The sequence below is a fragment of the Callorhinus ursinus genome, unplaced genomic scaffold (genome assembly GCF_003265705.2).
Source record: "Callorhinus ursinus isolate GAN/ISIS: 27379988/994484 unplaced genomic scaffold, GSC_fseal_2.0 scaffold10, whole genome shotgun sequence".
Classification (NCBI taxonomy): domain Eukaryota; kingdom Metazoa; phylum Chordata; class Mammalia; order Carnivora; family Otariidae; genus Callorhinus; species Callorhinus ursinus.
In genome coordinates, this window is record NW_027397072.1 from 32,352,878 (window position 1) to 32,497,056 (window position 144,179).

A 144,179-nucleotide genomic window follows, 5' to 3' on the forward strand; every position below is an offset into this window, starting at 1 on the left:
TGATGTTGTTTATAGGTTTTACATCCTCATTATTTTTTTAAAAAAATAAGAAATTATAAAGAAGCAGCACATAATTTGTTCTGTATGTAATGCTGATGCTAACTCGTGGCCGACGTGGGATGCTGTGTAGCCTGGATGTCCCTCTAAGAAAAGACTCATTGCCCAACTGCCAGGATTGTGCAGTGAGCTGAGAGCCACCAGCAGGTTTTTCTTTCTTTCTTTCTTTCTTTCTTTCTTTCTTTCTTTCTTTCTTTCTTTCTTTCTTTCTTTCTTTCTTTCTTTCTTTCTTTTTTTTTTTTTAGATTTTATTTATTTATTTGACAAAGAGAGAGAGCACAAGTAGGCAGAGCGGCAGGCAGCGGGAGAGGGAGAAGCAGACTCCCCGCCCAACAGGGAGCCCGACATGGGGCTTCATCCCAGGATCCCTGGGAACATGACCTGAGCCAAAGGCAGACGCTTAACCAAGCTACCCAGGCGCCCCTCAGCCACCAGCTGTTAACCCCTTCAAGTCTCCTTCAGGTTTTGCACCAAAGTCATACTCTTCTAAAGGTGGCCTCATGGATGGCTCAGCAAGAGGGTAGGACAAAAGGCTGGCCATTTCCACTCAATGCAAGACTCCTCTACGGGGAAATCTTTGCTCTGGAAGTTCCCACTGGGATGGCAGAGTCATTGGCAGATTTGCATTGTGGTCGGCTGGCTCTTCTGCTCACTGTTGCTTCCTCCTCTGTCCCCTCATGGAGGTTAGTTCCCAGGGAGCCTTTGGCACTCTTAGCTTCATCTCAGTTAGGTCTTCCCAGCAGACCCAACTAATACGTTTGTGTATAAATATTGTTTTACAGGGTATCAACTGATATTTTTAATTATGATGCATCCATATAAACACCTCAAGTTCATTGACTATAGAAATACATCTGCAATTTTCTAAACTGATTCCTTTCTCATGATCTGCACAGAAATTGGTATAGCTCTAAGTTTCTCAGTAAAGAGATTGCAGTTTACCCTAATTTGGGTTATGTTCCTTAAACAGAGTTTAGTTATGATAAATGCAGCTAACGCATTCAAACTTCATCAGATCTATTCTTCTTTAACTGCTTCTGACAGAGACAATCTCTTCTTCTTCTTCTTCTTCTTTTTTTTTTTTGCCAATAAACTACCAGCAATTCTAAAAAGAGACAGAGAAAGAAAACAAATACAAGAACAAAATAGCACATCCCATCAACCCTTGTGCAACAGCTCATTTCCCCAAATCTTTGAAAATTACTTATACATGCGTGGTTTATGAAGAGAATGCCAGAAACATAGTTTCATAAGGATTATATTAAAAGTTTCTGTCCCTGAGGCAGAAGCATTGCTCCTTCAGAACTGATTTCCTCTTAATCTCCTCTGCCTAAAAATGAAAAAGTTTGCCTTGATTTATGAGGTGTATAGTTTTTGTTTTCTTAACTCCAACATGGAAGTTAAAACAAAAACAATAAAACCTTAGGATGGAAAACAACACCAACAGCTAAAGAAGAATTGAATTTTTTAGAAGATTTCATTTATTTATTTATTTTTAAGATTTTATTTATTTATTTGACAGAGAGAGAGAGAGAGCACCAGTTGGGGGAGTGACAGGCAGAGGGAGAGGGAGAAGCAGGCTTCCCCCTGAGCAGGGAGCCCGATGCAGGGCTCAATCCCAGGACCCCAAGATCATGACTGAAGCCGAAGACAGATACCTAACCGAGCCACCCAGGCACCCCAGATTTTATTTATTTTAGAGAGAGATGGAGAGAGAAAGAGAAAGTGCATGAGGGGAAAGGAACAGACAGAGAGGGAGAGGGATAAGCAGACTTCGTGCTGAGCACAGAGCCCCATGCAGGTCCTGATGCTCACGACCCTGAGATCATAATCAAGAGTTGGTCACCCAACCAACTGAGCCACCCAGGTGCCTCAAGAATTGAATTTTAATTTGCTCAGTTGATCAGGCAAGAATAGGTTATCTTATTACTGAGACCAGTGGGACCAGTTCTCACAAAATATTTTGTTACAATATTCCTTTCGGTTGTTTATTGATTTTAGATAGGAAATTATGGAACACATACTGAAGGTGAAACAGAGGGAGAAAGACTTGAGATGGAGTCTGTGTGCCTATTAAGTCTAGCACATCTCTTGTAAGTTTAATCCTGGTTCTTGTTAACTTTTGTTGTCATTCGGAATAGAATTTTAAAATTACATTTCTACCTGATCATTGTTAGGTAAAAGGAAAAGCACCGTTGTTTTCATATAATTATCTTAAATTTGGCCACCTTATGAAGTTTTTCATTCATTCCAATGGTTTTCTTTTTAAAACATGGTATCTTTGATTTTCTGTTTATGATCATTTTCTGTGTAAACCTTGACAATTTTGCCTTCAGCCTTTTCACGAATGTGGTAGGAGCAAGACCTGGATCCCATAACCACTCTCCACTCTGCCTTACCAAAATTGGGAATGCTGCCACTACTGATGTTGAAAGCTGCTTAATCAAGAAGTCACCTGCCAAATTAATAAGCTGCTGCCGTGGCTGGCTCCGGAACCATGCCACCTCTGCCACAGTCTACACCAAAAACACAGATGCTCTGCACCCTGCCTCTCCACAGATGACTCAGCTCCAGATCAAAATCTCACATGCGTGCTTCTGTTTGGTGGGACCCAAAGCACATCTTGAGCCCTAGCCACAAAGAGAGGCTGGGATATGGAGTTTTTTAGCTTCCATCTGTGCATTCATTCTAGAGCATGCCAATTTGCAGTATTGGCCACAGTGTTCCTTAGTATGTTTCCTTATATTTCTTATTTTTATTGTGATTAAATACACATAACATAAAACTTACCATTTACCATTTTTAAGGGTACAGTTCAATAGTGTTAAGTATATTCACATTATTGTGCAACCAATCCCTAAAACCTTTTCCTCTTGCAAAACTGAAACTCTGTACCCATTTAACAACAACGCCCCATTTGCCCCTTCCCCCAGCCCCTAGCAACCACCATTCCACTTTCTGTTTCTATGAGTCCGGCTTCTCTAGATACCTCATATAAGTGGGATCATGTTTGTCTCTTTGTGACTGTCTTGTATCACTTGGCGGAATGTCTTCACGTTGCATCCATGGTGTAGCATGTGTCAGAATTTCCTTCCTTTTTAAGGTTGAATAATCTTCCATTGTATGGATATACCGCATTTTGTTTATTCACTCATCTGTCAGTGGACACTTGGGTTCCTTCCATCTCTTGGCTGTTGTGAATAATGCCACTAAGAACATGGTTGTACAAATATCTTTTTGATGTCCTGCTTTTACTGCATACCTATTTCTTTCTTCTTAGGGCTTTAAAAAGGCAAGGGCTGGTGAATTTTATCAAACGATTTTTTAGTATCTGTAGCAGATGATACTTTTTTTAAAAAGATTTTATTTATTTGAGAGAGAGAGAAAAAGAGCATGAACAGGGGGAAGGAGGCAGAGGGAGGGAGAAGCAGACTCCCTGCTGAGCAGGGAGTTGAACGTGGGGGTCAATACCAGGACCCTGAGTTCATAACCTGAGCTGAAGACAGACACTTAACCAACTGAGCCACCCAGGCGCCCCACAGATGATACTTTTCAAGATGCTGAAACATCATCACCCATCCCACATGCTTGACATGCTTTTCATTGAGTTGTAGGATTTATATCTTCTCTCCTTGAGCCTGGGAATACCTCTGTGACTGCTCAGACAGAGTATGGCAGAAGTGATAGTATGTTACTTCCAAGGCTGGATCATAAAAATGCCATGCATTTCTACCTTCTGCTCTTGGGATGCTCACTTTTGGACCCCATCAGCCATGCTATGAGAGAGCTCAGATTAACCCTTGGAGAAAGCACCTGGAGAGGCCATGTATGAATTTTCCACCTGACAGCCCAGCATCAAGTATAAAACAAGAAGTGATGATACCTCCGATGATTTTGTCCCTCGGTCATCAAGACACCCCAGGCTTTTTGAGTCTCCCCAGTGGGGCTCTGGACATTGTGGAACAGAGATAAATGCTCCCTGCTGTGCTCTATTTGATTACTGAGCCTCGGAATTTATGAGTGTAAGAAAATGGTTGTTTTATGCCCCAAAGCTTTGGGAGTGGTTTGTTACATAGTAATAGATAACCGATATCATATCTAATGATATGACCATTTGGTTATTCTTCATTCCTCTTTTGATGTAATAATTAAGTACTCATGTGTTCCTAGAAGAAACTGTCCTTGCCCTTGTTAATAACCTTCTGGATTTAGTGTGCTGGTGTGATAGAGATAAATAACTATTATTCTAAAACAAAATCAGACTTAACAGCTTCTGCCTTCTAAGGGGGAAGGTAATACAATTTACACTGGGGGTAGAATAAACATCCACACTACTCTCTTCCACTTTGAGGGCACTCGCCTACTGTCCTTTCTTCCCTCCTTATTTAGCTCAAATTCCGTGTTTACCATGACGATCAATCCCTTGAAAATATCTTCCATTTCCCTGCCTCTCTCCCTTTACCACACTTGCCTTGTGAAAAGCCCAGCTTCAGAGAACTCTATCCACCCACTAGTTCTGCGCCTGCACATGTGATGTAGGCTGTGCTAGAGAATCCTACAATTGCTCAGCTGGTGTCACCATATTTCGCGAGCACAAATCTCAAAAGGACACTTGCAAACTCAACCAATCTTCAGGACACCTAATTTACACCTGTGCCTCTTTTCTTAACTTATTTCTCCCACCCATTTCCCCCTTCTTTTTGCTCCTGATCTCGACTTTTACTTCATTAATAAAACGATAACCATCCACCTGGAGCTCTTTCATCCTGCCATATCCTTCTCTTACATCTTAATGCAAGGACCATGGGTATCACTCCATGGTGACGTTCTCAAAGAGCTGGTTTGGCTATGGGCAAAGGAAACGAACATTTCTGAGCCATTCTAATATCCCAGGTACCTTACTTACATATTAGTTTATGACACAGGGGTTAGCATCCCCACTTTTCTGAGGAGAAAACTGAGGCTCGGCTAGCTTAAGCACTTTGCCCTACCTCACCCAGTGCAATGCCGTTGGCTGACTCCAAAGTCCGTGCTTACTGACTGCACTTCATCTCCATGGTTCCCCAGGCCAAGGACTCTATGTACATTGCTGTTTTAAATTTATCTTTTTGAAAAATGAGACTGTTCAAGAGAGGGAAGTTCCAACAGCTTCATTCTTTGATCTTGCGAAGGACACCAGTGTGTGAGAAGATTTCGGGTCCAGCCGGGGCGGACAGCAGGCTGTGATTTGACAGGTCATCCTGCTCAATCCTATTCTTGTCCTTTGGTGTTTTGTTTTTAGGAGGTGAATATGAGCCAGAGTCACTGTGCAACTCCTTACCTTTAAAACTTAGTCCTAGAAAAAATGGATCTTTATCCTAAGTGAAACCAAAACACATTTTTATGTGTGCGATCTGTACACGTCCTATATGCTCTTTATAAAATGAGACCAGCACTGAGTGTCCCTCAAATGAGACCCATTGCTAAATTAATTTAGCATGATATAACACCATCAGAAGGGGGGGGGCTGTTTTCTACCATTTACAAATCTTTTAAATTTTGAAGTATTAGGACATTTTCTTAAAGCCAAATAAATGTGTATGCTTAAGTGCATGTTGGAATGTCTCTAATTATGTGTTCCTGTTGTATATAATTATCATAGAATGCAGGCGAGCTAAAGACGGGACACGATTTTCCCCCTGGGTTCTCAGTCTGGCACATCTGACTTTGGCTTCAACTCCAGGGCCCTTGGAGATTAGAGCTAAAGAGCCCAAGAGAGCTCTTGCTTTGCCCTTCTCTCTAAGCTCCACAGCCCATCGCTAGGACGGACAGTGACCCAAGGGCATCTGGCTGGGCTATGAGAGTACGGAGTGGGGGTCCGGGCGGGGGGGCGGGGAGAAGGCTGTGCTGATGGAGGCATGGGATAAAAATATATGAAAATGTTGAGCCCAGAACTCTATGCTCCATCTACCCATTCCTCACCCAAGCCTCCCTTCCAAGCCCCTCACCTGCCCAGCTCCAAACTCCCATTTCCTCGGAGATTCTGAATTCACTGAACCCAACCCTGACCTCCCCCTTCTTCCAGTGACAACTTTCCTTAGGAAAACCACCGCCAATCATTTTGACCTGCCCTTTCCCAGCCAAGAGGATCTTTATTGATGAAATTCATGTAAAAAGGCAGGAACAAGTGAAATGGTCTTGGAGGTACCCTTTCAATGATGCCCACTGTAGATCCAATTCCATTCATTCCTCAGTATGGCTTCAAGACTGGAATGGAGACTCTGTAAAGAAGATACAGCCAGGGCCTAACTCATGCCAAGTGTTAAACTAGCTGTCTTTTAGATTGTCAGGAGCAAAGAAAACATATATTCTCTGATAGGGTCTTCCTTAATCTACCTCATTATTACACAAAATTTCACAAGAGTGGTTTATGGTTTTATATCTACCAAGAAGATAGTACTGGTTCCAAAGAACAGAGCTCGTTTACTTCTGCCAGGTAAAGTGATTCCCAGCCACCCCTCCTCTACCCCCCCCCCAGAAAGCAGAGAGGCTGCAGCAGCATTGATTTTTTTTAACTTGTCTTACAACATTTCTCTTTCGTGTTCTTTTAAAATCTATATTGCTAAGATGCTAAGACAAGCAACTTTCTTAGAAAAAGAAATCCCTGATGCAATGTTATAAAAATAATTTTCACTAGAGATGGGCGTCTCTGTATTGCTCTTTCCTGACTTCAAAGCCACAAAATGCAGTCATTTCTTTGAGCCTAATTTCTTCAGGCATCGTGACCCTCTGCCCTTAGGCTCATGGGAAACATTTCATTCGAGATCCTAATTTTGTAAGTAAAGGGATGGAGCCTAAAGAAAAAATCAAGTACTTGCTTGAGGTCAAACAAGTCTCTTAATAGCAAAAGCAAAATTAGATCCCTTGGTCCTAAAGCACTTTTAACATTTCAGTGTGATCTTGCCTGATATTTCAGGGAAGGTCTGCCCTCTTCAGATCCTGTGATTCCAGGACCAGATAACAACATGAGCAGTATCTGAACTTAGCCAGAAAAGGGTGTTGGTTCACTCTGATTCTTTTTTTTTTTTCCCCTTTCAAACGTTTATTTTAAATAATCCTTGCTCGTGTGAATGCCCTGCTCCTCAACAATCCATCACCCAACGGATTCTCAAACCAGTGGTTCTCAAAGTGTGATCCTGAAGCCAGCATCATATGGGACTTGGATAGGAAAACAAATTCTTAGGACCCCCCAACCCCCAGACCTGCTAAACTCTGAGGGTGGCATCCAGTAATTAGTATTTTAACAAGCCTCTAATTGATTCTAATGCACACTGACATTTGAGAACCACTGATTTAGATACTTCTTGCCGGCATTAATTATAACACTGAAGTTGCAATGTGGTAAATTTCCATCATCCATTGAACACTTATTAGCTGGCATTCTTCCTCTTTCTTTCTTTCTTTTTTTTTAAAGATTTTATTTATTTGACAGAGAGAGCACAAGCAGAGGGAGAGAGAGGGAGAAGCAGTTTCCCTGCTGAGCAAGGAGCCCAATGTGGGACTCGATCCCAGGACCCTGGGATCATGACCTGGGCCGAAGGCAGCTGCTTAACCGACTGAGCCACCCAGGCGTCCTGGCATTCTTCCTCTTTTTTTTTTTTTTTACTGACATATTATTGACATATAACATTGTATAAGTACAAGGTGTACAATGTTTTGATTTGGTACATTTCTATATTGTAATATGATTACCATCGTAGTGTTAGTTAACATCTCTTTCAGGTAACATAATTATCATTTCTTTTTGTGTGGTGAGAACATTTATGATTGTCTTAGCAACTTTGAAGTATCTAATACAGTATTGTTATTCACAAGGCTTTGCATCAGATCCCCAGAACTTATTCATCTTTTAACTGCTGGTTTGTAACTTTTGACCAACATTTTCCCATTTCCTCCAGCCCCTAGCCCCTGATAACTACCATTCTACTCTTTCTAGGAGTTCAGCTTTTTTAGATTCCACATCAAAATAGGATCATAGGGTATTTGTCTTTCTCTGTCTGATATGTCTTACTTAGCATAATGCTCTCAAGGTCCATCCACATCGTCACAAATGGCAAGATTTCCTTCTTTTTCAAGGTTGAATAATATTTCATCATATATATATATTCCATCACATATATATCACATCTTCTTTATTCATTCATCCATTGATGGACATGTCTATATCTTGGCTATTGTGAATAAAGCTGCAATAAACATGGGAGTGCAGGCATCTTTTCTTTTCTTTTTTTTTTTTTAAAGATTTTATTTATTTAACACGGGGAGGGGCAGGAACACAAGCGGGGGCAGTGGGAGAGGGAAAGGCAGGCTTCCCGCGGAGCAGGGAGCCAATGCGGAACTCGATCCCAGGACCCTGGGATCATGACCTGGGTCAAAGGCAGACGCTTAACTACTGAGCCACCCAGGCGCCCCAGGCATCTTTTCAATATCCTATTTTTATTTCCTTTGAATATACATCCAGAAGTGGTATTGCTGAATCAGCAATTTGGTAGTTGTATTTTTAATTTCTTGAGGAAGTTTCATACTATCTTCTGTAGTAGCTAAACCAATTTACGTTCCCACCAACAGTGTGCAAATGTTCCCTTTGCTCCACATCCTCACCAACACTTGTTGTTTCTTAACTTTTTGACAAAAGCCATTCTAACAGGTGTATGGTGAGATTTCACTGTAGTTTTGACTTGCATTTCCCTGATGATGAGTGATATTGAGCATCTTTTCATGTACCTGTTGGCCATTTGTATGTCTTCTTTGGAAAACTGTCTAGTCAGTTCCTCTACCCATTTTGATGGGATGGTTTGGGTCATTTTTTTGCCTTTGAGTTTAGGGATTCTTAATATATTTTGGACATTGAACCTTTACCTGGTACATGGCTTGCAAATATTTTCTTCCATTCTATAGGTTGCTTTTTCATTTTGTTGATTGATTAATTGGAATCTTTTTTTAAGATTTATTTATTTTAGAGAGAGAGCGAGTGTGGGGGGGGCGGGTGGGCAGAGGGAGAAGGAGAGAGAGTCTTAAGCAGACTACACTGAGCGCAGAGCCCCATGTGGGGCTCCAACTTGCAACCCCGATATCACAACCTGATTGAGCTGAAACCAAGAGTCAGTCACTTAACCGACTGTGTCACCCAGGCACCCCTACCTGGAATCCTTCTATTCAGAAAAACTTTCCTTTGCTTTGCCCTACTTTCCTCTCTATTGTCTTCTTGTCCCTCATCACCGTGGATTCATAGACTTTGGAAATTCTGTGTGCTAAAATCTGTTACCATCACCATTCTTCTGAATATCCAAATAGTCCCACATTTACCTGATGGAATCTCCTTCACGATGTTGCTGTGTTCTTTCCACCAGGCTCCAGGAGATGTTGAGAGCTCAAGACAAGCAGACTCAGTGATTCTTGACTGTGTGTTTGCCTGTTTTTATATGAATCTTGAGGGCAGGAACAAAGTCTGCTAGTTAACATTAGCCAGAAGGGACCTGATATCTCAATAATGTTCTCCACAGTGAATGTATTCAAGCAAGGGGAGTTTGACCATTACTTTGGGAAGGGCAAAGCCTGTTCAGAGTTATATTGAAGTCTCCATGATTCTTAAACTAGGGTGATTCAGAAGAGGTGTAAATTGCGGTGTTTTGTTATGACTTTAGGTTAATTGACTCTGAGGTCTGATCCTTAATCCGATAAAAGAGACACTCGCTCATAATTGGCAAGAGCATGCTGGAGATAGTAAAAGAGATATTTGGTTTCAGTCTTTAATTTGTATAGTTTTTAGGATCTGTGTAATACAGCACACACACAGCTACTTAAAATATTTCAATGCTTATCAGAGTAACCTAAACATAAATTTAATCTGCAAATTTAATACAGCTATTTAAAATAATTAATATTTCAATGCATACCAGAGTAACCTAAACAGAAATTAATTTGCAAAGAGAATAATACCTTACACTTATGAAATGATTACTGTGAGTCAGGCACTGCACCAGGTGCTTAACATATATCAACTCAAGTGTTGCTTTCAAAACCTCTTCAAGGTAGGTACTCTTATTATTCCTGTTCTATGGATAAGTACATTGAGGCAGAGACAGTTTCAGTATCTTACTCTGGGCAGCACAGCTAAGCAGTGGGAAGCAGTCCATGTTCTTAACTGCCACACTATAATGCCTTTCTAAATTTGTACTGGTAAATATAATTAATTAAAGAGTTTGCTCTATGATTAGCTTATTATTTAGTTTCATAATATTTTCAGGAAGAGAACAGAAGCAGTGGAGTATTGTGGCAACAGCCCAGGCATTTTGAATGTCAAAACCTGCTCGTGGGTTTCAACTAAAGCTCATATATGAACTTAGGCAAACCTGTTCGAGGCTTCAGTGTTTTCATCTGTAAAATAAATCTAATAATATGTTCTCTCCCTACCTTGTGGTCATAAGTATTAGATAGCACAACGGGTGTAAAAGTGCTTTGTAAATTGGGTTAGACATAGAATCTTAACAGTATAAAACATATCTTATGTTTTTCTATTTATAAAGCAAGTTCACATCTCAGCTTAAAATATTTTAGATCCTTAAACTATTTCTCTTAGACTTTATTTATGACTGAATTTTCCAAACTGGCGATTTTCTCTTTTTTTTCCCCCATAATTATTTGACTTCCCAATCTTGAACTTACTAAAATTTTTATAAAGTCATTATGCAAATAAAGCACCTTTTACATCCTTCTCCCAGGGGCAAATTTTAACTTCTTGTCATGTTTCAATTTTATCTGCCACAAGCAGGCGACATAATCTGCGGCTCTGGTGGCTCATGCATTTGTGTTTTGCATATTTCATACAAGAAAATGGATTGGGGAGAGAAGTCAGCCAGATGGGATTCTCTTTCCAGGCAGAGAAGAGCTAGAAAAAAATTTGCATGACCACGATCTCTTCTGTGGACAAAGGATGCTTGTTTTCAGGACTAGCAATTGGTCATAGGGTGACAACCCATCCCCGAATTCCTGAGGCAGTCCTAGGTTTTCAATCTGAGGTTCTTAAATAGTTCCCAAGATGCAATTATTTCCAAATTTAATCAACCCCAGAAAATCGCTAATTAAAAATAATCATGTAAAACAGCAGGTCTTTTCTCCAAAATTAAACACACTTTCTTTTACTGGCTGTTTAGACAGCCTTGCAAAAGCCCAGCCACCTGTTCTTTGGCGGGGGGGGGGGGGGGCGGGGGGTGGGGACATGCTGAAGTTCCTAGGAGGTGACTGTTCTTGGCATCCACCCCCACCCAGTCCTTCCTGGAATCTGTCATTGTCAGCTTCTGCTAAGATATGACTTTGTAGTTGGTGGGAAAAGATAGGCAAGAAATTTTTTTTTTTTTACTTCTCTTTGACTCTCTTTTCCATACTCTTGTTTATATTCTTGAAATGACATAATTAGAGTAAAGCTCCTAAAAATAGTGTGTGATCCTCCCTCCTCTTCTCTCTTTCACTCCTTCCTTGCAGCCCCGACGGTCCTGTTTCCCCAGGCTCTGCCCTGCTACCCAGGAAGTTGGGTGTGGTTCCCGGAAGGTTTGGTTGGGATTTACATTACATTAAATCCCAAAGGATTTAATCCATCCTTTGGGCCTTTTTCAGCAGAAAACCAGGCAGAATATTTTTCTAACCTAATTTGTTTTTCTCTAAATTAAAACCTCAGGGAATAGAATGCCACAGAGTAAAACTAGTATAGAGAGGAGTGTTTTTCTAAAATCAGGGAATTCTCAAGAATTCATGGACCATCAATGGAGACACTTGGCAAAGCAATACTTTGGAATTGAGATTAGTGTTCTTTTCCAGCTCAGTCTTTTCTGATGAATGTTCACTTGTCCTAATAGCTCAAACAAACAAACAAACAAACAAGAAACAATGAAAAAATACTTTAAGTTCTTCTTGGGGGTTGTGGATTTTTCGTGTTGACACCATTGAGCAAGCAGTGAAGAGATGAACTCGGGCAACTCAGGAAAACCTAAATTCTTGAGGCAGTATTGCTTTGTACCACTTTATTTTGTAAAGCCTCACAACTCTATTTTTAAATGATTATTCATCTTTAATTCAGTTCTTTTTTAGTTCATTATATTGTCTGTTTTGTTTTTAATTGCCATACACTTTGCATAGAGCTGATGCACACATACTAGATGTACAATTCCATGAGTTTTGATGATTGTACACACCTATGGAAACTTAATCCAGAAGTAGAACATTTTCATCACTCTGGAAAATTCCCTTGTGCTCTTTACTTATCCCAGCTTAACTCTAAATAACCACTCTTCTAATTTGTATCACCACGGGTTGATAGATCTACCTGTTTGAACTTCTATAAACGGAATCATGCAGTATGTACTCTCCTTTTTGTATCTGGATTCTTTTACTCAAGATAATGTCATTGAGAAAGCAAGTCTCTCATCTATGCTTTGTGTGGATCAGTAGTTTGTTCCTTTTTTTTTTTTTTGCCTTTTTTTAAGTGTGGTAAAATATACATAAAGTTTACCATTTAACTATTTTTCAGTGTACAGTTCAGTGGCATTAAGTATCTTCATGGTGTCATGTCATCTTCGCCACTACCCATTTCTGGAAGATTTTCAACATCCCAAACTAAAACTCTGTACCCATTAAACTGTATCTCTCCAGCTCCTGGTAACGACTATTCTACTTTCTGTCTCTATGAATTTGACCATTCTAGGTATCTCATAGAAGTGGAACCATGCAGTATTTGTCCTTTGGTGTCCGGATTCTTTCCCTTAGCGTAATGTTTCCAAGGTTCGTCCATGTTGAAGTATGTATCAAGAATCTCATTCCTTTTTAAGGCTGAATGATATTCCACTGTATGTATACACCACATTTTCTTTATCTGTATTTCTGTTGATGGACATTTGTGTTGTTTCCATTTTCTGGCTATCGTGAACAATGGTGCTATGAACAATGGTAGACAAGGATCTGTTTTCATCCAGGCTTTCAATTCTTTGGGGTAGATACCTTGGGGTGGAATTTGCTGGATCATATAGTAATTCTAGATTTAACTTTTTGAAGAACCACCAAACGTCCACAGCTGCTGAACCATTTGATATTCCCTGAAGCAGGGCAGGAAGGAGTTCTCAATTTCCCAGTCAATACTCCTTCTTTTCTTTATTTTTTTAGGGGCCGCCTGGGTGGCACAGTTGTTAAGCGTCTGCCTTTGGCTCAGGTCATGATCCTTTATTTTTTCAAATAATAGCTATTTTGAGGGGTGTCAAATGACATCTCATTGTGGTTTTCATTTGCATTTCTCTAATGACATGATGTTGAGTATCTTCCTACACTTATATTTACTATGTAGCTTTCTGAACTTTTCCCCACATTTCTCCAATCTTTTTGCAGGAACGATTTGAAATACTATATAATCTAGGACAATAAACTTCAGATTTTTTATCCTTACAGAGTAATTCAATTTGAAAATATTTTAGAGGAATTGACTTATTTTTTTTTGTAGTTGTTGTTGCCAAGAAAGGACTTAATTAATACTACCATGTCCTATGGCCATCATTTTATAAATGAAAAGACATTTTAGTTAAAAAAAGAAGGAAGAATAATCCCCAAATAAAGGAGAGACTTTTGCATTAATTTGGCTTTGGGAAAAACGTTTTTTGTTTTTTTTTGCTTAGTTTTGTTTTGTTTTTGGTGGCCAGTAAAGCAAGGTTTATTGAGCAATAGCACAGTGATAGTACAAAGCTCCCAAGGACGGAGGGGACCCGAGGGGTTGCCCAGGAAAAACTTATTTTTTTGTCCACACTTTTCTCATTTTGGCTGTGGCCCAGAAAAACCAACTGGTCTTTGAAACTTGCTGGTCTGGAGCAGACCTCTCCAAAGGCAGAAACATGCACTCAGGGGGTCTATAAGATCACATGGAGGGAACATATCTGAACTTCCTTTCGTTATGTATTTATTTATTTATTTTGGTCTGGAAGATAAGAAAGAAACGGAGCATTCTGCTATTTAACATGGAAGCCAACACTGGTACCCTCACTCAGCCACATCTAAGAGAAAGGGGTTCCATGACATGGATAGTTTGACAGTGAGGCTTCCATTCACTCTTCGAGTTTTAGCATTTTAGAGTATTTGTGGAATACTGTAGACTTGATAAGACTTCTTTTTTTTTTTTTGGATTTATTCATTTATTTGAGGGAGTGAGAGAGTGCATGCGCGCACAGGCACCCATGCTCAAGCGAGCGCATACATATGGGCACACATACACACATGCACACAAGCAGCGGCCGGGGGGTGGTGGGGGAAGAGGGAGAGAGAGAGAGAATCCCAAGCAGACTCCCTGATGAGCACAGAAACCAACATGGGGCTCAATCCCACCACCCTGAGATCATGACCTGAGCCACAACCAAGAGCTGGACTTTGATGGGACTCGGCCACCCAGGCGCCCCGGTAAGCCTTCTTAAGTGGATTTAGTGGAGTATTTATAACATTTTGTAATGAGTTAGGGAGTATGGGGAACATCTTTTCCTTTGGGACTACCCAAAGTCTTTCTTTTATGTTTTTAAAGATTTTATTATTTATTTATTTGAAGGAGGGAGGGGCAGAGGGAGAGAATCTTCAAGCTGACTCCCCACTGAGCACGGAGCTTAATGTGGGGCTAGGTGAGATCTTGACCTGAGCTAAAACCAAGAGTTGGACACTGAACTGACTAAGCCACCCAGGCGCCCCTTAAGATTTTATTTTTAAGTAATCTCTACATCCAACGGGGGGCTTGAACTCACAACCCTGAGATCAAGAGTCAGATGCTCTACCAACCGAGCCAGCCAGGCATCCCAAAGTCTTTAGAACTCTCTCTTCACATTTTGACAATTCCCCAAAACGTAAATCTCACTTCTCAATATAAAATGTGAAAAGCTATATTTTTCAACCTTTTTCTGAGCTAAAGTGCAGACTTTTTTTTTTTTTTAGATTTATTTATTTATTTTAGGAGGGGAGGGGCAGAGGGAGAGAGAGAGAAATCCTCCAGCAGACTCCCCAGTGAGTGCAGAGCCCGACGCGGGGCTTGATTCCAGGACCCTGAGATCATGACCCGAACTGAAAACCAAGAGCCGTTTGCTCAACCAGCTGAGCCACCGAGGCGCCCCTAAGGTGCAGACTTTTGATTTAAGTTCCATGTGTAAGGCTCACGAGTTAGACTTTGATTTGGAACTGAATTACACAGATGAAGAGGCAGGGTGTGAGGCATCATTTTTCTGTGCCAAAAGCTGGCATATTGTCGTGGAGCCAGCAGGGACAGGTGCAATCCCGTGGTGAGCCAGTTCTGGGTTGGACCTTTAGGAGTTCACTCAAGGAACTGTTTCTTCAGCCCTTCTGACTATTCTTTTTAGTTGACTATATCTCTTTCTGCTCAAACTAGCTGGAGTAGATTCTACTCTTTTCAACCAAGAACCTGTCTGACCAATTTCAGGAGATAACCAGAAGACAAAGGTTTCCTGATTATCTATAGGCAGAGTCCTTAAAATAATTGTCAACCTTGGTGAAGAGTTACCTATCTTTCTTTTACAAAAAGACAAGTGTTGATCTTGTCTTTCAAGTGTTGACAAGAGGCTTTCAGTCATTTCTTAAGCTTGCTACTAGATATTTTTTGGGAAAAACAAACCAGACCAACTTTTCAAGACACAGGTGACATTTTAGAAATAGATAATACAGTAACTGCTTTTTGGAAGAAATTTATACTTTGAAGAATTTATTTTGAAAAAGTATACTTGGAAAGGATTCCATCATTATGTGATTTTTTTAAAACCTCAAACAATATAATCGTAACTTTAAAAAACCTACATTATGTGCACACATGAAAAACTTAAAAACAGAATTTTCTAACATGTTTAAAAATCTTACAAAAGAGTTTCAATAGGTTTCAAATACACTCGTTTAAAATAAGAATTTGACAACTTCCAATTAATCTGTAAGAATAACCAATTCACTTTAGGGAAAATGGAAAACTTTCCTAACCAGATTTCAACAAAACATTAACATAATTGTTAGATAAGGATTAAAAATGAGTATTATGATTTAGGAAACTAAGAATACATGATATATATTGTTTTTAAGTATTTTTTTTTTTTAGCTTTGACAGACATTAAAAGAATGTATTGGGAAAAAAAAGAAAAAAGCTGAACATAGAACCAGAACTTTGCTTCATTGAAAAGTACTAAACCAAACATTACAATCATGACATATTCAATTATATTGCTCTTACTAATTATATTGCTATGCTAGTAATGATATTTTTAGTAAGAGCAAAATTTTTGTATCAGTAATAACTAAAATAAGTATTTTCTAAAGCACATCATTTAGCTCCGTGTGTATATGTGTATGATTTACAAGTTAGAAAATATAGATATATTAGAAGTACATGCTTAAAACCTTTTTTAACCCAATATATCAAAAAAATTATTTTAACATGCAATTGATAGAAAATTAATAATGAGATATTTCGCATTCTCTGTTTTCATACTGCCTTTCAAATCCAGTGTGTATTTTTTTTAAAGGTTTTATTTATTTATTTGACAGAGAGAGAGAGAGCACAAGCAGGGGGAGCTGCAGGTGGAGGGAGAGGGAAAAGCAGGCTCCCCACTGAGCAGGGAGCCCGACTTGATCCCAGGACCCCAGGATCATGACCGGAGCCAAAGGCTGACGCTTGACTGACTGAGCCACCCAGGCGCCCCTCAAATCCAGTATTTTACACTTAAACATATTTCAGTTAGAGCCAGCCATAACTCAAGGGTCAGGTGATGGCTCCGGTCTTGGCCAGCACAGCTCTGGACAGTGTAGCTTCAACTATAATTTAACTTCCTTATTTTCAATGTCTTTTCTAACTTTGTTTCATTCTGGACCAGGCTGTTGCAAAAAGGCAAGTGTAATATATTTTTCCAACCATCTTTCAAAACAAAGAACAAAAATCAGGAAGAATAGTATATGCTTAGGGGCGCCTGGGTGGCTCAGTCCTTAAGTGTCTGCCTTCGGCTCAGGTCATGATCCCAGAGTCCTGGGATCGAGCCCCGCATTGGGCTCCCTGCTCCTTGGGAGCCTGCTTCTCCCTCTCCCACTCCCCCTGCTTGTGTTCCCTCTCTCACTGTGTCTCTGTCAAATAAATAAATAAAATCTTAAAAAAAAATAGTGTATGCCTAGTTCTGTGTAGGTTTATTGGTAATAGTCTAAAGATTTTGCACCTTTGCATCTAGAATCCCTTATCTATATCTTTGCTAGGTAGTATCTATGCTACGGGAATCTGAATGTGGGTGTGGCAGTTCCTATCTACCGTCTCCAAAACAGGATTCTAGGTAATTATATTTTCAACCAGAATTGTGGTATTGTAGCCACCAGTTCTACCGATGTGTCTGCATTTTATCAGATGAGTAGCAGGTACTTGTTTTGTTCTAAGAATTCATCACTCAAACCACATTCAAGTGCCTGCTTAAGATTGTATATAGTATTTAAACAACTCAGATATAATCTAATGTAGCCTTATTCTCACACTTGAGGCCTTCTTAGTGTCTAAGAAGGGCAATTATTAAACTAATTTCTGTAAACATAACTGAGGTAAATAGAGGCCTCAGATGAGAATTCACCTCAAAATTAGTCAGAAGAGGTTTAGGCCTGTAGATGATACAAATTGGCTTGGTTGATGCAAATGCAGGCTGCATATGAATCATTCTTGTTTATTAAGCCTGGAAGGGCAGTAAAAGATTTTGGCTCCTGGTTCTACTTTTGTCTATGTGATGGTTATTTTTAAGCAAAAATTATAGAAACCTGGTCATTATGTGGCCAGTGGTGCATTTTAAAGCTCATAGAGAAGATCATGTTCACCTGGACCACTCACCCTCATTTTGTAGATGAAGAAGCCCAGGCCTGAGGTGTGTGGGCTGGGGCTGAATCCCAAGTCTCTTGACTCCCTGCCTAGTGATCTTTCTACTGGGCTGCTGAAGGACACGAATAAGCAATATTCAAAAGAAAACATACAAGTGGCAAAAACACATATGAAAAGCTTATATTGAATGCAAATTAAAACCAGAAGATACCATATTTCATTGAACAAACTGGCAAAGATACAAGTTTATAACAAGGATTTTGGGGAGATTTTTTTGGTGTTTTTTGTTTGCTTGTTTGTTTGTTTTAACGTGAGACTTTTGGGAAACGGGCCGTTAAGCACTCAGCTGACTGGTGCCTGAAATTTCACAGAGCCTTTGGCTTAAAATGTTGTCTCATCTTAAACATGAAAAAAGAAGTAAAATGTTATGCTTTACCAATCATTTACACCTCAAAGAAATTGGGTGCCTCAGCTCCTTTGCTGAGAATGGGGTTTCCCTGAGGTAAAGAGAGAAAGTCAAATGTCTGTAGGTTCTTTTTTTTTTTTTTTAAGGTTTTATTTATTTATTTGACACAGAGAGAGAGAGACACAGCGAGAGAGGGAACACGAGCAGGGGGAGTGGGAGAGGGAGAAGCAGGCTTCCCGCCGAGCAGGGAGCCCGATGCGGTGCTGGATCCCAGGACCCTGGGATCATGACCTGAGCCGAAGGCAGACGCTTAGCGACTGAGCCACCCAGGTGCCGCATGAGCAATTTTTTTTTATCTGCATAAGCTTTTATAGTTTACAGAGGTCTTTAAAATCCTGTTTTATTTGACTCAATCTTGCTAGCTAAGGAGGGTCTTGTCAGTTTGCAGATGAGGAAACTAAAAACGAGAGATCTTTTTTTTTTAAAGATTTTGGTTTGTTTTTGTTTTTGTTTTTTGTTTTTTAAGTAATCTCTACACCCAAGGTGGGGTTTAAACTCATGACCCCGAGATCAAGAGTCACATGCTTTACCGACAAAGCCAGCCAGGTGCTCCACAACACCCTCCCCCCGCCCCCCAAATGAGAGACTTCTAATTTCAAAGTTACTAAGGAACAGGTAGAACTAAGATTTAAACCCAGGTCTCCTACTTCCAGCCCCTTGTTCCTTCCACTTTACCACACTGCCTCTCCATAAAAGCAAAGGGGAAAAAAAAATCCAATTGGGATGATAAATCCCCAGCAACTTTATTGCTTGAAATTCATGCCCTTTCAAGTGTTCCCCTGCTCTTTTCGCAGAGTCCAAAGGCTGCCGCCTCGGGCGAGTCCCTGAACGTTGCTCGTGTCGTTTTCCGCGCTGGGCCAAGTCCTCAGGCGGCCACAGTGGCCTCGGAGCGGCTCCGCGCTCTGCTCACCGCCCCGCCGGCGTCACGTGGTCTCTGCCGCGGCCACAGCCGCAGAGAAAGCTGGCTGTCCCTCAGGAGCGAGAAGGGGATGCAGCAGCCAGCACAGACGAATTCGTCGCAGGAATGCTGACTAAACTCTAACCAGGGGAAAGTGAGGAAGAGTGACGGAGGAAAGTTCCATCTGCCTTGTGCACCGGGAAGTTCCCGGCCCTCGACTTTCCCTCTTCTCCCTGCCCTTTGGCTTGAATGCGGGTGACTAAAGCGACCTTGGAAGCTGCGTGTCAGGGGTGGCGGCGCCCGGGTCACCGTGGGCGGGCCCCTGAGCGTCTGTGAGGAGCGCACGTGCCCGCGGCGGCCGAGCTCGACCTTGTTATGTGACAGACGAGGCGACTTCTCTGTAGTTTGAATCACCGAATGTGGGGGGCTCCTATTCACAGATGTGTAGTGTTTCACTGCACTATCAGCCTTTAGCCGTTAGGCCCTGACTGTTCTGCTGGCTGCTGCGTCCCGTCTATAGGAAGGCTCTAACTTCTCCCTCTACCTCCGTACCGGGCCATAATCTGCAATGAGGCAGCACGGAAAATCTGGGTACAAGGGAAAGAAATCACTCCGAGGGAGCTGCTTAGCAGAGAAATCTCCGGGGTCCACCCCAGCCCCACTCGCCCGCCTTATGGCTGGTCGGCTTCACCGTCCGGGGCTCCACCTGCCGCTAGAGCGCTTCGGGCTTTTACGCGCGAAGGATGGTCCACAGTGGGAATAGCAGTTTCCCACGCACAAAGGGCACAATCACGTGAGCGTAAAAGTTTTTTTTTTTTTTACATGCAACACTTTGGAAAAAAGGAATTGTAATCACACTGTTCTACTTAGATGTGCAGCGAATGGCACTCAGCTGTCACCAGAGTACTCCTGCTAAGGTCACCCACCTTTAGCTTCTACCCTCTCTGCCTTAGGTGCGGTGGATGAACATGGCCACACGCTGCCCCTGCCCGTCCCGCTCTTTTCCTTCCCCCTCCTTTCTTTCCTTTAAAGAAAACATTGATTGCTGGTGGCCCTTTTGAGTCAGGGCCAAAGACAGCTGCTGAAGAGGATTTGAAGGGCTCCTTATGTCTTTCAAAGTCAAATCCACGTTCTCACAGTGGTCCACAAAGGACTGCCTGGGGTTTTTGAGCTTTTAGAATCAGTCTGTAGAGAAGCATGGAGAACAAGTCTACTTTCGGAACACTGTGGATGTTATCAACCCGGAAGACATAAACGACAGGGGACAGAAGTTAGGGAGGAGCGGGAGAGGTGATGGTGTCATGGTGTCTCCCACCTGATGAACTGGGTATAGCTGATTGACTTTAAAAGGTGTAAGTGTATTAAAGGCATAAAGGGAACCAACAGAGGCACTAAATAATGCTGTATCTATTAGGAGGGAGAGGAAGGTGGAAACCAGGAGTCAAAGTGATCAAAATCTGCAATCAGCAATCAAAAAACAAAGTAATAAATACCTAGTTTAATATCAGCACGTCAATGCCAGAGAGTATTAGCTTTTATTACTATTTTATAAGCACACTTAACAAAGGGACGCATGCTATTAACTGCTGTGTGAAGCACTGCGGTATCTCTCTCCAAAGATGGGCCTCCAGGCAGCATGCCTCTTCTTTTTCCTGCTCCTGGGTAACCCCTGCCACGCCGAATCTGGCTGACCCGGGACTCACTTGAACGAATAGAAGTGGCAGAGGTGACACCCTGTCCATTCCGGGTCTAGGCTTTAAGAACGGCCAGCAGCCTCTGCTTTTGCCTATTTTGGAGCCCCGAGCAAACATCTAAGTCCTGCTACCCTGCTGGGAGCGGTCACACGGAGAGAGAAAGGCCGTCAAATTACCAGGGGACACACAGAGAGAGGCCCGGCCGCCCAGCGCCCCACCTCAGCCCCCCTTCTAAGCAGGTGCGTGAGGGAGACCATCTTGGCTGTTTTGGCCTCATCGCTATCTGACGGCGGCAGCACAAGATCCCCGAACGGGGCCAGCAGAAATAATCATCCCGCCGAGCCCCAGCTGACCCACACAAGTGTGAGAGATAATAAAATGGCTGTTGTGTTCGGCCTCAAAGTTTTGGGGTGGTTTGGTATCAGCAAAAGATAACTGAAACAGGCAGGTGTAATCTTTTTCTGTCAGGTCACCCACTTCCTGCTCAAGTTCCAAAATATTAATCCCCAAATTCCAAGAACTGAGGAGAGCGTGGGGAAGGGAGGAGAGAGGGAAGGACGGAGAGGAGGGAGAAGGCAGCAGGATGTTTGGTTGCCATGTGGGGTGAGGTGGGAGTGAAAGGGCCTCTGCGGTAGGGCACTAAAAGGACTTTTATCCCCATGAATGTCAGAGTTCAAATTCGGGGTTTTCGGGAGCCGCTAGAAATACCCCACCTCCCTCTTCTCATTTTCTTCCAATCCTTAGGAAAGACTGCTATCCACAAATTACTTTGTATGAGTAGAATTTTTATAAAAATTCAGGGCTGAATTCATGGTTGGACGCTTCCTAGGGAAAAAAATCAGAACGCGGAGAAGGCTTATTCAGTCCCTTCCCTGCAGGTGGACTTGGCGCTGGTCCAGTGATTCGCCTTGGGCATCAGACTTCAAGCAGATGTGACCTGCACTGCTCCTGAACAGAAGATTCTAGAGGCATTGCGAGTTTCCACCAGGCCTTTCATTCCTGTGCCCTCTGCCATGAGAAGGGCATACCCCATAGAGCACCTGCTGCTTTAGCCTGGGTCCCTAAGTGAGAAGACATGTGAACATGTTCTCAAACCACAGACTGCCACTGAGCTGCTGCAGCCAAACCACAACCACGGCCCTGTAACATGAGCAGGAAATAAATATTTGTTGTAAGCCGCTAAGATTTTGAAGTTACACAGCATAATCTAGTGAAAGCAAACAATATGAAGCCCAAATTCTAGAGGCTTCCAAAGGGGAGAAAAGAAATCTGGTAAGTTACAAAGGGTCCAAGTCAGACAACATCAGGCTTAAGATTAGCAATGCCAATCAGCAATCTTAGGATCATTACCTTTAGAAGGTACAATGGAGCCCTGCCTTCAAAGCATTCTGACTTTAAAATTCATAACTGATAAAATTATGAAGACATACTCATATACACAAGAACTTGGAAAGCATACCATCCATGTGCTTCTCATGAAATAAAATATATAACCTATATATGGCATTATAGGTTTTTCTTTTTTTAAGATTTATTTATTTTAGAGAGAGAAAGGGGCAGAGGTAGAGGGAGAGAGAATCTCAAGCAGACTCTCCGCTGAGCACAGAGCCTGACACAAGGCTCGATCTCATGACCTTGAGATCATGACCTGAGCCAAAACCAAGAGTCCAATGCCCAACTGACTGAGCAACCCAGGTGCCCCGGCATTATATTTTAACCTACCAAAGTGAAAAGAAAAAAAACCTCTTTCCTGTTACTGAGGGTATAGGGAAATAAATGATGGCGCTGAGAAATATGTAGATTAATTTGTTTCTGGAGAATTTAGCAAAACATAAAAATCCTAAAAATATTCCCACCTTCTGAATCAGCAATTTCATTTGCAGAAAAATATTTGGAGAAAATTAGCATCAATATAGGCAAAGATTTAGCTACTAAGATATGGCATGAAGTGTCATATGTAATAGTGATAATTGGAAACAGTACATGCTAGGCAGGCATTAACTATGATGTTGTAATTTTTAAAAATTATCCCTTTGAAGTAAATACTTTGTGCCTTACAAAATTTTAAAGATATAAAAATAAACCGTTTTTTTACTCTTATGCTCCAGCCACTGAGTTTCTTCCTTGAAGGCAACTGTTCCAATTTTCCTTTCAATCTTTCCAGAGACATTCTTCCTCGTATATGTATACATGTGTAACTAGATTATATATTAAATTACATATGCATATATGTATTTTATAATGGTAGCATACTGCTCTGCTCTTGGCTTTTTACACTTAATTCTTCTTAGAGATTATTCAGTATAAGCATGTGGATAGTGACCTCATTCTTTTAAACAACTGTAGAGTATTCCTTTGATACGTGTCCCTTAATTTTCCTAAGCTGTTTTGAGAAGATCACATCTGTAAGAGATTTATAGAAGAACATTAAATAACATGCATAGATGTTCATGATTTACTCAGTGAAAAAATAAATGAAACAGCAGATTACAAAGCGGTTGAGTGCTATAGTAGTCTGCAAGTCGACAGATAGTCTCTTCCAAATGCTTAGGACACATATATACGTATTCACATGAAAGCCTGGCAATTGCCATTACAAATTCCTGAACTGACTCAACCATTGTGCCCTTTGTCCTAGTGAGTTGGCCTCTGTAACCAGGGAAACAGCCCCAGTTCATAATCTAAAGAAATACCACAGAGATAGTCCAGCTAAAGATAAGGAACAGGGTTATATTATTCTCCGGGTACTTGGTGATCTCTCTCTCTCTCTCTCTCTCTCTTTTGTGGTTTTATGACTTTGACAATCAGTGGTTAGTTCTCATCCACATTGTCTATAGATTTCTGAAATTGGTGACAGGTACGTAGGTAACCAACATGTAGAGTTTGGTGAATCTTCATCCTCATGTTTCCTAGACAACCAACACGTGGATATGGTTTAGCACATTCTTATTCCTTTGACCCAGATAGTCTGCAGAGGCTGGTGTCGATGCACATACCTGGCATTCCCATCTCCTTCAAGGCAAATTTCCAGATTTCTCTGAGTGCCTGAAGAGTTTGCTTCTTGAAGTCCACTCCATGATGTACATGTGATTGTCTGTGGTATGGTCTCTGGTCCCTGCCCCACCAACGGCAGAATGACCCTTCCTCTCTCCACCCTTCTTCTGGAAGCCATTCTGCAGGGCCCAGTTTGGAAAGACCTGGTGATCCTAACACACTTTTCTTTTCCAGGGATGCTTGTGATGCCAGGCAGCACCCCAGTAGAAGCATCCAACCCCAGACTTCCCTGCTGCTAGTCAATCCGGGAGTGGACTTCACTCCCACCTCCTTTCCTCACTAATAATCGAGTTAGGAATAGATCAGAGGAAGGGACTAATCCATGAGTGACTAGAGGCCTTTCAGTCTTGTAGAAACTATCAAATCAACACTAATAGAAAAACAGGTTGGTGTCCTGGATCAGGCCCTCGAGATCTGCCTGCCCTGCCCAGTCTGAGTTTTCCCTTTTCCAGCCCCACTCTGGCTGGCTGCGGGACCCTCCCTGGGAAGCAAGGACAAGAAGGGAGGAGACAGGTCCAGACCCTGATGGTGTGAGAAGCTTGTCACAGCTGGAACCTTATCTCTGCCTCCACGAGGGCTGTTCATATTGAAACAAGTATGCTTTAAACAACAACACAACTTTTTATTTTGGAAGGATTCTAGATTTATGGAAAGGTTGCAGATACGACTTACAGTTCCTGTATACCCTGACCCGGTTTCCCCTAATGTTAACATCTCGCCTGACCATTGCACACTCATGAAAGCCCAGAAACCGGTATTATTGGTTCATTACCATTCACTGAATCCCAGATTTTATTTGGGTTTCACTAGCTTCTCTACCAATGTCTTTTTGCTGTTTTAGTATCCAGTCCGGGATCCCACGTTGCACAGAGTCATGTCTCCTTTGCTCTGTGACGGTTTCCTAGCCTTTGTCTTTCACAACCTTGACAGTTTTGTAGAGTATTGGTCAGGTATTTCATAGACTCAGATTCAGTTCATCTGATGTTTTTTTTCTCATAATTACACTGGGATTATGGGTTGTAGGAAGAATAACAGAGGTGAAGTACCCTTCTCTTCATCCCAGATTGGGGGGACAGGCCCACCAACATGGCTGATCACTGGTGATGCTAACTTGGATCACATGGACAGGTGGGGTCTGTGGGTTTTTCCACTCTTGAGTCACTGTTTTGTCCCTTTCCATATTCTGTTCTTTGGAAGAGTCACCAAGTCCAACCCACACTCAAGGGGAGGGAAACTGGGCTCCACCCCTCAGAGGGAATAGTATTTACATAGATTATTTGGAATCAGTCCGTAAGGAAGCTTTGTCCCTCCCCCCTCCCTCCCTCATTTATTGATTTATGTGTCTGTGTGTGTGTGTGTGTATACACACACACACACACACACACAACACACAACACACAAAGTTGTTTAAAAAATATATCTAAGTGGCGACAGTTATTATCCGTGTTGTTGGATCATGAGCGACTTCCTATTTTCTTATTTGGGTTTATCTGCATTTTCCAGATTGCCTATAAGAAACCTAAATTATTTTTGGGAATAGAAAAAGCCAATGCTATTTTTAACATGCTTATCATAGAATTTGGAAAATATAAAATTTTATATAGAAGAAAGTAAAGTTACAATTTTACCACTTAGGACTATTACTAATAATGTGTTGTATTTCTTTAATTCTTTTATGTAAATGTGTGTATGATCTTTGCCACTCCCCCCTCCTACCCAGGTTAGGATCATACCATATGGAATGTTTTGTATTCCGCTTTTTTTAAAAAAAAAAAATAACACTGTATCATAAACATCACCCTAAGTCTTTAATACTTTTAAAAACAATGTTTAAAAAAAAATACCAAGCAAAGTAGTGGGGCAAATGTGCAGGAACTGAAGTATAAAGATTCATTTCGGCTCGGGTCATGATTCCAGGTCCTGGGATGGAGCCTCACATCGGGCTCCCTGCTCGGCGGGAAGCCTGCTTCTGAACCCTCTCCCACCCCCACTGCTTGTGTTCCCTCTCTCGCTGTGCTTCTCTCTGTCAAATAAATAAATAAAATCTTTAAAAAAAATAAAGATTCATTACAAAGTGTACAAAGCAAGTTGCAAAGCCGTATTACAGGGTGATCATACAAGATAGTCACCAAACACATAGTTTCGGTTATCTCTTAGGAGGAGGAATTACGGGAAAATAGTTGGAGGTTTAAAATTTTAAAATAATGTGTATATTGTTATTATCTCTGTAATCAGAAAAATAATACAGACTTAAAATAAATAAAAACATTTTTAAAGGGCTGTACAATATTCCACTATACCCTAAAATTTCCTGTTGGACATTTGGATTTGTTTCCACCTTTTCATTATATAAATAAAGATCATCCTAGGATAAATGTCTTTGCTTTCAAGTCCTTTTCTGAGCTCTTTATGGCCTATGATAAATTTGAAGAAGAATTCCTAGGTCAATTTGTGTGTACTGATCTTAAAGGATTTTGCTTGAAATGCATGCTTACACATAAATGTATGCCTGTATATAAAGGGTAACAGATTTAGATTTAACTTTCTATTTCTTAATAGAAATCAGCAAGACCACTTAGTTAATAGCCTCTGGTTTACTTAGAGAATTTCTCATGGGAAAAATGTACTCTCTTTTGAAATATATTCCAGAGTCTTCCTTGAAAACCCTAGGAGAAACTTTGAAAACTGGCTAATTGTCTATAACAGAGAAATGGAGGCAACAGATCAATGTTCTCGATTCATTAAGCTAAAGTGATGCAGGCCAATTCACCAGCAGTACTCTGACCTGGAATTCAGAAGAGAGACTGTAAAAAATAAATATAAAAAATTTAAAAAGTCATTAGTCCATGGTTTTATGCTCTAACCTATTTTAAAAAGTAAATATAGGGGCGCCTGGGGGGCTCAGTCGATTAAGCGTCTGACTCTTGATTTCAGCTCAGGTCATGATCCTGGAGTCCTGGGATCGAGCCCACACCCCCCCACCCTACCCCCAAGTAGGGCTCTCTCTCTCTCTAATAAATAAATTAAAAATTAAAAAAAAAGTAATTACAGTCCTACTCTTTTTAAAAAGAAAGTTTTTTTGAGGAATGATTCCTATATCATAAAATTTACACTTTAGAGTATACAATCTGATGGTTTTAGTATATTATTACTGTGCAAGTGTATCACTTGCACACTATCTTGTTTTAGAACATTTTCATCATTCTTGCTCTTGGAAATTATTTCCCCATTTTATGTTATAATTATTATACATAGAAGCTGCTTCAAATTTATTGTCAAATGAGGCAAGGAGGAGACACCAAATAAACAAATACAGTTTTGACCACCCAGTTAATCTATGTTTAACATTCTTGAACTTTATCAAGGCCTCGGCTTTCTTATCTGTAAAATCAGACGTTTGGTGTGCTCTCACAAAGGACTCTGATTTAAATTCTATCTTTTTGTGTAGCATTCATATGACTGTTCACATTTCATGATAATTTCAGTCCTATTACTTGGGTTAGAGCCAGGCCTTGTATATACAGTGGAGGAATATGCAGATGCCTTCATTTCCAAATGTGATAAGATCTACCCAAAAGGGACAACACCTTGTTACAGTTTGGGGCTAGCCAGTTAGCTAAGGACACATGTTTCTGCATGGCTACTTTAGTTAGGACTGACCTAACTAAATGACAAATAACTGGAAGTAAGGATTTAGCAAAAATTGAAAATGCTGCAAAGCAAAGGACCTGGCTTCAGATAACTAGTGCTTACCACCTTTAAATGCAAAAGTAAGTGAAAGGTTTGGTGGAAGTTTTCTGAAAATTTTAAAGCTGATTCTGCCAATTCCGGGCTACCTCCCTGAACCTGAGATTTCCTACTTGTAAAACGTCGCTAACAATACCTATTCACTCATGTGTTTGGGAGAGTATGTGAGAGAGTATGTATAAAGCATCCAGTCCAGTGCCTGACATCTGAGGAGGGCTTACTGTAATTTAGTTCCCTTGGACCAGTTAATCTACCAAGAGGTAGGTCTGATGATCTAAAGGTCATCAGAAAAGAGGTGATAATACATAATGTAATACATGATACATGTATAAGTCAGTGAAATTAAGGATTATTTGAAAAAGCCATGGGGCACTTGGGTGGCTCAGTCAGTTAAGTGTCTGCCTTTGGCTCAGGTCCTGATCCCAGGGTCCTGGGATGGAGCCCAGCATCCGACCCCCTGCTCAGTGGGGAGTCTGCTTCTCCCTGTCCCTCTGCCCCTCCCCCACCCACCCTCCTGCTCATTTGCACACTCTCAAATAAGATCTTTTTTTTAAGAAAGGAAAAGCCATAATTTGCATCCATAATGCATCGATGATTTATATTTCAAGTATGATAGCTGCTTTATATTTAGAATATTGATTTAAAATATTTCTTTCCTTGCTACTACGCAAGGCTTGAGATTTCTATTATTACTTAATGCTTCTCTCTTGCTTTGATCCTATCAAATTTCCTAAAATATCCAACTGCTTTGGTCATTAGTGCTCCCTTGTGGGTTTAGAAATTCTGAAAATTAAGGGGTGCCTGGCTGGCTCAGTCAGTAGAGCACGTGACTCTTGATCTTGAGGTTGTGAGTTCCAGTCCCATGTTGAGGGGTAGACTGAACGAAAAAAAAAATCTTAAAAAACCCCCAAATTCTGACAATTAAAAAACCAAACAAAAAACACTTTGTAAATCTGTGCAAGACAGTGTCTAATGGTTAACAAGTTGAGATAAAAATACTGTAAAAAGTGTTCTAGGATTTCATATACTGAGAGTCCTGGAAAATCTAGCAATGTAACTAGATGGAGTCTTCTTGGGAATCTCGGCCAAAGATTTACTTTAATCCTTAGGAATTGTGCAATTTGAAAATTGAAGTTTCAGCTTCACTGGTACTTAATGGCTACCTTTCAGCCATATGTATTCTTCCTTGTCGATGTTATTGATCAAAGGGCATGTTGTGCACTTACTGGGCAAAAATGATATTCTTCCTCTTCAGAGCGGCATCCAGCTTATCTATTTATGGTATGCCATAATCTGTAGCAACAAGGAGTTTAAAGTGCTTACAAAGGCAAAAAAAACAAAACAACAGCAATAACAAAACCAATACCACGCCCAGTGTTGAATAACTTAAACCCTCTAGTACCTCTTATATATTTTTGGTTTGCTGAAAAATCGACAGCTGGGCTCTTGCAAAGCAACTGCACCCTCAGGATTTTGCACTCACCACCATGGAGCTGGCAGGTCGGAGAAAGGAGATCTTAGAGTAGACCGGGAAGGTGGGAGGACACTGGACTGGTCCCTTCCTTGTGAAGCAGACAGAGTATGATCCCTAGCTAAGCTCTTGCTCTGTCCTCACCTCTCTATTCAGTCTGTAACAGACCTGAGAAAAGGACGGAAGGAGGACACCGGTACAGGACGGGAGAATAATGACAGTTGTTTGTCTATATCATTTCACAAACTCTCATAGCCAGAAGGATCCTTAAAAACATCGAGCTTGACTACTCCTTATTACTGACTGAGAGGCCAGAGAGACACAAGAGAACATGTTTAGCACAGTGCAGTTTGCAGTGGGGTTGGCTCTAGAACCCTGCCCCATGCTATCTCTCCTTGCCTGCACAGCTCTGGTGCATGCTCTTTGCAAGAAATGATGGCCGGGCTTGGCACTAGTACATCGCTGAAGCCCACAGTTTGCTGTCGGCCCATTTCCACCTCCATTTCTTACCCCCTGTGGTGGCCTCCACTCCAAGCCCTGAAGAGAGACGGGGGCTCTGACGCTGCCCTCCGGCCAGTCAATAGTGCCACCCATGGCAGCCCACACGCCCATTTTCTCAGCATACCGATGACGAACAGCTCTTGGGAAAGCTATTCCTTTAAACAAATTCACATAAAAATCCGAACTGGGACTGTTATCTCCCTAATCTTCTCAGTGGGATTACTCTGGAACCCAGATGCATTTTTAAATGTTAAATATTTAAAGTAGAATGAGGAAGAGATTTTTATCTCTTCTAGGCCAGTCAGTCTCTGGGCAGAATTAGTCATGGTCTTGCTCTATTTCCAGTGTAAAGGCTCTAGATGCAGGGACAGGCAAACTGGGGAGTACCAGGGCAAGACGGAAGAGGTCCTTTGTCCTGGTTGGAAGTACTAGGAGTTGTCCAGATGTTAACCCAACAGAACTTCCTGGAGTTTGGGGCGACAGTAGCCCTGAGTTACATTATAAAATCTGGGTTTTGAAATGAAAGAGGGGACTTCCAATGGATCTCTTGAAGCCAACTCATGGCTGAGAACCTGTGATTTAGAGGGAACATTTGATGGAATCAATTTTGGTGAGGGATTTTTCTTCTAAATGTGATCACATTAAAGGAAGAATGAAGAGTATGGCATGTAAAGAGAAGTCAGTCTCTAAGACAAATGTGTGTGTGTATTTTTTTCTTTAAGTAAGCTCTACACCCAATGTGGGACTTGAAGTCATGACCCTTAGATCAAGAGTTGCATGCTCTACTGACTGAGCGAGCCAGGTGTCCCTCTAAAACAAATACATTTTAGAGATTTATTTGAATTCAATCTAAGATTATTTTCAAATTTAATTTATAGAAGGTAGGGCTGGTGTTTTACAGGGGTTCTTATATTTGTAAGATTAAATACAGTATGATTTTCTCTGACCTGAAAATTTCAGGTAGTAGAAAGGAGGATAATTATGAAAGAGGAAGGGAGGAATGGTGGAAAGGTGCTCTTGAGATGGGGACGGTGGCAGGACAAGTGACAAATGCCCATCCTTCCCCTAGATGCACTCCTGACAGTTCCTCTCCTTTTTTTTCCTCTCACTGCAAGCATTTCTCCAAGATTAGGATTGACTTTTCTTCTCACTCACAGCACTGCCCCACTGCCTCACAAATACAAATTGTTCATAGGATTTCAGTTGCCAGAACGCATACATCAAGATTCGTGTCTCTAATATAGGTCTCTTGCTTTTTTCTCTAGCTGACCTTCCAATAGCTAATCAGGCTGGACAAACAGAATATTAAATTTGTTTCGTGTATTCCCATAACTAAAATGCTTTTTCATCAACATTTAGTTGTACCTCCCCAGCCAATTCTTCTATCTCTGATGATTCCAACCCCTCAGGAAATCTCTTGGAGTTATGGTCAGATTATCTCATGATGCTGGTGTTGGTGTCTTCTCTAAATTTTCTGGTGAGGTCTTAATTTGTGGCCAACCCCATCAGGCTGTTTCTTCTTGGTGGCTATATATTCCCTTGAGGGCTTGTTTTCTTCTGTGTCTACCCAGTACTTAATGACTTGATAGTGTTTACTAACAATAAGCAAACATTTTCAATAATATCCATAACTTCAACTGATGTAAAGAGAAAAACTTGACATTTTTGTCTGTTGGAAGATAAGGGCCTTTTCATGTTGGAAATGCAAAAGTCATTACATAGAAGATACGAGCAATTGAGGAGGATGAGGTCTCACACTCTTTTGGGAGGAAACATGGCAACCACTGTATTAAAAAAAAAAGTCTAAATTGTTGCCAGAGGGGAGCCTGGTGGGGGATGGACAAAATAGGTGAAAGGGATTAAGAAGTACAAATTTCTAGCTACAAAATAAAGTCATGGAGATGAAAAGTACAGCATAGGGAATATAGTCAATAATATTATAATGAGGGCGCCTGGGTGGCTTAGTTGGTTAAGCGACTGCCTTCGGCTCAGGTCATGATCCCGGGGTCCTGGGATCGAGTCCCACATCAGGCTCCCCCTGCTCTGCAGGGAGCCTGCTTCTCCCTCTTCCTCTGCTTGTCACTCCCCCTGCTTGTGCTCTCTCTCTCTGTCAAATAAATAAATTAAATCTTAAAAAAATATTATAATGACTTTTATGGTGACAGCTGGTAATACACTTACTGTGATGAACATTTTGAACTGTATATAAATGTCGAATCGCTCTGTTGTACGCCCAAGACTAATATAGTATTGTATGTCAACTATACTTCAATTAAAAAGTAATAAATGAAATAGTCAAACTAAAAAATATTCCATGGATTTCCTTCAAAGGACCGCATATTAATGTAAAAGTTAATATATTCCCAAAGTTCTAGAGGGTAATAAAATAATCATTACATAGCTCTTTCTATTACAAAGCACATTAACATCATCTTTTCACGTAATACTTTTAACAACCTCAGGTGTTAGGATTCTCATTTCAGGTAAGTGTTATTATTCTCACTGTAGAGTTGAAGACACTGATGATCAAAGGTCATGACCTGGAAGTGGCAAAGCCAAAATGTGACTTGTGGTCAGATGTCTTTCTGGTTCAGAGAGAGGGAAAATGTGGAAAGACAGTGAAACCAGTCATTCTGAATACTCAAAGGTGCTAGAGACCTTTCTGAATGAGGAGAAGCTCTTTTCGTGCAATTAGATAAGCCTTTTCCCTAAGAGCACAGAAGATGATCACTAGCCGACGTCTGCTGTATGGGAGGGTACGTGAAGAGCACTGGTTAAAAACACCCACCAGGACCCAAACTGACTGATTCTTTTTTGGGGCAAAAGGTAGAAAACGAATAGTCTGGCACCTATCCAGTTATCTAACACAGACATGAATATTTTTTTCTTGCAAAAAGAAGGAAGGTTCCTCTTAGGCCACTGTAAAGAGATCAAGTAAATTTCCACCAAGAATGCACTCATGTATTTGGTAAAATCCAATGTTTGGATCATTTCTTCATTATGGTGTTTTAGACTTCCTGCATAGGATAGTTATACATGTTTTATGAGGAGATGATGTCCTCTTTGGAAGGATAGTAGCCTTGACTAAAATAAATAGAATCCAAAGAAAGAGGCCAATGTGTAGTAGGGAAGAATGATTTTCAGATTTCCTCCAGTGTATAGTTCTATATAAAAGAACATCAGATCTCTAACTTCAAGTGTGATTATTGTTTGTGAACATGCTTCTCAACTTCAGTGGTATGCAACTGAGAAACATACTCTTTTCAGTTATCCACTGCTACAAATCATCCCAAAACATAGCGGCTGAAAACAATTTATTCTCATAATTTTGTGGGTGGGCTGGGCACAGCTGGGCAGTTATGCTGGTCTCACTTATTTGGCTATATTCAGCTGGTGGCTGCACCAAGTTGGAACGTCCAAGAAGGCTTTACTGTCCCCTTGGTGTTCCTCCTGTGGCCTCTTCCTCTTCATAGGGTATTTTGTCATCTGGAGGTCTAGTCTAAGCTTCTTTACAGCATGGTGGCTGGCTTCCCCAGAGAGAGAAAGCAGAAGTTGCCAGGCCTTTCGCGACCTAGGCCCCAAAATAGCACAGTGGGACATCTGCTGCATTCTCTTTGTCTAAGGAAGTCACTGGTCACAAGGTGAGGAGAAGGGAGGGAGACTTCACCTCTTGATAAAAGGAATGGCAAAATGTCATTGCAAAAGGCCTTGGGATGGGAGAAATCCTTGCAGTCAGCGTTGGAAAGAATCTACTATACTCTTTCAACATAGCACTATTAAAAATAATGAAAGCAGAAAGATTAGTTCAAAAGAAAATTAAAAAATTGAAACATCTTTAAATAATGACCTCATTCATTATTGTACTAATTGTTTTCTCTCTTTTGATCATTGGTCTGAGTTTGGTCTTGAGACTCTTCAACTTTCTAAACCCACAACAGAAACTATTGTGACAATTTGGAATTGAAGTTGCAAGAAAATTTCATATTTTGTAGCTTATGTATCGGGAAGGGTCAGAGAAAATTTTGATGAATTGAAAGAAAAAAAATCTTATAGCCTCAAAGTAAATGTTCTCAGGAATAAGCATCTATTGGGTTGGACTGGAAAAGATTTTCTTAGTTTTTCCATTTGTGAAAATTGCCAACTCAAGGCACAAAAAGGAAGAGTTGCTATACCAACTGTTCAAATAGTCCAACTGAGAGGAAATGAAATAACAAGTTCTGAAATTTATATGTGAATATGACAGTTTTTCTCATTTAAATACAAAGTATTAGGCAATGGACTAATAGGTGAGTTGAACAGAAATAAGGAGACAGAAATATTTCTTTTATTAAAATAAGCTAAAGAACATATTCAGGTTAAGTTATATATACAAATATAAGGTCACCAAAGTATTTAAGCCCATATTTAGGTTTTCTAAATATCTTAAGCTAAATTTTTAAAATGTTATGTATATTTAACATAATAACTAAAACTGCTTTGTAGTGAATTGTTTCTGTGGTATAAGTTGCTGTTATGCTCATTATTGTGTGCTAATTAATATTACAGCTACAATTTCATGTGATTTGAAATAGACCTGCTTCTCTACTAGTGTATTCTAAAATCGTAAGTAGATACAACATCTTCAATGTGACAATATTGAGAGACATGGTCAGTGACTAGTGTTCACAACAGAAAAGAAAAATTTTACCTTTAATAAATACAAGTTGTTTCTACTCCTGTTAAGTATGATAACCAAATCTCAGCTTGAGTAGATTACAGGTTAAATATAAAGTAGACTGAAACTGAGTCTCTGCTGCTCAAATATAAAACTGGTTTAATTCAGATATATTTGTAGAATTCCCTTAAGTTACCATTTACTGAAAGCTTTAAAAGTTTTGCTGAAGTTAGAAATGTCCTCAAGTGTTCTTTGCCTTAATGGACATCTTAAATTAGTATTTCACAGCATATGTGTCATTTCCCAGCTAATTAGAGTTATATATTAAAACATCAAAGAATGATTACATATTACTCTGCATTTTATAAGCACACCTGTTTTATTTAATTAAAATTTAGTGATAATTAGCTTTAAAATCCACTTTAGTTTATAAAATTGAACCTCCATTAGACAGTTGTGTGCAAACTACTATTGACGTTATAGAACTAGCAGGGAGTGGTTGTGTGTGTGTGTGTGTGTGTGAGTGTGAGTGTGAAAGCAAGCAAGCAAGGGAGAGATGAGAGATGGGGAGGGAGAAGGGGAGGGGGAGAGAGAGAGAGAGAGAGAGAGAGAGAGAGAGAGAGAGAGAGAGAGAGATCTAGCTCCTCTCTAGAAAGCCTCTTCTAGTGGGAGAAATGTCCAGGACAGAAACGCCATGTGCTATGGAGAATCACAGAAGTCCACAACTGAATGGGAGCCCTACAAATCACCTAGCTTATTTCTTCCTTTATTTTTCAAATGAGAAAATGAAGGCACAGAACGTTAAACGTCGTGACAAGGCTACACAGAGAACTGCAAGCCAGTCAAGAAGCTGGTGTCCTAACACCCAGACCAAATGATAAGTCTATTATTCTTTAACCTACCACTGGTAAAGACTTTGTCTTCTACTAAAACAAGAATGAAGTTGATGAGTTCATGATTTTATTAGGAAACAAACACCCACAATCACACACACATACACACACACCCAGAACATTACTTTATCGTGTGTGGCATTTTATCTTTATGTCTTAATTGTATGCATCACAAATTTATATGTAATGCATACGTATGCATTATAGATCGGAATCTGTGATTCAGGTAATACTTATACTGACTCCCCAATTTTTTCAAGATTTTAAGGTTTGTGCAGTCGTAGGATCATTCCTCTTCTAGTAGTATGTTTTAATTAACAAAAAAAAGTTTTTTGGTCTTTTTGTTGTTGTTTATTCTTTTGAGAATTCTGTGCCATTCAAGTTGTTCCAAAACCAGGATTGGAAATCATTGGTAGTGACAAATGAATAAGAAAGTGCCATCTTTTTGAACAACTATAATTCCATGGCAAGTAAGCTAAAGAACCACAAAAAATCTTCAGAGTTGAGAGTTTTTTCAAAATAACTTATTAATTTTCTTAGGCCTTGTAGTTTGGGAGATCTGCAAGAGCAATGAAGAGCAGTGATATGGCTGACTTAGAAGGGGGATAGTCTACTCTCTGCTCACCTATTTCTTTCCTGCCTGAGAGCTTTGGTTGGACTCCTTCCTCAATTATCTCCCTATTCCAAAGCATGCAAAAAACAATTTTTTAACGATTAGTCTAGTTAAAATAATCCCCCAAAAGTGACCCCCTAAAAGGGCTTTGTGGTTGGGGACAAGTTGGAACAAGTGCATTCAAATATCACCAGGACTGGAAAGGAGCCCAAAGGCAGAGTCCAAGCAAGTAGCCTCCCAGGGCTGATAAAGGTCTAATGAAATGTCCTTTTCTATGGGGTATTTCCTTCTTCCCTGAAGCAGCAGCAGCGGGAGCACAAAGAACTCAAGTCCGCATTTCCACTTCTCTGTAAAGTGCTCTGCAAATCAAATAAAATGAACTGCTTGGCTGCTTGGAGATTCTCAGGTACAATGTGGAAAATCTGAGGAAGCCAGGGTGCGAAGAGATCACCCCTGGGAATGGAGAGAGGGGGAGCATTCAGGGGGTGCTGCTCACCACAATGGCGCCATACTTGGACGGCACCAGGAAAGAGCTATATACATAAATTAAAAAGCTTGAAAGCTGGCACGGGTGAGACAAGTCACAGGTGAGCCAGAAACCTGACAAGGCTGTAAAGGAAATGCGTGGTTACAGAATTGTGTGGGCTTCTGTGAAGAGCCTGATGAGTTGTACAGAAGTCATTACTTAATTTGGGCACTAGATGCTGAAGCGCAACTGTCTTCCGTGTGGCTGAGAAATGCAAGGGAGTATGTGCAGCACTGAAGTGAGAAACAGGCACTTAAAACAGAAAAGAGTTGTAGGTTGAGGTCTGTGCGCCTGCGTGATTCTGAGGCGGGTCGCCCAAGGAAAGGGCCAGTGTGCAAATGTTACTTGGATGATTGTTTTTCTTCATGGTTAAAGGACTGCCAACAGAGCATTTTCCTAAGCATTAGATGCTTTCTCCTCTTCCCCCGTCCCCAGTGGTCTCTAAATGATGAATTGGTCTATGGAAAAAAAAACTGAGAGATAAAAATGCCCATTTGCATTAATTCTTAAATGTAAGCAAAACTAAGAAACAACAGTCATCCTATCAACCGTTTGAAGCATGATTATAAGCAAAATGGGAACTGGAGTTGTGTGCTCTGTTCTGAATTTCTGAGTGTGTGTGTGTGTGTGTGTGTGTGTGTTTGTGTGTGTAATATAATGTAGATATTTAGGAGAGCTGAAGCAGGATGAGTAGCTTGGCAATAAGAAAGCTTACATGATAAAAACACTGTGGAAGTTAAAAAGAAATCTTTCAGCAAAGTTGCCTTTTATCTTTTATTTCTCATTTTCCTTGCTCCTGTGGCATCATTTAATTAAAAATGCAAGAAACATACAAATCTGAAGAGGCACATTCTTGATGATAAGAAGACAGGAAGACCAAAGCAGCTTAGTCACACTAAGCAGGTTAAATGGCCGAATAAGCCCACTGAGAATGTCCTTCCAGGGAGCAAGAAACCCCTATGGAGATGCCGTAATTTCCTAAGTAAAGAGATGCTCCTCCCAAATAACTGAACAAGATTCTCTAGCAGTTTCCATAGCCATGTTTAGAAGTGCAATAAACTTTTAGAGGTGAACAGAAGATGTTAGTGTGTTTTCCTAAAAACAATTTATGCTTGGTGTACAGTGCCAGATATATGGCATTTCTTGGAATTATGTGTATTTGCAAAATTTGACAACCTTCAGGTAAGCATGCCAGCCCAGGAGCAGAAAAGAGTTAATGAAATAATCTTAATATTTATTGAAACATCACTATTTTGTGCCTTTATGCCAGGCAGTGATAGACAACCCCATGCTATTATTTTACATGAGTTCCTTGCTAGCAAACGAAAAGCCCTTTAAACAGACTGCCTCATTCTTCGATGTCTAGGATAAAAGGCATCTACCATGATGTTTCAAAACTTATAAACATATATGTATATATGTGTACATATGTATGTATGTATGTAGGTGTATCTGTCAAGTTTACTTGGGAAAATATCCCAATGTAAATGGGGCTTACCTACTGTGGTGTTTTGTTTGTTTGCTTCCTTTTTTTGGTAGGAGACACAAAGAGGTTAACTGAATGACAATCTTTCTGTTGGTGGAAGCACTTACAAACCTGATCTGCTCATGATACACAATTTAGGGCTGCACAAGTTCACAGAGGCTATGGATTCAAAGGTTTGGAAGACTATCGACCGTGAACTAAATATTTAGGACACACACCCAACAGGATACATCTAGGCACTGAGATGATCGAGCCAGGAGAGAGAATAAGAAACCATGATGTTCCAAAGGACAGCATTAGAGTCAGCAGTTGATTATCACAGGACATTATGTCATGAGGATGGTAATTCCTTGTAGTTCCTTATTTGCTATGTAAATGTGTGGAATTTTCTCTGACTTGCTTTAAAATTAGAATCGTCAATGTCTCATGAGACAAAGTAGAGTCTGCCCTGGAATCGAGGGATAAACCTACATGACATTTCAAGGTTCCCTTCCTACACCAATATAAAATTCAGCATTACTCAACAGACCTGGTTACAATAAGGGTGAACTAAAATGCAGAAACATAATGTCATTCCTTACACAAAAACAGCTAGGCAAGCTATTTGATAATGCTCTAAGACATTACGTGGTCAGGTAAACCAAAATGACATATGTAAATCTTTTCCAAAAATCAACGTACAAGCCCACAAATTCTCACTATAAATTGCCTCGGGAGGGGCTGCTCTGATGAAATGGAAATGTCTCCTCCGTATGTGCAGTTTCAGACTCTATAACATTTAAAGAAAATGTTCTAAAAGATAAAGTTGGCATGTAAAAAGCACAGGCAGAGGAATCAGTAATGATCAGAGCAAAACAATTCTAGAAGGCATCTTAATTTTCATATGGCTCATTTGCATTTGAAACACTGAGAATTCCTATCTCTCTTGTACAAAAATGTGTACATATTAAGTTACTTTCCACTTGAAAGAACATTTTCCTAAATGTTTGGAAGATGATCAAATTTTAACTGGAGGACTTGTTTTCTTCCATCAGGTGTGGGGGAGATGTGGCTTCCTGGTATGAGAGGCAACAGTTGATTCTAATAGCAGAACAAGACAAAAATAAGAAAGTAAATGGAAAAGAATTTCTATTTGTACAATTTGATTTAAAGATGGCAAAACAAAAAAGGATACATATGATACAAAGATGTCGAAAGACATCAATTTAAAATCAAATAGGGTTAACTTTCCAAAAATTGTGATATTCTGACACTTGAAAATTAGGTTCTATTACTTATTCTAGGATTCTCATGGATGTAGTTGATTTATTTCAGTATGTTTATTTCTGAGTATCTAGTCTGTGTTTAAAAATTAGATGCTCCCCAGCTTTTAGACAATAATTTCAAGAGTCTACATTCTACTTATCTTGAATTTTTAATTTTAGGATATTAATTTTAGGATATTTGACAAAACAGTAAAGATTTAAAACCTCTTTACTATCAATTTTAAACAATATTTAGTCTTAAGGAAATTGTTGGTTACTCACTCAGAGACCTAGAAGTTGGTATCCAGGGGGAAATTTGAACTCACAAAGTGAAACCACATTGAATGGAAAGATCTTTTTAGTTTATTTTTAAACTAAAACTTATTAAAGAATTTTTAGTTTATTTTCTGATACGATAAAATATTTAGGGAAGAGGCTCATGTTCAGAAAGAAAACCAGAACCTGAAAGACATCCCTGCCTTTCTCTTGGCCTTGCTCTCCAGAGACTTCACCTAGTGGCGGGAGATGCTTAGGCATGGTCTCAAAGGTGGGGGCTCTAGTATGACTTCCTCCTGAGGTGGGACAGGAGGCAGTTGACGAAGGACACAGAACATGACCTGAGTTCTGGAAATGAGATTATCTGGGTCTATGCTGCTCTTTGTGCTTCTTTTCCTTTTGGAGAAATAAAGTCCCCGATCTGCATCAGCTGGGCTATGGGGTATGAAGGAATGGGGGACACAGCTGTGAACGGGAGATTCCCAGGGAGAGGAGCATCCGCACCTCCTCGAGGCGAGGCTGGTAGCAGCGTAGTTAGGAACCGAGGGCCAGGATGGGGCACTGCCGCTCTTCACCCTCCCAGGCCAAGCGGGGGGAATCTGGTGACATGTTTTTTTAAGGAGACAGTGTTTTAACACACAATTCACCCTGTATTTCAAACTGCTGCCTCAGACTTATTTGAGCAAACTCTTATCTTTTGGTTCAGTAAAGTGCATTGGGCTTGACTTGCAAACACATAACTTAAAACAGTAAAAGATAAAATGGTCTATGTAGTAAAAATTTGAAAATTATCTTAACATGTCATCTTATTGGTTAGTTTGATCTTTCTCTCTACAAACTTCGATTTTAATGATTAAAATGGTGAAAAAAAACCACAACAACCTGCTTTCTTCCTTTATGGTAGACATGCTAATGAGAAGATAAATGACCAATAAGTAGATCAAAGGCTGAAGCTGAAGCAAACATAGAATGGGATGATTGTCCGTCTGGTAACTTGAAAGTTACATCTTTGTTTATTAATAAGCAATGTTCAGCTATTTATTTATTTGGATAATATTTACCGAGTACCTTCTATAGGTCAGACACTGTTTTAGGTGCTGGGGACACAAGATGAAAAATAAACCCCAAACCAAAACAAACCTACTTCTGTGGGGTTTATGTTTTAACCTCAAAGTTTTTCTGAAACCAAGTAAAGCAACAGTCACCTAAGAAACTGCAGAATCAAGGTCTGTCATATTCATCATCTTATTCTACGATACTGGCACATTTTAGGATAAAATTTGGTTCTTAGGTGTTTGAGTTTCATCTCTTAGTATCTGCCAGAGCTTGTCCTTGGTTTTGAGGAAAAGCCTAGGGAAGGTAAGCTTAGGTGCCTGCCATCAGTAAAAAGACGGGAAGAGTTGAGTTTCCTTTATGGTGTGTCTGGAGGCAAGAGAGGGTCCTGGGCTTTCCTTGGTAACGTTCAAACTCAGTCCTGCTGTAATTAGGGTTTTATTGTATGAAGTTGTTGTATTTTGGGTACACGAGCTATCCAATCAGTGTGGCAAAAAGTTGAGCAATACTTCGATTCAATCATATTTGGAATAAGATTTTGCAACAAATTTGGATATTTTCATAGTTTTATGGTTTTATTACATCAATCACCAAAATTTATTAAGATAAACAAATACAACTAAACCAGTGCAAAGAAAGGTCTTGGTGTCCACCTAGTCTCACTTTGAAAAGTAGAAAAGGAAAAAAAAGAATCATTTTTATAGCACTTTAACTTTTGAACAGAGGTACCTGCTGGCGTCTTCTGTTTCTTCCTTCAGTACGTGCTTTTCTTTTAATTTGGTCCTCATGAAAAGAATCAAAGTAGGGGCTCTCCAGGAGTTGGGCACAGGTTAATCTGTCATCAGGATTCATCTTCAAACACTCCTTTGGAAGAAAAGAAAGTATTAAAAGGGGGGCCTATTTTGTTACTGTGATCTGAAACTGAATAACTTGTTAGAGCAAATACGAGTTTAGAAAATCTTCAGGTTTGTATATTACCAAGTACTCAAAACTTGTTAATAACTAGAATTGCTTTTCTTTTGCCATTTCAAAGTCTTGAGGGTAGAACTGAACATTCAGTGTCTCTGGAAGGGGGCTACAACTAGAGCAGATGTTTCTTTTTTTTCCCAAAGATTTCATTTATTTGTCAGAGAAAGAGAAAGAGAGAGAGATACAGAGCACAAGCAGGGGGAGGGGCAGGCAAAGGGAGAGGGAGAAGCAGACTCCCTGCTGAGCAGGGAGCCCAATGCGGGGATCATGACCTGAGGTGAAGGCAGACACTCAACCGACTGAGCCACCCAGGCGTCCTGTAGATCAGGTGTTTCTACCAATGACACCTCTTCATCACGTGTCAAAGCACATAGTTTGTGCGACACTTCAAGTGTGATCCCGCGCATAATCCCAGGACCAGCTGCATCAGCATTACCTGGGAACTTGTTGTAAATGCAGTTCCTGCTCAGTCAAAAGCACTGGGGTTGGGCTAGGGCTACTGGAGGCTAGTAGAAGCCTCTAGCTTTGCCCCCAAGAGAGGGAAGGACTCTGCCAGCAGTGGGGCTGGTGGAGTCCCGTCACAAAGATTTTCTTCAAGAAGCCCTGATGCTCTTTGGCCAGAGAATGGGGCTTTTCCCATGAAGAAAGGCAGATTATGATCCATAAGAAATTAGAACAGCCTTAGAACACCCAGGCACAGGAGACCTGAAATTTCCTGCCTTACGGCCATGAAAGAGAAGTAAAACTTATCAACATAACAGACTTAGTTTGAGGCATTTGGGTGTCCAGATAATTATTTTGACTGAGGCTGCCCTGTTGTGTCCATTCCTCCCTAACCCCAGCTGACCTCAGGTCTCTGAGATCCCGCAAATGCTGCCACCCCTACAGTCTCACCTGCCCTTCAGAGCCGTGTCTGATTGGACCTGGCTTTAAGAAACAACCCTGCTTGGCATAATCAGATTCACCTGTCCCTCCAGAGCATCACCTGCTCCAAGCAGATCCCACCCTACCCCCATGTTAATGATCCGTACCATAATTAAGTCTAGCTGCTATTGGGGGTCTGTCTCCTCAAAGCCTAACACTGTCAGGACTGTAACCAGCACAGAAAGACTGATATTCCAGGATTCTGAATCTAAACTGTGGTGGTCTATTTCTTCATCACTTCATTCTGGCTTTTGCCTCCATCATTCCACTTAAGTGACTCCTGTTGTTCAGACCTATGACTTCCACGTTCATAAATCCAGTAGGTAGATCGTGTTCTCATCTCCACAGTGTTAGACATGACTGACCACATCCTCCTCCTCGAAACTTCCCTTGGCTTCTTGATGCCTCCCTTCCCTGCTCCTTACCTCGTGACCACCCCTTCTCAAACCAGCCTGTGTTAGTTTACCTTCTCCACAACGGGTGGGTGGAACTCCTCCAGGCTCAGTCCTAGGCTCTCCTTTCCCCTCTGTTTCTAGCTAATCTCACTGACTCTTAAGGCTTCAATTATTAAGGTTTATCAGAGACTTCCACATGTATATTTCTGGTCCAGACCTCTCCTTTGAACTCCAGACCCACATATGCAGCAGCCTACTTAACAGCAGCCTATTTAACAGTTCTCATTTGTCTCAAGGGCACTGTTATGGATTGACTATGTTGAAATCCTAACCCCCAATACCTCATCATGTGATCTTATTTGGAAATAGGGTCTTTGCAAATGTAAATGGTTAAGATGAGGTCATACTGGAATAGGGTGGGCCCTAATCCAATGGGATGGTGTTCTTACAAGAGGGAAGACACTACAAAGACAGACACCGAGAAAACACCAGAAGACAGAGACAGAAACTGGAGTTCTGCTGTCATAAGCTCAAGAATGTCTGGGGCTAGTTTCTGGTAGAGGCCAGGAAGGATCCACCCTAAAAGCTTCAGAGAGAGCATGGCCCTGTCAACATCTTGATTTGAGTCTTCTAGTCTTCAGAACTGTGAGAAAAAATTTCTGTTGCTTGCAGTCACCCAGTTTGTGGTACCTTTGTTACAACAGCTCTAGGAAACTGGTACAGATATCTCATGGTACCTCCTCTACTCACTCCCCAGATCTGAATCATAATGAAGTCCTATCAGTTTTATTTCCAATCATATGTTGAATTCATTCACTTTCTTTAATGGGCTTTCAATCTATTGAAATCTGGTCTACTAAATACCTATGGGTTTTTAGTTTAAAGAACATTTTTAGATTCTAAGAATAAGCTGCTAATGCTGAGCTGTTCCATGGGGCCTGGGCTAGAACAATATCCTATTTTGTTAGTTCTAGGAGAAGTGAGATGAATTGGGTGGAGTTGAGGCTTCTGAGTTGTTGACTGCCTGGATTAATACCTTTCTATACACCAAGAGGCCGATGAATTCTCAGAGGTATTCCCTGATCAGAGTGATCCCAACCCAGGAAAGGTTTTTATGATGAGGGACAAGAAATTGGAACTGCAAAGTACATGTTAGGATCCTTTTCTTGAAACTTCAGATTTCATAGAGAAGCCTTAAAAATATTTCCAAGAGCCTACAGACTTCTTCTTTGGCCAGATTAAACTAATACAGTGATAGGATGTTATGGCTATGAAAGCAACTGAGAAAAAAATAATACTGTGTCTGTTGTCTCAATTAAAACCAAATGAGGAGAAACACACAAGCTCTGCTGTTGATTGGCTACTCCATGCCACCACTGACTTTGGCACTGTCATTGGCTGGCACTTCATGCATTTGAGCAGGTGCCTGCATAGATGATGGCCTAGTCCCATGGGATGACTACCTATTATAGTAGCTGGTTTTTATTTGTTAGTAAAGATGTCTCAATTGCAATTAGTGAAAGAAAGCCTTCCTTCATCTAGCCTGGGGCAGAAGTCTAGGAAAAAGGGTGTGACCCACGGAACAGCACAATCCTTGATGCACTTAGAGAATCCTTGGGTCTCAGGTCAGACATTACAGGTATAAATCAAATGGTTGCGCGACAAAGCTAGGCTTCATCCAGAACTGGGCAGGCAAACAGGGCACTTCACCTTTGGAGCTGAGGACAGGGAGTTTGTCCAAAACTTGGAGTTTTTCTGCCCTGGAGTTGCCTTCCAGGAAGTTTTCTCTCTCGTTAGTTAGAGGAATAACTAGCAGAAGCCTCGGCCTACACGTGAGGATGGGTTGAGTTTGTGGTGCTTGACAGATACCCTCCCCGCAGGAGGCCTTGCTAAATTGCAGATGGGTCAGAACCTGTACAGAGCAAGGTTGGGAAACTGGAGTTCTAGGAGAGAGCCTGCAGGTGCTGGGTTAAGGTAGGTCAGAGCAGGGAGACAGAGAGAAGGCAGCAGAGGGCCAGTGAAGCACTGGGAAGTGCGGTCTGAGGGCACAGAGGTGTCAGGCTTTCAGAAGGACACAGACCAAAGGAATCCAGCACCTTGGATAGCACCTTGGCAGTGACCACCATTAGCACAATGGCAGGTCTACGCAATCCGACTCTAGGTCAACCAGGTGGCTCTGCCTTCTAGATCAGATGACTTCTGAGCTTGGCTGTGTACCATGAGCACCTAGAGGGATGTTTAGAGATACAAATTCCAAGGTCCTATACAGAGAGATTTTGCTTCTGTAACGCTGAGGTTAGATACTGGAATGTATATTTTTTAAAAAAGCTCATTCTGATGAGTAGTCATTCTGGTGAATACTATGGAAACCACTGCTATAGCTAGAACTTAATTGGTTGCTAAAGATAGATACCTTTACTGATATCTCCATCCGTATCCCACTAAGAACTTTCAGTATCCACAGTGGAGGTAAGAGTCACATCTTCTAGCATGGGTCAGTTGGTCAAGCATGAATGACAGACTAGTCATAGGTGAATTTCTTCTGCTTTTTATTAGAATTTGTCCTTTGACTATTTCTTTTGGGCCTAGTGAAAGAGCTATATCTGGTGTCTGCATGTCTCTGAGTTTGCCTGGTCTATTAATTTAAAAAAAAAGATTTTAAATTTTATTTAACCCAATGTATCTAAAACATTATCAGTTCAACATGTAATTAATATCCTAGAACTTCTTAGTGAAATATTTAATAGTCTTTTTTATAGTAATTTTCATAGAAATCTAGTACATCTTCATTCAAATTAGCCATATTTCAAGTGTTCAATAGTAATATGTAGCTAGTGACTACCATATTGGACAGTACAGTTCTAGACCTTCAAACATTCATCCTCATAAATTTCCATAGTCTCAATATACTGACTTAACAGTCAAATTTCCTAATAAAGGCAAAAGAAGTAATGGTGTTTGTCACAGCAAATGCTAATTATACTCTTCTGTCTTTGACTAGTTTTAATGGATATGTTAGAAAGATTACTGCTTCAACTACTGATGTTCTTTAACCATAATTATTTTACAGTTCCTTATTATGTTGAATGACTACTTGGCATTATTTGCCCTACTGTCAATCCCTCCCAGAGTTTCCAGCTTCAATTATTACAATTTGCTGTCAATAATGGTTATAATTAATCCTTAAGTACCTTCATGAAATTCAAAGACATGGGATGAGCATCCGAGAACTTTTCTTCAAGAGTTTCCTAGAAAACAAAATAAAGAATTTCAATGTTACATAACAACAAAGTTATGTTTATTTTGAATATATTAGAAATAAGAACAATTTGGAGAAAGACTTCCCCTAGTAGGTTAGATAATTCCTTTTAAGGACTTTTTTAAAGTCCTATTCTTATATAATTTTACACTATAGTATAAAGGTTTAAAAGACAAAAACTGGAATTATTTTCTTAATTTCACAATGTCTTGCAATTGATGCTTGGGGTATATGAGTTCCAAATATCCCTGAAATCCTACAACATTATTTTATTTTTCAAAGATTTTATTTATTTGACAGAAAGGGAGAGCACACGCACACAAGCAGGCGGAGCTGCAGGCAGAGGCAGAGGGAGAAGCAGGCTCCCCGCTGAGCAGAGAGCCCGATGTGGGACTCGATCCCAGGACCCTGGGATCATGACCTGAGCTGAAGGCAGATGCTTAATGACTGAGCCACCCAGGTGTCCCTACAACAGTACTTTCATATCTGTGCGGATTTACTTATGGGGATGCTTTGAGCATTAATGAAAATGTGTTGAACTACATGTGTATGAGCACTACAGAAAGCAAGAGAATGATAAAATTCAGAATAGTAGGGAAGGAAGAGAATGGGATCAAGGGAGGAGCACATAGGGAAGGGGAAGCTCCAAAGATAATGGTAATAGTCTCCTTTTTTTTTTTAAGTTTTTTTTAAACTTTTCTTTTCTTTTTTTTTTTAAGTAGGCTGTTCCCCCAGCGTGGAGCCCAACGCAGGGCCTGAACTCGCAACCCTGAGATCAAGACCTGGGCCGAGATAGAGTTAGACGCTCAACCAACTGAGCCACCCAGGTGCCTAGGTAATAGTCTCCTTTAACTAGGCACCAGGTACTTGTGAATTTGTATTTAAACTAAACTGTTACATAAATATTCTTTTGTAATTCAACCTCTAGCCTTGTTAATTCAATGTTAACCTTTTGTTATATTTGTTAAAGCTTTAACAAATATAGGGGCGTCTGGGCAGTGCAATTGGTTAAGTGGCTGACTCTTGGTTTCAGCTCAGGTCATGATCTCAGGGTCCTGGGATGGAGCCCTGGGCTGGGATCCATGATCAGCATGGAAGTCTGCTGAAGTTTCTCTCTCCCTCCCTCTCTGCAACCCTCCCACTCACTCATTCGTGCCCCCTCTCTCTCAAATAAATAAACCTTTAAAAAAAAGCTTTAACAAATATAAAAGAAAGAAATCTAATATAATATATCAAGGTATTCCATGAAATACCGAATTTAAAATGAACAAGGTGTCTAGAAATAGTCAGGATTGTTCAAACCTCGGCTTGTTCCCACGGCCATAAATCATGATGTGGCTTTACAGGCTTCCCCATCCCTGCTCCACTCTCGTACCAACACACAGCACACACCTCTTCTGAAGGTCCTTTCATTCTATAGGCAGAATTCAGACCACCTGGAGCTTTAAAAATCATAGCCCATGCTTAGGTGACACAGACAGGAGATCAAGGTCTGTAGAGACTAAGATGGCAAGTAGTCATGGACACATTCCCAAAGAAAAGCAAAGACCACAGCAAGAGCATAGCAATGATCAGTGTGGTCTGGAGTTTTGATTTGGATACAATGAGGGTCATTTTGTAGAATGACTTTCCACGTGAAAATATCCGCTGTGAAGAAACGGTTTTTATGGACTTGGGCTTTGTTTTACAAACTGAAAAAATAGAGAGGACTACAGTAAGTACTGTTTAACAATAGATAATTATTTCAGGGAAAGTTGCTGAGCGTTTTGACTAAAAGGATCAAGGTATTTATGTAAGGAACTAAATATAGTTTCGCTTCAAATTTAACATTAAGTTAATCTTTGACTAGATAGGGCAAGTAGACTTTTAAAGAATTCTCTTGGTTAATTTATGCTGTTTTATATAACTTCTTTGATCTGTGTCAGTGTGCCAGAAAGAAAACAGGAGCCAAAAGTACAGATATTGTGAAAAATACCCCTTTAAAGAAAGTTGCAACACAAATAATAAAACGTCCAAGATTGAGCAGTTTACCATGTCTTCTGGCTCAGGAATACTGATGCCATGGAAAAACTGGTTACTTTTGAAGATAGATTGATGTCTTAGGATTAGTTTTCCTGCAAAATACAAAGCATGTAACTCATGACAAATTTGATAAAAATAAAAGTGTTTAAATGGTTAACTTCTGAGGTCCAGATACACAAGAAATACTGAGCCTGATCATTCCTTCCCGATTCAAGAGGAGCAAGTCGATGCAAAAACATGCCTCCTCAGGGCAGGGCAGGCCTCCCATGCAACTCTCTTTACCACAGGTGGCTTGGTCTGCACTCAGCACCCCTGCCAAATGCGGAGGTCAGAAAACCGTGCTGAGGGCTTTACACATGTGATCTCATAACTCTCTCACAGTAGTTGCTATTTTTAATGAGCAAAATGAGGCTCAGAAGTTCAATAACCTGTCTAAAGTCGCATGGTGATTAAGAGACAGATGCAGGATTCACCCTCAGGTCTGTCTCATGTCTGCTGCATGTAAATTTCCACAGTCCTTCTGAGAAATCAAACAATACATACTTAACATGTGGCCTGTGGTGCTCCTCAACCCCTACATTTTTCATGCTGTAGAATTCTCCAGAAGAATGCGTTGGAACCAAACATGGACCCGCATCAGACCACACAGCAGTGCTTCCATTGCCCAGCAGCCAGGCTGCCGGGACAGGCCAGGGGCAGGAATTAATAAACACCCACTGGGTGTGTAGACGTGTCATTTTCCTTGTGTCCATGCTGCTTCGTGTAAAGCTATAGCCGACCTTCTGGGTCGCGTCCTCTTCCAACTGCCACGGATGCTGACACATGGTGGACGCTTATGACAGAGGCCCCCTGAGTCCCATTCCTGCTCTGCATTAACTGTTGTAGGACTTCAGGCCAATCATGGAAGCTCCCTGAGCCTCAGTTTCCCCATTTGTAACATAGGCACGATTAAAAATGTTATACTGTCCTTAAAGGGTTTTTCTTAAGACTGCAAGAGATGATGTGTGCGAAAGTAATTTGTAAATTCTCAAGTGCTGTACGAAGGAGCACAGTTGAGGAGTTGCAACGGAGACAGTATGGCCCACAAAACCTAAAATATTTATCATCAGGCCCTTTCTAGAAAAGTCGGCTGACCCCTGCTCTAGAGTAAAGGGGGGAAATCCCTCCTTTGCAGTGGGCAGAAATGACATTTGATCAAATATCTCTTAGAGTCTGCTCTGTGCAGATGACTCATATCTTTGTTCCTATCTTAGCCTGACAGGGAAAGTAAGTGGATAGTTTATCCAAGGCTAATTGACTTGACTTGGAAAGGCACCTGAGAGCTCCTCACTTAGCAGAGTTATGGCTCCACATGGAGAAAATAGTTGGACTTTGGTGACAACCCAGCACAGGCAACCGAGTAGCACTTCGGAGAAGCTACAAAGCTCTTGTTGTTACATCATTACAGTGATGTCCTATCGCTGTAACAATTGAGCAACTCTGGAAGCCATAAAATGCAACTCCTACCCAGTGTTCTGATGATCAGATAAAGCTGGTCCACATCTGATTTTCCAGGCCAGAGTGGCTGGCCTGTCAGAAGCTCTGCAGAAACACAACCAGTGGCCCACACATCTACGGAAGAACCGTACTGTGTATCTCCCACAAGAAGTTCAGGAGCTCGGTACCATCGTGTCGCCACGTAATCGGTGTAGGCGGCTCCTGGAACTGCAAATGCGTCAGTCAGATTGGGGTGGGGGGGTGTCACATTTCCGTGACATGTGACCTACTCCTGGGAGCAGGTCAGGCATTCGGGCAAGCTACAGTAACTCCGAGGCCACAATACTCCTCACTGTTGTGGCAGCGAGGCACCAACTGCCCAAATACTTCCGCTGTGCGCTTGGAGAGTCAATTCAACTCCCAGGGGTCCCTTGGCTTAGTTAACATCAGTCTCATCCCACACAGAGGGGGGCAGGAATGAGGATTTCTGTAGTGGAACTTCAAGTTGAAACCAACTTCCAGGTGCACAGTGAAGCTATCTGCGTCTGTCCTACCAGGAAACTGGTTGTGTGCACACCCACCTTGCAGTGAGTTGTTGCTAATGCATGTTGTGGCCTGCCGCACAGTTCTAGATTCAGGGAGAAATCATGATCTGTTCCCCTTTCCCTTTGATTCCCCCTGTCTGGGATGACTTCCTTTTTCTTAGCACTGTCTCTGAAGCCTCTCCTTAATTTTGTTTACTCTTCTAGTCTTACCAACCCCACGGGATTTTCCCAACCTCTCTGGGGCACAGTAATGTCTCCCTCCAGGGAACCATCTGCACCCTCGCTTTGGTACTTCCCTGCAAACCATCTTGTATTATTCTTTTACTTCAGATTGTAAGTGCATGAAGAGCAGAAATGCATCTTATAACTCTTTTCCTCTACGAGGCAAAGCACATAAATATGACATCCAATAAATTGGAGTGGAGTGGAGCAGAGTTGCAGTGCACACTAAGGTACTGGCTAAAAGGTAAAAGTAAACTTTTCCTCTTTGAATAATCATAATGTCTGTCACACTTAGCATCCGTTCACTATCTAAAGTAAGAGTTTTATCATTTCATAATCATCTGAACTGGATAAGTGAAAAATTGCTACTTACTCAGAATTCGTGCAAACCCAAAGTCACAGATCTTGATTATTCCTTGCTTAGTTATTAAAATATTTTCAGGTTTTACATCTCTGTGAATACACTGTAAGACAATATTTGATTATTTCTGAGTCATCAAAATGACAAAGCATAATAAACATTAAACATTAATTTAGATGGTAAACATAGCTTATGAGGTAAAAACAAATATGCTTTTCCTTCATTTTTCTAAAAGAACTTTAATTGGCAAATTTTCACTCATAAATCTTATCACACCAAAAGAAGAAAAATCAAAATGCTGCCATATAAGCAAAGAAATTGAAATTATAATTGTTGGATAAGAAAACTTTTTTTTTTTGAGAAGGTCGTGTCATACAATTATTTCTTCCACATTTTACTGGTCTCTACTTAAACTGCAAGAGGTAAAGCCCTAGATGAGATTAGACTCAATGTATCTCTGATAAGAACTGCCGCCCAAGAATCTCAATTCTTGTTGAATAAGTATTGCAGATTTGAGAAACTGGAAAAACATTTGAATGATAACCAAAAAAAAATCTGCTTGAAAGTTGGCTTGTAATTGGAGTGACCATATTATTTATTGCCCTAATTGGGATGTATGAAAGGAGTGCTATTAGTAATTAAGCCAGGAAAACAGGACCAAACCACAACTGTCCTGGGTAAGCTGGGAGGTACGGTCACCTACTTCTCAAGAGACGCTGAGCCTTCAGCATCAGGGGACGAGGACCACTGCCACTCTTCCTCATCAGTGAGCTAACCTGGGAGGATTAGCAGCTCTCCTGGGATATGACCACACAGCGCTGTCTGCCGGGGTCCGTCCTGGGAGAGCAGTACACACCTCCGTGAGGCATTCTCCCCTCACAGAGGCTCCTGTTGTTATTCCTCTGTAGGCAGAGACCTTACAACTTGCTGCATCACTGTAAAGACCCTGAATGGAGCACATACTTCTTGCTGGACATGCGAGGGCCACACGGGTAAGGAGGCAGGCAGGCTGCATGAGCCTCACTCCTTGTTCTTCCAGAAATGACTGCTCCATGGTGTGGAAACCCTCCAAGAACACAGCTCAGGCCCTATTCTTCAGCACTTTATCTTTCCAGTCCTTCCTCCCAGACAAGCAAACAGATAAAACTGATGTTCTTCTTCTGCAGCTCAGCCCTCCTCTAGAGCTCTGTCCTTCTCAAGTCCTTGCACGTGAATTATTTCATTCCTGCCACAGTCTTGTGACTGCAGGTGGCCACTGACAGGGTCTCTGGATTGACTGTCACAGTAATCCACTCCTTTTGCCTCCTTCCTCTGCTGTGCTGTCAGTCCCTGTATATATTCCTGCCACACTGACAATTCTGAAGTAATTTTTCTTTGCTTCTATGGTAGCTATCTGGGAAGAGAAAAGGCTGAGTCCTAAATTCATTTTAGGTCACAAAAATGGCAGTGGTAACAGAAGCTTGTTCCTAGTTAGTCTCAATTATTATCAACTGTCTCATAATTTGTATGACCAACAAAAGAAACTTCTAGGTCTCTTTAGAATCCTAAGGCCTTTGATACTAATTTTTAAAAAAAATACATTGCTATAATATAAACCAACATAGTTTTGAGGTCCTACCTTTTAAGCAACACATTTATGAAACTTGGATGAACACTCTGAGTCCTAGTCACAATAGTTGGTGATTTACTAGGAATAGGTTATATTCCTCAAAAGAGTCTGCATCAAATTCTAAAATTTCTGGACTACGTGTGGCCTTATCAAGCAAATGGACTTACACTGACACTTGTCTTTTGGTCTACTTAAATATGATTTTTGGACCTAATGCAAATCCATGCAAAATTTTTAGCAATTTAGTTTCCAACCAAAAAAAAAATACCAACAAATGAAGTACTGATGTGTCCCAAAGAAACAGAAAAATTACTGGTGTAGGTGCAGGTAAGAGAAGCTACTAATGAAGAGGCAGAGGATATTGAAGAAAGCAAAAGAGAGTAAAAATGCCTGGAACAGTAGGAAGTCAAGCACGGAGAACAGAAGCTGCTTAATCATACAACATTCGCTTTCTCTGCCACAAAGCCACACTCCGTGCACTCTCGGCAGTGCCTCGTGCAGTCAGCTTGCTTTCCACCAAACACCAAGAAACCTGCAAGTCAGTGTGACACAAGCAGGGTTTTGTTTTTGTTTTTTTTAAATAACTTAGGTTGCATACACAGCGTTTAGAAAATGTTGTTCAAGTTGGGTTATTGTGGTTAATGTGTAATCTCATTTTTACTGACTCACAAGTCAACAAGAGGTACCGTGATCCTCAACTTTAAGAAACTCCAGAACTTTCACAAATTGCTTCTTGTAATATCTGATCAAATAATAGTTTTCTTATTTTTTTAAAAAGATTTTACTTTTAAAGTAATCTCTACACTTAGTGGGGGGCTCGAACTCATGACCCCAAGATCAGGAGTTGCACGCTCCACCAACTGAGCCAGCAAGGCGCCCCTAAATAATCGTTCTCTATTATCTGAGAAGGTTGTCCTCTTTGAGGTTTAGAGATGATTACTAATACAGCAGTGAGGAAAAGGACCCCCTTCTTCACAACCAGAACATTAGTATAAACGAGATGATGATGGATTGTTGCAGCCTGATACACATATCTTGGAAGTCACTGCAGTTTTGTCATTTTGCGATGGAGTTCTTTTTGTCTAATATATGAGGTATATAAAAATCCACGAGTTCATTATGATACTAAATGGGTCACTTTAGTTAACTCATTCTAGCAATATTAGAGGATAAGAAAGAACAAAATGAATAGGTACTTTCTTAAATCCAGTGCTTTTCAAAATTTAATGTGCACATGAATCTCCTGGAGACCTTGTTAAATGCAGATTCTGATTCAGATCTAAGGTGGGCCTGAGATTCTGCATTTCTAATGAGCTCCAAGGTGATCTCTATTAATAAGGCCTTAATCCCTTATAACTTTAACCTTCCTTGTCTTGGTTAGGATCACCACTCTGGAGATAATAAGGTAGTCATGGTCTCCATAGGTTGAAAGCTGTGAATTTTCAGCAACACCATTGGGTCAGATTGCCTTTTCTATTCTTTGAGAGTATCATGAGGGTTCCTTTAAAAATAAGGAGAGGATAAAGGTTTTGGATGTTGTACTGTAACAGCTTACATATGACCTACATTTTTTCCTTTGCGTGCATTTTAGTAATAGATAAAAAAATACACAAAGACTTACCATAGCATAAGAAAATGAGATAACAAGAATTCAGAAGTAATTCCCATGTTGGAGGAGGGAAGTTTGAAAAATTATCCATTTTTAATAGAGGTCATGGATTATCAATTGGAGATTTTTAAAACTTAAGATACAGAACGTGTTGTTCTGAGCAGAGAAATGATGGCAGTTACATTGAGCTATAATAATGTTTGGGTCTGCTGGGAACAGTAAGTCACAATCAGTAGGTAAGTTGATTGACTGATTCATTCATTCATTCATGAAGTTATTCAATAAATACTTATTGAGCGAGCACCTTTTATATAAAAAGATCTATGCTAGGTGTTGAAGAGATAGAAAGATAAATCAGCCCAGACGTTGCATTCAAGTTTATAACCTAGGACACAGGAAAGTGTCTGACTCTATAAAGGACAAACACTTATGGTAAACAGAATTTTCAAAAAATCATTTTAATTACCCATAAAACTCCTACAAGAACCTTAGGTAAACTTTAAAACCTCTGATAGCATGGTAGAAAATAACAGAGACATGGTTTTATTTATTTACTTTTTAGTTTTTTAGTTTTTTTAAAGATTTTATTTATTTATTTGACAGAGAAAGAGAGAGTGAGCACAAGCAGGGGGAGCAGCAGAGGGAGAGGGAGAAGCAGGCTCTCTGCTGAGCAGGGAGCCCGATGTGGGACTTGATCCCAGGTCCCCGGGATCACGACCTGAGCCGAAGGCAGACACTTAACCGATGAGCCACCCAGGTGCCCTGAGATGTGGTTTTAATTCAGCATCATCTTTAGGAAGTATTTGAAAGCATTTGCATCATGAAAACCGGCTTATGTTTCTTGTGAACAATATTTCTCTATACTTTATTTTTTATTTTTATTTTTTTTAAGTAGGCTCCATACCCAGCATGGAGCCCAATGCGGGGCCTGAACTAACAACCCTGAGATCAAGACCTGAGCTGAGATCAAGAGTCTGATGCTTAACTGACTGAGCCACCCAGGTGCCCCAACTCAATACTTTATTAATAGAAAATACAAGCTTTTGATTGATCCTAACAAATTCTTCATTGACTTTCTTAAAACTAAAGGAAGTTTCCTCTAAGTATTGAAATTTATTTCCATGATTTTGCATTCTTTTCCAGCAATTCTAGACTATGATAGACATCATGCTGGCATCAAAATTTATCATATGGTAGTCTGTATCCTTGCCTAGGCACTGCCTCTGTCTAGGCACCAACTCAAAAGGTCTAGAGTTATTTTTTAAAAACTGTCATTATAGCAAAAGTTCCCAGAGGCCAAAATAAGGAAGCTCCCAGTGGCCCAAGATGGGGTAATTTGAACATCAGAGAGAACTATCATTGCAAAGGATTGAAACACATCAAATATATAAGATCCATAAGTTTGTAATGATGCCTACATTCCCCTAAAACCTTCATTGTTCATTCTTGGAGGTTGCTAAGATACCAACTTATCACTCTGAGTATTGACAAACAAGGGAAATAATCACATCTTTATCTTACTGTATTTTACAGTAACCAGAGCCTGTGAGGGTAGGTTCTTCTCTATAGAATTCAAATTAATAAATGCAGAAGAAATAATAGAATTTAAAAATCACCATCTTTTAACCCTAATGAAATACTAGATCTAGGCAATCATCATCAATGAAGGCTAAAGCCATCAAGTAAAAAGGTTGACCAGGAAACTCATAGTGGAGAGGATCAAACTAAGCTCCCAAACCCACTTATCTATTTCAAGATGATCAAAAGTGGGACAAGCTGACATAAGCCTCATGATGTTGACACAAGAAGACATGTACAGCATTACATATGAAATATTCTTGCCTGGAAAACTGAACCTGAAATGATCAAGTTTCTAGACACAAATACCAATTTACCGGAAATACAGGTGAAAGAACAAGTTAAATGACACACAGGAAGCAATCAGCCGCAATGTTTCTAGAACACGGTAGTATTCAAAGTGTGATTCTTGGACCAGCAGCTTCAGTATTAACCAGGCAAATGTTAGAAATGCAAATTCTTGGTGCCCTACCCTGGACCTATGGAATCAGAAACTTTGGGGGTGGGCCCAGAAAACTGTATCGTAATAAGCCCTCCAGGGGGGTTGATGCATGCTCAAGTTTGAGAACTATGGGTCTAAAAAACTAATGCTAAAATTTTTTTTTAAAGGGATAGTGGAAGGGGGCCTCTTAAAGAATAAAAGACTCAAAAAACATAAAAACAAAACCAAATCAAGTGCCATGGGGAGTTACACCACTGCTATCCAGCAAACTTATTTAACCCAGTTTAAAAATGATCACAGGAATCACCAGTAGGATGGCAAAAAGAACACTGAGTTTATACAAGCTTTTAATTCATAAGGAATTAATAATTTGGAATGGAATTCAAATGGAAATTTGGAAAAAAAAAAAAGCCATGGATTACATTTCCCATATTCTGTGACTTTCTTCCTTTCCTTCCATCTTTAGCTCTTTAAGGCGATCCCTGAGCTATTTAGAAGAAAAGAAGAAATTAACAAATATGTTGGAAAATGTTACTTACGTTATGTTTATGACAGAAATTAAGAGCTTGAAGTGTTTGCCATAATACACTTTTGATCACTCCATCAGCAACTCTGGGGGAAAGAAAATTAAAAAGGAAGTGAAAACTCCTAAGATGGGGAAGTCAGGAGAGGGAGCTGGGAACAGAAAGGGAGTGGGTAGGGCTTGCCGTGGCCAACAAACATGGTGCAAAAGGTGTGCTGGAGATAGCTTTTTGAACGTGTTCATGAAAATTGCTTTACTATGTAGTTTTCATTATAGATAATTTTCTTTTGTCATTTGAAAATTTTAGATCTGTAGCAACGGTATATGCTTGTCACAACAATCCAAACAGTATCGCAAAGTAAAGGAATAGAAAGTGTTGACTCAAAACTTGCTACCCCAAACTAATTGCTGTAGTGCACAGTGGTTTCTCTTCCAGCACCTTTGTTTCTTTCCCTCTCTCTGCATTCACTTTTTTTTCCTCTGCATTTACTTTTTAACTTTAGTTTTTTGTTTTTTGTTTTTTGTTTTTTTAGAGAGGGGGAGAGAGAGGAGGATTGGGGGAGGGGTAGAGGGAGAGGGAGAGGGAGATTCTTAAGCAACTCCATGTCCAGCGCAGAGCCCAATGTGGGGCTCAATCTCATGACCCTGAGATCATGATCTGAGCCGAAATCAAGAGTCAGACGCTTAACAGACTGAGCCACACAGGTGCCCCTTTAATTTTAAATAAATGCATTCATATGGCTCAAAATTTAAAAAATATAAAAGTATATCCATGAAGAACTCTTTCTCATACCTGGCTAGTCACACATTTCATTCTCTGCAACTACTCCCTCCTCTTTCAGGAAGCTTGTATGCATAGAGGTACAAATACTAATGCGTTCACATCTATTTCGTGGTCTCATTATATGGATGTGTCATAATTTACTTAGTTAGTTCCCATTGGTGAGCAATTAGGTTGACTCGATTTTATTCCTAGAAAAAACATTTCAATGAATATCTGTAATCATCCATCTTACTGCAATTAATTTTTTAAGGCAAGTTCTAGAAGTGGGACTTCTAGGACCAATGGTAGGCACATGTTACATTTTGATCCTGCAGACATGACCTTCAGATAGACCTAAAACCTGGTTTTGCAGGAAGAAAGGCATACTTGAAGACTGACTTCCAGCAGTTACGGTGGTAAACACACTCGAGTACATGCTGTAATTGTGTAACAGTTTCTTACACCTGGTAAGCAGGCAGGTGAGCAGCCAGGGGAGGCCAGGGAGAACACAGGTCCCATGAGAATGAGAGGCTGGATGCTTCTTGTCCCTGTAGGATCCTGGAAATACTGGAAGGTATTTTCCATTGCAGAATTGGGGATCTGGGCAACTCACATTTTGTCTGGGAGCAGTCTACTTTGTGTAACCATCTCTATAAATTATAGCAATTACATTCCCTTTAACTTTCTGTTGATGTCTTTCCATGGCTCACATCACTGTCCCATGCATATTGCCCACCGAACATCTGTGCATTCAAGTCCCTATCTCCTCATTGTCTTGCCAACACCCAGTTTTGCCAATGTTATGTTTGCCAAAACGTGGTTAAACTAAAAAGATAGCTCATTTTGGTTTTCATTGGCATTTCGTTAACTATTAGTGACTTTTGTTTTCACATGATTATTGGACATTACGTGTCTTCTTTTGAGTATTTCCTGTTCATGGCCTTTGTGTCTTTTTTGACTGGCCTGTTTACCTTTTTTAAAATTGATTCACAGGCGCCTGGGTGGCTCAATTGGTTAAGTGACTGCCTTCAGCTTCGGTCATGGGATTGAGCCCGCATTGGGCTCCCTGTTCCTTGGGAAGCCTGCTTCTCCCTCTCCCACTTCCCCTGCTTGTGTTCCCTCTGTCTCTCTCTCTGTCAAATAAATAAATAAAATCTTCTTAAAAAAATAAAACAAAATTGATTCATGAAGACTCAATATATACTGGAGTGTGCATATGTGCTGCAAATATTTTTATCCGTGTGTTGTTTGTTTCTCAACCCTTTTCGTGGGGATGGGGTGGCTGTTTGCATAGTTTCAAAAATCTGAGACACAAGATGTCTTTTCCTGTCTACTTGTAAGACTTTTTTAATTAAAAAATTTAAAATGATCGAATATTCCAAACATACCCATTACTTGGCCTTAATGTTTTATCATACTTGGAAATTTAAATCATATGTTTAGATCACTTTTAAAAACTAAACTCATCCTGCAGATGTTGTGGACCTTACAGAGGGATGGGACAGCCTCTGTATGACTCAGGCATCGAACCAGCTACAAGACCTCACCATGCAAAGCTGCGGTACGTGCCGAGAAAGAGCAACAAATGCATGGAGGTATTTTTCTCAGGGCAGTTTTCTAACTTCAGGTCACAATTATGACGGCACATTCTTGATATCCATGGTCTGGTGGCAGCCCTTTGACTCCAACTCTTCTAATAAGTATTATTAATATTGTGAAAGCCCCTAATTCTCAATGTTAAATCCCATTCTGCTGTAAGTGTCTAGAGCCATCTCTATTTCCTGCACTGAATTCTTTTTTTTTTTTAAGTTGTTTTTCTTTTATTTCTTTGACAGAGAGAGACAGCAAGAGAGGGAACACAAGCAGGGGGAGTGGGAGAGGGAGAAGCAGGCTTCCCGCTGAGCAGGGAGCCCGACGCAGGGCTTGATCCAAGGACCCTGGGATCATGACCTGAGCTGAAGGCAGACTCTTAACTGACTGAGCCACGCAGTTGCCCCCTACCCTGAATTCTGATATAACCTGATCTTTCTCCCCTCTTTGCCTAGAGCCATGCCAGACACAACACTGCTTAAAGGTTTTTATAAGAGACAGGAAGAATAGTACAGCCATTTTGAGCCCTATGAGGCAGGGTTCAAATCCCATCTGTACCACTTCCAAGTTTTAGAAGCCCAGGCAAGTTATCTGTGCCTGCAGTTTTCCTCATGTGTAAAAATAGAACAATGTTACATAAGTTTATTAGGAAGACTATCTCCTAAGAGTCTGGGCTTTCATATCTCCATAGGTTTAGGATGAGGGTCTGAGATCAGGTGAGGCCAGTGGATGGGCCGGAGACCCTGCAGAAAGAAGAGCCCCAAGAGAACAGCAAGAGGCCCTGAGGTGAGAACAGGGAGGGTAGGAGAAACAATTAGGAGGCCAGTGTGGTCAAAGATGAGTGAAGAAGTTGGTGAGGCTGTCAGGGGCCAAATTGCCAAGGGCCTTAGAGATCTGGGTAATTAGTTTGGATTTTACTCTAAGCCTAAAGGAAAGTCATTGAAAGGACTTAAGAAGGCCAGTGGTGTAATATGGAGGGTGGATTTCTGTGGGCAGAGTGGAGACAGGGAGGTTGATGAGGGGGCAGATTTAATAATGCAGGTGAGATCTGGTGATGTTGGTCAGAGAGGTGGCGGTGGAGGGAAGGGAAATGGACATCAGGCCTTGCAAGGGCCTGCAAGAGGAACACGTAGACACGGAATGCTGGGCCCCTGCAGGGACGGGGAATCAAGTCCTGGAATCGGGAAACAAGATAGGGGCGAGGGTTCAGAGACTGGTGGAACTGAGGTTTCTAGCGCTGATAACATGGATCCAGGCACGAACGAATGCTGTAGCAAAGTCCTTAGCTCTTGCTGTGGAAGAGGAACGTTTGTTTCGTGGCATCTCATGGGAATGGGTCATGGCTCTGCTCGAAACAGAACAGCTCTGACTCCGAGAAGGCAGGTTCCATCATAGGCAACACAGCATATGTACAAAATACCAGCGGCAAACACATACCACCGATCTTACAAAAAGAAGATAGTTATCGGAGAGAAGACAGATTCGCACAGGGCTCATTCCAGAAAGAGAGGATTGCAACAGGATTCAGCCACAGGCACCATGTTTCAAAGGGCTTTGAGGTGAAATAAAACCTTCAGAAGTCAGCTAACACTCGGTGTTTAAATATTATAGGCCGGGTAAGGGCAGAGACAAATACTGCAAGGCATAGTGAAGGCCTGAGAGCAAAAACTAGACATCCTAGCTCAAGACTGAAGAAGGGTGTCACAAGGGGGGAATGCCGACTCAATTGCTGGGGGACTGGCTCTCTCCGTCACTCAAAGGGGTCCTGCTGTGGACATCAGGACTCAACAGCTTTGCTTTAATTCCTTATATAACTTCACAGGGGGAAAACCTGAGTTCACTGTCAGTACCTGAGACTAAATGAGTCCTCAGTCAACGTTTGCTATCCAAGACTACAAGCCCATCTTGACTCCGGTCTGCCATCCCCTTCACACCGCCACTTCGGTTAACCTCCTCCCGTATTCCCATAGATACTTCACCCTGGCCCCAATGGTTTCCACCATTCTCTGAGCATGCCCGGCTTGTTTGTGCTTCCAGATCTTTGTGTTTATTGTTCATTCTCCTCCCCTCCCTGTGCTTTCCTTCCATTCAGGGACTTTGTCTTATTCACTACTGTGGCTCTGGGGCCTCGATGGTACCTGGTATCTAGTAGGTACTTAACTAAGCTTGTTTCTCTGGCACTCTCAGAAATTTTATAAACTAGCACCCTGTCATAAGTCCCTTTCTGCTTAAACCAGCTGGAGTGAATTCTGTTGTTGAACCCTGACCAGTTCAGAATACGCTACCAGAAGTGGATGTGGGCCACAGACCAAGGCCTTGGGAATTTGGGGATTGGCTATCTGATTTAATCGGGTCTAAAGGCAGGAGAACCTGATTACCATTAGTGACTGGACTAGCTGGTAGATGGGTACCGAGATGCAACAGTTGTTAAATCATCACCTGTGGTCATCTGGAATAAAATGCCTATTCAAGGCAAGCCTTTGCCTGAGTGTGACAGAATAATACGGGAAACATAAATAATACAAAAAAAGTGGGGCGGGTTGGCTCTAACTTCATGACAAATTTTTATAAAGGACAGGGATAAGGCTTTAATATCTTCATTCAAGGGAATTAGGAAACCAGAAATTTCAGTGCTTGCACTAAAAGAACCTGTTATTACTTGTATCTTTAGGACTCACTTCATGGATCTATAGGAATAACATGAAATGACTGAAGAATCAAACACGGAGAATAATCCTGCAGGATGCTAAGTGACAACATAGATTTAACTTACGTGAAGTTAATTTCTCAGTTATAATTAACTGAGAAAGAGCTACCTATACTTCAAGAATTGAAATGTGGCACTCAGGAGTATTCATATAATTAAGAGCACCCTAACTTCCTACCAAACATCCCATGTCAGGCAAACTAGCCCCCAAACTCATATGATGAGGCTGGTTTTGCCTTGACGAGAACCCTCTAATGTTCTCACTTGAGGTAGCTGTGTTGCATGGGGATGCCAATTCTTCTCAGACCTTGAGAGGTGCCCAAACCTTAACTAAAGTCAGAGTTCAGCATATCCCACAGGGCCTGTTACAAAGTCAAACAGAGGAAAAGGTTTACACAGCAAAAGAACTATAAGATCTTGCTAATTTACAATGGGGAATGCCTGTGAGCATGGATTTCACTGATGTAGGACCAGAGGGGAAGAATCAGAATTTTCAACTGGGCCGATTATAACAATACGGGCACACTTAGTAGAGATTCCAGTTTCACCAGATGACCTGGAGCAGCTAGGAATGCTGATTGCTAAACTGGTTGATTAAAACCTGGCTAAAGGATTGCCTATGGCAATTGAAGTTGAACGCCAGAAATTCATTAGTAAAATGAGGAGGAGGAGATCCAAAGATCTGAGGCGATAGGAGTGTTGGAGAGGATTTTTCATACGCAACACACTCATCTACCTCCCAACTGTGCCTCCCCAAAGTCCATAATGGCAGTGCCAAGCTGTGCTCTTCCCCAAATGCGCAGTGGGCTTCCGGTTTTCTATTTTGGTCAAGAAGCAGCAGCATGCCAGCCCTTCTACTGGGCTCTTCCTACCACAGTGTTCACTCCGTGGACCAGTCAGCTGGCTCTTTCTGCATCTGCTAGAGTATCTGTCTCAATTATCCAACTAGGAAATGGGGAAATAATCTCAAGGATGGATCTGTGGACCTACCAGGACTACCAGGAGATGGATTTGAGTCAAGATTGCATTCACCACCAGACTTACTGCTTCCTGCTCCCCATCCCCTCCAAACTGACTGCAGGGGCTTTCAAGGTCATTGGTGACTGGTTTTCCCTCAGAGACTTGTCTATTAATTCCTGAAAGATAGGGTATTTCTCTTTTCCCAGTGCCCGACTGTCCTGGTAAATGGCTACAGACTACTTTGGGGGCAGGTTAAGAGGAAGAATTAAGAACAGATGTGTGATGTTTTTGTAGGGCATTCCTCAAGAAAAGCCATCTTCCCTTTAGTCACAGGCCCTGGTTCTGTGAACTGGCTATTGTGGTGACTCAAGTCAAGCCTCTACACCAATTTTTATTGAAAAATAGAACCTTAGTGATCGTCCCATCTATTTTGGTTCGAGAGAACCTATGGTCAATTAATTTTGATCATCACTACGGCTCTGTTGCCTGTTACAATTCTGGAAATGAAGAACTACCACTTGGCCTCTCGTCCAGGGATCCAATGATCCCCACTGAAATCAGGAAGCCATTTCAAAGAAAGGATCTCCCCACTCCATTATCTGGGACATGATGCTTGTGCAACACTCACCAATGTATTTCTTGTTACTCATGATTCACGGCCATCTTTCCAACAAACCACACCCTGTCTTATGGGAAATTTTCTATGAACAGTTAATTGAGAAATTCAAATCTTTTATATGTCAATTATACCTCAATAAAGCTAAAGTTAAAAAAAAAAAAGAAATTGAAGCCTGACTCATGGATGTGCATAATGTGTTCCTATCAGCCAGAAGGGGAGTGGACAGCTGTCGTTTTGTAAACCTGCTCATAGTTTTCTAACACTATAACCACTTATAACCATCCCTTTGTATTTCAGATTCCTCATTAGATCCTAAGCTTCTTGAAGGCAGGATTATTCCATTACACATCGTGCAACGGGAAGGAAAATCCTTCCTCTGGCAGGGAGGCAATTTCTATCCCAACAGCAATTAACTTACCCATTGTATTTAGTGTAGAACACAGAAGGGTCTTAGAGAAAGGGGAATAGATTGTTTTAAGTTTAATCAGGTGATGCCAATTTCGGCTGCCTCACATACGTGTAGTTTCTTTACTTGAGCAAATCCAACACAGTCTCAGTACTTAGTATTGATGCAGCTATTGATCTAACAAGTGTTTTCTCTATCCAAAAAGTAGAGGACATCAAAGGCTTCATTTGGCAGAGGAAGCAGTACACTTTCACCATCTTAGTGTGAAGTCAGCTCTTCTTAATGATATAAGTTAGTACTCGGGTCTCTTGATCATCAGCTCACCATCCCACAGCTCATCCCACATGTCCCCTCTGTTGATTGCCTCATATCCACACACCAGTTAATTCCCCAAACTGTGAATTTACCCTAATAAACAATGGCTCAAATAGGGTTGGTATGTATGCGGTCTGGTTGTTTACCTCTGTTTGCTATTCGCTGGTTTTACATTCTCTTGGCTGTTATTTAAGTAGGTTTTAGGAAGGGAGTGAAGGTAGATGGATGCTTTAAATTAATCACTGTTATGTGGAAGTACCCAGCATTTCATAAAAAGACTGGCGTGTTTTGCACTGTTCCTAGTTGCATTCCCCTATGTAGATCCAAGTCTCAGGGTGGACCCAAAGCACGTGTATACACTGGCATTGCTACATACACTTATAAGACTTAAAAGAGTGGAAAGTAGGTAGTTCAGTGATCCCTGTGGGGATGCCTGGCTAGCTCAGTTGGAAGAGTGTGAGACTCGATCTCAGGGTCATGAGTTTGAGCCCCATATTGGGTATAGGGATTACTTAAAAAAAAAAAAAAAACGAGAAACTTAGAGATATCCTTGTGGTTGCTAAATACATACTGAATGAGAGGTTGCCTGTATATGCTTTGCTCCTTCTTTCTGCACATTCCTCCAAGACTGTCCATCTGGCCAACGCTTCCCTTTGTAAAGTCTCAGCCTAAACCCTTCCTTCTCTGCAGATACTTCCCTGATTCTCCGGGACTGGCAGATCTTGCAGTTGTACCAACATTAACCCAATCAGCATTGCCATTTGTAACTGCTACTCTGAATGTCTCTTCATTCGATTTTAAGCTTCTTGAAGGCAGGATTGTGCCACTATATCTTTGTACCCTCTGCACCAGCAGAAGTACTCAATAAAATACTCCTGAAGTGAATGAAAGAATGCTGTACACTGAGGAAGTTATTAAGATGAATTAGATATGAATTCTGCACTCAAAATACAACCCAGTAAGAGAGAGAATGCACATAAAAACACATAAGGCAGAAGTACCAAGTACCATAACAAGGATAAAAATCAAACTCTGTGGGGGAGGGAGGTGGGAGGATGGGTTAGCCTGGTGATGGGTATTAAAGAGGGCACGTTCTGCATGGAGCACTGGGTATTATGCACAAACAATGAATCATGGAACACTACATTAAAAACTAATGATGTAATGTATGGTGATTAACATAACAAAAATTTAAAAAAATCAAACTCTGTGGCTATGCAAAGGAGGGAAGCAATTCCACCCAGGTGGAGGAATCTCTGAGATGTTGAGAATATCTAGGATTTCCCATTTTATTTATTTTTAAAAGATTTTATTTTTTTAAAGAATTTATTTGTTTATTGACAGAGACACAGCGAGAGAGGGAACACAAGCAGGGGGAATGGGAGAGGGAGGAGCAGGCTTCCCGCAGAGCAGGGAGCCCAACGAGGGGCTCGATCCCAGAACCCCGGGATCATGACCTGAGCCGAAAGCAGATGCTTAACGACTGAGCCACCCAGGTGCCCCTAAAGATTTTTAAGTAATCTCTACACCCAACATGGGGCTCAAACTTACAACCCCCAGATCAAGAGTCACACGCTCTTCCACCTAAGCCAGCCAGGTACCCCTAGGATTTCCCATTGTCAAGATGCTGATAGAGATAGGGAAAATGGAATAAGTTAGAATATTCCAGGTTAAAGGAAGACTATCAGCTAAGTTCCACAAGCAGGAAGGCTTATGGTACATAGAGAGAAGAGAAAGATGGTTAGTTCAACTAAACAGGTATGTGTATTGTATGTATTGTATGTTTTATTTTCAGGGCCTTGAATAATACATGAAGTTTACATTTCTAACTTTATGAAAATGTACATTAATTTATAAATTAACTTACAGGATGGCTGAACAATCTGTCCTCTAAGCCAATACAAATCTTATTTAACTCATAATAAAGTTGAACTATGAATTAATTTATCATGTAAACTGGTTTTTAAATTTTTATTGTAAAAGTAAAATATGTGCATTTGCTGGGATATTGGGACAAATTCAAAATAAATTTCAATTACACTGAACATTCTACTTTCTAACTTCATTTTTTTCACATACCATTTCATGAACATGTCCCCAGGGCATGAATTATTCTACAGCTTCCTTTTTAATGGGTTGGATACATAGTGTTCCATCATATGCATATAGCAAAGTGCATTGAGTCAAATCTTTACTATTGGAAAATTAGGTCAGTCCCAATTTTTTGTTGTTGTAAATGATGTGTTGAACACTTATGTATAACTTTTTGCACCTATTATAAATTTCTCTAAATGGAATGTCTTGGTCAAAGGATTAAAACCACTTAAAGAATTTTCATACATACTGCTAAATTTCCATTCTAATTATATACTCTCTCCAGCTATGAATGAGGGTGCCTGATTCCCGACTTTAACAATGCTAGGCATTTTGGTTTTTTAAAATTCTTTGCCAATTTGATCGGCAAGAAATGATACCTTAAATTTTTTAATTTTTCTGATTGATAGGGAGGATAAACATATTCTCCGAGGTGTATTTGTCATTTCCTCCCTCTTTTTCATGATTTGCTTTTACATGTAGGAATTGCATGTAAGTTATATAAAGTTAGGCAACTTTTTTGTATGTTCTGTTTACTGCTATATCCTTAGCACCTAGCTGGAACAACAGTAGGATTCTACTCAAGTATTTTTGAATGAATATATTTTCTTTCTTTCTTTTTTTTAAAGATTTTATTTATTTATTTGAGAGAGAGAGAATGAGAGATAGAGAGCACGAGAGGGAAGAGGGTCAGAGGGAGAAGCAGACTCTCTGCTGAGCAGGGAGCCCAATGTGGGACTCGATCCCGGGACTCCAGGATCATGACCTGAGCCGAAGGCAGTCGCTTAACCAACTGAGCCACCCAGGTGCCCTCTTTCTTTTTTTTTTAAAAGACTGTATTTATTTATTTGACAGAGAGAGACACAGCGAGAGAGGGAACACAAGCAGAGGGAGAGGGAGAAGCAGGCTTCCCACTGAGCAGGGAGCCCGATGTGGGGCTCGATCCCAGGACCCTGGGATCATGACCCGAGCCGAAGGCAGACACTTAACGACTGAGCCACCCAGGCGCCCCAAATGAATATATTTTCTAACTGGGTGTTAATCTTTCAAAACATTTGATTTGTAAAATCTGCAAATGAAATGATATTAATTCTTCATCTGCCAAACAAATTACCTAACTTGCCACTTCTTTTTTAGTTTTGTTTATGGTACTTTTTGTCAAAGGGAATCTCTAAAACTAATTGATTTAATATTTGGCAGTTAAAGTCCCTTTTCTTCTTTTAAAAAAATTTATTGATTTAGATAACTTGATTTTCAAGTTAAAATCCCATTGGCATTCTGATTAGATTTTTGTGCAATAAATAAATAAATTGGGGGAGAAGTATCTTTATAATAATGAATATTTCCATTCAGAAATATATGTTCATTTAAAAAAATCATTTATGTACCTCAGTTAAGTTTTGTAAGTTGTCTTTATGTAGAGTCTGAACAATTCTTTTTATCTTTAATTCTAAACTTTTTTGTTGTTGGTATTTGAATGAGATCCTCTCCACTAGATTTTCTAGAGTGCTGACTGATACAAGAGCTGTTAATTTTTGTGTGTGGAGTTCGGAGGGCTGTAGTCATTATACTGAATTCCACTGGTTATAATGACTCTTTAGGCAATTCTCTCAGATTTTGTAGAATATTATCATCCAGATAAAGATGATTTAATCTTGCTTCCAAAGTTATACATTCTATTTGTTTACATTGGCTAGAGCTCTCAGAACAATGTTACATTATAGTGGTGACAACTGACTTCCTTGTTTCTCATTTTAACAGTGGTTCCTCTAGCATGGAGGATAAAGTTAGCTGTTGATTTGAAGAGGGGTGTGTGTGTGTGTGTGTGTGCACGTGCGTGTGTTACAGAGGTATCTGAATCCTAGTTTGCTAAGGTTTTTTTTTTTAATAACCAGGAAAGGACCTTGAATTATCAACTGCCTTTGCAAATTTTATCAACCACATGTATTTTTTTTTCTCCTTTAACCTGTTAGTGAATTTTATGAATTCTAATATTGAACCATGGTTCATTCCTTGAATTCAGAGGGCATACCTCATTTTATTGTCCTTCACTTTATTGTGCTTTGCTTTACATTTCACAGACATTGTGTTTTTTACAAATTGGAAGTCTGTGGGAACCCCATGTAGAGCAAGTCTACTTGTGCCATTTTTCCGATAGCATTTGCTCACCTGAGTCTCTGTGTTTGGTAATTCTCATATTTCAAACTTTTTCATTATTATTATATTTTATGCTGATCTGCAATCAGCAATTATGACTTGCTGAAAGTTCAGGTGATAGTATTTTTAAAGCAATATGATATTTTAAAATTAAGGTATGTACAATTGTTTTTTAGACATAATGCTGTCATATACTTAATAGACTACAATATAGTGTAAACATACCTTTTATATGTACTAGGAAACCAAAAAATTCATTTGACTCACTTTATTACAATATTTGCTTTATTGCAGTGATCTGGAGCCAATCTGCAATATCTTCAACGTTTGCCTGTACATAAGTTAGCCTTGAAATGCACTGTGATTTATATTTGCAGTTGATTTGTCTTCCTAAATATTTTTACTCTAGGTTAATATTTATTTTCCTCTGAGCACATCCTAACTAAGATGGGAGAGGGGTAGCCAGCAGATGCATCTTGGCAGAAAGAGGAGTGTGTTTCAGATCTGAAATTTGCCACAGTTAATCCCACATATAATGAAACTGAATGGCCACATAGAGCCTCAGTTTCCAGATTACTTACCCTTTGGGGTTTCTTTCCAGTTCATTTAAAAGTGTGTGATCACAGTATTCAAAAACTAAATGCATTTTCCTTTTTCTCCTGAACACCTCAATGAGGTTCACAAGGTTTGGGTGTTTTAATTGCTGCAAAAGAATTGAAATACAAAGTTTGGTTATTTGTTTCTCCTGACAGTTTCTCCCCAGATCCCTCACAATTTAAACAACAGAAGGCCTTGTTTATCATTCTCTGTGCATCTCTTGTGGATAATTTTATTAAGGTTACTCACAAGAGAAACTACTTTAAGGTTGAAGAAAAAAAGAAGACAGTTTTCTTCTTCTTCTAATGTACCTGTAACAGATGGTAATTAAACTGCCTGAATCTCTCCAGAGATAGCAAATAAAGTACACAACATAAAATACTGGACACTGATACCATAAATATTTTATGGATTTTGTGAAAATTCTAAATATCCAAGTCATAAAGGAACCTGGATAAAAGACAGAGGAGATGGAATTATTGAGTAAAAGGTTATAAAAAATTATCAATCTCCATTTAGCTTGCATATTGCCATGCATTTAATATAAATGTCAGCTAGATTTATTTTTAAAAGATTTTATTTATTTATTTGACAGAGAGAGACACAGTGAGAGAGGGAACACAAGCAGGGGGAATGGGAGAGAGAGAAGCAGGCTTCCTGCGGAGCGGGGAGCCCAATGCCGGGCTCGATCCCAGGACCCCGGGATCACGACCTGAGCCAAAGGCAGATACTTAACGACTGAGCCACCCAGGCGCCCCAATGTCAGCTAGATTTAAACAGTCTGAATTTTAGTGTTGGCTCTCAGAAATACTAGATCCCAACTTTCAAATCTGATTAAACTTCCTATTGTAGGAGTCCCCACGGTGTTTTTAATTTATCATGTTTTCAGCTCTGTTCTTTGATTCAATTGTTTTCTCTTATGCTTAGATGTTTTATGTGTTAAATTCTATCTCAAGCTGAAGCATTTCACAACGCAGCCTCTGTTTAATGTTGTAAACCAGAGGAAAAATTCTAATTAAGATAACCCATCATAGAGTACTATATAATTTATCATCCCATCATGGTAAGGAGTATAAGACAAGACTGTCCCAGGAAAACAGGCAGATACGGTTACCCTGCCTATAACTAGGGTGATCATATAATTAAGCACGCAAACCAGGATGCTTCTGAAAGAGGGTGCTAACCAGACTGGACTCCTGGACAAAAGCTATAAACCATATCTGATCACTCCCACTTACATATAACTCATCTTCCCTGTTGTTTTCCCAGTATATTAGATACATCACTTGTCAAACCCTATGCCACTTACTCAGAGAGATACCTATATAGAGGAAACACAGGATTTTGTATATAGCAGGAGCTGAAGAAATATTTTGCAGGCCCAATAGCGATAGCATCCTCTACTTCAGTATCTGTAAGCATGGTTTGAGGGGGAAAAAAAAATCACCCTGCAACTATGTGCTCAACAGTTTGGGAAAAATGACTCTATTACATATTAAAAATATGTCTAAATATGTCTAAAGCACAAAATCAATTTGCCATTGCCTGAAAGAGCAGAGAGGCAGAGTGGAGGAAACAGGCCACACAGGTAAGCCAGCTTTGTGCGACCCTGAAAGCCACACAATGGAAGGAAAACAGTGGCTTTGCCAGGAGAGTAAGGGATTCATAGAAGCTAACATGGTCGAATCTGTCTTTGGGTAGATAAGGAATTTATATCCCCTTTGCAAAGGAAATTAACTTAGGTCAGAAAAACAGTGACTTGTATAAGTAACATAGGCAATAAGGAGGACAAAAATCAAATCACATTTAAGTAACAGGAGGATGTGAGGAAGGTAAGGTAAGTTTATTGTGGAAGGAATCTGCTCCGGGCGTGCGGGGGGGACAACATATCGAAACTGGCAAGAAGTACATCATGAGAACCATCCCCAGACACCAAGCTGAGGTGGGATCTGGCTACTTCTTACCTGAAAGTCCATTCTTAAATTTGGGCATTGTGACCCAGGAGGTACTACCTGAGCGTTAACCTTCATTGCAGACATGAGGAGGAGGGAGGTGGTGGATAAAAAGCATTACTTTTATTAGACAACAACTCGCAGTCCATTCCGACACACCCTGTAAGCTTAGCTCTGTGACAAAGCCGGCTGGCTAACTAGCGCCCTCTGCCGGCTGTGAGGTAACAGTGACCCGGTTTTTACGATGGATGTAATCTTGAAAACTCCGTGTGTATTAACTTGTATTTTAAACTATTAATAGTTTGAGGAAACCTGCTGTAAATAATACTTCAAAGGACAGATAATATGATAATTATTATATTCCTCTAAAACTGATTTCTGGGGTTTTCCTAAAAAAAGATGACCCGTGTCAAAAGTAAACGTCAAAAAATAAAGTAAACGTCAGCTGTGCGTTCTTGAGGAAATCACTTTTATTACTCAAAGTATGGTCTACCAAGCACCGTCTGTACCATTGGGGAGTTTGCTGGAAATGCTGAATCTCAGGCTGACCACGGACCTTTGACTCAGAATTTTGTGTTTTAGCAAAGTCACCTGGGGAATTCCCACATTAATGTTTGAGAAGTGCTGTCCTGTGCCTCAGTTTCCTCTCTGATAAGATAAGGATGCTGGATGGGAAGCATCCCTAAGTTCTTTTATGGTTCTAAAACCAGAGAGTTCTAGGATAGGAAAACAATTACATTGAAGACTTATGAATCTTACATGTCAAATCCTTTCAGAGTAAAAACAACTTTAGGGGTGTCTGGCTGGCTCAGTTTGTAGAGCATGTGATTTGATCTCTGGGTCCTGAGTTCAAGCCCCACGTTGGGCATAGAGTTTATTAAAAAAAAAAAAAAAAAAAAAAAGCTAACAAAGTCTTTGTGGAAAATGTGTATACATAGCTGGGGCAGATGCTAAATATGCCTGAGAACCAGCGGAGAGCAGGAAGGACCGCCCCATATCGATGCCTACAGCGGCACGGGTCCAGTCCTGTGGGCTCCTGTGCCAGGAGATGTTCTTTCAGTTGCTGGTTTGTGGGGAGAAGGATTTGGGAGGGCTGTAAGGCAGAGAAAGGCCAAGGCTGGGGGAGGGGGGGTAAACACTGGGCCAAAGGACTTAGGTCAGTGGATATTTACCAACCAGAATGGAAGTACTTCAATATCAGAACTGCCAAAAGTCCAAAGTAATAATTTATTTTCCATAGTTGCTGATACCAAGAAATTAAGTCCAATGAGGAAAAAAAAAATCACTTTGAAATTCATTCAGATTGTAATGTTGGTATACATATTTCATCCAATACCATGATGTTATAGATATACAGAGAAAGTTAACCTACCTTCAACATACGTATTTCTCTTAGTGCTATTTTCTTAACAACTGGATCATCTTCAGATTCCACAAATTTTTTAATAGCTACCACTTGTCCAGAGGTTTTGTTTCTGCATTTGAATACAACCCCATAGGACCCTTCTCCAATCTTAGCTAATTTTTCATACTTTTCCATTATAGTTGAAAGGACTTAAATTACTGTATTGATTGGCTTGCAGCACAATGTTACACCTGGAAAATAAGATGACTCAGCTTAATCAAGTGATCAAGGACAATGTTCTCACAGTCTCATATATAAAACCGATTTACTCAGGATGCCAAAGATTTATTTCCACCAAATAATTTTAAATACACTTAAAAATATTTGAACATTATTTTGGTAATTCTGTTGTCTTAATGTGGTTCTTCCAGCTACTGCAAAGATTTAATATATTTCTTATAATGGGTCTGTGTTTACCTCAGTTGAATTAAAGAATTTGTGGAAAGGAACATTATCTAGTCTATTTGCATTATCCTCAAGTAAATGATGAAAATATGGTGCTGTAAAATCCAGCTGAAGGAACATTTCATACTCTTGCATTCAGTGTTTATCTTTTCCCTCCTCACCCCTTGGACTAGGGGAACTAGGAAGACGCGAGAACAAGACATGTACAAAGTGCTATACTTCCACCTGGTGGAGAGAAGAAAGAGTAGATGTGGACTGTGGAACAAAGCTGCCATTACAAACAGTGACATCTTTCTGGCGCATCATCTATTGCTCTTAGATTTTATATGTATGAAGGAACAGGTCCTTAAATTCTTAGCTCCCCCAAAAAATAAAAAGCACAAAAAAGAAGACAGGTCTCTCTAATTTTTCATGAATGCTTTCTTTTATCTTCATTTCCATGGAAATATTTAATTTTTCTGTCCTGCCTCACCCACTTGTGAATTTCATGGTGATTGGGATTACATATTAAATAACAAATAAGGCCAACATTATTAAATAAATCAGTCTAGGAATTAAAAATATAAAAATTCGAATAAGTCTCAAAAATCCCACCCCACTTTATCCAGCAGAATCTTAATATAATCTAATAGTGATAATAGTTAGCACTTAAGTAACATTGTCCTATGAAAATTACATCTTATGTGTACAACCATTTTATGAAGTGCTATTTTTATCCAATTATGTGGATGATAAAACCAAGACAAAATGAAGCTAGTATGAAGTTAGAACCCAGGCAGTCAGGTTCCAGAGATCACAATTTGAATCACTACGCTATACTGCCTCTCAGTTAATTCAAAAGAATGCACAATCCAGGCCTTAGTAATAATAAAATGTCAAGTGAAAGAGTTGACCACTTTATAAATTTCTCATGTTTCAAATGAGTACCCTTTATCTTTTCTTTTCTTTTTCACTTCACTAACATCTTTTCCATCCACAGATTGTCTCAATGGAGAAAGAAATCATCTACACTTTCTTGCCACCATAGAAATACACAACTGGGAAAAGTGTTTACCTGGGTAAATGACTATTACTAAACTATTCTACAATGCTATATATATATTTTTGGAGATTCTATTCTCTCTCATATTAAAGGGAGAAAATGGAAGCAAAAACACTTTAAAAACATGGAAAATTCATCACAGATCATGTTCTGAAAACTCTATTAGTTATACTGAATTGTTACATAGATATTATTATCTTAAATGTGTTTAGATACAAACATGCATACATTTGTTCTTTAGCCTAGTTATAGGTGATAGGGAAGAAAACAGTAGATACTAGAAATTTGCTTTAGAAAGTTATTGGTATAAATCTTTGTGAATTTATGAATTTAACCTGCTTGATAAGCCCTATGGTTACTGGAATAAGCTACAAATATGCCAAAAAGCTTAATTATGGTATTTGTCAGTATTATTTTATTTCCCTCTAGGTAGATGATTTGATCTATTGATCTACAATTTTTTCCCCAAATGGCTTCATAGTGATTGAGTTCTCAGACTATTATTTAGATCTCTCAGTCCCATCAATCAAACTTCTGAATATAATAAAATAAAGCACCAGAAAATAGTACTTTATCTGGTAACCTCTCAATAGTATCTGTTTTCTAAAGCCTTTACATGTTCATGGAAGATGAGTCTGAGCATGTAGGCAGGAGTTAGACCAAGGCAGAAATTACTCAAAGGGATTTATGGCTCTAATTCCAGCTTACTAGGACTCTACCTGAGTAAGAAGCAGTAATTCCTAATATCTTACCTGAGGTACAGACCAACTATCTGTTTGATGACTATCTCTACACAAATAGAATCATGTCGAAATCATTTGTATTAAATTAAATGCCTTCTTTCCTATCCTCTACCCCTACCCAAAGTTCTCAGATCTGCTCCACATTATACCTAAATGGCTTGTGAAGACATATATGGTGGAGAACTTTGAGATAGTTGAGGATAATGGTGGCTATCTAAATCAAATCTCCTCACATAGCTTTCTTGCAACTGTAGAAATCAACCAGAACAATAAAACCACATAAATGTAATGCTTCCAAAATAACAGGAAGACAGAGGAATTTACAAACTTAAGTAGAAAAGTAAACTCCAAATTCTGGAAGAGATATCTCTTAAGGTCCCACTATAAGCCTTTGCAGAGAGCAAATACAGGAATGGGGTGGGATCTGGAAAAACTGTGAAGAGAGAAGAGGAAACAAAGAGCCTAAGATAGACTTAAAATCATCCCCCCTCCAACCCCTGAAGAGAAAATACATCACAAGTGCAAAAATATTAAGTGTGTCCTGGTAGATCAGAGTATTTGCCCCAGGGAAGGGACGTAAAAGTCATGGATACTGAGGGGGTATCAGTCAGTGTGACACTACTCTTGGGCAAGAAGGAAGGGAGAGACTTATCAATCTCTGTCAGAGACTGGATAGTGAAGGGAAAAAGAAGCAAGAGGGATAAACTTGTGCCCCTGCAAGACAAAAGAGAACCCCAAAACTGAAGGACATGCAAATCTCTTCACCACTAATTAAAAAAAAAAAAGTGCTACTCATTAAAGAAACTGAACTTTGGTACAATGACAGAAAAGAACTCTCTTGAGCTAGGATTACTGTCAATTATTACAAGACAAAACCTGCCCAGGAAATAAAATAGAGAAAAGCAGTCTCCACACAAACCTATTACTGGAAGAAAATAGAAATGAGAATTGGACATTTTCATGGATGAAAATCATACCAAAAAAAAAAAAACCTAAAAATGAAGAAGAAAACTAATACAACACTCCAAACTGATTTAAATATCTTCTAACATTCATCTGGAGATATGAAAAGCACTTTTTAAAAAAGATTTTATTTATTTGGGAAAGAGAGGAAGAGAAAGCATGAGTGGGGTGGGGAACAGGGGGAGAGGAAGCAGGCTCCCTGGGGCTCAATCCCAGGACCCCAGGATTATGACCTGAACTGAAGTCAGAGCTTAACTGACTGAGCCACCCAGGTACCCCATGAAAAGCAACTTTGAATCAGAAATTCAAATAAGACTAGAAGTGAAAAGGAAGAAGGGAGGGAGGAGGGAAGGAAGGAAGGAAGACAGTTGACTGAACTCAGGAAAGAAACAAAAGAAAAAGACAAAAAATCATTTCACAGATAAAGGCTAAAAAAACACAAGATGCCAATGAAAATTTAATAAGTAGAATTTTAAAAAGGCAGAACAATTAAGAGAATAAAAATGAGAAAAAAAGTAGGAAAGTTTAGAGAGAAAGTGGTTGAAATGGAAGACAGGCAAAGAAGACCCAACATGTTCAGAGACCCAACTAGAGTCTCTGAAGAAAACAAAACAGTGGAACAGAACCAATAATTGAAACTATAAACTATGAAATTTTTCTGGCAACAAAATAAGATCGGAGTATACATATTGAAAAGGCCCATCAGTAGTTGGGAAAACTGAATCAGAACAATCAACTCAAAGATGTATTTGAATAAAACTATCAAAGAAAATACTCTCATAGCCTGCAGGCATAAAGACTAAACTGAAGTGTAGGAGAATGAGAGTGACATCAAATTTGTCAAGAGAACACACCATGCAACATAAAAATATAGCAGGCTTTTGAAGAAATTCAAGAGAAGAAAGTGAAAGCCAGGATTTTACACTCAACCAAGATGTCCTTCAAGTAGCAAAGTTATAGACAGATACAGTTTGAAATATGCAGGACCTCCAGGAATACTGTATTCATGAACCTTCTCAAAGAATCTACAAGGCGATAACTTTCACCCAAGAGCTGACTGAGAAAACTTCAGGAAGAGATCTACAGTAAGCATTTAATATATTTAATTGAAGACTATAGCAAAGGTGAGAAGAAGAGTGGAAGAATAACATAAACATTAGAAATGCTGACAGTGTAGAAAATAATGCAATTAAAAATATGTTTGGGCGCCTGGGTGGCTCAGTCGTTAGGCATCTGCCTTCGGCTCAGGTCATGATCCCAGGGTCCTGGGATCGAGCCCCACATCGGGCTCCCTGCTCAGCGGGAGGCCTGCTTCTCCCTCTCCCATTCCCCCTGCTTGTGTTCCTGCTCTCGCTGTCTCTCTGTCAAATAAATAAATAAAATCTTTAAAAAAAATGTTTAAGAAATGGAAAGGGAAAGAAGAAAGCAGAATAAACTCATTGATAATTGAATAGATGGAAGAGTAAAATATACCATTAAAAACAGACAAACCAGAGAATAGAAGGTTAAATAAGAAAGCAGGGACTAGGAGCATTAAGAAAATATCCAAAGAAATGTAAGAAATAAAAATCAAACACAATACATAGAGAAAGAAACACAGATTAACATTGTACACATAGGGTGCCTGGGTGGCTCAGATGGTTAAGCATCTGCCTTCAGCTCAGGTCACGATTCCAGGGCCCTGGGATCGAGTCCCGCATCGGGCTCCCTGCTCCTTGGGAGCCTACTTCTCCCTCTGCCTCTCTCTCGCTCTCTGTCTCTCATGAATAAATAAAAATGAAAAAAAAATCTTAAAAAAATTGTACACATAAAAATTATAATATGACAGAGAAAAGACTAATATCAGTGATATCAATAAATATGAATGAGCTTAACTCATGTATTAAATGAAAAAGATTTTCAATTTGGCTCACAAAGCAAGATCTAAGTATAAGCTCTATGCAAGAGACACATCTAAAGTGACTCAGAAAGGTTAAAAATAAAAAGACAGGGTGCCTGGGTGGCTCAGTTGGTTAAGCAACTGCCTTCAGCTCAGGTCATGATCCTGGAGTCCCAGGATTGAGTCCCTCAGTGGGGTCCCTGCTCAGCGGGGAGCCTGCTTCTCCCTCTCTCTCTGCCCCTCCCCCTGATCATGCTTTCTCTCCCATTCTCTCTCTCAAATAAATAAATAAAATCTTAAAAAAAAATAAAACAAGCAAAGGTATTCGGGACAAATGAAAACATTAAGAAAGGAGATTTATGATCCTGCTATCTGATGAAGTAGAATTAAAACTACAAAAAGCTTTAAATACAACAAAAGGGGGGTATTTTTAATGCTAAAGCCACAATTCACAGTGAAGATATAAAAGCCCCCCAAAAACATAGCAATTACTGTTATAAAGCAGAAACTTTAGGACATGCAAGAAGACATGTATAGAAACACACTAATAATGAAACTTAAACCCGTCACTCTCTAAAAAAAAAAAAAAAAAGGTAAAAAAAAAAACAAACCATCACTCTCAGGAAAAGGCAAGGTAAATGAACAAAAGATATGTAACTATGTAGAAGACCTAAACAATGTAACCAATAACGTAGACCTTTAGGAGAGAAATACATTGAATTTATACTCTGATAATTTAAAATATACCTTCTTCTCAAGCACATATGGAATATTTATAAAAAGTGACTGTGTAGGGTGCCTGGGTGGCTCAGTTGGTTAGGCGACTGCCTTCAGCTCAGGTCATGATCCTGGAGTCCCGGGATCGAGTCCCGCATCGGGCTCCCTGCTCAGTGGGGAGTCTGCTTCTCCCTCTGATCCTCCCCCCTCTCATGTGCTCTCTCTCTCTCATTCTCGCTCTCTCAAATAAATAAAATCTTTAAAAAAAAAGAAAAAAGTGACTATATATTAGGTTACAAAAAAACATTAGAAAGTTTCATAAACTAGAAATATTATAAAAACATTCTGATCACAAACTATCAAACTAGAAATTAGAACAATTTAAATATATATATTTAATACATACATAATACATATATTATTTATACATACTTATATTTATATTATATATACATATATATAATAAAAAAAGACTTTCTTCCTAGAAACTAAAAAAGCCTTCAGTTAAATACCTGTTGGGTAAAGGGGGAAATACAAACTGAAATAATGGAATTAAAAAATAATAATAATGAAAATACTACATATCAAATCAATGAGATACATTCAAAGCAGGGTTTCTCAACTGGGGGTGATTTTGGCCCGCAGGGGAATTTTTCAATGTCTGGAGATATTTTTGACTGTTATGAGTATGCAGAGGCCAAGGATGCTAAGTACCCCTCAATGCACAGGACAGAACCCCACAATACAGAATTTTCTACCCAAAATGTTCATAATGCCATGGTTGAGATACCCTGACATATAGAAATCAGGGGGAAAAAAATCCAGAGATCAAAACTATATAGAAGAAAAAAAGAGTAAAAATAACAAATTAAACTCAACAACCTAAAAAGAGAACTACAAAATAAACCAAAACAAAGCACAAGAAACAATAAAATTGAAGCAGAAATTAATAGAGGATACAAAAATAATAGGTCTTATTAATAAACCCATATCCTAGTTCCTTAAAAAATTTAAAACAAACCTATAACTAGCTTAATCAAGAAAAAAGGGAGAAAGAATGAATATACAAAATTAGGAATGACAAGAAGTAATATCAAAAGAGAACTTTTTTTTTTAATCATGAGGCTACTTCCTAGGCATCTATAAAGATGAATCTGAAAACTTAGATGAAATGGATAATTTTCTAGAAAAACAGAGTTTACAAAAACTTACCTAGTTAGAGATTGAGAATTTAGAGTGGTTTCTGTATAATAGTTTGTTTTTTGTGTTTTTTTTTTAATTCCATGAAAAAGCACCGGGGGTCAGAGTTTGACTACTGTGGGGTAAAGAAGTTGGTCAATCCTCCTCCTAAAACATAAGACCAGGCAAAATTTTCAAAAAAAAACCTAAAACCCAAACCAAAACCAACCCGTAACAGTTTGGGGGCTCTGGAAATCAACCAAAGGCAAAAAACAAATTGAGAAGTATTTATTCATGATAAGTTAGAATTCCACTAAGGACAATGGGAATCTGTGGCTTCTTACAAGAGTCTGCTGCCATTCTTCCTCTACCCCCGCCCCCTAGCTCAGCAGGTGCAGCAGTTCTACCACTGTGAACTGGCCATGAACCAGAAGCCTTACTCCAAGAGAAAATGTGCTTGACATGGCTCAAACCTGTGACAGGCTGAAAACCTGTGACAATACTGTCAGTAAAATTCTTACAAATTCAGTAGGAAACATATGGGGAAAACCCCCACCGCTTTGAAAGCCTAAGGATGTGGTTCCGGTAGGGGTGAGCTGCAGACTAGCCAAAAATTTATGGGAAGATCATGGAAATGAAAGACCAATAGAAGGGCTAGGTTGGCTTTACATATCTCTGGCTAACTGAGAAAATATGAGGAATGCACAGGGAAGGTAAGGGAAGGCCCTGAGGGAAGTTAAAGTTGAGGCAGGTTTGAGGACTGACTGAACTATGAATGCACTCTCCAACATACACACTGATCCACTGGAAGAGGGTGAAACACTATGGCTAGAGTTGTTTAAGTCCCACTGCTGCCCAAATTATTGGTGACTACTAAACTATGCACACAATGGTGAGTCCTAGAGAGCCAGGCTAAAAAAATAAAAAACTGAACACAGATATCAACAGTCACACACTTGGAAGGAGATGATGCCGGAATACAGGCAGGTTGCAAAAACAAAAACAAAACAAACCCACAAATAAAGCCCTAGGAAGAAAACTGGAATCCAGCATAGATATATTATCTAAAGTGTTCAGTTTTCAATTAAAAAAAATCATGAGACATGCTAAGTAAAAGGAAAGTGTGCCTGATACTGAGAAAAAAAAAGGCAATAAAAATGGATTCTGAATGGATCCAGCTATTTTATTAGCTGACAAAGATTTTAAAGCAACAATTATAAATATGTTCAAATAATTAAAGCAATATAATTTATAGAATTAAAGAAAAATACGACAATGACTTAATAGGAAATCTCAACAGCAAAATGAAAAGTAAAAAAGAAAAAAAGAATGAAATGGAAATTTTAGAGTCGAAAAGTACCACTGAAATGAAAAATTCACTAGGTGGGCTCAATATCAGATTTGAGATGGCAGAAGAATCAATGAATCTGAAGACAGATTAATAGAAAAAGACAAGTATGCAAGAGAGGGAAAAAAAACTGAAGATGAACAGAGCCTCAGAGGCCTGTGGTACAAAATCAATAGTACCAACATAAATGAAATGACATTCCCAGAAAGAGAAGTGAGAAAAAGGGGAAGAAGAAAATATTGAAAGAAATAATGGCCAAAATTATTCCAAGTTTAATGGAAAACATTGATCTACAGATTCAAGAGCTAAATGAATCCCAAGTAGGATAAATATTAGGAGATCCAGTTCTAGATACATTATAGCCAAACTGTCAAAAACCAAAGATAAAGAGAATATCTTGAAAACAGTAAGCAAGATCCATTCATGTACAAGGGAACAATATGCTTAATGACTGACTCCTCATCAGAGAAAGCAAAAAAATCAATAAAACAAAAAGTTGGTTTTTGGGATGCCTGGGTGGCTCAGTTGTTTAAACGTCTACCTTTAGCTCAGGTCATGATCCCAGGATCCTGGGATCAAGTCCCATATTGGGCTCCTTGCTCAGCAGGGAGCCTGCTTCTCCCTCTGCCTGCCACTCTCCCTGCTTGTGCTCTCTCTCTCTCTCTCTGACAAATTAATAAACAAAAATCTTAAAAAAAAAGTTGGTTCTTCAAAAAGTTCAATAAAATTGATGAATCTTTAGACTAAGAAAAAAGAGAAAAGTTATTCAAATCATAATCACCTATAGAAATTAAAAATGGTTAACAGAATAATACAAATAGTTTTATGCAGCCAAATTAGACAATGTGGTTGAACAAATGCTTAAAAAGACAAAATATCAAAACTGACTCAAGAAAAATAAAATCTGACTATGCCCATAACAAATGAAGAAATTGAATAATAAAAAATATGCCCACAAAGAAAAGGGTGAAATGGCCTCATAAGTGAATTCTACCAGTCAAAAAAGAATTAATACCAAATCTTCAGACTAGTCCTAAAATAGAAGAGGAGGAAACATTTCCTAACTCAATCCCTAAGGTCAATATTACCTTGATATGCAGTCAAAGAAATTAACAGAAAACTACAGATCATTATTCTCATGAATATAGACACAAGAATCCCCAACAAAATAATTGGCAAATCAAATTCAGACACATATAAAAAGGATTATATGCCATGATTATGTGGAACTTATTTGAAGAATGCAAGGTTGGTTTAATATCTGAAAATCAATAATGTGTAAGACCATCATAACTGAATAAAAGACAAAAACCACATGACCATCTCAATAGACATAAAAAAAGCATTTGACAAAAGCCAACACTCATTCATGATAAAAATCTCAACAAACCAGGACTAGAAGGGAACTTCCTCAAGGGCATCTGTGAAAAATGTACAGTTAACCTGATTAAGGGTGAGAGACAATGCCTTCCCCCTAAGACTGGGAAAACGATTTGCTTTTACCACTTCTATTTAACATTGTATTGGAAGTTCTTGCCACTACAACAAAGAAAAAGAAATTAAAGTTATGTACATTGGAAATGGAAAGCAATGTTGTCATTTTCTGGAAATGCCATGACACTGTATGTAAAAAATCCTAAACAATCTATAAAAAACCTACTTGAACTAATGAACAAGTTTGCAATGTAGTAGGATACATGATCAATATACAATAATAAATTGTGTTTCTATGCACTAGCAACAATTTGAAGAGGAAATGGAAACAATTCCACTCATAACATCAAAAGAATAAAATATTTAGAAATGAATTTAACAAGTGAAGTGTAAGACCTGTATACTGAAAATTAAAAATACTGCTCATGAAATTAAAGAAGATAAAAGTAAAAGGAGAGAAATATCATGGTCATGGATTGGAAAACTCAGTAAGATGTCAGTTCTCCATAAATTCACTGACAGAGCAGATTCAATCCCTATAAAAATCCCAACAGACTTTTTTGGGGGTAGATATTGACAAGATGAACCTAAGATTGATATGTAAATGCACAGTACCCAGGACAGCCAAAGCAACCCAGAATAAAAACAAACTGGGAAGACTTACAATACCTGACTTCAAATTTTACCATAAAGTTATAGTAAATCAAAAGAATATGGCATTGGCATAAAGATAGACATATATATCAGTGAAAGAATAGAGAGTCAAGAAATAATCCTTTTTATTTATAGCCAATTGATTTCGACAAAGATGCCATGGCAATTCAATGAAGATAGAATATTCTTTGCAACAAATGATGCTAAGACAATTGGTATCCATATGTAATGAAATAAAAATAAAAACAAAAAAAACTTAGATACCTAAATAATATACCAAAATTAACTCAAAATGGATCACAGACCAAAATATAAGAGCCACAACTACTACTGACTTCTAGTAAAAATATAGGAGAAAAAAATCTTTCTGACCTTAAGTTAGGCAAAGATTTCTACGGTATGGCACTGAAAGCATGATACATAAAAGAAAAAATTGATAAAATGGAATTCATCAAAATTACAATCTTTTGCTCTTCGAAAAAACTGCTTCATTAAGAAAATGAAAAAAACAAACCACAGACTGAAGAAAATATTAAAGGATTTGTATACACAATACATAAGGCACTCTTACAATTCAACAGGCAGCCGGATAACCCAAGTTAAAAATGACAAAAGATTTTTTTCAAGTAAACTTTACCCCCAACATGGGGCTCAAACTCACAACCCCAAGATCAAGAGTCTCATGCTCTACCAGCTGAGCCCCAGAAATGAACAAAAGGTTTGAAGAGACATTTCACCAAAGAAGATATATAAATGTCTAATAAGCACATGAAAGGATATTATTAATCACTAGGAAATGTACATTAAAACCAAAATAAGATACCACTATCCACACACCAGAATGGGTAAAATCCAAAAGACTGACAATATCAAGGATTGATAAGGATGTATAGAAACTGGAACTCTTACACATCAATGGTGAGAATGTTAAACGGCACAGCCCCATTGGAAACAGTTTGGTAATATCTTAAAAGTTAACCATAAATTTAACATAAAAGTTAAACATAAACAGCAATTCCACTCTTTGGTGTCTACCCAGGAAAAATAAAAATATACGCTTATACAAAGACATCCATGCAAGTGTTTATAGTACCATTATTCATAAGAGCTTCAGTAGAAAACAAACTAAATGTCCTTTAACCGATGGGAATGAAAATCCATGCAATACTGATTCAGCATTAAAAGGAAAGTACTGGTATATGCTATTATGTGATAAGCATAAAAAAACACAACTGAAAACATATGCTATCCAACTCTCCCTCACACATATTGTATGATTCCATTTACATGAAATTTCTAGAAAAGGTAAATGCACCACTGAGAAGGACCCAGCATCTCCTTGGTGGTACTGTTGCCCGAAATGCAAAACCTGAATCGAATCATGAGAAAAAAGTAGACAAAACTTTGGATCCTACAAATAACTGGACTGTGTTTTAAAAAAAAATGGTAAGGTCATAAAAGACAAAGGTCAAGGTACTGTTCCAGAAGGAAGGAGACTAAAAAGATATGAAAATGAAATATAATGTGTGATCCTAAATTAAATCTTAGAATGGGATAACTGTAAAGAGTAACACTGGGATAACTGGTGAAATCTAACTATTGACTGTGGATTAGGTACTAAATTTCCTAATTTTGGTAACCTGTACTGTGGTTATGTAAGAAAATGTCCTTGTTCTTAGGAAATACACACTGAACTACTTATGGGTAAAAGCACATGATGTCTATAACTTACTCTCAAAAGGTACAGAAAAATTAACATACATGTATTTATACATGGAGAGACAGAAAGGAAATGATAAAACAAATGGAGCACAATTAATGAAGGTAGATGTATGGGGGTTCATTGTACTTTTCTTGCAAGTTTGAAGTTATTATATCAAATCAAATCAAGCTATTTAAAAAAACCTACATATGGTGCGACTGAAGGGTCTTAACTCACTTTTCTTCTGCATATCTATTTCCGTTATACCAAAAACATCTTTCTCAAACATCAGCATAGTCATATATTGTCCTTCCTCAAAAATGTCTATGGCCTCTGATGCCTCAGATTACAGCAGGATACTTACAGTCCTTTACACTCCAGTCCCAATGTACCTTTCCCATACTGCTTCTCAAATTCTTCCCCAAACATTTTCAGATCTGTCTCTGCTTATGCCACTGCTGGGAAGTTCTGACCCCGGAATCCTCATCTTTTGCAGTTCAACTCAAATGTCTTGTCTTTTATCCTTCCCCAATCCCTAAAGGCAAGCTCTTTCTCTGCACACGTCCTATGTTCACAACTTCTCCCGTTCCTTTTTTACACTTTATTCATTACACTTGACTTGCCTTCTTAGCCCACTGGCCAGCACACGGCAGGTGCTCAACCTGTTGAAGTCCTGCCATATTTTTATTCTCTAGCCTTTCTGCTAAATATGTAAAATAATTTTCTTCTTTAAGCAAAGGAAATAATCACATTTTGATTGTGAATACAGTATCTGGGCAGGAAATCAAGATCAAGCAGTGATATAGCCACTGACAGGGAACAGATGAAACTGGGTGAAAATATTTTTCATAGTCATTAGTGACTTCAACTGAATTTACATATCTCTTGGCTATGGGGCCTCCTGACTTCAAAATTTACCAAATACTTGACTGTGAGATTAATCAAGTTCTGTGTATAAAGGCAAAAACAGATATAGACTTGGGCCCATTGGTAAATATAGAAAGATATTTGAGTGGATAAGATACTTGAGTGGATCATTAAATTCTTTGAAAGTTTCCTGTTTAATTTCCTTAGTCTGAAGGAAACGATGCACATAGAAACAGAGGAAACACTGGGAGGCAGATTATTTTCCATGATTGTATCACAAAGCAGGTCCTGAGGGCTCAAGTAAGCCTATGGAATGCACTGGGGGAAGCAAAACAAAATTAAGAAAGGGAGAGTAATGGGGTGAAAAAAATATTTATTAATCTCCTAATCTTAAATTTATAGGAAACTGGTATAAACAGCAGTGTTAAGAAGGAGGGAAGCAAGGAGACTTTTTCAAGACCAGGCTAGCCCAGTTAAATTCCGCAGGCTTAAAGTCACAACGTGCTATGTTGTTTATTGTTTCCAATGCACCCAAACTTGTAGTATTCATCTTTAATAGAACTAATCAGGAAAATAGGCTGCAAACGCATTCTGCATCTGTCTTATGAACATAACACTGAATGACAGAACTTCGAAAGTACACACACCTGTTAATAAACGTCTTGGAGATAGTACAATCAGGTTAATTAAAAGCATCTCCAAGAAACCAGAAGACCATATAATTTATATAACCCAAGAAACTAATTTTGTTTAAAACATCACATTTCATATGTTCACGTATCTGGAACCTTTACCTCCAGGCCTCTAAAGCCGTCTCGACCCTTCAAAGGCAGTCCAGCTTCTTGGCTACACCTGGGTCTCCCAAAGCGCAGGTGTGCCCCGCTGCCCCCTCTGCCCCCACCGGCCGCCCTCCCGCAGCAGCTCGCCTCCCCATGGCCGCACCTCCCTCTAGCCCCCAGGGAGCCGCAGCCGGTGGGGCGTGCGGCCGGCGCGAGCACCCTGTCACCTCTAGCCCTCGCCCCCACTCCGCCTGTCCCTCCGGAGGCTACCGGAGGGGAAGGCAGCCCCGCTCCCCGGCCCTCAGGAACTTTCCCTTTTCTGGGAGCGTGCGTGCAGACCCCGGTCCTCTCTCCCTCAGGCCCCCCACCCGCCGCCAGCACCCCCACTTACGGCGCGGACCGGGGGCGCCCGCCACGCCGCCCCGCGCAGCCGGGAGCGGCGCCGACCGGGCGGAGGTCGCTGTGCGCGGGCCGCCACCCGCCCAGCCACTGCGGAGCGAAGCGCCGCGGCGTCTCCGGGGCAACCGGACGCTCAGGGCGCGCGGGCCGGGCGGCTTCCGGGGAGCTCCTCCGGCGCCCGCCGCTCTAGAAGCCCGGGCTCCGCCGCCTCGTCTCGGGGGACAGCCTCTGGGCAGAGCCATAACGTCGGGGGTGCAGACGCGGCCTCCGTTTCTGCTCCAGAGCCCTGAAGATGCCCTGAGGAAGGCGCTCAGGAAACATTTAAACTACTTTTCCGCGAACGCCGTGACTGTAGGAAGTCCTGTTCCTTTCCAAGTCCTCAAGAGCACTTAAAATGAAGCCCGTGTAAACGGTGAAATGAGGCCGCTTCCCTGCCTGGGCCGAGACCTTCAGTTTGTCAGATCCTCTTATTAGTCATGACTTTTCAGTCTTGCTTTATTGTCCAAAGAGCTTTTCAGCAAACTCGTGGAGGCCTTCCCTTGACAGGCGGCTCTCAGCTGTGGGGCGCGCTGCTGCCGCGCTCACAATCCAGCAGGCACTGCGGTAGCATCTGGAGCGGGTTCAGGCAGACTTGCCACCCAGGGGGAAGCAAGTCAAGCATATGATGCGATGAATGCCGTATCGAAGTAAATGCATTAACACTGCACAAGATCATTTTTACCAAAGCTTACCTTTCTTGTTCCCAAATATGAACTTAAAAATACTACGTTAATAAGCACATACATACTTGTTTAGCATCAATAAAACGCTCCCTCCCCATCGTGCGGGATTTAGGGTGGTCATACTTCCCCTTCTTCCTTCAGGTGACTGTGCTCTTTTCTTCTTCAGTTTTCCATTTGCTTCATTTGTTTCGAAAATAAAACCAGAGACAACCTTTTATCTCCTCTTTCAAGACCAAGCATTCTCCCAATAAACCCAAATCTACATAAACTCACATCTACTCATTTCTGCCTTCATGATGCTACAAAAAATATTCTCCGTAAGGATACAAGGGATCACCTATGCACAAACCCAGCTGCCTGTTTTCACGGGCGTGGGTCAGATCGCTGCAGTTCCTAAGTGGAGCTTCTAGCTCCTTTTCTCGTTAGGAAGCTCTCCACAGTCAGGCTCAACCTTGTTTTCTAGCTTTGTGCCTGTTGCTGTGCCCAGGCTCTCTACACCAAGCTCAGCTGCATTTAGCGTCACTACGCCACGAACCTGCATTCATAGTCCTTGAACCTTAGTTTAGCCTGCCGCTCACCACCCTTTCGTACTGCACTTGATAAACCCTTCATCTGTTAACAACCTGGTTTATATAGAACTTTCTACACAAAGGCTTTCTTTTCCCCAAAGTATAATTAGGCGCAGCCTTTTGTATCTTAAAAAAATTTTTTTTTCATTCAAGTGGGCTCCTTGAATACTAGAAATGATGGCTTTTCCATCCTTTTTTCCAGCACCAGTGAGGTGCCTGGATACACTGTAAGTGATACGAAGTTGGTTAAATAATGGAGTATCTCACAAAAAAAGTCTTTGCAATGAGTTTTGACTAGACTTACTTAATAAGCTTTAACTGTAATTTTATGCAAATCCTTTTATTCTAATATGAAACACTTTGAATAAAGAAATGCTTCTTGGTAAAGCCAAAAAATTAAGATAGGAAGTTGATTTCTCTTGTTGCAGAGACTGTGAAAATCAGAATTTGAAATCCAGCTCCTGGAGAAAATCCATCTAATTTCTGGGGGAAAAATGCTTCATATATTTTAGAGGGCAGTGGATATACTGCTTGTATTCTGTGTAATACATATTTTAGTATAGTAGTTAAAGGTATACACTTTGAACCAAGTGGCCTGGGTTCAAATCTTAGCTCCACCACTTATCAGTTATATTCTTTGGCAAGTTATTTAAGCTTTCTGTGCCTGTTTCTTCATTTGTAAAATAGCATTAACAATACCTACCCACTAGGCTGTTTTGGGGCTTCCGTGGGACAATCTGTGTAAAGTATGTAGAATCACACCTAGCACACAGATATAGGTACTGGACACTTACTATATTCCCTCAAGTAATACTCTTAGTGCTTACCCATTATTTTGTACAGACACATTTTCCTTTTTCTCTAGTAATGGTGAAAACTATCTGTCCTTTCTTTCCCAATCTCTCCTGAAATCAGTGTAAGCTGAATGACAGCCAACAGGCCCACAAACAACTGATCTCCTTCTTCTCAACACTACGGTCTAAGAAACTAGCTAATAAGATAGCTTGAACTTCAATCAAGATGAAATATATTCTCTCCAACATTTAGGTGAGTGGCTCTTTTCCTTTTGAGTGAATAAAGATCCTTAATCAAAAGTTACTAGGTAGAGCTACAAAATTTGCATTTTTAAGTCATCAAAGATTATTCTGACGCATGTGATCCTTGGACCACCGTCAGAAAACTGATTTAAATTCAGGTCAACCAATGTTTCCCACATAGAGCCTGCACATCTGAATAATCTGCATGACTTTATAAAAATAAATAGGTTATTGGGCTTGGCCCCCAAAGATTGATTTCAGGGGTCTATGTTTTTAAAAAGCCCATGAGTAACACAGAAACCAGTTGTATATTTTCTGGAAATAATTCCAAGTGTTTGACAGTTAAATATGATTGTTAAATTTTTTGAGATGTGACCATTTATATAACTTATAGGACTTGGAAATTAGAAAAAACAGTGGCCCAGAAAAACGATCAACAACCTGGTCAATAAATGCCAAGAACGGAATCTTGATTTCTTGAAAAATCTTTTCCATGAGTCTCTGTTTTTCAACAAGTTGACGATAATGTTATACTGGCAAAGATGTGTTTTTAAAAGTCATTATTCAGTCATTAATGCTAAGATCAGTGACAATGTATTTATTTGGGAAAAGAGTGATACATATACACAACTGCTATGACTATTAACACCTATATGATTTAGAAGTCATGTTTTTAGATAAGGAAACTGTTCTAGAGTCAATAAATTACCTGAAGTCACAGAGAAGGGTAGTGCACTAGCAAAGGTAGAAATGGTGCCTCATGATGCACCACCCAGTTCTTCCCACCTGTCCCCGTTTTTAGTCTCTAGAACTGCATTCCCCAACACTCTCCTGTTCCTTTCTGTAACCCAGGGGTCGGCAAACTTGCTCTATACAGGGTCAGATGGTAAATATTTAAGGCTCTGTAAGCCATACGGCTTTCTTGCAACCACTCACCTCTGTCACCGTAGTATAAACACAGCCAAAGATAACACATAAATGAGGATGTGGTGTGGTGTTCCAATAAAACTTTATTTACAAAAACGGGTGGTGAGCAGGATTAGGCTGTTTGCCGACACCTGCTCCATTAAGACTATGAATGTTTAATTGGTTTTCCTGATCAGAAAGCTGAATATTCTATAAAAGATACCCCTTTATGAAACTGAGATGACAGATCAAAAATATGATCTGAGGAACCAGAATGGATATGTAGGATTCAATGCAGAATAATTAAAAAATTGTTTTTCTCCTTAATATATTTTAGTCTTACTCTATACAGATTAAGCCAGATGACAAGCTACTATACAACCGCATGTTAAAAAACATGTTTATTTTACACTATGTACAATCAGGAACATATTTAAAAGCATTATCAATTAAAATAAATGAAGACCATAAATCACAATTTAGTTTGTTCCTAGTGTATATATCCACATTAAAATATAAAGAACATATACCAAAAAAGAGCCAAGGTGTGCATTTTGCTAAAACTTGGTATATACATATTTCATTGGAAAAAAGCAATCAAAAATGACTTTAAACCAAAACTAAGTTCCTGGGATGTGTAGTAACCATTATATTGTTTATATGAGGTAGTAACTAAATTATTTTGGCCATGTGTTAATACTCTAAGTCAAAAGAAATATGAAAATGATTATAAAATAAGGCCAACCAAAGTAAAAATTTCACTAAAATTTGAACCACTCCACTCTATGGAATGTTATAGTTCTTCAATGTGATTCTATGAAATGTTTAGTGTGGACTCTTTAATAATGCTTATTTATTCTTTGTGCATACTGTAATTCAGATAACTGCAGTGTTACATCACGGTAGCGCTATTCTGTGATTCAAAATTTTTTCAAAGGTATGTTTTTAAGCACAGACAAACAATCTTACAGGATTCTGCTTAATTATAAAAAGACCAGTTACTACAACAGGTGGTTAATTGGTTTGTTTCACATAGAAAACAATCCAAATACATTTAAAAAACATGTTGTGGAGCCAAATGCATATTGACAATGTCACAGCTTACCTTTGTGACTTAATACATCACATATCAATACTTTGTGCAAATATAAACACCAGTGTACTTGCAGTAAAATTAAAAACAAGATTATAAAATGATTATAGCCTCCATTACAATTTTGAAAGTTACAAGATTTGTATTCATATTACTAAATTACATATAATAAAAATACAATAGTGTTAAATGTATTCATCCCATTTTGTAATATAGCCACACCCAAGAATATACCAAGAATTCTTAAAATATTAACCCCAATTGCATTTTCATCAACATTTACATCTGTACAGATAAGACACTTACTTGTACATCTCATAAAAGTACATTATCTACATAAATTCTTAGTGTATGTCTTCAGCAATATGAAGTTTCACAGAAAAATACCCCTGTATGTACAAAGATTACATAACAATGAATTAAGCACTTGTGTGGTTCAATATGCTAAATATATCCATACCACTTAAAACAAAAATCCTCCCCATCTCATCTCATGCCACAATAAATTACAAGTGACTGAAGCCGGGCACCGCAGCTCCGGACAGTTGCAAGCCCTCGTCCCCGTTGCAGCAGTTGTGTTCGTTCTTTCTCACACTGTGTTGAAGCACAGCCGTCCTCAGTAACTGTTCTCATGGCCCGCCAGGATGTATAAGTTGCTATTTGCTGTGGGGTTATCAGTTGGCCTACTTTCCAAAACCACGACCCTAAAGGTGATAACAAACAAAGTTATTCTTGAAAACTAATGTTAGCAGAAACATTTTCCATTGCTGCTTCATTTTCTGCCTCTATAAATGCTGTTTATTTGATTTGTGGGCAGAAAATGATTTGCAAATCACTATGATTAAAGAACCGGTTCCAGCTCCAGAAGTACTTTCGCTGCCCACCACTCTCTAAGCCAGTGTTGTTCAAAGAGTCGGAGGTGGGGAAAACCCGTATCTGGAATAATTTGGGGGAACTTAATTCTCACAAAGTATAAAACAACCTGTCATTCAAGAATCAGAAAATGTGGGCGCCTGGGTGACTCAGTCGTTAAGTGTCTGTCTTCAGCTCAGGTCATGATCCCAGGGTCCTGGGATCGAGCCCTGCATTGGGCTCCCTGCTCGAAGGGAAGCCTGCTTCTCCCTCCCTGACTCCCCCTTGTGTTCCCTCTTTCGCTGTCTCTCTCTCATCAAATAAATAAATAAAATCTTAAAAAAAAAAAAAAAGAATCAGAAAGTGTATCAGAATAGAACCCAAAAATTCTATTTGGCACTAAAACCAAAAAATTTTATGTGTTAGTATATGGTATTTCCTCTTTCTTGTGCTGTAAATCATCCTTTAGACACACCTTTAATGCAAAATTAGTACTGACAGATCTATATATTCCTGTTACTTGGAAGATTAGGAGCATTCTCAAAGGCTTTATAACTTCCTGACTTGTGAATTCTTTAGTGTGAAAAATACAATGTTGAATATATGACTGTAGTAATTTCAATTCCCTTGAAAAAGAAATCAGTTTCATGTTGGATTTATAAAACGCATTAAGTACTATGTATTTAATACAACCCCTTTCCATACCTGTCAGATCCAAGCAGTCGGAAAATTCTTGTGTTATCTGAAATTTCTTGTGTTACCTGTTCAATTAAAATATAAACTTAATTTCTGGAATTAAAGGCACAAAATTTTATATGGGCATTTAATTTATAACTCTATAGAAAGGAAACGTTAATTCCTAAGATGAAAATAGATCCCTGCATGACTGTTAGTTTGTTAAGTCAGCACACAGATACATCAGTTTGTTAGTCTAGGAAAAACGTGCCTAATTTTGAATTAATCATGAAATAGGAGAGTAGGAAAACTATTTACTTACTAAATTACAGACCTCAAGGGAAAAACTGAAAAGCAAGCACGCAGTCCATTTATTTATCAGAACCCTCTGTCAGTCACGTTAATGCTAATAGCAAGGCCATGGAAGCAGCAAGCCACTTAGATCTGGTCCTTTTACTTCAAGGCTGCACTGTGGTATGATGGGACAAACTCAAGACTGGAATTTGAATCCTGGTTCTCCCACTTAGCAGCTATGACACTAGGCCACTAGGCAAGGTAGTAATTTGCTGAAAATGGTTTTGCCTTCTGTAAAACAGGAGGGAAAAGCTCTACCCTGCAGCAGTATTGTGCAGTGTTCTCAGAAGTAGTAGTGGGTATAATGCCTAGCTAAGGCAGTGCTCAACAGATGATTTTTCTTTCCCCTATCTCTCCCAGTCTCCTGGAATAGTATTTTCTGATGGCAGATATCCTTTAAGAAGTCCTCAGTGTGACACATTACCAGTTGGGGAATTAAAGATTAAGTCTACGGGAGAAAGAAAAACCCACTATTTGTTGCTCACTGAATGTAAAACATTCCAAATTATAATGGCAGTAACTTCTCCCCACAATTTTGTAGGCTGAAAAAACAATTTGATTTCCAAACTAAATGTATTCCGTTAGTACCTCTACAATTAGATATTCTGGAAACACCAGCGATTCTCAACCTCTTTCAGAACCCAGCACACCTGAAGGATACAACATGCTCACTACAGTAACAGTGGCTCATCATGACTGATCTTCAATGCGTTTTGGGGTTTGCCTACTGGAAGGATGTAACATTTTTGGAGGAGCAGTATCAAGTAAGGGCTGCTGGCACAGTTGGAAAAAGCCCCTCAGGGATGGCTGGGTGGCTCAGTGGGTTAAGTGTCTTCCTTCGGCTCAGGTCATGATCTTAGGGTCCTGGGATCCCGTCCTGCATCGGGCTCCCTGCTGCCTGCTTCCTCCTCTCTCTCTGCCTCTTCACCTGCTTGTGCACTCTCTTTCTCTCTGTCTCTTTCAGATAAATAAGTAACTAAAATCTTAAAAAAAGAAAAAGAAAAAGCCCCTCAGGTGATTTTTTGGACAATCTTCTTTTTCTTAAACTGCGCTCTGATATCCTGCCTATGGTGTCTTTCTTTCTCTGCCTAGTGTTTACTAGTTGACTGTTCTTATCTCCCTGCTCAATTCCCCCAGGTGATTTTAAAACATCTTCTGGAGAAGCCCTCTTGTTGGAATAACTACTAGAAACATATTGGCTATGACGTTTCTTTTCTTCTCTTTAAATATTTAATTTTTAAGTAATCTCTACAACCCAGCTGGAGCCCAAGGTTGCATGCACGCTCTACTGACTGAGCCACAAGGTGCCCCCTGACTTTTCCTGAAAACTCACTATAAAATGGGCACTATGCCAAGCACATCATATGCTTCCTTTCATTTAATCTTAATAACTCAATGTAGTAAGTACTATTTTGTTATCCTCAATTCACAAATGAAAAGTATAGGCAAAGAGAAGTTAAGTGATATGCCACGGCTACAGTTACAGAACAGCAGGGCAGAGACTTGAACCCGGCGTTTCAACTCGAACTCATGCTCATGGTCACTCTGCTAAAATGTCCACTTGGTTAGAAGAAATACTCTGAGCTTAGAATGACAGTTTGGGATACAAATGAGCTACTTTCCTGCTTGAGGTACCTAAGGTTCTCCTTTTCCTCCAGTGCTAAAATGAAAGTTACACTACTGAGATTGGTTTGGAGATTCTGGGAGAATTTCTGATGATTTCACTTGCCTATGATATTCTTGGGGGCAAGTACCACATCTTGCTCACATTTGTAACCCCAGTGCTTTCCGGCAGAACTGTGGAAATGCTGAGCAGAACCTAGTATGTCCTAGGACTTGGGAGTTAAATTGTTCCTGGAATTAAATTAAGGTAGGAAGAAACAGGGGCGGGGCACCTGGGTGGCTCAGTCGGGTAAGCGCCTGATTTTTGATTTCAGCTCAGGTCATGATCTCATGGTCATGAGGTGGAGCCTGGTGTTGGATTCTGTGCTCAGCTCAGAGTCTGCTTGGGATTCTCTCTCCCTTTGCCCCTCCCCTGCTCATGTTCTCTTTCTCCTTTCTCTAAAATAAATGAATGAATGAATAAATAAAATCTTAAAACAAACCAATCAGAACATACAATTGGCATGTCTCTACCAAACCATCTATTAAAAAGGGGGGGAAGGTAAAGAATCTTACAAACAAATGTCAAGTGATTCAAGGTAAGAGACACAGGAGGCAAGGGGGCTAAAAAGGAATGTGCAATCCTTTACTTATAAACCCACTCTGGTCATTATTTCTGAAATACAAAGTAGAAAGTTGCCTCAAGACAGAGAGCCAGCATCTACACTGTTGTTCCAAGTGATGGTCTCAGAGAGTTAAAAGGAAATCACTTTTAGCAGTATTAGGAACTTCTTGTTCTAAGCCTAAGAGTATCTGGCTGCACATAAAATACGCACTGAAGTTGTCTGAGTGAATGGAGAAAGAGGCGCTGCAGAGTATGTGCTATTAATTTAATTACCAGGCTGAATATAGTAAATATCAATACAGTGAGTGTATCAAGTATTCCTTGCATCATTTAAGAGTTTTCCAAAGTTAAAGAAAATTGCTTGAATAGAATTTGACAGTTTCATGACTATTTAATGGACACAATTTTGAAAAGGTTACTTACCTCATTAGATCTAAAACTTCTACCTTGCATTCCGTGTTTCCAGAAAGCTAGCACACTGTCTTGTAGGCAAACTAGCAGGCAAGAACAGCTCAGTTACTGTTAATAGTACAAAAGTTCAACTGATAAGCATCATTTTGTCCCTCTATCTTGCATAGCAATACTTCGTTTAATAACTAATGTCAGCTATTCCATATTTACATGGCATCTTTACTTTTGAAATTAAAAATATACATATACCAGACAGAACTTATTCATCTTTTTGGCAAGAAAAAGGAAAATTCTTTGAAAATATTGTTTTATTGACATTTTTGTTTGGATAAAATGACAATATTTGAAATAAGGTATTTTAAACATATAGGAAAATATGAGAATAGCAAGAAACATATGTATTTACCATCAAATCCTAACATTTTATCACATTTGCCTTTTGTTTTAAGTAAAACCAAATATAGCTGGCATCCATATACAACCCCCTGTAATCCCTTTCCAGCCCCTTGCCACCCTGACATAACCACTATTATAAATTTGGTGCTTGTCATTCTCATGCCTGTTTTTACTATTACTACACAATATCAAACTTTATATTGAATGTTTCCAACTTTCATACATGTGATCTGATGAACATAAAATTGTTTCTAGTTTTTTGTTATTACCATCTATAATAAACATTCTGTGCCTCTTTTTGAATACATGTGCAAATTTTCTAATTCTAGAAACAGAATTACTGGGACACAGGCATATGTACTTTCTAAAAATATTAGTGTTGTTTTTAATATTTACATATTTAAATACATATTTTTGTGTGGATTCAGTGAGGAAAACATCTAATCTTCTTTCCTGAGGATAACCAATTGTACCAGCATCATCTGCTGAACGTCTCCCATTTTCCACCGACATATTATGCTATAAATTTCCATTTACATGTGGGCCCATTTCTGAGCCTTCTATTCTAGTGCCACTGTTCTATTTATTTATCCCTATGTTGATCCCACACTGTCTTAATCACTATGGCTTTGTCAAAGTTTCAATATGGAACAGGGCAAGTATTCGTCAAAATTTATTTTACTGTTCTTGGCCTTTGGTTCTTCCATATAAGTTTTCAGATCAGCTTATCAAGTGGCACAAAACATCTTATTAGGATTTTTATTGTAAATGTACCAAATGTGTGGTTTAACGTATAAAGAACTGAAACCTTTCTCATATTCAGTCTTTCTAACCATGGACATGGTATAGTTCTTCATTTGTTCAAATCTTCTTTTATGTTTTTAAACAATAATTTGGAATTTCCCTGATAATGGTTTTAAACATGTTTTGATTACATTTATTTCCACATATTTTATTGCCATTGTCAATGAGATCTTTTCCTATCAAAAATTTCGTAATATGGGCACATTGAAAAGCTATTCATTTGTGTTAGTCACATCCAGGAACTGAATTCTCCTACTGGTTCATTAGTTTACTCAGAGAACTATACATTCTATACAGATAATCATACCATTAGCAAAAAAGGATCTTTTACTTTTTTCTTTCTAATCCTCATGGTTTCCTTTTTTTGTCCAGTGAGATAATATTGAGATGTGATGACAGCAGGTATTCTTATCTTGTTCTTGACTTTAATGGGAGTTTGACCATTGAAATATGAATATTTTTTAATAAGCTTTGCTAGACAAAGAACATTTCCTTCTATTCCTAATCTAAGAAGCTGTTTTTTCTTAAATCACGAATGACTTGTATTCGTTTTGTGTATTTACTGAAAAATTACGTGACCTTTTGCTTTTAAAATTTAATGTGCTATATTACATAAACAAATTTTCTGATGCTGAATGAACCATCCTTACTTTCCTGAGATAAAGTCTATTATTTGATGATGTGGAACTGTATTTGTTAGTACTTTGTTTAGATTTTTTCAAAATTTATTTTCATGAGACTGGATAATTTTGTTTTCTGTACTAATCTTGCTTGATTTTAGTATCAGTGTTAAACACTGATTTGTTCAGCATTCCTTCTTTGTCAATAATCTGAAATGGTTTGTATAGGATAGGGATCATTTCTCTTTTTTAAGGGTGGATAAAATCTCCTAGAAATCCATCAGGGCTTAGGTGGGGAGAATCTTGGTTACTAGGCACCTCAGGCAAGGAACCTGGTTCTGGTTCCCATCTCCTGTGGGATACTTTTAGTCTTATCACCAGGAGCCCAGCACCTCTGTTGGCTTCAGGCCTGCATACTGCTTAGAGTTTCTGTTATTTATCTTACTTTTTGGCTCTGGCTATGTGTTTTTAAGCATGGATTCCATTTTAACATCTTGAAGAGATTTCCCTCATTATTATGATCAGCATTTGCCTGCTGGTAGAGAGACATTCTAGTTGGACGAGAGAGTAAAAATAGAACTAGGAATAAGACAAATGAACTATCTGCCCTTGGTCCTACACTCGACCAACATATATATGTGCAAATATCTTTCACTGATAATGAAGACCAAAAAAATTGTGTCTAGTTAAATACTGAATTAGCTCTCATTCATTTTCCAAGCACCATCTATGATCATTCTTACCTAATTTTTTTGGAATCTAATCATTTTAGAATACTGAGTCTGTAAGAAATCCTTTTTCAGAAAACACTCTAGAGTCAAGCAAAATGTGAGAATGACAAGGAGATTCCATGATCTCCTTACGGGGATGCTTAAAACGCTCTGATCAGCAGATACAATAGCAAAAACACAACACAGTACCCTAAGGCCTAAATTTTAAATACTTATAGGGAAACTCTATAGAAGTTTGGAGGAAATGGGAATTCATAACTGTGTTATGAAAAATAACTTATTTATTTCTTTTGAAATGTCAAGCCTCTAAGGAGGGTAACATTATTTATAGATTATATCAGTTATTAAACTATTTCAGAGAATGTATAAAAGTGAAGATTGATACTGACCTCATATTCATTACATCCTGTATTTAAAAACAATGTGTCCTTAGTAGTATGTTTCTGTAATTTCAGATAATTATCAGGTAAGTTATTTTAAGCAGCTCTTACTGCAATCAAACAAGAAATACAAAACTTTCACTCACCTATTGATTCAATCTGGAAATCAAAGGTGAGTTCGGATGATAATTTTCTGCTAGATTTTAATCTTCCTTGAAGATTTACTATTTTTATACAACCTAAAGAAGGTGGGGAAAAGTCACTCAGAAACTAAGATAAAAAAAAATGTGTTAAAATAAGATGTTCATAAATAAAAACTTACAGTCCAAGCATACAAGAATGGTATCTCTCTCCAGTTGGGTTACATGAGTAACGCTTGTCTGTGGGCTATCTGTAACACAAACAAACTCAATAAGCTTACACAAAAAAGTAATATTGAAAGCACAGAGATGTAAAAACAAGAATTCTGAACATCACTGAATCTGAAATGGATTTAAATTTTTAGTTATACATATGCAGTGGGTGAACCAGGCTGCTTGGGTCTAAACTAATGCACTGCTAAATGAAGTGAGTGCTCGATGGAGCGCTAACCCTGGTCCTTACTACTGGTGATGTCATTGTTTCCATTTATATGTGAAATCAGGAGTCTAATCTTCTATATTATGGTTATGAATGATTTTTGCTTTTATGCTCAGAAGGCCAGGGACTAGGCTTTGTACATCATTATATGGTAGTGCCTAGCACCACATGAAATAAGTATTTATTAAGTGAATGAATCAGAGACTCAAACAAATTATTTCAAGTACAAATGAATTAAAAGAAATACTGAAATATTTTGAGAAGTATTAAGTATTACCAAAATACAAAGAGGCATAATTTTTATTATAATGATTTATCAAAGTTCTTACAAACTGAGAATGTTTGATGATTTGCCATAAAGTGAAAAGCAGGATATCCTAAACTCCGTATGAACATTAAAACTGAAATTGCTGAGCTATAGGCCTTTGTTTCTGGCCTTATATTTCCTGCAGAATGAGTCTGATAACGTATAGTCTACCGTTTTCTATTTCCCATAGTATTTAGTCCTAGGCCATCCAAGGACTGCCATATTTCAGACCTTCAAACGTATTTTAGATCTGGTACTTCTGTAACCAAGCAGGGTTGAAAGAACATGGGGGTGCCTGGGTGGCTCAGTCGTTAAGTGTCTGTCTTCGGCTCAGGTCATGATCCCAGGGTCCTGGGATCAAGCCCCACATCGGGCTCCCTGCTCTGCGGGAAGCCTGCTTCTCCCTCTGCCACTCCCCCTACTTGTGTTCCCTCTCTCACTGTGTCTCTCTGTCAAATAAACAAAAATCTTAAAAAAAGCAAGAAAGAACATAGAATAGATCTCCTGCAAATCAGATCTTCGTAGCTCATACACACGAGTGAAAGTTAACAATCTGAACATATCTATACAATCTACTTCAGTTCAGGAAGCCAGTTGAGCATTACTAGAGAGAAAGTCAGTAAAGTAAGCTTTTACCAACCACTTGTATCAATTAGTTACCACTGGAATCATCTAGAGATCTTTAAAAAATACTGATGCCTAGCTGCCACGTCTAGGTTTTCTTATTTAATTGGCAGTGTGTATGACTTGAGGTATTAGGCATTTTAAAAGCCTCCGAAGGTAGATTCTAAACTGCAGCAGAGGTTAGGAAACCACTGGCTTAGAATTTCATATGATTCTGAAGTCTAACTATACTTTCTCTCTCAATTTTTATCTCATCATCTCAAAACCAGAGATGAGTTATACTTACCATATTTAACCTCTAACAAAGGGATTTCCTTACAGTAAGAGAATGAAGTAAAAAGTTCCAAAGAAGGAAGGTACCCACAGCTGTATAAAATTCTTTTGCGCAGAGATTAAGCCCCTCATTTAACAATTAGTAGAAAAAGATTTAAAATTAAAATGCTTGGGAGAAATAAGGCATGAAATGAAATTCACTAACAATAAAGTACCAGTCACCCAACAATGCCTTCCTGTTAAATAGGGAAGAAGAGATCAGGAAAGCAGAAGTGCACCCGCTGTCTGAAAGGGAAGATGGGTGTCTAGGGGAGAATGCAATACAATTTGGGGGAGCCAGAGAAGCCACATATGTTGCCAGGGGCCAACCATGTTTTCCTTCAACAATGTATCCTTAAAGGAAAGCTGTTTCAAGTGTCCTGGGCTTCAGTAAGTCATGTAATTGTCTCTAGGTTTTTATGAATGTGTTTGTGACTTTTTTCACTGCCAAAAAAACCTAAACTCTTAATTTCTTTCCTTCTGTGAACATTCACGCTTCCAAAAACCTCCTAACTAATCAGTATTTATTGCCAAACTGGCTTCTTAATATTTCCCTAAGAACCCAAAGACTCTGACAGAGGGCCTCTGCAAGACCTTTAAAAATTGCCTTTTAGGGTCACCTGGGTGGCTCAGTTGGTTAAGTGAATGACTCTTGGTTTTGGCTCAGGCCATGATCTCAGGGTCATGAGACTGAGCCCTGCATAGGGCTCTGCACTGTGCATGAAGCCCAGTTAAGATTCTCTCCCTCTCTCTCCCCACCGTCGCTCTACCCCTCTGCCCCTCCCCCCCGCTCTCTAAATAAGTAAAAAGTGCCTTCTAAAATGGCCACTATTTTAGAGCAAAACACTGTACAATGTTATTTTTTAAGGGAAAAAGAGCAAAAAGAGCTCCATAATAAACACGGTGCTTTAAAAATAAAAAAAGATCGTTCAGGTCACTTTTTTAAAGTGTAAAAGTTTAATCAGATTTATTTACCACGAAACAAGCTTTACTAATGTGTACTGACTGCAACAACAAAATTGAAGGTTTCAAACTATAATCAAATTTCTGTAAAAAACTCATTAATTGGAAATATTTCCTAAGATACTAGCTATGAAGGAAAGATCTGCTATGTAACTGGACAACACAGATCAAAATTTAAGGAAACAATTTATATAAAAGAATTATTTTCAAATACCCTCTAGTATTTCAGAAGGGGCTGTTTAGTTATAATTTATATCCTAATTACAAATCATTAAACATTTATTAAAGTTATTGCATAGTACCTGTGTTATCAATGCAGGAATATAATGGAAAATAAACTATACTCAATGCAGTTTTTCCTTTTATTTAAGTCAACTTTTCTAGGCCTGACATATGTGTATATGTGTAGTTCTCAAAGTGTGGTTGCCGTATCATCATCATCAGTGCCACCTGGGAACATACAGAAATGAAAATTCGCAGGCCCCACTCCAGATCTACTGAATGAAGAACTCTGGCAGTGGAGACCAGCAAGCCTCTGGGGGATTCTGGTGCATACTCAGGTTGGGGAATGCATGATGTTTTAAATGCCTCAAACAAATTCACTATTTTAAAGCAAGCCACCTTCTCTTTTTCCAGTTTCATAAATTATTCTAGATTGGATTTTTATGCACTGTTTTTGCCTAATGAGAGATACGGTAAACTTATTATTTATAAAATCAAATGTACTGGCCTTAATAATTCAACAAAAATCACAAACCTGATTCTGTAAACCACGAAGAGGTAGAGTTTGGATTGACCGTTTCAAATCGAACCACTTGGTTGAAGTCTCTCCCTCTACTGACACCAACACAGACTAAAGGGTACTCCTGCTCCGGAACTACCAGCATCTCAAACATTCTAAGTGGACACGGTATAGGAAAATCTATGTGCTAGAGAGAGAAATGAAAATACATTAAACAAAGGAAACAAAAGCCAAATCATTTCATGAGAACACAATTAAGAATTTTTAGTTTTATGAAAATATAGAAAATAACTGTCTACTAAAAACACTGCTTCTTGTCACAGAAACTTTGGATATGCAGAAAAATACAAATTATGAAGTATTTGATTTTAGGTTTAGCACCGTAAAATTTTTTAAAGTTAAAGGTCACATAATTTTAGGACATTAGGGCTGGAAGGGAACTTATAAATCACCTGTTCAACCCTCTCTTTTCAGAGGTGGAAACAGAGAACCAGAAATTTAGTGACTGGCTCAGGGTCCCCCAGCCCTTTGTGGCAGTCTCCTGCCACCCAATCTGATGCGCTTCAGTTATCCTCCCAGTCTTCTTATCCAAACAAGCAAACATGGGTAAGAGCACTGAAATGCTAACTACAAGAAACACTCCTCTTGTAAGTGGACAGGAAAAAAACCACAAATAAGAGAAATTTAGTCTTATAGCTTAAGTGACTATTCATGAACTCACAGTTATGATGCAACCAATTTTAATTTTATGTAACTTCAAAATTATTTTTATATTGCTACAAAGAGACTAAATAAATTCATATTTTTTAAGTTTAGAAAAATAGATGGAGAACATTAACATCATCAGTAATCAGGAAATTAAACTACGAGAGACTATATATATCCACCTGAAAGGAGAGGAGCAGACAAATGCTCACAAAGTGATGGGAGCATGACCTATACAGTATGGCCACCCTGGTTAACTACATCATCTGTTCCTGCTGAAGATATGCACCCCTTTGAGACCTGCAATGATGCTCTGGTTATACGTTCCAGAGAATATGAATGTGCACATGCACAGGAGGCATATGCAAAAATGTTCACAGCAGTATTGTTCAAATAACAGAACTGGAAGTAACCCAAATGCCCATCAACAGCAGATAGATAAAGCGATGGCATATTCGGCATATTCACACAATGGGAAATTACAGAGCAATGAAAATGAATGAACTATAGCTATATCCAATGAGATAAATATGCTGCTGCACAAAAGCCAGACATGAATGAATACATACTTTATGATTCCACTTACATACTGTTGAAAAATCAGGTAAAATTAATTCTAATGTTGAGGGATGCATGTTCATATAGTAAAAATGGAAAGCAAGGGAGCTGACTTGGCAGGGGGTACCATGGGGATTTCTGAGGTGTTAGCGATATTCTTCACAGTAAAAGGTTGTTTTCATAAAAATATCGGTCTTATACATACTTTAATAAGTTCACTGTTAATATATTTATATTTTTGTTGCTCTTACAAATGGGCTGTATTTTCATTTCATTTCCCAAAAGGTTAGCATTACTAGTATTTAACAAAGCTACTGAATCTATTTTTTAATCTGGCAACTGGTAAATTCTAAAGAAAGTAAAGTCTGGAGAAAACAAACAGGTGAAATGGGGCTATCATAACTACTATTCTTACAGTGTCAGAAAACCCGACGTGGTCCTTGGGGCTAGAAGGGGAAGCTGTCTGTGCACCTGCTCTTCCTATCCAAATCCCTTCTTCCCTGGGGCTGCCAGAGCGCCTCCACCCCATGGGTGCAGACACTCCTCATCAACACTCTCCAAACCCCCTCTCTAGAAGCTTTCCTATTACCTGAAGAATAGGCTTTGACTACAATTGGTCAGATTTTTAATAAGGCAAAATATTTAAGATAACTCTCTTTGAAATGTGAGAAGAGCAATAAAGCAGAAAACAATGCCTCTGCTTATTTTGTCAGAAAATTAAAAAAACCAAGAGATACTGAATAATTCTATTTAGCTTCTAATAATGTGTTTTAAGTCATTAACAGAAGAGGACTGCCACCTAAGAGCTCTAAATCCAGCTGCTATTGGTATTGGTCTTTGAGGCCAATGACTGTATCTTACTCATTTTTGTCTAACTAGTTAAAAAGCACTGTGCCTGGTTTTTGTAATAAGTACGTAATTGTTTGCTGGCAAGGTCTTTAGTTTCTAACTTTTATTTATGATGAAAATGTAGTCTAATAAAGCAAAAACTCTGTCAGAAATGTCATTAGGAGGAAGGAAGACTATAGAAAGAATAAAAATGTTTATAAGACTGTAGAATAGAAACACCATAAATACTAATCACAATAAAGTCAAATACAGAAACAAAATACCCACAATATCTTGAAGTAGACAGGGGAAGCAGAGCTGGGTTAAGATTCAGGGTAAGAGCCTACAGAGAGCTCAGGGAGTTTAAGGAAAGTGGGAAGGCACGAAGTCTTGAGGGAGATAGTATTCTAAGTGCAGTATCTTAGAACACTGGCAACAGGCCTCATTAATTAGTCAGGGCCAGGCTCCCCAGGACTAGAGAAGTTGTGGAAAAGAGAAGATATGGATAGATAATTTTTACGCTTCCCATGTCTTCAATTATATATTTTCTCCTGCATGTTCTTCATACCTAAAACTCCTTTAATAGAGAAAAGGGTCTTTCGTTATGTTAGGATAAGTGGTGTAACATATCAGGTAACACAAAAAATTCATTCATCCTAAGGTTTAATCAGACTGTATCTCAACACTGATACAATGAAATTATTTTTCATTCTGATAGAGGTTAGGAATGAAAGGAATAGAGAGGATGTATCTAAAATGGACTAAAGGGGGGAAGGTAGGAAGAAGACAGGGAAGGGCAGGGCTGCAGAAAAATCAAACCATGTACACTTTAGCACTCCATCTAGGAGAAGGCGTGCTTTTGTCAAATAGGCAAGAACAAAGAGGAGCTAAGAACAAAACAGTTTTTGCCGTAAATGGGCTGTATTCAGAAGCTCTGCTTTAGATCGTTTATAAGGCTATTTATTTTTTCCCCTTCAACTTTTGGTTTAAACAATTTTTGTTTCAGTGATTTGTGGCAATAGCACCTCAATGAGTTCAAGATTCTCGAAGCTATTTTTCTATTTCTTTAGCCCTACTTAATGTTGAGGTTAATAAATGGTGATATGAAAATAAAAATAGATTCCTTAGTCACGTATAGAAATTTAGGTAACAGGAATCCAATGATTTAAATACCCTAATGCTGTATTGTAAAATTTAGGAAGAATCCATTCCAATTATATTCTGACCCCAAGTTCTAGGGAGATCTCAAATGTTCAGGAAATAAGACTACTTAATTTATATAAAATAGCAAAGAAAACAGCTTTAAAAATTCATTTGGTATCTCCCTGGTGTGAGTGAACCACTTTATTAGTTTTTCCTCCAATTTTAAGTTACAGCTGAGTAATATTAACTATTTTAAAGAATATTCATTGAAGATGCTAGAGAAACGTAGGCATAAAAAACTATCCATGGGAAGGCCTGGGCAAATTAACACCTAGCCATATAACCCAAATAAAGTTGTAAGTTCCCTCTCTGTATGGTTATCCCTAGTCCTCTTAGGCCAAATGCCAACCTGTGGGCTGTTTCTCTGCTGTGACGGAGCAGGTCAACCTTCTTAACACCTCCTGTTCGGGACATGAGACTATATGTGAGAGGCTATTTCTCGCTCCTACTGCCATCTCCCTGAACTATTTCTCTAGTCTCTTTTAAAACTTTTATCTGGCCAACTGATTTCCTTACAATCAGGCAGATTTTCACTACCCTGCCACATAATCCAAAATCACGAAATTAACTTGAGAAGAAACGGGAAAAAAGAAAAAAAAATTTTTTTTTGAAAGAACAGGAAAACTGACTTAATGAAGCTTTTATACTAAGAATGACTTAGGGTGCTTTTCATGCTTACCTTAATTAACATAAATTTCTGCATTGGTTCAACCCATTCTAATAAAACAATGCTAGTCTGAAGTGCCCCACATAGGTACTTATGGCCTGTGTAAGGATTTCGCACTGTCAAGGCAAAAAAGTATACGTAAGTTATCTTATAATACAAAGTCCTAACAATAGTAGTTGCATGCTCTGAACACAAACAAACAAAAGCTGGCTGCCAGTTCAATTTCTTAATTAGATTGTAGGGTGAAAACACTTTCAGTAAGAGCTGGAAACTCCGCCATCACATGCAGGATTTTTGTCTTATGCACAAATGAAACTGGTGGTTGTTATGGGGTCTGGCGGTGGAAAGGATTTTAGGTCTCATGGTAGCAGGGAGATTAGGTGAGGCAGCAAGATCCCAAAGGAAGGATCCTAAGTAGATCTGGGAGAAGTTGCCAAATGGACAGATTTAGCACATTTAGGGACAGGTGACTAAGGGTGCTTTTGGTAGTAATGTTCAGAGGCAGTGATGCTTTGGTTCTAGCAACATGAAGACATTATTAATCAAATCTCAAAATACAGATTTACAAGTAATAAAGCCTCAGAGGTTTTGAAGGGAAGGAAAGGAAACTCTCTTTTGCTTTTGCTATATGCAAATAAAACAGCTGGCTGTGACGGAGGTGGAAGAGGAATTTAGGATGGTGGTGTGTGAACAGGGAGACTATAACTTTCACTTCACAGGCATAAGGTTTCACATATTAAAGGCATGAAAATATATGCTGAATGAGTAAATGCAGTCTCATAAGCCATTACTGAGCAGCATGTGAATGAAAAGGAACAGGCCCCCTGGAGAACAGGGTATGATAAAGTGCTGTAATAAAAAGTCATCCTACTTTCTCCATTTATCCAGTCAATAAATTATCTGCAAAACAACTGTTATGTGCAAGGTACTATATTAGGTTTAGTTTACATGGAGACTGAATGGCCAAGACATTTGTTTTACTTAAGGGGGAAAAAGAAACTATTACTGGCAGAATGCCCTGGAGAAGTACTGTTTTATACTAAATTTAAAAATGAGCCTCATAGAGTTTTCTTATCTACTCTGTAAAGCAGGAGAGCTACCTGTTATGGAACGGTTTACTTACCAACACAACATTTCTGACACCACTTGGTTTCAGGGATTTTTGCTGATACAGCAAATTTCCTAAATGTAAATGAAAATGAATATATAATACATGTAGGTGAAGTTAGTATATGATAATGGTATCATTACAGATCAGTGGAGAAAGGATGAGTTGTTAAACCTACTAGGTCATCTATTAAAAATAACAATACATTTGATCTGCTTCTCATCCCTCCTCCAATCAATTCCAAATAGATTAAGGATTTATCAAAGTATGGAAAAACAAGACTATAAAATATTTAGAATAGACTTTGGGATTTCTTTAAAAAATGCAAAAAGAACAAATTATACAGGAAAATATTAATAAACTTTGATACTTTTTCATGGATGGATCCTACCACCTTAAACTACAGGTGGTAATTTGTTGAATGAATTTGCTGAATATACTGATAACTTTGGTTTACCAAAGGATACCACTAAGAAAGTAAGAAGATAAGCCATAAACTGAGGGAAGATATTTTTAGCACATATAATAAATTTAAGCTATGTAAAATGTTGTCTTACCACTAAAACAATTTTTAAGAACTTTTTTTAGACACTTTTATTTCTCTACTCAGGAAGAATGGGATATAGATTTTCTGGCAAAGGTCCTTTAGGGATTCTGCAAACATCTGATTCAACCTTAATATGTAAAAATCCATTTAAAATTATTTTTTAAAACTAAAATTTAAAAAATACACATAAACTCAAGTGTCTTTTATAATGAAAGTTGATAAAACAGACTGTTAGTGCAAGGTTGTACAAACATCAAATTATACTTCTCCATTTCTGTACACATATTTAAACTTTTTACATGTATAAATGTGTCACAGATTAGATGTCATTGCTCTGCACGTCTTAAAAAAAAAAAAAGCTGTGTTTTGCTGGTAATAAAACAGTAAAGCCTGCATGTGATGTTCAATACCATTTCAAACAAGCTCAGAATAATCTTTTTTCTAGATTATTTATTTAATTAGAGAGAGAACATGAGCAGGGGTGAGGAGCAGAGGGAGAGGCAGACTCCCTGCTGAGTAGGGGGTCTGATGTGGGACTCGATCCAAGAACCCTGGGATCATGACCTGAGCCGAAGGCAGACAATTAACCGACGAAGCCACCCAGGCACGCAAGCTCAGAATAACCTCGATGGATGTTCCTGTCCTGTACAATTGGCAACTGAGTAATAACCAAACATATAATGCTGAGGTACCGTAATTTTAGCTTTTAATATGTTTTATATGCTGTTTATATTTGTAAAAATCTTTAATAACTATTGCTAACATTTACTAATAAGACCATACTGTTTGCCCTGAATTTCACACGTTCTATGTCAGTCCCTCTGATAATGCCATGAGATAGGTCACAGCACAGAAATCTGAGGGTTAGATTTAATAATTTCCTTAAGGTCACAGAGTTAGCAATTCTAGGAAGAAAGAATTCTAATCTAGTGTCTTAGTCTAACTGTAGTGTTCATAGCGATTCAACTTTGAAAAAAAAATCTATTTCTCTTTTATGATTCTGGATCAGTTTCACTAAAAAGTATTCTGAGCTTGCAAGAGAAGCTGTTAAAATTTGTTACCACTTGTAAGTACATTATCTGTATGAATTAGAATTTTGTTAATATTATGGTACCTAAACAATGACAGAAATTTGCCAGATATTGAGGCACTAAATGACAATGATGATCTAGAATACCTTGATTTCAAACTTTGGGTTAAAGCACCTATTGTTTCCCTCACCTACGTTCATATTGGGAAGAGTTTTACGTTCCAATTCATGCATTACATTAATATTTATAAAAATACCGCTTTCATATACAGTGAAATTTCATACAGCTTAAAACAAAACAAAAATTCCCCACACCTTTAAATTAAGTAAACTGCTTGAACCAAAGTGCTTTTTAGAGTTTAAGAAAACCTGAATCAATTTCCACTGCAACAAGCTTAATGTTCCCAGTCCACACTTGTGAACTTGTCCCCTGCATCCCAAGATTACTTAGGGGTTAATCTACTGAATCCGACAAAACCCAGGAGGATTAACTGACTGCAAGGTTCTGAAAGACTGTAAAGAATACTACACAGTCAATACGAGATCAACTACTAAGTACAGCTGAGGGTTAACAATAATGAAACTACTCAAAATAGTTGTGAGTAGCACACTGAAATGTTATAAAAGTTTAGAACTTCCTACAGTGATCTATATAGATTTACCTTACTTTTAGTCATGATTTTACAATAAGTAAAATTTATATGCCAGCACCCAGTTAACTAGAATCTTAAGTGAACCAACATTCTCAATGTAATTAATGTAAGATATTTTAGGGTACATTACAAACAGTTCAATTTACCATGCCTAACAATGATGACAACAGATCTAGTTATTAAGAGCCTACTAGGTGCCAGAAACCATGAATACTATACATACATAATTTATCATTTTAAAAACAACTTTACAAGATAGGTATATTGGTTCCATTTTATAGATGAAAGGTTATATAATTTATTCAAGGTTCCAAACCTAGTAAGTGAACAAGGCAGGATTTAAATTCAAGTCTACCTAGATTCTAAAGCTTATGCTTTACTAAAGAAGCTTTACAGTTCAATACAGTGAGTACCTAGATTTATAGTGAGAACCACGGGACATTACAAGATGCTCAAAGGAAGTTTCATTTGTGCTCACTTTACAGTAGAAGAACTAGTACTAATACACATACAAAATCTTATCATGCAAAAAAGGTTCTCAGATTTCCTGCCAGGAAATAAGAGAATTAAGAGTAGATTTTATAATAACTGACTTCTTGATAACAAAACTGAAAGTGGGAAGGACCCAATGGTGAGTGCTACTAACACTGAAGACTGACTATAACAAAGTTACGTGAAATAACAGCCCAGAGGTAAAGTACTCTTAGAGGTAACATCTTCCTCTATAGAAATTCCTTAAAGGAAGAGGTAATACGTTATTCAATTTTGTCTCATGTATATACTAGGAAACTTTCTGCGCATCTGGTATATTCAGTAAAATTTGAAGAATTGAACCCAGCTACAAATAAGCTCAAATGAGCTACAAATGTCTCTATTCTGACAAAATGATATAAAAATAAGTGAATACATTAAAATTTGTGTGCTTTACATTCCTTGGAGGCTCTTGCACCTTACATATATTTTTATTTTTTTTTAGAGATTTTATTTATTTGACAGAGAGAGAGAGCATGAGCAGGGGGAGGGGCAACGGGAGAGGGAGAAGCAAGCTTCCCATGAGCAGGGAGCCTGAAGTGAGCCTCAATCCCAGGACCCTAGGATCATGACCTGAGCCGAAGGCAGACGCTTAACCGACTGAGCCACCCAGGTGCCCCCTTACATATATTTTTAAAGCTTGGTGGTCAGTTTCCATGGCCAGAGGAATTTAAGATTATCAAGTTAGACAGCTAGATGGAGATGTGCTATATAAGAAGACAGAAAATCAACAGCACCAAGTGGCAGCTGGGAGAAAAAGAGGGACAGATAAACTCTATGTGAAGAAAGAAACTCCCTGACTCCATTCTTGGGGCTGGTAATAGCTAACTCCAACTGTAGGTATTATAATGTAGGTATAATAAATCAAGCTCATAGTTGCAACTCTGAGTCATCATGAAAAGGTCCAGTTAAACTCAATGTAATCTATTTTAAGAAGACAGAAAAGCATGCAGTATAATTTTTAAATGATTTTCATCAAAAAGGTTAATTTTTAAAGTCTTTTGCACAATGGGGCTAATTTTAGCTTTACTGTAAACTCAGCAACTGAGAACAACAGCTTTTCAAGGTACTTGAAAGCTAAGGTTGTACGTTAGTTGCTCTACAACTGATACGGTAAAGGAAGAATGGCTATAGTATAATGTCTTTGTAAAATACAACTTATACTAGACTCAGAAGACCTTTTGGCCAACAAATGAGGTGCAATATAATAATAACCAAAGGAAGAGAGAGCATAATGGAAAACTCCTCAAAGTAGAAAAACAAAACCCCTCAATTCCTAAGTAATTATCTTCTAATGTAAAAACCTTGATTTAATAAATCATTTTGATTTTCTAAGTTTAGAAACTACCTTGAAAAAAATTCACTTTATTCAAATTAACACAAATATGTCGGAAGCACTATATGTGATGAAAAATTACTAGCAAATCATAGAAAAAAATTAGTTTTAACCTTGTAGAAAATACTAATCAGTTTTAAAATTCCAGAGGTGCCTTCAGTTCTTGTGAAAATATTACCTCTCACAATTTTTTCATTACACATGATTTCTACTAACCCAAACTGAGAGCTTTTTTCAATTTCTATAGTATAACTATTATTTAGAATTAACTAACATATTACTTCTAAGGATGAAACATAAGTAAATGTACAGCTACCTCGGTAGTATTCTGTCAGGGAGTTTGTGTGCTGGAATGGCCACAGGTAACTTCTGCATTTGTCTTGCATAGTCAAAAAGCCCTGGTAAATTATGGGAATAAAGCTGAGAAGCTTTACCTGTAAAGAAAAATAATCATGATATAAAAGCTAATAACAAATAGGAACAGTTGTAAGATATGTAAAAGTCTTTTAAAAGAGGAACAATTGTAAGATATGTAAAAGCTAAAAGACTTACCAGATATTGATAGTAAGCAATTGTTCATTACATATAACCATGTACACCTTCGGGGGAATAGCTGGTTTAAAAAAAAAAAAAAGTGCAAAGTTTACAAAAGATAACAGATAAGATAGTAACATAAATATGTACATACTTAACCATGCAAGCTGTCTTATCAATGGGCTAGTTCTTAAAAAAAGAAAGTTATTTTTAATAGAAATTCATTTTAGAAGACATTTAAAACCCAATGATATATATACACATACATTTCTATGGGAGAAAAATAAGTAAATTAGCAATGTAATTTCATTACCTAAGTCTCAATATGATATGATTAGTTTGAGTCTCCCTTATGGTTAAGAACTATAATAATCCCAAACTGCAAGGGCAGAAAGCCCATTTTCAAACAATGTCTATTCCTTTATTATGGTTCTGGGGTTAAGTAATTAACTTTTCTGTGTAGTTCTCCAAATACATTTGTATCTAGGCATACGAACATGCATGGCTTCTGGAGCAGAAGAGACAGAAAAAAGGATCATGGTTCAGTGGAACACAGGGTATAGAAACACTAGGTATGGAGGAAAAAAAGGCTGAGGGAATATGATGAAAATGTACAAATAATTAAGAATATAGATATGGAATTCATTTCTGAAATACAGTCCATAAGAACGGAGAGGCACCTCTGGAAGTTTGAAAGTGGTTAGTATGTAGGGCAAAGAAAAGGGAATCCATGGAACACGGTCCATATATTTTGAAGGCAAAACATAACTGCTCTCATAAATATATTTTATTATGAAGCCCAGTGGTTCTCAAAGTGGTCCCTCCATCCACATCAGCATTATTAGCATCACGGGGGCATTTGTTAGAAATGCAAATTCTTGGATTTCACCCCAGACTTAACTGAAGTAGAAGTTCTGAAAGGGGGCCCAGCAGTTTAGGTTTTAAGCAGCCCTCCAGGTGATTCTGATGCATAATGAAGTCTGAGAGCCACTGATGAATGTAATTAAGTATTCTCATTTAACAAGCCCAAGTGCTGGGTTTGCTCTGGCGGCTCCTACTCAGTTACTCCAAACTAGACTGGGATATGGGCCGGAACCGAGAGAATAAGGGACGAATGAAACTACCACGGCCTCTAAGGGCTTACTTTATTAAAGCACAAAGTCACAATGATGGCCCCGAATAACTAAAGGAGAAAAGGTAATAACAAAAGGGAAAGAAACTAAGTAAAACCTATTTTACAGAAAACCTGATTGTTTCATTTATTTGCAAAATACTCCCATAAAGTATCTAATTTCTCCAAATAAAACATGGCAATATAGTTTTAAAAAGACTGAAACAGAGTTGACATACAATGTTATATTAATTTCAGGTGCACAGAATAATGATTTGACAATTCTATACCTCATCCAACACTCACCACAGTTTAAGTGTAGTCACCATCTGTCTCCATACAATGTTATTACAATATTATTGACTATGTTCTCGATGCTGTATTTTTGCCATAGTTTTTAACTTTGAAAAATGTGCCTATAGCTGTGTCTCAGACCGAAAGGACATAAACATTTCCTATTTTATGCTCGTCATAAAAAATTCACAATAGAATTGGGAATTCATTGGCTATACTGAGAAAATTAGGCAGAAAGAGGGGCAATGACTTATTATAAGCCATATAGCAGTATATTATCAAAGTAGCAAAAAACTGATTTTTATTTAATACTCTTGAACTGGGTTTATCTTCATAAAAAACTTAAGAAATATTTCTCTAGTATTAAATCTATGGCTTATTGTGAGATGATATATTTGTAAATATAAGTGAGTTAGCTTGTTTAATACAAGCATACACAAAGTATCTGGGCAAGACACAAACTCCTCGCATAATTATCAACACAGGGACAATGAAAAAGCATTTATGCAAAGTTTTATTAAGTGGATTTCACATTGGATTTTTGTTTTTAACCACATTTAATAAAACCTTAAAGCTTTTCTAGATTTCTAATGTCTATATCCTTTAGCAAAGTAGGCTCTGGGTGAAATAATCCATTCAATGAAAGTAGACAGTAGTTAAGAGTAGGTTCTGCAGTTTGCAGACTCAGATACCTGCTTTCTCAGTGACTGTGACTTTGGATAATGTGATCTCTGTGAGTCAGTGTTGTTATTTGTAAACTGGAGCACCTATACCTAACAGAGTTGCTGTGGCGATTAAACAAGAAAAGGGCATGGAAGACTGGTGCATGCGGAGCACTCAGTGAATGTTAGCTATAAATAATAAAAGCAGATAAAAAATCAGGACCCTGTTTGGTGTCATTTCCTCTCCTTCCAGCATCTTCCCCTATCTAGCAGACTCATGCCACCTGGTCTCCTTCCCCTAGAGGACAGAGAAAATCCACCTAATAATTTTATAGCAAGATGAAAAAAAACTCAGGATCTCACATATTCTCATTCCCTACTCTCAAAGGCTTTCTCTTCGAGGGAAAAGGTTTCACTTTGTAGGGCATGTGTAGCTCAGAATATATTAATCAAACAGTGTAGTTTCCCCTGCTGAAGCATCTCAGGAGGGGACTTCCTGAAGACTGCGACCGGGTAAGGTTGGTGGGCACCTTCACTTAACAGTCCCTTGAATTAGGTGGATAAATGCTTACCCCACCTATGCATGAAGTTGGTCTTGTTCCTTATAATTAATATTGTTACCTGCAAGGCGATTTTTATTATTTTTTTAAAAGATTTTATTTATTTGACAAAGATAGAGGGAAAGCACAAGCAGGGGGAGCAGCAGGTAGAGTGAGAGGGAGGAGCAAGCTCCCCACTGAGGAAGGAGCCTGATGCGGAGTTCGATCCCAGGACCCTGGGATCATCCTGGGATCATGACCTGAGCTGAAGGCAGCCGCTTAACCAACTGAGCCACTCAGGCGCCCCTCAGGTGATTTTTAGATATATTATATTCAAAAAAATATCACTATCTTTGAGTTATTTACTAATTATTATAAATAACAAGACCCTTTTCATTTTTCTCTAGTTTCTAGTATTTTTCAGCCATGTCACTGTATACTACTTCCAGATTGAAAGATTTAAAGTATATCATACAGTTTAGGATCTTGTTGGAAAATCTAATTAAAAAATGCTGCAATGAGGGGCGCCTGGGTGGCTCAGATGGTTAAGCATCTGCCCTTGGCTCAGGTCAGGATCCCGGGGTCCTGGGATCGAGCCCCACATCGGGCTCCTGGCTCAGTGGGGAGCCTGCTTTTCCCTCTCCCTCTGCTCATGCCCTCTCTATCTCTGTCAAATGAATAAATTTAAAAAAAACTTTAAAAAAATGCTGCAATGAGAAAAGATGGAAATGTTTGGTTATGAAGAAAATACCATTACTTAGGGATTTTTTCTCTCCATTGTATTTGTAATCAATTTATATTGATAACGGACAGTTATACAACCCACAGGCACCCAAAACTCAATGTGACCAAACTTCATGCAGTATCATGCCCTTCAAATTTACTTCCCCTTCTGTATACGATACCCTGACAGGTGGTACTGTCGTTCACTCTAGCTGGAGACCTGGAGTCAACCTAGACTTTTCCTGAGCCTCCATGTTGAAGAGGTCATTTAATATGGCCAATTCTAGCTCTTTAATTTTTCTCTAGGTCTGGTGTTTCTCTACAGGAGCCATACAAGTGGGAAAGGCAGTGTGGTGAAGTAGTTAAGGACACGGACTCTGGAGCCAGCTGGCTGGGTTCATATCCCACCCAGTTCAGCTACTTAATAGTTGTGGGATCTCTGAGAAGTTACTAATCCTTTCTGTGCCTCAGATTTCTCATCGGAAATGCAATCCATGATGGTATCTGTCTTTGAGAGTTGTTGTGAAGATTAATTATGTAAAGCGTTTAAAAATAGTATCTGGCAGGGGCGCCTGGGTGCCTCAGTCTGTTGGGTGTCTGACTCTTGATTTCAGCTCAGGCCATGATCTCATGGGTCATGGGATTGAGCCCTGCTAATAGGGGAGTGTGCTTGAGATTCTTTCCCTCTGCCCCTCCTCTCTCTTTCTCTCTGGAATAAATAAATCTCTAAAAAAGCTTAAAAACAGTATTTGGCACATAGTAAGTTTTATATAGGTATTAGCTACTAACACCATCATTATCATTTTGCAGGTTGTTTAGCATTGCTGGCCCCTGGGTACTAAGTATCAAAAGCTTTCCCCAGTCACTGGGACAGTAACAAATGGTCCCCATACAATTCCAAACCCCACTTTTTCTTTCTGTCCTCTCCACTTCTGCCCCGACTCAACACTTCTTCACCCTTTGACCAAAATCTCTCCTGTCATCTCTCACCACACTGCAAACAGATAGTTCTAAAACATGGACCTGGTCATTCTGCACTCATTCTGTACTCCAGTCAGAATGTCTGTTCATGATTCCCCATCCTTGCTGCACCAATTCCCAACTCCATGCCCTCATATTTACCCTCTGTCTGTCTGGGAAGCTTCTACTCATTGCCATGAATGGTCTCTTTTCACCTGCCACAGGTGGTGCTAGTGACTTGCACCTCTGTGGCCTCGACCTTGTGCTGGCTCCTAGTGTGACAGCTGAGTGTTGCAGTGACTGCTATGTCTCTTTCTCTGTTAGATCACGAGGTCCTGCAGGGCAAGGACTAGTTCTGCGAATGTGTCCTCAGTACTGACAGATACAACATGCTCTATGAAGCTCTTACGGATAAAAGAGGCAGAAAATCCTAAAACTGAAACATTTCTTGCCTAGTATCTATATATAACTTTAAAAAACAGAAAATACAAAATAACACACCTGTTCCATTGATGTTTCATGAAGTTCATTAAGATTCAAAGTATAAATCCCTTCTTCAGCACCAAATATCAAGTACTGATCTGAAATGACAAAAGTAATTCACCGGTTTTGATATGTAAAATACTATCAAAAAGGATTTATACAGAAATTAAGTAAATATGTATTAACATGAAGAATTATTGTGATTGATAAGCAGTAAATATATTTTAATACAAATTAAGTGGCTAAAATCTCTACCTTAATGAACTGAGCTATATGTAAATGCCAGCCTCAAAGTAGAGAGGAAAACTTTTATGTAAAAGGTTTTGAAGTCTGGAATGATAGGGTTCCTCGCTCATCAGAAGGTGCTGAGGACTGGCAGAGAATCTGTAGCTTCTTTTCTAAAATTCCTTTAAGAGAAGATCATGTACAATTGATGTATAAAATATAAAGAACTGATACAGATTTAAAATATTTTTGCAGATGGGCTACCATTACAAGCAGCAACATCAAAACACCAGGATCTAAAAAAAACCCCCAAAAAACAAAAACAAAACAAAACAAAAAAACCCAGGATCTGGCTACTGCCTATTCAAAGTTAACTAAAACTTGGATACCTGCTAGGGTACTCAATATCTGCTAGAAGACGGTAGTTTAGCCACGGTCCTGTCTGATCTGCTTTTGATAATAAAAAACAACAGGTAAAGAACTTCTCCAGACTGAACTGAAGTATGCTGAGAACAACTTAGAATGCCGAGAGCATTCCTAGACTGCCCAGTATTTAGGATTAGTGCTGGCAGATTAAAAGCATAAGCTTTGTGGTCTGACAGTACAACTGAGCTGGGTTCCAAGTGCAGCTTTACCCCTGACTGGTGATGAAACAATGAACCTCTCTGAATGTCATATTCCCTATTTGTGAAATACAAGTTCCTCCACCTCGGATTTTTAAAAGATTTAGTAAGGACATGTGTGGGCATGTATTCGTGTAGATCTTGCATATACAGATACTAAGATACATAGTGAGAGAATGCTGGTGGTCTTTAGTCAGTGACTAATGACAATGATTCTTATTATGATCCCCTTTAAGGTGGAGAGGTCCTCTAAAGTGTTCACTACACCCTGGACCCTTGGTAGTTAAACTCCTTTAACAACAACTGTGCCTAAAGCATAAAGATACTGAATGTGCAGCTACAGAAAAAAAACTTTTCTGGGGAAAATTAGGGTGGCAGAGAGTATAAGGTTTCACTCTATTGATATGGGGACCATACAGTGAAATTTTAGTGTTACATGTCACCTCCAACACTGCTAATAACACAGAGAAACATATTTACCTTAAATAATTTTTTAAAATTATAACAAAAAATTTTTCAGAAAGGTATTCAGAATATGAAGAAAACTGATTGCTTTCATGGCCTCAAGTTAAAAAACAATTAGATAACAGATAAAAACAAATAGTACTACCTCTTGTATCTGGGTTTATCCATGATGTTGCACAGTGAATTTTTAAGGGACATCCATTAAAAACCTTCGAAAAACATGCACCCATCTGGAAAAACAAAGAATAACCAAGTAATACAATATTCCCTGATAAGAAGGAAATCATAACCACTATAAAGGTGAAAAGTTTCTTATTTCATGACCTAAAATGTTTAATGTTAATCATTAAATTTAATATTACAACATGAAAAAGGCATAGTTGATTACAAAACCATATTATGTACTTCAAAACATGGTCTGTACCCATTAAAAAAAAAAAAAGCAATGTGCTTATTTTCCCTGGATGGTCAATAAAAAGCTTTATTTCTTTATGTTAATATTTATCAAGGCCATTTACAAGTCTTACATATAATAAATACCTTATAAGGAAATAAAGTATCATTCATTTGAACTTTTTTTTGATCTTCAAAGAGTAAAATGTTAATTTTGAAACTGTTGTTCAGGTTAGAATAAATAAATACAAGAAAGCTTATTCATTTAATCACTTTTTCTACTAACAACTCGGGGGGGAAAGAATACAAAAATATTTGGTGAGAAGAAGAGCACTGCATCATTTTATAGCTGGAATATTTTCTTCACAAATATGGAGACAATAGCCAGGGACAGAACGCATTACTATAGTTGATTATAAGGGATTAAAAATACTAACATAAAAAAATAAAATCATAAACCTTAAGATTTCCTTTTTCCTAGAAGAAATCTACCAACCAACATTTTTAAGATTTTAGTACCAAAAAACAATAACCTGGCAATACCATCAGGTGGTAGGAGACCAATAAAAAATGTTTTTATGGTATAGGGCAGAAATTGTATCATTTAACTAATTCTGATAATTATTCTTCAAGATCACTGCCAAAATTTCGTATGTGGAGGTGCTACCTAATCCCTAAAAATCCAAATGACAAAATGAGGTGCCGAACAATCAAACCAACCCCAACCATAAGCTAGCCTGGACAGCTGATCCTACTGGGCTTCGCACTGCAGCCAAACAGAAAATTGTGTCCGGCTGTTTAAGTGTCTCTGGGGACTTGGGAGCCCTTTACTCTCAAAACTTTCATTTTGTAAGACAAGGTATATTTAGATCTTTATACTATTACAAAGTGCAGTAAGAAACTAAAAGGGCTAAAAAGAAGAGTCAAGAGGTTACAGACTAGAAACCTTCTAAATTAGCGTCAAACTACATTTTAGGTTACAGGTTTGGAGCGGCGAAAATGCACTTCTATCTATATGATGCAACTCAATTACACTGAGCTAATATAATTTTATAATATAATAATATAATTTTAATCCTAAGGTAGCATGGTCTAATAAAAAAACAAAAAAACCAGGACAGAGTGAAAAAAACCAGAATACAGGAGTGTTATCTAGGAACTGGGTGGAGTTCTGTGATCTTGCAAAGATTCTGGGGTCTCAGTTTTACTCATGGTCAAAATAGAGTTTGGGCCAGATGGTCTTTTAATGCTCCTTCTAGTTCTAAACTTCTGTTTTTGATAACTGAAAACGCTAGGAAAAAATGTGTCATATCTACATTTTGTATTTCCTATTGTATCCATGTGCCTTTTCCACATTTCTTCAAAAATATCTACAAAGAAGATATTAACAAATTTTGGAATAAAGGAGTTTTAAAATGTATAATTTACCATAATTTTATTTTGTAAAGCTACTTTTCAGATGTAACAATATTTAAATTAGTAATCTTAGAGATTTTTTTTATTAATAAAGGAGATTCTTTTCTTTTTTTTTTTTTTAAGATTTTATTTATTTGACAGAGAGAGACAAAGTGAGAGAAGGAACACAAGCAGGGGAGTGGGCGAGGGAGAGGCAGGCTTCCTGCTGAGCAGGGAAGCCCGATGTAGGGCTTGATCCCAGGACCCCGGGATCATGACCTATGCCAAAGACAGACACTTAATGACTGAGCCACCCAGGCGCCCCGAGGAGATTCTTTCAAACAGGTAAAAAATTCTAACCAAAGATACATAGTCAAGCAATTATCTTTCACTGTATTTAGATTGAAAACAACCTATTTGATATTTATACTTACATGCACTTTAGGTGTTGGGGGTAGACCATTACTAATAGGCTTCTAGAAAAAGAATACATGCATGAATACACTTTATTTGTTGCTATTTGGTATAACAATACTGTATTTCAAACACATATATCAAAATAAAATACATGAATACTTTCTTTTTGTAAAACGAAACAATACAGATAAGGCTGAAGTTCCCTATAACCCTTCTATAGTACACTTATTCCTGGTACCTGCCCCCCACAAAAACTGGTTTAGTGTATACCCTTCCAAGCCTTTTTTCTAGACAACTATATGTACTCATGTATTTGTGTGTATTTCCATACCTCTTTTGTGTGTGTGTGTGTGTATATACATGTGTGTGTATATATATATACGATTCCCTACAGAAAACACTGTTTGTGTGTGTGTTTTATAACATAAATAGTTATGCACTGTTTTATCAACCTCTTCTTTGCCTTAATGTTGGGTCTTAGATCTTTCTATCAGTACACATAGATCTGGTTCATTTGTTTAACTGCAGCACAGTATGACTATAACATACTTTTACTTAGCTATTCCCTAATTATTACTGGATATTTTAAGTACATTTTTCACTATAACAACAATACAGAAATGATCACCGTTGCATATATCTTACTAGGCAATGTGTGAATGATTTTTTTTAGGGTACGCTGTGAGAAGAGAAACTCCTGGAACAAAAGGGCTGAACCTTTTACATTTTGGCAGATACTGCCAAACTGTCTTTCCGAGTGCTCATTTCATATCATACCCATCAGCAATGTAGGAGAGCCCTGGTTCCTTCTGGTCTCACAGACACTTAATGTTATCAAGCTGGTGAGTAAAAAATGTTTTCTCCTTAATTTGCATGGCTCTGATTGTTAGGAAGACTGAGAATATTTAAAAAACAGTTTATTGGCTATTTGTATATTCTCTTCTGTGAAGTGTCGTTTCTCATTTTTTTTTACTGAGTTATTTTTTTCTTACCTATTTTTTGGAGTTCTTTATATAATTTAGATTTGAATACTTTTTTAAAAGATTTTATTTGTCAGAGAGAGAGAGTGAGAGCGCACAAACAGGGGGAGTGGCAGGCAGAGGGAGAAGAAGCAGGCTCCCCGCTGAGCAAGGAGCCCAATGCGGGGCTCGATCCCAGGACTCTGGGATCATGACCTGAGCTGAAGGCAGACACTTAACCGACTGAGCCAACCAAGTGCCCTAGATTTGAATACTTTATCTATTAAATATATTACAAATGTCTTATCCTAGTCTGTAGATTATCTTAACCTTGTTTACAATGTCAGCTGAAGTTTTACATTTTGATGAATTCAAATATATCAATCACTGGTCAAAGTATACTGGTAATTATCAGGAAAGTAAAAATTGCATAATCATTCACCTCCAACATACTCAAGAATACCAGATATTTTTCCAAGGGGCTACATGCCTGGAGTTTATGATGTGTCCCCTGGAGAAGGAATCTCTTTGAGAGAGATGATACTTTATTTTATTAAATGTAGTCTTTCCTAATTCAAGATTAAAAAGAAAAAAAAGAAGTTTAAGACTTTATTCATTTATTTGCCAGAGAGAAAAGAGAGAGCACAAGCCAGGGGAGTGGCAGGAGGAGAGGGAGAAGCAGGCTTCCTGCTGAGCTAGGAGCCAGAAGTAGGATTCGATCCCAGAACCCTGGGAGCATGACCTAAGCCAATGGCAGACACATCAACTGAGCCACCCAGTCGTCCTGAGATGATACTTTTTTTTTTTTTAAAGATTTTATTTATTTATTTGAGAGAGAGAGAATGAGAGATGGAGAGCACAAGAGGGAAGAGGGTCAGAAGGAGAAGCAGACTCCCTGCTGAGCAGGGAGCCCAATGTGGGACTCGATCCCGGGACTCCAGGATCATGACCTGAGCCGAAGGCAGTTGCTTAACCAACTGAGCCACCCAGGCGCCCGAGATGATACTTTTTAAACATATATTTTATGAAAGTCTAGACTTCTTTGGAGGTTAATCTTAATATTTTAAGGAATGACATACTAATTTTTTCTCAATCTAAGTCAAAATCATCTAAATGATGTGACAAAAATTAACTAAAAAGCTATTAATTGATTTCGTATACATGATACAAATGAAATATTCTATGTAGTACTACTTCTGTAACTACTAGACACTTTTGAAATTAAGACCATTTGAAATTTTACTTTGTAGATATGTCTATGAAGATGTACAGCCTATTATGGCCACTAATTTCTGATGTTTTTCCATTTTGCAAATAATTTATGTATTTAGTTTTATATTGATGTCCTTAAATTATGTTAGATCATCTACTTTGGCAAAACATTTTTAATTAGGGAGCTCTGAATGTTGTAATTGTCAGATTTACATTAAGTATTGACAGAACTGGCTATAAATAATTTCAAGCTGCAGAAACTGTAGTCATGTTTCAATATACCATGGATACTGTTTATGCTATGATACAGTCATGGACATATTTCAGAATTACTGAGACTGTTAGTTTCACTACTACAGAACAGTAGTTCCTTATCCTAATGAAGTAAGGTAACAGAGTGAATTAAAAATGCACACATCTCTCACAGGTTCTTATGCTGCCCTACAGTCATGAGGCTGTATCTCTGTACTACTACGTTAACAGGGCTGCGAAAAGTTAAACTGACGAAAACAAAAAGGCCTTTCTCAATTGGACAGACTTCATAAGAACTTATTCTTGAAGGGCATTTTACACTTTTGTTAACAACGTCCTACCTAAATTTCACAAATTATGATGGATAATCTCAGTTAAGTGTTTTAACTGAAAATAAAAAATGGTATGTCATATTATATCATGAAATCTTAAAAAAAAAAAGTTGATTAGATTAGTACAAAAGACTCTAGCAATGTGCTTCCTACATAAAATCATAGCTAAATGCACATAAACATTTTAAATGTACTATAAATATCTATAAAAATAAATATTAATATATACAAAAACTTAAAAAAAATACCATCTCAACTCATGGTCTCATCTGCTGAATTGGGGATTTTAAGGATTTTTTGTTGTTTTAAGTTCTATGATGACAGACAAACGTGGTGATGAAGAGCAAATTCTTTACAGATATTAAAATATTTTAGTTCCCTGATAAATAGTATTTATTTATCTGTAACAGGAATAGCTGTTAAGGTTAACTTCATCTATCCTGAAGTGATATTTTTATATCTATTGGAAAGTAATTCTTCCTCCTTGTTATTTTCTTTGAGTAAGAGTAGTAATACCATGAATTATGTAATCTACAGTTAAAAATGTGTCCTGAGTAAATTCTAGCTTTCCTTATCCGTCCATGTCCTTCTTTCCATAACTTCTTGAGACTGAAAAAGGAACTTTTTAAGAATCAATCTCATCACGAGAATAATAAGAGTTACCTGTATACAGAAGGTCACATTTTATAATACACCACTATAACCAACTGGCCATCATTCAAGTTTGCCACAGCAAAGTTACTTTTTTAAAGATTTAAGCAATCTATTATCATTATATTAAATACCATATTGTAAAATATACAACGGCTACAGTTTCATTAATTATAATAACAAAACTAACTTAACAATGAGAAAGAAAAATACAAGTAGAGGTTATAAATATAAATACCTACTGGTACATCCTTCTTTTCTTTCCTTGAAGGGTTTGTGCCTCTGTGTTCATTCTGTTGTTGATATAATGAACCATCTCGTTCACCATTTAACTGGAAGGAACTCATTCCATTTCCTTCAGTGAGATGTTTAAATATATTTAAAAAGAATTAATTTTCATGAAAACTTTCATTCAGAAAATTATCAGGTAGGAAAGAAAAAACCATCTGATCTCTCAGATGGTTTCTGCCTTCACTTGGGATCACCCAATCAGAAATATTTAGTACTCAAGAAAGAAGACTGATACACATGTTCTGCTACTTATATCTCTATTTTCATACAAATTTAAAATCAGGTTATGCCTAACTAAGCACATGTATTTGTGTAAAAGACAAAGAAATACTGAATATATAACTACTTTCAGGAAAGGGGTAATTTACACAATGTTATCCAGGAAACTTGAGTTGTTCTTTTTTAAATTGCTTATGCATAATATGCAAGAATATAGTATTAAAACAGCATCTTCTAGTATTAATTTGGAGGCAAATACCTAGTAATGGTGACAATCATTTTTCTAAAAATGATAAAATGAAGAACTTAGAGTACCCTCCTCTTTTTCTAAAACACAAGTAGCCTACAACCAAAACACACTGTCCTCGTTTGTTCAGAGTTCAGTTTCTTCTGCTGCCACGCTAAGATAAATGATGAACTGAGCATTCACAATTCTCCAAGAGGGAAGAGGTTAGATATAAGATGAGAAACAAGGACATTTGAATCCCAGAATGGGTCACAGGTAATCCTGTCATATAAACACTTCAAACCATGTGGCAAAAAGCAGAAAACATCTCTATGGTCATTGTCTTTCTTCTCTCCTCTCTCAAAGGAATTTCAAATACTCTCTTAAAAGAAAGATACCCTCCATTTTTTTCACACACTACTAAACCCTGGTAACATGCTTATCTCCCCCTCCCTTCCCCCATTACCTAAAGCAATCGGCTTTTGTGGAGGTAATCTGGGCGGGGGTGGTCTAGGCGGAACTTGGGATGGTTTTGCTGGGCTCTCTGACATGGGACATCTCTTGATGGTTCCTTGATTATCATCATCAGTAGAATGAGTTTCCTGTGGTATGAATACGGACTTAGGCTGAAATAATACAGAAAAGGAGACCAAGGATTAAACATGAAATTATTCATGTTTCATTCAAAAGGAAAAATATTAAACATTTTCCCTGAAGTAAATACCATTATACATCAGAGGCTTTCGAACTGTGTTTACTAGCTAAGCTCCAAGGTTATTCAACTATCTGATTCAGATTATCTTACATACTTCCTTAAAATGTGCAATGACGTGTTTTCTCAGGAAAAAAAAAAGGCCTCTTAATTCCTTCATAAGCCTTCCTACCTAGACTTGCTAAATAAAAATATTCTGGTTCTTCTGATCTCCAATTTAAATGAGTTTCTATTTTAAATATTCAGGCTAATCAGATTTCAGTTCTTTATAAGGCTAAACTGTCTCTTTTAGATGACTCAATGTCTTTTATGTTAATGCTTAATCTCTCAGACTGGGGCAGGAGAAGATTTAAGGAGAATTAAAATTTTTATCATACTGGAGAATACTAACACAGCAATATGGAATGGCTAAGAAACTTTCTGTGCAGACAATGAAAAAACCTCCAGTCAGCTGACAGTTTGGAGAATTTATAAATTCTTATAAATGTGTCCCTTATTAGGAAGATTGCTCAGCACTTACCTTTTTGAAATTCTAATGTAAAACTAAACAAGTAAGTACAGTATTATTTACCTGCGTGAATCATGATTTTTTCAAAAGTATAAAATGAAAACCAAATACAGTAATACGCTAGATGCCAAGACTGGTCAGACTCCAATTGTCATTTATAATCCTTGATTTCAAACCTTGTAACAGCTCATTTTATAAACAGTTCAATTTTATAATTAAAATTTGCTCTATATATAAATTTAGAAATTTTTATTACCTATATTAACTCATTTTATCTTTAAAAAACCCATCAGTTGGAATAATTTTAGTATTTTATGATGCTTTTAACAAAAGGATTTTTTGCTAAAAAATTTTTGAAAATTGCTGTCCTATTTTGTATTTTTAACGTAAAAGTACCTTCTGATAGTTAATATCTATGATGATAAATCACTATCCATTAACCATTCTCAAGAAATCAATTAATAGTAGATCATATATTTTGAAGGAAAAAAAATCTTACAAAAAATGTGAGATTTCTAACCAGGTGAAATAATACTAACCCATTAACAATCATTTTCATGCATAAATTTCTCGAACTTATTTAGCATAAACACTAAGTGACACGTTGGAGAATTAAAAAAAGACAAACAAAAATAATCGCAGTCATCTATATTATGGTTAGTCACTTGTTCATGATTTTTTTTTTTTTGGGTGGATCCCAAGTGAAAATAAGCTACAGAGAAACTATTAATACAGTACTAAAGTGACAGAACAATCACACACACACCCCCACGTAATTCAAGTTGAAAAACAAACCTGCTTACCTTTGGTGGCAAAGGAGGTGGAACTTTCGCTTTCATGGTTGAACTATAAAAACATGAGAGTTTAGAATCAGAATTGAATTATTACTAAAATATAATTAATTTTTTCAAAGATATGGAAGAAAATTTGCATAAACAAGTTCCCTTTTCTGAGATTATGAGTGTTTTCCAAAATATTCTGTGAACTGAATGAAGTTTTATTCAGAAGTAATTAAAGAGATATGCTTTCTTGGTTTCAAATTAAAACAGGAAAAGATAACTACAGTTCCAGTTTATATCAATTGGAAGGTAATTATTATAAAAACATAAGCAGCAATTAGTTTATGGAAAAATAGCAAAATGATATAGTATAAAAATATATTACAATGTAAGCTTCATTTTTACTGTTAGATATGAAATATCTCTGATGAAGCTCATCAAAAGCTACATCTATTTGCTGGAAAATTTTAGGTAGAATTTATTTGATTGAAGCTAAAATTCATTACAACTCAGGACTGGCATTTTAGATGTACAAAAAAATGAAAAGATGATCAAGCATTAACTCTCAGATGAGGAAAGGGAGGCCCAGAGAGGCTAAGTGATCTGATTCAAGGTCACAGAGTAGTGAGGTACAAAGGAAAACCTATGCCTCCAGCTGCTCGTCAGGTGTCACTCTCCCATGAAACTGTACCTTTCTTCAAAGGGGGAAAAAAAAATCTAAAAAAACTAAGTATCAATGCTTACATAAGTGAAAATATTCCCTCTTGAAAAATAGATTTATATCCAATGTATGTGTTTATTTAAAACATAACAGATGAAATTTAATCAACCAAGTACAAGCCTCTTTGTAGTTCCAGTAATAATTATAGCATCTACCAATTACAAATTTATGACATTTCAAAGTTCTTTGTCATGAGCCAGTGCTATGAACTGAATTCTGTCCACCAAAATTCCTATGTTTAAGCCCTAACCCCTAATGTGATTGTATTTGGACATAGGGCTTCTAGGAGGTAATTAAGGTTAAAGGAGGTCCTAAGGGTGGGGTCCTGATCCCACAGGACCTTATAAGAGGAAAGGAGGTTGCTCCTTCCTTCTCTCTCTCTGTGTACACACTGAGAAAAGACCACGTGAGCAAGAAGGCAGCTGTCTACAACCCACGAATAGGGCCCCCACCAGAAACTGATTAGGCCGTTATTTTATCTTAGACACCTGAGACTCCAGAGTGTGACAAATTGCTGTTATTCAAGTCACGCAGTCCATGGTATTTTCTTACGGCAGGCCGGACTAAGACAGACTTGCTTGGTACCAAGAAGTGGGGTACTGCTATAACAAATAACCAAATATGTGGAAGCAGCTTTGGATCTGAGTAACGGGTAGAGGCTGGAAGAGTTCTAAGGTACATGCTATAAATATGGACACTAACAGTGATCTTGGTGAGCAGCCAGAAAGAGGAGAGCTGCAGGAGAGTTTCCATCTTCTTAGAGAATACATAATCACCAACAGAATGTTGGTAGAATGTGGACATTAAGGCCATCCTGCTGAGGTCTTAGATGGAAATGATGAACATATTATTGGGAACGGGAGGAAAGGGGATCCTTGTTACAGAGACGCAGACAACTTGGCTGAATTGTGCTCATATTCTAGTGTTTAGTGGAAGGTTAACCGAGGTCCTAAGAGTGAGGTCCTCATCGGATAGGAAAAGGGGAAGAGATTTCTGTCTCTGCATGCATGGATTTAGGAAAGCCTACGTGAGAACACGGTGAAAAGGCAGCCACCTGGCAGGCCTGAAAGAGACCTCTCACTAGGAACTAAACTGGCCTGCAGCTCGAGCCTGAACTTCCCAGCCTCCAGAACTGTGAGATCAATTTTTAAACCAACAGGCTATGGTGTTTTGTTAATGGTGCTTGAGCTAACACAACTATAATAGGGAAAGAGAAAGAAACTGTGGTATAACCCATAATACTATGTTACTAATGATATTTATGAAATCAAGTCAAATGATACATTTTCTTTTATCAAAAACAGAAACAGAACTTACTGTTTAGATTCGTCATCATCCCCTTCATCATCTTCTAAATGTGCGACGTGCCCTCTAAGGACAAAGGATAATTCCACTGTCACTAAATGGACTTTACCAAAACAGCGTTAAGAGTAAATTTTAGAAAATGCAGGAAAGGCCACTCCAAGACAGAATTTTATTTCTGCAGATTTGCAGGATTCAGAATTAAACAACAACAAAACAATCTTAGGCTACATGACAGAGAGGGGGCAAACAGACTTTACTCATCTATGATATAAAGTATTTTAGGCTTAATTAAAAATCAAAATTACCGCTGATGTAATTCTTCTTCAACAGACTTCAGAAGACTCCTTAAGAGAAAACAAAAACAAAAACAAAAGATAATGTGAATAAATAAGCAAAGGAATACCAAGTACATTTTCATCACTTTAACCTTACCCACAAATTTTAAAATTACTCTTTACTATTTACTAACATCTGCTACAATGATCTCTATACCACAGAACATCAAGTTATATTTAATAATATATCTGTATTTTCTGTTGCTAATGTCTTTATACATGTATTTGAAATGAACAAAATAAGTCCTAATGTTTACTGAAAAATACCAATTCAAACAGAGGACAACCCACCATGAAATGTCACAATAGGACTGACAAAACCATAATTGCAGGGTCACAGCCAGGGGTTTCCAGGATTCAAATTTTACCTGGAACATTTTACCTGACACCTGAAATTATATTTTCTTTTTCTTAAAATAAGGAAGGTGACACACTTTAAAAAAAACATGCTCTCAGGCAATCCTACAAAATGAAACTCAACATGTTGGATCTCTGCAAAAGCATGCATGCATGTGATGTGAATACATGAATGTAGTAGCACTTTGCTTTCACAGAAGACACTCACTTACCTGACGTATCTGTTCTCCAGTGGTGTACTGGCAAACACATTTACACTTTTGGGAGACTAAGCCTGTATCAGACCAGGTGCGAGGATTTTATCATTAGGAGCAATTTATGAAACTTTGATATTTAGGAATGTAAGAGAGCACTCGTGGCATTCCTGAAGTTCCCTTACTTCTTTTCACTGCAAGTTCATGCAGCGTATCTCCTATGTTACACTCTTCAAGCATAAAAACTCCACAGCTTTCTTAAAGCCAATGGGATAGGGAGAAATATAGTTACTAATACATTATTAAGGTAAAAGTGAGTCAACAGAAATTTACTCTCCTTGAAAGTTCTAAGGCAGTACCTTCTAATCATTTCCCCCCTCTGATATATATTGGAAAAAACTGCCCTCAGAATGATCAAATACCAGACCATAATATCAGAGAAACTGAAAGGTACGGTTTAGCTGGTATACGCAATTAATAGAATAGATTTTGGTCTTCAAATATTTTAATTAGGCCAGCTTACTAACAACCTAAGTATTAAAAAATGACAAAGCTCTAACTCAAGTGTAAATGACATGGGAAAGCCATAAACTAACTGCAAATCCTATTTTGTAGATAAAAAAAATTGAGGTACTACAGTCAAATCTATCATCTAACTCACAAAGGTCTTCAAGGGGCTAGCTCAAGGACTTCTGACCAGAAACAGGATAGCCAGGTTATGAAGCAAAGACAGCCTGAATCTGAACCTTGACTCTGTCCCTGTAAGCTGTGTGGCCTGCAATAAGTTACTTTGCAATGCTTCAGTTTCTATATCTATCAAACAGGAATTATAACAGTACCTACATCAAAGTGTTTATCTGACGATACACTGAATATGGGTAAAGTCCTTAGAATAGTAATTTAGAATACAGTAATTACTCAATTAGTATTTTCTTTATTATGACTGACTGAGCAACACTTCTTTAAACTAGCAATTCTCAGTGTGGTCTAGGGATCTCTGAGGTCCCTTTGTCTCCTGTAGGAGGTCTGCAAGAACAAAACTATTTTCATAATACACATACTACAAAAAAGCATTTACCTTTTGCACTCCTGTTCTTTCATTGAGAATGAAACTCTGGAGTTTTCCAGAGATTACAAAATGCATGACAACACAACAGATTAGTAGCTGATATGAGAATGCAGCTGTCTTCTATTAAGCCAGATATTAAAGAGATTTGCAAAAAATATAAAACAATGCCACTTTTCTTACTATTACTTTGTTTCAGGAAAATAGCTGTTTTTCATAAAAAATATTAGTGGGCCTCAACAAAAAGTCTGTTGAATTACACTGACATATATAAAGACTGTTATCACAATTATTTGTTGCTTCTAAGTTTCATGAGAGGAATCAAGTGCTGTTACAAGGAAGGTATCATAAAGAGGTGGCATTTAAATTGGTCCTTACTGAGGAGTAATACACACACAAAAATTGTTATTTATAACATGTAATGAGTATATTACTATTTTAAATAATATTTTGAAAAGTTCTTAGTGTAAATTTCCAATACTATAAATATTGACAATTATAACCCATATAAACAAAAGCTCACTAGAGTCCTCAATAATTTTTAAGATTGTAAAGGATCCTGAGACCAAAAATTGAAGAAGCACTGCTTCAAACTATTTTACTAAGTTAAACACAGTATCTCTGAAGTGTATAGTGGGCTTTTATATCATTTTGGAAGATACGAAAAACACTTTTTCTTACACACATGACAACAGTTTTGGGGGGCACCTCTTTTTCCAGAAGAGAATATTCAAATTTGAAAATAAGAGGGAAATTCAAAATGTCGTTTATTTTCAATTATCATATTTAATTGGATTTACATAGCATTCCACTTTTTAAAAAAGAATCTTCCTGAGAGTGTTAGATTCTCCAAGAATAAAAGAGAAAGGCTTAATAAGAACACAGAAAGGGAGTTAGCCTATGGCTAGGGACTCACGTAAATTTTTATTTACTTGTAAATCTCCTACTATGTGTTACAGATATTTTGTTAATAAAGTTATAGAATTCATAAAGTTTTAATGAAAAGTAGGATACATGATTTGCTTTTCAGGCTTTATAGAAGAGAAAATGAAACATGGCTAAATTTGCTAAGAGGTTCATTTACAGTAAATATTGTATCTTGAGAGCCCTAGAGAAAAACGTGACACTGATTTAATCACCAAGATTGGGTGCTCTACAATAAACAGTGTCACTATTCACTAGTCCATGTGGATTCTTCTGTTACGGAAATTTTAGAAAGTAATCAACAAAATAAAACAAAAATGATGCCCACAGATACTGAATTACTAAATCAATCTAAAATAATCTGGAAATCTGGATGAAAAGTTAAAAATGGAACAATATGCAATTATAGATTTAACTGGTGAAATGAAGAAACTGATAGAGGGAAGTAAAAACCACAGCCAAAATATTTAGCATATTCAAATTAGCTAAGAAATTCAGGCTGCTGGTTACTAAAATCTGAAATTGCCTAAATGGCTCAAAACAATCTTTTAGGTATTGTCCTGATTATATCCGAAAACAAAACAAAAAAACTTCTGTCTTTAAAACCAAAGTGTAGTTTTATTCATTCATATTCACTTGCTCTTATATCAACGATTACTTACTGAGTAAATACTACAGGTAAGGGCAATTAGTAAGTATTTATTAAACCCCAACTGTCCTAAATGCTTTGCAATGATTACTACCTTTCACCCTTAGCACCCTACAAGGCCGGGACTATTATAATCCCCATTTTACCAGAGAAAATTGAGGTAAATCTCTCAAAGTCACACAGCTTACAGGAAGAGAGCGTTCTGATTCCAGATGTGGCATTTACTATTACTACACTCATTTGTGCCAGGAACTGTGTAATTCAGTTACTCTTTTCGCCATTATTTAAGTCTTCAGAAGAGAATTTATCTTTAGAATTTTTGCTCTACATTAAAAACAAAATTAGAAATAATTGTTTTCTTTTAAAAACCGTATTTGTTGGTTTTAAATGATCAGAAAAGTTGATGCCAATAATAACAGCATTCAAAAGAAAAGAAAACCCAGCAAGTCAAAATACAAATCATTCTGTTAAAAAACAAAAAAAAACTAAACAATCAAACTATCTTAGTTCCTGTTTGGTCTGGAATAGTAGAAACCCATAAATGGAAATCTGTCTGCCTGATCACCTATGGAGAAAGCAGGAAATCCTGTGAGTTTTAAAACACTGCCTAGTCACAAGAATAAAGCAGACATATCAGTACAGTAAGAGAAGTGCTACATCCATGCTCATGTCACATGTATGTATATACCTGTACACGAAACACAGCCAAAGGCCAAACTTTTGGCCAACCTACCTTGCCAGTGATTCGTTATATAGAATACAGTTCCTTAAGCAGGGATCCAATTAATCAAAAAATGAAGGTTGGGCAAATTATTAACATTTTACCTAGCCAAAGTAACTATATACTATGAAAATGTCTAACAATCAGAAATTAGACAATGGGAACTAAGGAATCTGGAAAAGCATTTAGTGATGGGCTATCTTTTTTTTTTGCATTTTTGCCTGTATATTATTCAAAAATATATTTAAGATGAGCCAAAAAACGAAAAATGAAATATTTCTTCAAATTATCCACTCTCTTAAAATATACCAAAATTTGCTAACAAGGTCCTTAAAACCAGTGACCTTAAATTCAGACAAAACAACACATCAGAATTTTTATTTGCTAACCACTATGAGACAAACTTTCTTTGCTGTCCATCAATGAATTAGGACAGATTACAAATAGCACATAGTTACTCTTTAGATAAAATTTCATTTTTCTACTAGGGAAATTTTATGCTTATTTTCCATTTTAGGAAACCTAAATCAGGTTAATTTAAAAAAAAAAACACCTCATTGTATTTAACTGAAGTTCAGCTTAAATCAAAACTAATGCATTTCTCTAGGGTCAAAGTCTTTTCTCTGTGTTGAGAAAAGATAGTGTATTAAACATTTAGTCTATAAAAAAGGAGAGAGACATGATTTTGCATTATCTTTAAATCCAAGCTACTTGTCTTTAGTCACCATTTCTCAAATGCTTGAAGTATGGATGTACGATACTTCTCAACTCTCTAACGTAAGTGAAATCATATGTTGAAATTTAAGTTGTTCTGATTATTAAGATAATATCTACATTGCTGGGAGATTTTAGCAACTTACAAATTAGATTTTAAAATGATAATCTATTCATGAACTCAGGAAATGAGAACCTACGGGAGCAGCAGAGTCCTGTCCCCTACGCTGCTGCTGACTCAGCACCGCAAGCAACTTAAATCGTCAGACCTTGTAAAGGCTGCCTTTTCACCCCAGCGCTGCACCACCCAGGCAGTGCCTAGCGTAGAGGAGGCCTTTAATAATTGTTGGATTTACTTCTTGCATGAACTGATAATTCTTAGGACACTAGACATATTTTAACTACTCTCTACTTTTTGAAAAGCTCTTAACAACTAAAAAGTCAGGATAGAGATTTCTAAACAGTGCGAATATTCCCGGCTATTTTCAGAGCCAACACACCTGGGACATGTACCAAAGCAAGTTTTATAAGGAATAAATAGGTCAACTTTAAAAATAAAAGAAGGGCGCCTGGGTGGCTCATTTGGTTAAGCGACAGCCTTCAGCTCAGGTCATAATCCCAGGGTCCTGGGATCGAGTCCACATCGGGTTCCCTGCTCAGTGGAGAGCCTGCCACTCCCCCTGCTTATGCTCTCTCTGACAAATAAATAAATAAAGTCTTAAAATAAATAAATAAATAAATAAATAGGGCACCTGGGTGGCTCAGTTGGTTAAGCGACTGCCTTCGGCTCAGGTCATGATCCTGGAGTCCCAGGATCGAGTCCCACATCGGGCTCCCTGCTCAGTGGGGAGTCTGCTTCTCCCTCTGACCCTCCCCCCTCTCATGCTCTATCTCATTCTCTCTCTCAAATAAATAAATAAAATCTTTAAAAATAAATAAATAAAAATTAAAAAATAAATAATAAAAGAAAAAAAATCCTGAAACATATATTATCTTCAGTTGGAATGTACATTTTTATTAATAAGGTTAGAAAAAGTAGCTTGATATAAAAAACTTAAGGTGATTGTCCCTATTATGACAATTACTGACTAAATGATTAGCAAAGTAGTGATGAAGAAAAGTTAAAAGTATATTATAAAACATATCTACCAGACTAATACAATTTACTTCTGGAAATATTAAAATATATTTTACATATTAAATATTATACATAATAAAATACACAATAAATATAAATATGTAATAAATATACTAAAATATAAAGTAACTTAATTATTCTTGAATTTAAATTTAAAAAGAACTTTACTTACTTGTTTGCACCCAAAAAGTAACTACTTTGGTGTCCTTGTCCATATTCTAGCTGTAGATCCTAATAGTATAAAATAACATATTTAGCAAAAGAGTAGTATATTACAAATCGTGATACACAAATATATATATTTTAAAAGAGAAACCCCAGACTGCAAATAAATCTGTATTGCTATATGTTCTTTATCAAAAAAAGGCATAGTAGGACTTCCAACAATAAAAGATGTCAGAAGTTTGTAGCTGTGGTTTACGTATTTATTTAAGTTCAGTATTTTTCTGGAACTTGTTTGAGTAACATGTGCAATTTATGGTTATTGCTTTTGTAATTAAAATTTATAAAAATCAGTTTTTAGAAAGAAAAACGCTCAAGTAAGATACTTGGTATCAAGCTATAATGAAGCAAAAATGATTACAGAAGAGAACAAGCAACAAAAATCTTGACCTTGTATATAAGATCTGCAATAATTATGTATATATACACATTCACATATTTCTCCTATTGCTTCATGCAAATAATAATTTTTTAAAGATATAGAATAGGGTGCTCTTTTTAAGTAAATTATATAGATGAACATGCACAAGGTTGTAAATTATACTTAAAGGATTTTTAATAATTTTTTAAAGAGTTGAGTAGTAAAGCTTCAAAAGAGTATTAGTAAGGTAGTTCCTTAATTAAACATTTCCACTGAACGCTATAGGTTGTAGAGAGTAGAACTGAAATTTAAAAGGACTAACAATATATATCCTCAAGTCAAATGCCTTCTTGACAAGGGAAAAAAAATGTTTTCTAACAACCATGGAAAGTACAAAGTAAAGCTTTCCTTCCTCCCCTTAAGTCACTGTATTCCAAGCATGGTTTTAACAATAAAGGGGGAATATTTAACATTTTAAATGAATTTTATTTTCATTAGACTATAGCGTACTTAAAGTGTTTTCTAATTATACAAGATATTGCCAAATGCACAATCAGGATTTAGTGCAAAAGATAGCTCCTTTGAGTAGCCTTCCAAGACTGTGCAGGAAAAGGTGCAACCTTTTCCATCTCTTCAGCATTTAATACACAGTTCTCCTCTAGCACTTAGACTACCTTTTAATTAATTTATTTACCAGTCTATAAAAATAGGAGCCAGGCTGTGAGCTCCTCAAACAAAGGGAAAATGTTAAACCCATCTTTCGTCCCTACAGCCCAGCTAGTACTTTTTTTATAAGGAATAAATAGGTCACTAACTAGGCCCTTAAAATAAATGCTTGTTCAAATGCCAATAGTTTATTTTCCTGTAAAGAGAAAACTAACACTTCAGCCTTAAGATACACAAATTCTAGATCACAAAAATACTTAGCCTAGGAATATGAGGATTCTAAGCAATACATGGCAGTTAAGTGAAAAGCACTTTAACATTTAAGTATTCTAGCACCTGTCAAAAAGATAACTGATGAAATACAGAATCAAAATCCTGGTTCAGACAAGACTCAAATTTTGTCTTCTTCAGTATTTCTGTGCTTTCATGCATAATAAATGTTCTTACCAGTGACAAAAAAAGATAATACATTATAAACAAATAAGATTAGTCAACTCTCACACTGGTATCACATGAAATTCTAATGAAAAAGGATACCTGTTCTAATTCATAATAATATATCTTAATAGGATGACAGCACTATTATCACAAGATTGCCACACAATTATGCTGCACAATTTAAGTGGTCATGACTTTGTACAGGAAACTTTAAACTTTGGCATTCGGTAAAGAGAAGGACTAAGCTCAATGAATGCACTTCTAAATTCAAGTGTGTTTTCTTCAGCTGTAGGTAACTATGCCACCTCTACCATACCAGCAATCTCTTTAGCCAACAGAATCTCTTAAGTCCTTAATCAAATGACGGCTTCTAAAATGTGCATTTGTGCGGAGTGGCCACGGTTTCTGTTATATAAACACAGATTTGGCTATTGTAGGAATAGTCAGCTTATGATACATGACAACTACCAGGTTGATACAATGATTTTTAAAAAAATCAACTGAGATTAGCAGGCTACTTAGGAAGGTGAGAGAGGAATCTAAAATAACTAGTGTAGTATTTTAATAGAAAATTGAACATAGGTTCATATGCAGAATAACGTTCAGGCCAGGAAGAAGTTGTAGATATATCCAAGTCAGATGACTAAATGTGTCCTGTCTCAAGCCCTACCAGGAAAGCTAAAATTAAAAGAGGCTCATTCTTTATTAATTCCTTCTCCATAAATCAAGTTATGTTTTTAGCAACCATGGAACAAAAACAATGTGCTAGGAATGTCATCAAGTGTAAGAATTATACTAAGTCCTTTTAATAAGTATTGAATTTCATTTAACTCAACTATTATTTACTTAAAACCTATTATATGCCAGGAATTCAGACAGTTAATCATTCAAGGAAAAGGAGAAGAAATAAAAAGGAAACGAAGAAAAGTAAAACTTGGGCAAAGTTAGTAGCTATTTATATATCTTCAGAACAGTCTAAGAAAGACTGATCTAAAATGCTTGTTAAGAAGCACTTGGAAGCTATTCTATAATAGAAAAATGCTACCAAAATGATGCTTGGAAAAGCACTCAAGATAACCCTAGATGATGGTAAAACACAGCAATCCTTCGTAAGCTAAATAAGAATACATTTGAACATGCCAGGAGAGACGTAAAAAAAATTAGTAGCACATATGAGACATCAACTTATTAATGAATGACGTTTAACTTCACTAAAGTCAAATAAGTAACAAGGACTGAAAACACACAATAGCCTTCTTGTATAGATTCAACCTGAATACTCAAGCAAAAATTGAAGGTGGTCACTCCAGCCCAATGAAAATATCTTTTTGGGTCAGAAAATCCTAACTTCAGTTTTAATGAATGAGGAAGCACAGAACAGCAGAAAAGGAAAATATATGATCAAGAAAATCTTACTTTTTTTTTTTTAATAAACCCCTTGGGAGTTTGCAAAGTCTACACCTGATGAAAAAACAGCAGGAAGTTAATAGAACTCATATAGCTGGCTACAGAAACGTGAAAGAAAATAATACTTTGACAATACATTTTAACCAACAAAAAAGAGAACAGCACAAGAGGAGAGTTTTTACCTCATCAAAAAATGAGAAAATTATAATATGAATAAAGTCATTTTAAGATAGCTTTTAATATGGTAGATAATTTATAAAGTAAAAAATAACTGAATCGTGGACAAATCAAAAAAGATTTTATTTCTTAAAAAAAGTCAGAGAAGCCAGTGAGGTCAGAACACTAACAGATGAACACTAAGCAGTATTCATGACTCTTACATGGCAAACTTGGAAAATAAGATCAGCAGGGTAGGTTTGCCGTTCCAGAAAATGTCCTACCATTTTACAGCTATGAAATGAATTCTCCTTAGAAACTGTCTTATGTATTAGGTAAGAAGAGTAACCACACCACATAAACTTAATGATAAGTAATAGTTTAACAAACTTGAAATAAACAAAGTTGGCATTTACTGTTTCTTTTTCAGAATAAATTTAACTTTTTTTTTTTAAAGATTTTATTTATTTATTTGAGAGAGAGAGAATGAGAGATAGAGAGCACGAGAGGGAAGAGGGTCAGAGGGAGAAGCAGACTCCCCGCTGAGCAGGGCGCCTGATGCGGGACTCGATCCTGGGACTCCAGGATCATGACCTGAGCTGAAGGTAGTCGCTTAACCAACTGAGCCACCCAGGCGCCCCAGAATAAATTTAACTTTATTTTTAGACTTTATTCAATTTTGACCTAATTAAGGGGTAATTTTAAAGTATTTTTGTTATGTTTACTGATAATGATCAATTGGGTGTATCTTTCTGATGTTTTTAGTTATAATTTAAATATTGTACTCTTACTTTTTCAGGCATAGTGTAAGTTTCTTTAGAGCAAACATTATGTTACTATTTATGTTCCTCCACAGCAATTAACATAGTGTTTTTTGCATATAATTAACTTTAATATATTTTTCATTGGTATATGGGCTAAAATAGCCAGTAAAATTAGGCAAATTAGAAAAAAATTGGCCATCAGTTAAACAGATGTATAATCTTTTAATCTGGAGACAGCATCTTTTACATCAGATAAACCCATTTTATGTTTATGGGCCAAACTCCTACTATTTTTTATTTTTTAAAGATTTTATTTATTTATTTGACAGAGAGAGGCACAGCGAGAGAGGGAACACAAGCAGGGGAAGTGGGAGAGGGAGAAGAAGGCTTCCTGCTGAGCAGGGAGCCCAATGAGGGACTCGATCCCAGGACACTGGGATCATGACCCGAGCCGAAGGCAGACAAGCGCTTAACGACTAAGCCACCCAGGCGCCCCCTCTTACTATTTTTTAAATAATAATATTTTACTGAACCAACATACCCAAAGCATTATTATTCCACCATGTAACAAATATAAAAATGATTAAGGATATGTTTACATTTTTTTTTAAACTGGAAGTATAGTTGACACATCTTAGTTTCAGGTGTACAACATAGTGATTCAAAACCTCTATACATTATGCTGTGCTCCCCACGTAGCTCCCATCTGTCACCATACAATGTTATTACAACACCACTATATTCCCTATGTTGCACCTTTATCCTTGTGACTAACTCATTCCGTAACTGGAAACCTGTACCTCCCAACTCCCCTTCACCCATTTTGCCATCTCCCCGCCCTCTCTCTTTTGGTAACCACCAGCTTGTTCTCTGTATTTATGGGTCTGTTTCTGGGTTTTTTTTTTGGCTTGTCTGTTCATTTGCTTTGGTTTTTAGATTCCACATGGAAGTGAAATTATATGGTATTGTCTTCCTCTGATTTATTTCACTTAGCATACCTTCTAGGTCCATCCATGGTTTTGCAAATGGAAAGATCTCATCCTTTTTTTAACTGCTGAGTAATTAATATTCCTGTGTGTGTGTGTGTGTGTGTGTGTACCACATCTTCTTCAGCTGTTCATCTACCTATGAACACAAGTTTCAATGTCTTTTTTTTTTAATTTATTTACTTGAGAGAGAGAATGAGAGAGAGAGAGAGCATGAGAGGGGGGAGGGTCAGAGGGAGAAGCAGACTCCCCGCTGAGTAGGGAGTCCTATGTGGGACTCGATCCCGGGACTCCAGGATCATGACCTGAGCCAAAGGCAATCGCTTAACCAACTGAGCCACCCAGGCGCCCTAAGTTTCAATGTCTTACCTATTATAAATAACGCTGCAATAAACAGAGGGGTCCATATATCTTAGAATTAGTGTTTTCATTTTCTTTGGGTAAATACCCAGTAGTGTAATTACTGGATCATATTGGTATCTCTATTTTTTATTTTTCTCAGGAACCTCCATACTGTTTTCCATAGTGACTGCACTAATTTACATCCCCACTTAACAAGTGCACAAGGGCTCCTTTGTCCCATATCCTTGCTAACACTTTTATTTCTTGACTTTTTGATTCTAGCCATTCTGGCAGGTCTTGAGGTGATATCTCATTGTGGTTTTGATTTGCATTTACCTAATAATGAGTGATGCTGAGCATCTTTCCACGTGTCTGTTTGCTACCTACTGTCTTTGGAAAAATGTCTATTCAGGTCCTCTGCTCATTTTTTAACCGGATAGGTTTTTTTTTGTATTATGAAGGGGTTTTTTTTAGATATTTTGGATATTAACCCCTTACTGGATATATCATTTACAAATATCTTTTCCCATTCGATAGGTTACCTTTTCATTTTGCTAATGGTTTCCTTGTCTGTGCAAAGGCCTTTTATTTTGGTGTAGTCCCAATAATTTATTTTTGCTTTTGTTTCCCTTGCCTTAGGAGACATATCTAGAAAACTGTTGCTAAGGCAACAGAAGAGATTACTCCCTATGTTTTCTTCTAGAAGCAAAATTCTTACTATTTAATTATTGTATCATAGTGAGGTTTTTTAACTTTGGCATCTTCTCAAAATCTGCAGACTTTTTTTTAACTAACAATTCTAGAAATCAAGTTCTGTTCTCCTGGTCTCATACATTATGATTATCTAATTAAAAGAAAAAAATCTCTGGGGGCGCCTGGGTGGCTCAGACAGTTAAGCGTCTGCCTTCAGCTCAGGTCATGATCCCAGGGTCCTGGGATCGAGTCCCGTGTCGGGCTCCCCGATTGACAGTGAGTCTGCCGCTCCCCCTGCTTGTGCTTGTGCTCTGTCAAATAAATAAACAAAATCTTAAAAAAAAAAAATCTCTGTACTGTTACAATGAAAATTGAGATGTAATAGTCTCAATTCATTTACAAGATTATAAAATGAATACACTTAGCACTTAAAACAGTAAGAAATCACTGATGATATGGGACTTTTAGGCAGCAAAGTCTTTAAAGGGGTAAATGTTTTGGGGTGCCTGGGTGGCTCAGTTGTTAAATGTCCAGACTCTTGGTTTCAGTTCAGATCATGATCTCAAGGTCATGATCTCGAGGCTCCCCCACCCCCCGCCATGGGCTGCACTCAGTGTGGAGTTTGCTTGAGAGTCTCTCCCTCTCCCTCCCCTTCTGCCCCTTCCCTTGCACACCTTTGCACATGCGTGTGCAGACTCTCGAATAAATTAAAAATAAATAAATAAAATCTTTAAAAAAAACAAAAGGGGTAAATGTTTCTTCTGGGTCCCAAAAGATTTACAGTTGTCATCTTGGTGCCAAGTGCCTACTAAGATGACAGCCAGGCATTTTGGGTTCATCAGGTTTCTAGTGGCAACAAGTATTTGTAACAGTTGGAAATCTTGCTCACAGTGCCCAAGTTTTAGGACTGATGAAATTAGACAACTGAAATAGTTATGGACACTTCACACCCATTAGGATAGCTGTTGTTACACACACACACACACACACACACACACACACACACACACACACACACCCCAAAATAACAATTGTTGATAAGGATGTGGAGAAATTGGAGCCTTTGTGTGCTGTTGGTGGGAATTGTAAAATGACACAGCTGCTATGGAAAGTGGCATGGCATTTCCCTCAGAAATTAAATGTAGAATTACCACATGATGCAGCAATTCTCCTTCTTTTTATATGCCCCAAAGAACTAAAAGAATCTCGATAGATATTGCACACCCATGTTCACAGCAGCACTATTCCCAAGAGTCAAAAGGTGGAAGCAATCCAACTGTCCACTGATGGATGAATTAACCAACAAAATGTGGTACAGATGCGCACACATACATACACACACACACACACAGAAACATCATTCAGCCTTAAAAAGGCAATTCTGACACATGCTACAACATGGATGAATCTTTAAAGATGTGACATGATGCTAAGTGAAGGGAGCCAGTCACAAAAGGGCAAATGCTGTACGGTTCCACTTATATAAGGTCTGTCAAAAAGACAGAAAATAGAATGGTGGTTGCCAGGCGCTGGAAGGAAGGGGGGATGGGAGTTATTGTTTCATGGGTAAGGAGCTACAGTGTGGGAAGATGGATAGTGGTGATGGTTGCATGACAATATGAATGAACTTAATGCTGCTGGACCATACACTTAAAAATGGTTCCAATGGTAATTTCTGTGTTATATGTATATTTTACTACAATAAAAAAATAACTATGGAACATATATTATGTTGAGTAAAAAGGGAGATCATAAGTGCAAGCTCAGTATTCATGGGAAAAAACCTGATGACATGGGGTAGAGGTAACATGGGCAATGGTTTAGGTTTGAATTCCTGAGCCAGGCTGCCCCAATCAAACCCCACCTCAGCCATTACTTAGCTGGGTGGTAAGACCAATTTCAACTTCTTTAAACCTTAAATCCCCTCATCTGTAAAACAAGGATTTTAAGCTAATACATTTGAAGTGTTTAGAATGCCTTGTGTTTAAAAACTCATAAATGTTAGCTTTTGTTATCATCAGAAGTGAACTTTTAAAGGTTGATTTTATAACCTGTAGAATCTGACAAATATGTCGTTCATCCCTCTTCTGCCAGAACTATCTAACAAGTTAACTATCCCTAAAGCCCTCTGTCCTAAGAAACCCCTGGTGACTTGGGGGTAGGGGCAGTTGTAGGGAACAGAGCCAAGATAACTTATTCAGGTTACGAGGCTAGTTCCAGAAACAAGGGGCACAGAAAAGAATAACTGTAATTCTAAAGACTATGTTTCTGGGTTTGTTATCTTTTATAGACAATATTAATAAATAAGTCAATTTAAACTTTTGTTTCTGTGGTTTTTTTATTTCCACAACAAATTTCACTAACTGTCATTCTAGCCTACATATGTGTAATTCTGAAAAAATCTTTAATCCGAAAATCACTGACTATTTTCTTCAGACATTTCATTTTTCTTGCCCCTTTGGACAGTTAATTCTCAATCTTTACACTTTCTGGTCCTCTCTGGACCATTTGATGCATCCTTTCTTTTTTGACAGTCCATATACTGACTCTTCCAGCTTTTCAACTGCTTCTTCCCTCTCTCCCATGTTGGTTTTACCTTTGACTGCAAAACACAGGGATCACCCCTCGTGGTAACCAGTTTTCTGCATTCCTTCCTCCTTCAGCCCTAATTAGCGAACACACGCCATCTCATGGTTTCATCTATCATTTCTTCTTTGATGACTTCAATCTTCCTCTTCTGAGCTAATTCCATAATTCCAGTAGTAGTATGACCATTTGATAATTTCAGCTCTTTATCTGCCTTCTCTCAAAACTGTGGTCTGTGCCAATGATCATTCCCATAGCAATTCCCACGAAACACTGGAGACATAAGCCCTTCTCTTCCTAAAGAATCTATAATGGTTCCTACACTACAATGAAATCAGTCTTAGTCCCTTCCAGAAGCCAGATAAAGCCACAATAACCCAAAAGCTTTTCTCCTCTGATTTCCATAGCACCTATTTCATATGTTAGCATCTTGTCATTAACAGTCAGCACCTGTTGGCAATCCACTATGTATTTTGCAGTATGGCTGAAAGTTTATATGCCCAAGTATTTTTTGCCCATCAAGACAGCAACTTCCTCCAAGAGAAATTAGGTGTAAACAGTCTCTTCCATGTTCTACAAATATTACAGGGCATAGATTTAAGAATTTATATAATGACTTCAACCAACCAGAATTCAAAGAAGTATGTTATTAAGGCAGAGAGAAAGGAAAGAGAAGGAAAATTCCGATGAAAAGGCAAAAAAGTACAATCTAGGAGTAAATCTGGAAGCAACTTGGAGCCCTGGCTAGCTACAGAGAAAAAACCACTTTATAGCAACTATTAAAAGTACTATTTATTTAATATTTACCAGGGTTAATTTTCCTCTTTTCTTACCTAATGGTAACACAGCCTTAATATCTATAACTTCAGGGGGGCTTTAAAATCCAAATTTCAGCCTGAGAAAACTGGATATTACCTAATGCTACAAAGTTAAAGTTTCATCTGAGACTCATTTCACTTCTAATTAGGGATACGTTATTTCTTAAAATTATATATGTATACATTTATATGTAATATATAAAAGTAGTTTAATATATATGAATGGATATGTGTGTGTGTGTGTGTGTTGTATAAATGGATGGTTTCTAGTTCATTAAAGTAAGTCACATTAAAACTGAACATTTTTATAGGAAAATGTAATTTAAAAATACATTTGAGAAAATTAAGTACTTTTCATAAAAAATTATAAAAAAAAATTAAAAATTCCTTGAGTAGATATATCTGTTTAACTTGTTTTAGAAAAAAATGGCTACAATCAATATATAGAGGCTTGCTAAATGGCAGGAACTTATAAAACAATGCTTAAACTGGTTCATTAAAATTGGACAAAATATTTGATCAAAAAAAAAAACCCAAAAACAATTAAGACTAAACAATGCTGACAAAGAAAATCAGAAGATGAGAAATACCAGATTAGATCTTGCAGTGTAGTATATTTCTTCTGAACTGTCCAAAAAACCATCACTGTCGGGCTGTTTAGCAGAGACCAAGAAACCCAAGTTATTTACACTTAGACTAAAAGCCACAAATTCACAAAGGGAAACTGTCACAAGTGAGGTAAGTCCTGCTAACATAATTTTATTAAGGCAAATGCCAAGTCAAATCATATTAAAGAGCTTCTAAAATATCAATAATGCAACAACTTTGCTCTGTGATGCAGTTATTAAATTAGCACAGAATTTAAATACATGCAATGCCAACTTAAAAAAAGAAACAGAAAACAAACTCCAACTGCCTTAACAAAATATTAGCATTTATAAACATCATGACTAGACTACTTTTTGTTCTTAACCTTCTCCATCCTCTATATAAATGTTGGGCTTAAGTATTTTAATATAATCATTTTAAGAATTTTTATTTAACACTCCTT

General features: G+C 38.2%; 2 protein-coding genes across 10 annotated transcripts in view; both read right to left on the reverse strand.

The window, feature by feature from the left end:
- Nucleotides 1-34,086: 34,086 nt before the first annotated feature.
- CDKL4 (cyclin dependent kinase like 4) lies at nt 34,087-87,036 on the reverse strand. 4 transcript variants are annotated; one of them, XM_073897327.1, is made up of 11 exons: nt 86,918-87,036; nt 72,437-72,649; nt 71,987-72,210; nt 68,647-68,768; nt 56,471-56,543; nt 50,706-50,796; nt 49,596-49,793; nt 48,099-48,181; nt 46,000-46,056; nt 41,250-41,384; nt 34,087-39,027 (listed from the first exon to the last, which is right to left on the reverse strand). In XM_073897327.1, exons 3-11 carry the CDS (start codon nt 72,152-72,154, stop codon nt 38,926-38,928), a joined length of 1,029 nt encoding a protein of 342 aa, XP_073753428.1. In that variant the 5' UTR covers nt 72,155-72,210; nt 72,437-72,649; nt 86,918-87,036; the 3' UTR covers nt 34,087-38,925. The 4 variants fall into 4 exon arrangements, with proteins under 4 accessions (XP_073753428.1, XP_025723390.1, XP_073753427.1 ...); XM_025867605.2 differs by lacking the exon at nt 86,918-87,036 and adding an exon at nt 86,123-86,246; XM_073897326.1 differs by lacking the exons at nt 72,437-72,649; nt 86,918-87,036 and adding an exon at nt 86,123-86,212.
- Nucleotides 87,037-89,750: 2,714 nt separating this feature from the next.
- The window catches only part of MAP4K3 (mitogen-activated protein kinase kinase kinase kinase 3), a 186,282-nt gene continuing 131,853 nt past the window's right edge, over nt 89,751-144,179 (reverse strand). For 5 of the 6 annotated variants that reach the window (XM_025868109.2, XM_025868112.2, XM_025868111.2 and 2 more), the window contains 20 exons: nt 143,719-143,781; nt 133,862-133,920; nt 127,897-127,935; nt 127,604-127,657; nt 125,590-125,632; nt 124,033-124,192; nt 123,073-123,185; nt 119,442-119,483; nt 117,365-117,449; nt 115,925-116,004; nt 111,153-111,213; nt 110,917-111,034; nt 106,519-106,577; nt 105,408-105,511; nt 101,450-101,621; nt 98,230-98,298; nt 98,054-98,146; nt 94,989-95,059; nt 92,015-92,070; nt 89,751-91,161 (listed from right to left, as the gene is read on the reverse strand). In XM_025868109.2, the coding sequence (XP_025723894.1) occupies nt 91,074-91,161; nt 92,015-92,070; nt 94,989-95,059; nt 98,054-98,146; nt 98,230-98,298; nt 101,450-101,621; nt 105,408-105,511; nt 106,519-106,577; nt 110,917-111,034; nt 111,153-111,213; nt 115,925-116,004; nt 117,365-117,449; nt 119,442-119,483; nt 123,073-123,185; nt 124,033-124,192; nt 125,590-125,632; nt 127,604-127,657; nt 127,897-127,935; nt 133,862-133,920; nt 143,719-143,781 (1,629 nt within the window). In that variant the 3' untranslated portion in view covers nt 89,751-91,073. The remainder of the gene's footprint in view (nt 91,162-92,014; nt 92,071-94,988; nt 95,060-98,053; nt 98,147-98,229; nt 98,299-101,449; nt 101,622-105,407; nt 105,512-106,518; nt 106,578-110,916; nt 111,035-111,152; nt 111,214-115,924; nt 116,005-117,364; nt 117,450-119,441; nt 119,484-123,072; nt 123,186-124,032; nt 124,193-125,589; nt 125,633-127,603; nt 127,658-127,896; nt 127,936-133,861; nt 133,921-143,718; nt 143,782-144,179) is intronic. The other variant, XM_025868110.2, reaches the window with a different exon arrangement.

What these genes read in the sequence shown, in the direction of transcription:
- CDKL4 (XM_073897327.1), bottom strand. Translation starts at nt 72,154, where the DNA reads ATGGAAAAGTATGAAAAATTAGCTAAGATTGGAGAAGGGTCCTATGGG. An exon ending in TTCCTGAGCCAGAAGACATG is followed by an intron (nt 46,057 to 48,098) that starts GTAAACTGCTCA and finishes TTTGTTTTCTAG; the next exon opens with GAAACTCTTGAAGAAAAGTT. An exon ending in TGTCTTTGAATTTCATGAAG is followed by an intron (nt 41,385 to 45,999) that starts GTACTTAAGGAT and finishes TTTCTTCCAAAG; the next exon opens with GAGTGTTTGAAGATGAATCC.